The 143386-nt window shown below is 39.5% G+C and overlaps 10 protein-coding genes, 3 non-coding genes and 1 pseudogene across 21 annotated transcripts; 5 read left to right on the top strand and 9 right to left on the bottom strand.

The window, feature by feature from the left end:
- Nucleotides 1-4296: 4296 nt before the first annotated feature.
- On the top strand, nt 4297-8744 carry LOC131329933 (zinc finger BED domain-containing protein RICESLEEPER 1-like). 7 transcript variants are annotated; one of them, XM_058363363.1, is made up of 5 exons: nt 4418-4513; nt 5762-5807; nt 5990-6073; nt 6364-8337; nt 8426-8744. In XM_058363363.1, the coding sequence occupies exons 4-5, from the start codon at nt 6375-6377 to the stop codon at nt 8473-8475; spliced, it is 2013 nt and encodes a 670-aa protein (XP_058219346.1). In that variant the 5' UTR covers nt 4418-4513; nt 5762-5807; nt 5990-6073; nt 6364-6374; the 3' UTR covers nt 8476-8744. The 7 variants fall into 7 exon arrangements, with proteins under 7 accessions (XP_058219347.1, XP_058219350.1, XP_058219346.1 ...); XM_058363365.1 differs by having other exon boundaries at nt 4429-4513; nt 5762-5815; XM_058363366.1 differs by lacking the exon at nt 4418-4513 and adding an exon at nt 5068-5635 and having other exon boundaries at nt 5762-5815.
- LOC131329937 (rust resistance kinase Lr10-like) lies at nt 8675-13588 on the bottom strand. Its single transcript, XM_058363373.1, has 4 exons — nt 12609-13588; nt 11903-11926; nt 10325-10354; nt 8675-9950 (listed from the first exon to the last, which is right to left on the bottom strand). The coding sequence occupies exons 1-4, from the start codon at nt 13453-13455 to the stop codon at nt 8887-8889; spliced, it is 1965 nt and encodes a 654-aa protein (XP_058219356.1). The 5' UTR covers nt 13456-13588; the 3' UTR covers nt 8675-8886.
- A 19341-nt stretch (nt 13589-32929) lies between these two features.
- Nucleotides 32930-33014, bottom strand: LOC131331708 (small nucleolar RNA SNORD34). The gene has a single exon (XR_009201507.1). It is a non-coding gene; the product is annotated as a small nucleolar RNA SNORD34 (small nucleolar RNA).
- A 437-nt stretch (nt 33015-33451) lies between these two features.
- LOC131328546 (eukaryotic translation initiation factor 2 subunit beta-like) lies at nt 33452-40557 on the bottom strand (annotated as a pseudogene).
- LOC131331707 (small nucleolar RNA SNORD34) lies at nt 33453-33538 on the bottom strand. Its single transcript, XR_009201506.1, has one exon. It is a non-coding gene; the product is annotated as a small nucleolar RNA SNORD34 (small nucleolar RNA).
- Nucleotides 40558-51383: 10826 nt separating the features above from the next.
- Nucleotides 51384-54053, top strand: LOC131328545 (uncharacterized). Its single transcript, XM_058361481.1, has 2 exons — nt 51384-52335; nt 52444-54053. The coding sequence occupies exons 1-2, from the start codon at nt 51384-51386 to the stop codon at nt 54051-54053; spliced, it is 2562 nt and encodes an 853-aa protein (XP_058217464.1).
- A 4710-nt stretch (nt 54054-58763) lies between these two features.
- On the bottom strand, nt 58764-61508 carry LOC131329951 (rust resistance kinase Lr10-like). 2 transcript variants are annotated; one of them, XM_058363396.1, is made up of 3 exons: nt 61479-61508; nt 60974-61003; nt 58764-60244 (listed from the first exon to the last, which is right to left on the bottom strand). In XM_058363396.1, exon 3 carries the CDS (start codon nt 60210-60212, stop codon nt 59181-59183), a length of 1032 nt encoding a protein of 343 aa, XP_058219379.1. In that variant the 5' UTR covers nt 60213-60244; nt 60974-61003; nt 61479-61508; the 3' UTR covers nt 58764-59180. The 2 variants fall into 2 exon arrangements, with proteins under 2 accessions (XP_058219379.1, XP_058219378.1); XM_058363395.1 differs by lacking the exon at nt 61479-61508 and having other exon boundaries at nt 60974-61408.
- LOC131329953 (rust resistance kinase Lr10-like) lies at nt 58764-125293 on the bottom strand. Of its 2 annotated transcripts, XR_009200895.1 has the most exons (3): nt 125098-125293; nt 123260-124412; nt 58764-59085 (listed from the first exon to the last, which is right to left on the bottom strand). XR_009200895.1 is itself a non-coding variant. In XM_058363400.1 (2 exons), the coding sequence occupies exon 2, from the start codon at nt 124324-124326 to the stop codon at nt 123349-123351; it is 978 nt and encodes a 325-aa protein (XP_058219383.1). In that variant the 5' UTR covers nt 124327-124412; nt 125098-125293; the 3' UTR covers nt 123152-123348. The 2 variants fall into 2 exon arrangements, 1 of the variants encoding a protein (XP_058219383.1); XM_058363400.1 differs by lacking the exon at nt 58764-59085 and having other exon boundaries at nt 123152-124412.
- On the bottom strand, nt 61840-62721 carry LOC131328544 (uncharacterized). Its single transcript, XM_058361480.1, has one exon. It carries the CDS (start codon nt 62719-62721, stop codon nt 61840-61842), a length of 882 nt encoding a protein of 293 aa, XP_058217463.1.
- On the top strand, nt 63445-66247 carry LOC131329936 (rust resistance kinase Lr10-like). Its single transcript, XM_058363372.1, has 3 exons — nt 63445-64445; nt 64809-64835; nt 64911-66247. The coding sequence occupies exons 1-3, from the start codon at nt 63602-63604 to the stop codon at nt 66029-66031; spliced, it is 1992 nt and encodes a 663-aa protein (XP_058219355.1). The 5' UTR covers nt 63445-63601; the 3' UTR covers nt 66032-66247.
- Nucleotides 89172-91972, top strand: LOC131328543 (protein MAINTENANCE OF MERISTEMS-like). The gene is made up of 4 exons (XM_058361479.1): nt 89172-89561; nt 90597-91238; nt 91337-91504; nt 91598-91972. The coding sequence occupies exons 1-4, from the start codon at nt 89172-89174 to the stop codon at nt 91970-91972; spliced, it is 1575 nt and encodes a 524-aa protein (XP_058217462.1).
- Nucleotides 125294-126081: 788 nt separating the features above from the next.
- Nucleotides 126082-129845, bottom strand: LOC131329954 (uncharacterized). The gene is made up of 2 exons (XM_058363401.1): nt 128891-129845; nt 126082-126369 (listed from the first exon to the last, which is right to left on the bottom strand). Exons 1-2 carry the CDS (start codon nt 129783-129785, stop codon nt 126290-126292), a joined length of 975 nt encoding a protein of 324 aa, XP_058219384.1. The 5' UTR covers nt 129786-129845; the 3' UTR covers nt 126082-126289.
- Nucleotides 129846-130188: 343 nt separating this feature from the next.
- LOC131331634 (small nucleolar RNA snoR100) lies at nt 130189-130296 on the bottom strand. Its single transcript, XR_009201443.1, has one exon. It is a non-coding gene; the product is annotated as a small nucleolar RNA snoR100 (small nucleolar RNA).
- A 2108-nt stretch (nt 130297-132404) lies between these two features.
- LOC131329947 (rust resistance kinase Lr10-like) lies at nt 132405-135493 on the top strand. The gene is made up of 3 exons (XM_058363393.1): nt 132405-133161; nt 133763-133789; nt 134092-135493. Exons 1-3 carry the CDS (start codon nt 132405-132407, stop codon nt 135210-135212), a joined length of 1905 nt encoding a protein of 634 aa, XP_058219376.1. The 3' UTR covers nt 135213-135493.
- Nucleotides 135494-143386: the final 7893 nt, after the last annotated feature.

Below are 143386 nucleotides of genomic sequence, written 5' to 3'. Positions count from 1 at the left end.
AGCTCGGCTCGTTTTTGTCTTGAACCGAGCCGAGCCGAGCCGTTATCGAGCCGAGCTCGCGAGCGGCTCGGATCGTTTGCAGCCCTACCTCTATGGAGAGTTAGGCTTCGCAGATGTTGTTTGTTTTTGGGGTACTAATGGTGATGGCTATTGTTTTGATTAGCTCTGCCACTTGGTTGAGATAACATTAGATGTTTTTGATCTACCAGTAGTATAACTTTAGAAAAAGAGCCATATATAGTTGCATATGCATGCAGTATTATCCATGCATCCTCGTTTCCGCAATAAGGTTTGCGTGTACCTGTACATTTTGACGAACTTGTGGAGAAACTTTCCCAGGGGTGCGAATTAGTATTTTGGAAACCCAAATTAAACAGATTCTTCTCCAAAGTCTCCTTCTTCCTGCTCTGGCAGCAAGAAAAGGTGATCATCGATCCCCGAGCCTAGAAAAAGAGTGTTGAGTTGCCGTCGATCAGCTGTCTATAGAAACTCTTCCACCCACCTTAGTCTTGACTTGGCTGATCTATAGGAGCCCACCAGCCAGAAAGAGGTCGATCGGAGGTTGAAAAAGTCGATCGAGATCAGGGAAGTAATTCCCTTTTTGTGCCACTTCTTCTTTTTAATTATCAAGTGACAATATTGACAGCTTGCATGTAACTTGCCTTAACAATTTACAATAAAGATTTTTCTTGAACTTCATATTGAATGGAGTACTATACTTTGGTTACATCTCAAAAAAATTGAAAAAAATTCGGTCGAATTCTGTACGACAAAAACTAATAGTCAACTCTCGATCGAGTTGCCAACGGAAAATCCTTGAGCTACTGTAAAGTTTGTATTTTCATTAATTTCAAGGTTTCAAGATCGATCGAGGTGTGCGTAAATCGATCAAAATACCCACTTGTGAAACAACTGAAAATTAAGAAAATCAAAGTATGAGAGTTTTTCCCAGTTTAACATAAGAAAAGCAATACTATACCAATAAGAGAAAAAACTTATCCACCCCAATGTCTTCCACTGTCCATTTCATTCTCAAACGACAGACAATGCACGTGGCCCATATCCTTAAAACCGTACCCTCGCTTTTACTTGTTCTGCAAGGCAAAAATGTAGAGAGAACATGCATAAACCATGCCTATAATGCCCGCAATAAGCCAATTAGTATTTTTCTAAAGGTACAAAAACCCTCATTGTCAATTACAAACCATGCCTGCCTTTTTGTTGCAGGATTGCTTATGCCTCTTTGTTCTTATGTAGATTTGGTGACCATGGACCGTAGGCTATTCATTGCGATCATGTGCTTTTTGGCGATCCTTTTTACCACTTCGGTCATCTTGAGTTCACAAAACAAGAAAGTGAACCAGCTACTTGCTAATCATCCCGTCAATGGAGCATTTATTGTCATATCTGTTATCCTTATCCATGTGGGCGTTGTGTGAATTATAACCGAGCGGAAAAGCCCACAGGAGAGAATGGGTCGACCTCGCCGCTACCGATGGTTGAAGAAAACCATTGTGGACTGTGTTATGCTTCTGATTGGGTTCGGATTGAACCGAATCACGGACAAGACGGTCATTTTCTTTGTTTTCATGGTGATGTCAAGCTGTTACGTGATGCTTCTAATATGAGTCGCAATGCCATTTATGGAGTTGGGGCTTGCGGATGCTGTTTTCCGGGGTGTTAATGGAGCTGGCCGTGTACGATGATGATAACTTCAGGCGAATCGTGATTATTACGTTCTGTTATGTATTCGTGGTCCTTCGAGCCGAAGTTCATTACTGAGAAGATCAGGTGGATTGAATGTGTACATACACATATTCACATATAGCCACATAACACATGTACAAGTACTGTATGTTAAAGTGAACATAATATTTGGAGAACATATTTTCAGCTTAACATACGGTTGTATAACTTTTATTTGCACGTACTATGCACGGACAAAACACGGGTTTGGTGCTAGGATGTAAATGTGTGTATATCAAATATACGCATATATAATGTATGAAGTAGTACTCTAACTAGGCGACCCCACCTTGACCTTGACTTCGCGGATCACTTCACTTTCAATCATACTTTTCTTCTGGGTAATGAACTCTAGCTAGGAGCAACACATATACACAAAAGAAAATTAAATAATAATCATATAATTTGGGTCATTGGGTGAGTCAAGGTTGGACCTTAATTAATTAGTAGATGAGTACTTGGATTTGGTGTGGGTAATAATTATCAGCGCCAAACAACTCATTAATTAAGAAGTAGAACTGATCAACTCATAAATTTAAAGGTTATTATGCCAGGTTTTAAAGTATTCCAGTTGAACCTTTAAGCACTATGACACCTATCAATTTAATTTTCTCTTTCTTAAAATGTGAAGTATGACTAATGTATTTGAGACAACAAAATATCAACTTCTCTCTCTCTCTCTCTCTCTCTCTCTCTCTCTATTAGTGTTAGTACTTATAAAAATAATGAAATATTATATATTCGTTTGGTACTGATCACCATTACAAACTTTAAAAGATTTTAATTTGTCGATCTGTCTAATAATTTTCCTAAATCTTTTTGATTCATCGACTTGATTTACCATACCTATGGAAATAGAAGACAGATTTCGGGAAATCAAAGGTTCAAAATTTGAGGAGAAAGTTACTAAAAATAAAAGAAAGTTGCTCTTCAAAAAGATAAATAAAAGAAAGTTATTAAATACATTATAGCAGTTGAATAATAGCAGTTGAAGATGGTTTTTGAAGATGGTTTTTGGTTGCTGGTGTTGATGTTCTGACATTACTTAAGAGTACCAAAAATATGATGTTGCTGTTGGGCCATGGGTACTACTTGTCGTGGTATCACAAATTAGATAATAGTGCTGAACAGGTTTTGGTCCGTCTGCTGATGCTATGGTATTAAGGATAAGTGCTGTGAACTGGTGTTGGGATTTCATGCTATAATGGGTTCTGCTAATGCCGCATATGGCGGTACTGGAAATGCGGAGGAGATGAGCTTCACCTTTGTTGAGTTAATCTATCAGTTGGAAACATTCAATCTCCATTGAATGTGATGTTCTTTTATTTTGTTTTACCTTAGGCCTATGTAGTTCCTCTTTTTCAGTGGTCTGTATTTGGTCTTTTCTTGATGTACCCTTTGTTGAGTTTTAATAAAATCTTTTGCCTATCAAAAAAAAAAAAGAAAAAGCAGTTGAATAAATAAAAGAAAGTTATTAAAGTTGCTCTTCAAAATTTGTTGAATAATTTCATCTAGCTAGCAATGTAATCAAGGTAATGGATTAATGTATATAGTAGTTGATTGTCGGAGCGAGGGAGTGCCTTTTTTGGGTATGCTCTTGCTCTGATTTGATGCCTTTTGCTTTATATCTCTTTAATTTTTGTAATTTGTTTTCAAAAATTAATAATAAAAAAACATTGTCGTTAAAAAGAAAGAAAGAAGGGTAATGGATTAATATAGTAGTAGATGGTATAAAACAAACTTACGAATAACTTTCGGTATTTTAAAAAGTATATATAGAATGTTGATAATAAAGAATAATGAAATTTATTAACTTAGTTGGTGAGCATGTCACAAAGAGTGATTAGTTGTGCTATGCTTGAGGGGCCTTCTCCATCACTTATTGGTGTGGGTGAAGAGTGATTGTGCTCCACAAGTAATTAATATTTTTTCCAAAAAATCTCTTAAAGAACGATATTAAAGTATGATTTTGATGCTAATTTTGCAAGAGATGTTTTTTTTTTTGTCAGAAGTATTTATGATCTTTAAAAGTGAAAAACAATACGTGCAATAGGATTGATATGGTGCATGAAAACTATTCATGAAAAAAATGCAGGGTTCAGATCACAGAAAAGAAAATGAAGGGTTCAGTGCCGTGAATATGAACCCTTTATTTTCCTGTCATGGACACTCTCATGTAGGGGTGAGAATTTTTCGACATGACATGAGAACATGAAACGAACCTGATACGAAGTTAGTGGGTTAGAGTTGGTTATTTTTGATACGGAATACGAATATGACACAACAAGTACGATAACATGAAAAGCTAAACAGGTCAGGTTAGGATTGAAAAAACACGAGATGAAACGACATGACACGATGTCCACTCTATTCTCATGGATAGTTTTCCTGTGTCCTACCTTATTTGTAAGTACAATATTTACCGGATGAAAGTTTCAACACTAGGATTGGCATTAGGCGTGTAATACCCAATGTCTATTCAAACAAATACACCATAAATATCCATATGGATGGGCCGGGCTGGACCAGGCCTAAGAAATTTTGTAATACCTACTACTAAGTCCAGTCCAAGGCCGTTTAAGGACTCGGACTTGTCCAGGGAGCGGCCCACCCATCCTATCGGGTTCGCGCCTTCTCCATAATCTTCTCTCTCTCCATAAATCTTTATTTTTCTCCTCTACAACTCCCACCGGGCAAACCCTAGAACCCATAATCGCATCCATTCGATCGGGTCCCACCTTCTCTTACAGCTTCCTCACCATTCTCTGTACGCGCTCTCTCTCTCTCTCTCTCCCTCCCTCTCTCTCTCACACACACACACACACACACACACACTATAAATACAACTCGGGTCTCTGGATCGGTTATACTGCCGAATCCGAAGTCCGAGCGTTAGTTGGGTCATTACCTTTGCGTTACACGGCCGTGTTTAAAGGTCGGGGGTCAGGTTCTGATCCGAAGTCCATAGGTTATTACAACGGGTAGCATACTGTGACCCGAATAATTACCTCCGTTGGATCGGGTAGGTCTGGTGGGTAGAATGGGGTCTTGCCGGGCTTCTTTGATTTCTTTCTCAAACTTGACCTAACTTGGCGGGTTGACCCTTCTCAGTTTAGGTTCTGGGTCTGGTGGATGTTTTGGGGGTTTATAGCTAATTCGTGTCAAACCTTGTTTGCGCCAATTTTTTTGGTTTGATTTTCTGAAAGTCTAGAGTGTGCGGATATTGTGGTTCTTATTATTTGATTTAGTTATTTTGGGTTCAAGCATAATAGTTCTTTTGGCAATGCTGGAATAAGTAAGTTTATTAGTTTAGTTTAGAGTTTTCTTTGCTATATTTCTTAAAATTGCAATTGGGTTGTTTACCATTTTGTAGTTCTTGAATGGACCACACAGTGTAGATGTGTTTGATTTTAAAGGTTATGTTTCAGTAGATTAGCGCATTATATAGAAATAGTTCATTGGAAAACTTAGATGGCCCTTTTTGATATCAGGCAGTATATGTAATTGCTGTCGCGCCTTGAAGAAATAAGTTTAGTTAATAGTTTTGTTAAAGAAAAATTCCAATTGGGTTGTTTACACTTTTGTTGTTCTTGAATTTGGTGACTTATGGTGATCACATGGTATAGATATATTTCATTTCAAAGGGTTATGTCTTAGACTAGGGCTTTTTTTGAAATTTTTAATAGGAATTTAGCTTTTTTTTTTTTTGTTGGGGCTTATGGTCGAGTAACTTTGATTTTGGCGGCTATGTCTGGGAGATAATAGGTTTGTGCAGTATCTATTGCAAATTTTTTGGCTTTGGCTAGTGTTGCCATGATTTGCCTTGTTTGGAGTTCTCCTTGAATCCTGGTATTTCTTCATTGCGCGTGAGCACTCGATAATTCGTTGGGTGAGTGTGGTTGACTGCCTTGCCTCCAATCCTTTTGAATCTGAATGGGCTTTTCATTTCCGTTGCCTATTTTTGAGTTTATTTATCTTTTTAGTTTTGCCTTGGATTTGCTTTTGGTGGATGTAGTGACATGATGGATGACAAGACCAGGGCTACTTGGGTTTCATTCCTTGTACGATGGTACTTCTACATTTGTTTTTAGAGCTTAGTTGATTTTTTTGCCTTTTGTAATCTGTTAGATATAAGTAGGCTTGTATTAGTTTCAAGCAAATATATGTCCAAAAAGTGATATTGTGAGGAATTTCTCTTCGAAGACAATACTAAACTATTGGGTCCGTTTGTTTGAACGGGTAGGAGCATCGGACTATTTTTACCAAAGGAGCTACAATCTGGCGTTTGGTTTCATTTGTTATGGTCCTGATTTAGCATACATCGCAGGTAGTATCCCAAGAAGTGTGGGTTGTACAATACTATGGGTTGTGGTAATTAAGTGTCATTTTACATCTGCCAAAAGTGTTTCTCATTTTTGGTGTTCAATGGAAGTAATAGCCATTTTACCAAAAGTGGAACTGATGTTGCCTGGTGCTGGTTTTGTCTAATTGCTGCTGCAGTAAATTTAGATGTTTTTGGTTCTGGAAATAAAACAACTTTTAGTGTGACCTTATTTTAATGGAGATTTTTTCCCCTGAGAACTATTATCATTTGAAGTCCATTGCTATCACGTGCAGATTAGTGTACAATGGAGATATCAGAGGAGGCAGTTATTGTCGATTCTAGTCGATTGAAGTCCGTTGTATGGAATGATTTTGACAGGGTAAAAAAAGGAGAATCCTATATGGCTGTTTGTAGGCATTGCAAAAAGAAACTCAGTGGTTCAAGTACTAGTGGGACATCACATTTGAGGAACCATTTAATCAGATGTAGAAGAAGATCAAACCATGACGTTTCTCAACTGCTTTCAGTGAAGGGAAAGAAAAAAGAAGTAACCGTTGCCTTTACAAATTATAATTTTAATCAAGAGCAGAGGAAGGGCGAAAGGCCTAACTTTGTGCATACTAGATATGAACGAGAACAAACAAATGATGGCGCCATTACTTCTGGTAATAGCAGCTTTGACAATAAGAGGAGCCGATTTGATCTTGCCCGCATGATTATTTTGCATGGTTATCCTTTGTCCATTGTTGAACATGTCGGATTCCAGCTATTTGTTAGGAATCTTCAGCCTTTGTTTGAGTTGGTGACATTTACTGGGGTTGAGGCAGACTGTATTGAGATTTATCAAAAAGAGAAGCAGAAAGTATATGAAGTTCTCGATAAGTTAACTGGTAAAATCAGCCTTAGTGCTGATATGTGGTCTGCCAATGAAAATTCTGTTTACTTTTCTTTGACGGCACACTTCATTGATGGTGATTGGCAGTTAAAGAAGAAAACTTTGAGTTTTATTAAGGTTGATCCTTCTCACACAGAAGACATACTTTCAGAAGTTATCATGACGTATCTAATGGACTGGGATATCGATCGGAAATTGTTTTCAATGACGTGCGACAGTAGCTCTACAAATGACAACGTTGTTGTTAGAATTCGAGACCGACTCTCCCAGAATAGGTTTCTTCTCTGCAACGGTCAATTATTTGATGTGCGCTGTGCAGCAAATATCATCAAACTTATGGTTCAAGATGTATTGGAAGCACTATCAGAGGTAATCCATAAGATACGCGAAATCATTAGGTATTTTAGAAGTTCACGAGCAACACAAGAAAAGTTCAATGAGGTAGCCCAGCTGGCGGGAGTTGATTGCAATAATTGCTTATGTCATGATAATCCTCTTTGTTGGAACTCAACGTATTTTATGCTCGAAGTTGCTTTACAGTACAAAGATGCATTTTCTCTTCTACAAGAACAAGACCCCCTCTACAAAATGTGCCCGTCTGAGGTAGAATGGAGCAGAACAAGTGCCATTACCAGCTATCTTAAGCTCTTTTTTGAAGTTACTAATGTTTTCACAGGGACAAAGTATCCAACTGCAAATATATATTTTCCCGAGATTTGTGATGTTCATTTGCAGTTGATTGAGTGGTGCCAGAACGCAGATGCTTATGTTAGTTCACTGGCATTGAAGATGAAAACCAAATTCGATGAATACTGGAAGAACTGCAGCTTGGCTTTGGCGGTTGCAGCCATCTTGGATCCTCGGTTTAAGATGAAGTTGGTCGAATATTACTATCCGCAGATTTATGACGACAGCTCAACAGATTGCATTGACATTGTGTCCAACTGTATGAAGGCTCTTTACAATGGCCATGCAATATGCTCCCCTTTGGATTCTCAGGGTCAAGGTTTGGCTTGTCAGGTAGGGGGTGGGAATGAATCCAGGGATAGGCTAACAGGCTTTGACCGTTTCCTCCATGAAACTTCACAGAGCCAAAACACCAAGTCCGATTTGGATAAGTATTTGGAGGAGCCTTTGTTTCCTCGGAATATGGACTTCAACATTTTGAATTGGTGGAAAGTTCACACTCCGAGGTATCCCATCCTGTCAATGATGGCACGCAACATTTTGGGAATTCCCATGTCAAAAGTTTCAATCGAGTCAGCCTTCAGCACCGGAGATCGAATGCTTGATCAATGCCGGAGTTCACTTAGACCGGATACTGTGCAAGCCCTTATGTGTGCACAAGACTGGATGCGGAATGATTCTGATGGTCAGTCATTTGTCACTGCTACTCATTTGTTTATGTAATCTATATGTTTTTACTTTTTACTGAGTGTGTGATACTTTTTCTGTACCAGATTCCAAAGCAACCTCTAGCCACTCTGCCTTGCCTTTGCGGACACTGTGATGGGAATGAGCAGGATGGTTGGTATGGTTTTTGTGGTTCTACTCTTTACAGCTTAGAATTGTATGTACCTTTAGTTAGGGACCTTTGTTTTGTTTAATTTCTGCTCTTTTCTGTTCGACTTCTTCTGTCCCGTTTTTGCATTCCAAACCTTATCGGAGCTCTCTCGAGTGCTTCAGCTAGTTTTAACTAGAAAAAGGTGAAAGCCAAAATTAAAGACAATCAGTTCTTGTATATAATTTCAGTCTAATATTCTTGAAGAAGACTATCTATCTGCCTTGTTTATTAGAGGATGTCGTGACCTTTCCTCCATAAAAATATTACACCACTAGTTGATAATTAGTCTATTATAATGCACTTATTCTAAATTACAAAACCTTGTGACAACAGCTGGTAGAATGGCTATCAGTTGATTCATTGATCTTCAACTGGTATCTCTTGAGGAGTTAAGAAAGGCTTGGTGGGCATTTCAAGAGATTCAACATTTCCTTCAAGCATCTCTACAACTTCCTTCATCGAAGGACGATCGCTAGGTCTCATTTGGATGCACCACAATGCTGTTATAACCATCTTCCTCACCATCTCCCTTTCCTCCTCCGTGACTTCTCCCATTTCTATCTCTTTCCCTTCTTTGAATTGGTCATAAATCCATGAAGGGAAGTAAATTTGGCTTGCGTGATCAGCAAACGCATTCAAGTTCCTCCTCCTGCCTGCCATTTCCATCAATAACATTCCGTAACTGTAGACATCAGCTTTGTATGAAACACGTCCAATGTTTTCGTAGAACAACTCTGGAGCCATGTAGCCCAATGTTCCTCTTGCCGCAGTAAGAGACACTATGCTATTATCCGTTGGATACAATTTCGCAAGTCCGAAGTCCGAAAGTTTTGGATTGAAATTCTCATCTAAAAGAATGTTATGAGGCTTGATGTCAAAATGTAAGATTTGCATGTCACATCCACAATGCAAATATTCAATCCCACGTGCCACTCCAAGAGAAATGTCGTACATTTGCTTGCAACTCAAAGAGACAATCCCTTCTTGAGAAAATAAGTATTTCTCAAGAGAGCCATTAGGCATGAATTCGTAGACTAGAGCTCGTTTAGATCTCGTAGCACAAAATCCGATTAGTCGGACCACATTGGCATGATGAATCATTCCAATGGTTGCTACTTCATTGATGAATTCTTGGCCATTGGCTTTGGACTTTTCTAAAACCTTTATCGCCGCGATATACCCGCTTCGGAGCTTCGCTTTGTATACAGAACCATAGCCTCCTTCCCCCAACTTGTCCTTGAAACCTCTGGTCATCTTCCTTATTTGGGAATTTGAGTACCTGATCGGCATCAGGTTGTTCTGACTTTGGAGAAAACCTTCAATGGTATCGAACATTGACAAATGTCTTCTTCTGAACTTACAGATCAAAAAGGCAAAGAGCCCTAGAAAGCCACATAAAGTTCTTGCACCAAGAAACAATCCTGCTCAGGGAGTTCAAAACATGAAGCAAAAACTTATGAGAACTTGGCTTGTGCTACCTATATCGCCATCTATTTACTGGATTTGTCATTCAATGGGCTGATCATTTGTTCCAAAATTTCCAAGTCCCGGCCTCTCAACCTAACAATTTCTAGAAATATCAAAACAAACCAATCTTGAGGCACGATCATGTAGTTGGAAGCTTATTAATTTGGACAAAAATCGATTAAGTTTTCGGGACTAAGGATTGAGGCACAATAGTTCATTCCATGCTTTGTATCATTTGCAAAAATGCGGTGTTCTACCTGTCATACTGTATATATATTTGCTTGGGCTGAGCACTAATGAAACGCAAAAGAATAGTGGATAATCTTACCGGGGATTTTGATCCAAGGAAAGACGTAATCTGCGAGAAAAATCTTCCAACATTCAGTGAAAATGCAAATAGGTATGCGACCATGTTCAAGAACTTTCTCCATTTGATCAATTTCTTTTGAAAAAATTGATTTTCAAACTCCCTTTTTTTTTTACAAAAAATACACTCCATCAGTATCATAGATTGGAATATAGAATATTACTCTTTCACGTGTGAAGAAGCAAATTAGCAATGAATAAATGAAATTGGAAAACCGGTCATTTCGTATAGAGAGAGCAAAAAATACAAGTCTGTGTATCTTTCTCTCTAGATTCTGTACACAAGCAGAATTCCATTCTATATCCTGGTTGCCGTGTTGTGCTAGCCCATTTACTTTATCGTGTCGTGCCGTGCCGTGCCGACCCGTTTACTTAATTGTGTCGTACCATTCCATTTTTTGATGGTCTCATGCTCATGTTGGCACATCTCCAATCGAGTTTCGTCGGGAAAAAAAATTCTGAAAAGTGTAAAAATATTTATCAACACAAAAAGTGTTATGTTACCGTATAAAATAAGAAATTAATTTTTTTTTTACTCATTCCGTCCCTTTTTAAGAGTCTCATTTCGTAAATCTAAATTTTAAGGAGACAATATGATCATTGAACTCTAAAAGTTATACTCTCTCCGTCCTTTTTCAAGTGTCCAACTTTGTAACACTTTTACTTAATCCCTCCGTCCCTTATTTAGAGTCCAGTATTCCATTTTGGATTGTCCCTTAATAAGTGTCCATTTTGTAAAGTTAGTAGGTAAAAGTTGGTGCATTGTCTATTTTGTCCCTAAAAGAAGATTCAATTTTAGAAAGTTAGTGAGTAAAAATGTAATGATGATGGGTAAGTAGGGAAAGTGGAGGAAAAAATTGATGTGAAAGGTATAATGATGATGTCTTTTTAATAAGTTAGAGTTACGAAGTAAGATACTTAAAAAGGGACAGAGGGAGTACTAAATTTTCAAAATGGAATATACTTTTAGGGGCAGAATGAAAAATATACCTACTTTTATCTACTAACTTTACAAAATAGACACTTATTAAGGGACAACTCAAAATGGAATACTGGACTCTAAAAAAGGGATGGATGGAGTAATATAACTTTCTCATTTACCCTCTATGAAGATATTATCATTATACTTTTATTCACTAATTTTTCAAAATGGAATATATTTTTAAGGGCAAAATGAAAAATGTACCAACTTTTACCCACTAATTTTACAAAATGGACACTTATAAAAGGGGCGGAGAGAATATTACAATTAATATTTGGTGTGCCATCCCTGTGTCGTGTCCGTTGAGAACCATGTCATGTTGTGTCGTGTCAGGCCCACTTTCGTGTAGTGTCCATGCCCGTGCCGTGCTAGTCTAAAACTGTGTCGAGTCGTACTGTGTTCGTCTAAAATCATGCCCATGCCACATTTAAATGTGTGGTGCCTGTATCGTGCCGTGCCAACCTGGTCCGTTTGACACCTCTAGATACAAGTACGCCAATCATATTTGTTCTACGAATGTGAAATGGAATAAATATGGATGAGAAAGAAACTACTTACGAAAGGCTATTATCTTCAAGATATCTGCAATGTTTTAGGGAGTAAGCTATGTCAGCGAACGGCAAATAAAATAAGATGACATAATTAAACATCGATCTCAAAATGACACCTACATGCAAAAATCTTCTCCCTCAAGTGGGGAAAGAAAGAATTGTTTAGCGTTGTTTTGGTAATGCGGGGTTTCCCGGTCTTGTCTGCTCAAAGCTAAGACAAATTCTATTGGGCCTACTTCCACTACCATTTGACATGCTTACACGTGAAAGGAGAGCAATTTTGTTTACCCACGGCGAGGATGTACTCATTCCGCATATCACTTCAATGATCGAAACCGTTTATTTTGTTTGGAGTCATTTGTTAGAAGACTATGACAAATTACAGCTCAACCGAACCGAATATCGACAATTGTATCATCTAGAAGTTCATTTTTCTGTTGAAAATTCTTAACTAGAAATTTGAACTCTTAGATCAAGTTCTTACTGATATCGCTGATTAGTCTCAATTTTGTCATGGTCTCTAAATGAAAATCTGGACCAAATGAATTAGTTAAATTATCAAAGTGAGATATGGCATGAGCATACCCAAGTGAGGGTGAATGGTTAACAAAATTGCATGCTCTCCTGTGAAGGTGTGGGTGCCTAGCTCCAAGAATTGATTAGTGCCCACAAGAAAAAAAGTGTTAAAGGACTAGTAGAATATATTTACTCACATGTATAGGGCCGCATGTTGCACTTGACTTTGTAATAACCATAGTCGAAGGAGCAACGGCCTAGTCCTGTGCAATCCTCACACAGAATGCTGTCCCACGAGACAAGAAACCCATACTCCAACTTCTTGTGGACTTCCACCAAAGATAAGTTGTTTTTGGGTTCAGGATTTTTACCATTAATATCTCTATCTCTCGACCACGGCGTCGTAGGAAAGACCTTGTCTACCCTGCAATGATCCGCCAAATCCCCGGCTCTCATGTCGCCTGGCACTACGTAGTACGAGTACCTTTGCCGGTTGTGGTCGTGGGAAGAAGATGAGCCCACTAGAACGTCTCTGTTAATACTACAATCTCTAGAAGCATTATTAACGTCAACGTACTGTGGAGATATCACTGGTTTTTCGCAAGCCACGAACAGGGCTGCATCCGTATGTTCCCATAAGAACGACGAAAGCTTGTGATGTCCGGTCCCTTTGTTATAATCACTAGTAAAGTTGTCTACCGATAAAGAGTGAAGGGGAAGAGATGAGCAATTCCCTTCACGTACCCCGACATCGACTAATCGGATCGTGTGATCTGAGTAGTTGATCGCCTTGACATGGTACCATTTTCCGGGAAATAAGGAAAGCATGGGTCGGTTATTCTGGCAAACCAGTTCGTAGTTTGCGTTTCCGCAGTTGTCTGGGTCACCTTTAAATCGAAAGGGGTAGCTGACGTTAGGGAAATTCCCACAGGAGGAAGGGCGTTCACAGAGGTGAGTACTCCTACCTCTGGCATAGCTATTTAGGAAAAATAAGGCAACAAGAAGATGGAGAAGAGGATGAAGAACAGGGGTTGTGCCGGACATGGGAGGGAGGAGAAAGGATATCACTGGAGTAGAGAGCCGGCTTAGAAATTTTGATGTAATTTTACACTGACTAGCAGCTACCAGGAGGAGGCAGGATGTTTTGAGTCAGTTTATAATTACCTATAGCATTCATGAGGTACGTCTATTTTCTATTCTACTATATATACAGGGAGAGCACTTTTGGGTGTGGAAAAAAAAATGAAGCTGGCTCACATTTTTCATTTCTTTTATTGGAAAAGAGAGGACAAGAATACTGTAGCAACCGGCCCACCGTTGAAAGTAGGGACGAGGAGCAAAAGAAACTCCATCATGTAAATATACAGCTTGTAGGTTGGGTTTACGTTGAGACGTGTTTGCGTGTGAGCTGGAGAGGTGCGATTGGTTGATGATTAGTGAGGAGAAATGAGGAGTAATATTATGGGGTGAGAGAAGGAGCAAGAGGTACAAAAGACACAAAGACAGCGTGTCCCTTGTTTCTTCCGCGGGGGTAATGACTGGCCTTTCCTAGATTGACTGGATGAGATCACATTTTCTCTGGGGAAGAATGCTCTCCTTCCTCAAATTCAGTGCTCACCACTCTCTCTCTAGAAAAAATCAGCTCTGGCAAATCAGGGGGAATGTCAGAGGTATTTATAGGGCACCTGGGCCTAGTTAGGCCCATGACGGCGTTCCTATAAAATCCTGACAAGTGTCCCTCATGTACCTCTGGATCTTGGGGAAAACGCAGTCTCACGCGGACTTTTCCCGAGGGAGAACCTGATCCCCGCGACGCAACCTCCTTCCCAAGCCACCGTGCCACAAGAATCCCCCACATTCCCGCAGGAGCAAGGTTGCGACCCGCGGCGATTGTTCTCTTGCCCTTCCGAACCTTGCCTTATGGCCCGGATGGAACTCCGGAGATTTTTCTGCATTTTTATTGACATAAAAAGCTGGACATGACCATGAGGATTTACTTTTTCGAATAATGTTATTATTAAGTAATTCATTAATTTCTGTCTTACAGGTTTCCATTACTTCGGGGTTCATTTGAATAGGTCTAGATTTTGTAGGGATTTGAGTTTCATTAAAATCTTTTATGTATGGTAGAGTTACTATATGCTTTTTCCTATGCCAAAATGCACTGGGAAGACTAGAACAAACTTCTTTTACTAGTTTTTCTTTAAAATTTTCAATTTGTTGACTAAGAGATTTATTAGTAAGTTGTTCTTCAGTTATTTTATATCTAATTTCATTCTGCAGGAATTTTAGTTGATTTGCTTTCTGGTTTAACGGATATACAGGGTAGCTTTTAATTTGTTTTAATTCTTTAAACTCTGGTTTTGTTAAAAATTTAAATATTACTTGTTGACCAAAAGGTTTAGTGGTAATTCCTTCTTCGTTAGTTGTAAAAGGATAAAGTAAACAGATAAAAGGTGTTCCTAAAATTACTTTGTCAGTTAGGTCTTGGACCAACACAAAAGAAGTTCTGAAACAAACCTCATCCTGACAGATATGTACTTTGGGTAATTTATAATTAATTTGTATATTGGAACCGTTTGCAGAACTCAATTGTTCAGTTGCTTTATGAAAATACATAGTAGGAACCAAACCTTCTTGAATGCAATTAAGGTCTGCACCTGTGTCAATAAGAGCACTGACTTCAATTTTGAAATCATGCACTACTAATTTAACTCGAGCATACCATTTTTGATAGCAATCCTGATAGTTAGTATTTTCTTCATGCTGAGTAGTTAACTGATTGTCAGATTCTTTTAATTTGGTAATTTCTTTTTTAATAAGATTGACCTCTTGTCTGAGATTTTGTATAGTTGCTTGTTTAATGATTTGACTTGGGTCTGATTTAGTAGGAGATTGATAAGATATGTCATTGGGGCTAGAATTCTTTTTCTTTTTTATTTTTGTAACTGTTGTAACTGTATTAACCTTTTTATAATATTTTTCTAGGTAATTAAAAAAATAGATTTCAGTCCTTGTATCTTCCATGAAACTTTCCCATTGAGCAATTATTTTTGCTTGTCGGGATTGTGAATATTTATTAGCATAGTCTTTTCTCTTTTGTTTATTTTTCTTTGACTTAAATTCTATGTATAATTTATCAAAATTGATTTTAAAATCTTTATGTAAGACAGGTAAAGATGGGTCAATTTCTTCTTCAAAATCTGTTTGAGTTGGAGACCCTTAGGAGGTGTCTTCATCCTCAAATTTTGACTGGGTAGAATAATAGGGTTTACTAATTTGTGAACTTGACTCAACACCTTTTAACTTAATGCTAGCATCAAGCAAATTTTTGTCTTTCCTAGACATGTTGACTGATCTGTCAATAGCAACTGAACTATTCGACCTACTTAAGTCTCTGATTCTTAAAGGAGGATTTACTCTTTGTTGATCAAAGCTTATTCTAACCGTACCATCTGGATATTGTTGAATGTAATCTAGATCAATTATGTCATTCTGAAGTTTCTCAGGGAAACTCTCATTTTCACTAAGCCAACTAGCTGGTAACTGGATATCTTTCCAGGAGATGGTTTTGGGTACTTGAATATTAGCATTTGTGCTGCTTTGAATAAGGACAGTCTTGTCCTTTGGACTTTTAATTAATGCATGAATATTCAAATTAGTTTTCATACATTTATAATAGAGACGATAAATTAATGCAATTGACTGACTTCCTTCAAGCATTTGAGTGATTGCTCCAGCAGTTTGAATATTTAATGTTAATGCTTTTAGAATATTATTGTCATTTAAACTAAGGGGTAAATCGGGGTAACAGTTGAAGTAAACTGGACTTTTATGTAAACTTGACTCCATTAATCCTAACAAACTATCACTATAGACCGTGAACCTACTGTCTCTCAAAGACAGCAGTACTGAGGAATTTAGTCCTTTTCTTGTAAGTGGTTTAACAGCTACTTGTATTAATCCTACATGAATATATTTATATCCTCTTTCAAGGTGTCTTTTGATTGAATGCTGACTAAGAAGAGAACACCTTTCTTCTTGCTTAGTAATAGCATAAACATGCTCTGCAGTTTTTGCTACTTGATCAGTGCGAAAAGCATCATCTAAAAAACTTGACTTGTAAATTTCTTTTACTGGGATTTTCGGAATGTTCCAATTATTTAATCCTGTATCTAAATCTTGGTACTCATGTTCTTCTTGGTTGACTATATCCGGTAACTCAGATAAAGAAGCCGTTGACGAACTGGCTGAAGAACTACACTTAAATAATCTATTCATTGTTTTTAATCCTACAGATTCTTCTTTTAATATTTTAACCCTAAAGATTTTTTAATTAATATTTTAATCCTAAATTATCATAATAAACACATACCCTAAGTTCAACGTCCAACCCCATTCACTGCCCTACCCTGGGACTTACCTTCGGGGAAATAAAGACGACTTACAGGTGGCCAGAGGACAAGGTGGTCGACCGATGACAACCGAATTAAAATACTAACTAAAATTTCAACAGGAGTAAAATACTAAATGAAAACTAAGCAGGAGTAAAGACAACTTACAGATTACTTGAGGCTAATTCTTCAACAATTTCCTATTTGGCTCTGATACCATGAGGGTTCAATCTCAATCTCAGAATTTCCAATCAAATTTTTATGATCCGAACCGTTTAATGTGTGCAGAATTTGATTTTAAGGGTGCTCGCGAGAAATTAGCAAAAAATATGACACGAAAAGACTTGATTTGAGCAGTTTTTATTTAAACCGTTCAATAAAGAACTGTTCAAAACTGTTTGGATCAAGCCTTCCCGGTCATTTTTTTTGTTGATTTCTCGCGGGTACCCATAAAATCACATTCTAATCACATTGAGCGGCTCGGATCATCAAAATTTGATCGGGAGCTATGAGGTGTTTTTTTAGGTATTTTTTTGGGTGTCTCCGGAACCGCCCCGTATATATATATATATATATATATGAGCACAGACTTGAGCATATAACAATATATGTTACTCAACAACAGCTTAATAAAAGTACAAAAAGCATTCCAAAGCCAGCAAAAAATCAGTTTCAGTGCAATTGGATTACCATTACTGAAATAGGAAGTCATTAATAAAGCACCTAACTCCACTTCAAATGACTCCAGTCATTCTATAGATAGATAATCACATATGTTAAACAACCCAAATACTAAGCGTTATATGTTCTCTTTTTTTGGATTTGCAAAGTACAGAGACTCACATATAACCATATGTGTCACTTAAACAACCAAAACCATACTCTGTTGTCCATTACCTATATTAAATTGGTCCGCACAGCAGCCTCATTGACTGGCTTCTATAACAAGTAAAGAAGATATATGTACATATAACCATATATGTCAATTAAACACACAAATTAATCGAGTAAAAAAATAAATTACATAGATATGTACATATAACCATATATGATGGTTCCACTATTAGGGATGCAGACAACCTTCAGCAGTGGTTTAGCCCAGGGGCATGGGGGCGAAAACGATATTTTCAAAGACTTGAGGTATAATTTCGGCCATAGAATCTTACCTAATTATATTACAATCTGTACGTAATTAGGGTTATATGTTAAAGAATCTGATGTAAACATATAGCATCATATGTTTTTCCACTGCAATGAAAATGATTTCAGAAGCTCATATATAACATTATATGATTCCATAAGTTCATCCAAGACCATAACCAAATCAGATCTGCACAAATACTAACAAATAACTGTATATGTTCAATCCTAAACTAAACTCGACTTACCTGTTTGTGTTGAAAACAACGATGATGGTGGGAACAAAGCTGATGGTCGGAAAGTACGGCGATCTCATGGAGATTTGTGCAGATCTTGTTTCGTGACGCGCTGGCAACCTACGGCACTTAACGAACACGACGATGATGCGAAGATGAAATGCGATGGTGACGGCGAGGCGGGACAGGATGCGACGGTGACGGGAGGTGGGTGGCGATGGCGACGGGAAGCTGGGACAGGATGTGACGGTGGCAGGAGATGGGTGGCGATGGCGACGACAATAGGAGGCTGGGACGAGATGCTTGTCCCAGCGACCCCAATAAGAGGCTGGGACGAGATGCTTGTCCTAGCGACCCCTCTCTCTCTCTCTCTCTCTCTCTCTCTCTCTCTCTCCCCCCCCCCCCCCCCCCCCCAAGAAAATGGAAAAAAAACTACATATAGTGGGGTGTATATAGGGCTACATATAGTTGGTTATATTGGTATTTTTGTAGACTAGTGGATTTAGTGGGTTGTGAAGTTTAGAAGTGGACTAGATGAGTTTGAAAACTGCTATAGTGGACCTATGAAAAATTCTCCCTTACTTTGTTTGGTTTCCAAAATTGGTCCGGATTGGTAATCCCATGGGATGAACAATCTGGCCCATAGGGGGTATTAGCAATACCCCTTGGAACTTGGTATTTGTAGTTCAATCCCAATCCCTTCTCATTACCAATTTCTTCTAACAATCCAATCCCATCTCAAACAAACATAATATTAATAATCTCATCATCTAATCTCATCCCAAACAAACATACTCATTATCAATCCTTTTTCATTAACAATCCCTTCTCATTACCAATCCCAATCATAATCTCATCTCTTTACGAATCTCATCAATCTATCACTGTTATCAAAAAGGGCCATAATTGCTTCTTTTTTTTTTTGGCAAGTAATTTCTGTTATAGTAGGAACAACCCAAAAAAGAGGAAGGCATGGGGATGGCCCTAAACCCAACAGTACATCAAAAGACAAGTAAAGAGGCTATACATTTCCCCATTCTTGGATTGGAAAATCATGTAGTGCAAGGCCCTGCAAAGCACCCTGTAGGGCACACACTGACCATCAATCTTGATAATGAATGATTGAAATATGATTTTTAATTATAACTAGTAAGAATCATTCATTACCGGTCATAATTAATTTTTAATGTGGACCATTGATTGATGAGATTGACGGCTCTGTGCCGCCCTACACGTGCACTACACGGGGTTGCACTACAGCACCCCCGAATCCCCCATTCCTAATGCCCAACCAGTCAACGGAGTTCTTTGTCCAAATCCAGGAGCTGAGACAAGCTCGGATATCCCTCATGATGTTTTGCAACACCACCATTTGGTCTCCTCGCATGGATCTAAACATTTTAGCATTTCGCTAACCCCAAATATAGTAGATCGCAGCAGCAAAAGCTCGCTAGCTTAAGCAAGGTATTTGAAGCAGTTTTTGTTAAAACATATGCAAACATTAAGTCCCACATGAGACAAATAGAAAAATGATTGAGACAAATAGAAAAAATGTTGGACCTTAATATACAATTGGGTGGCTCAGCCAATTGGCTCTTATTTAATTGCTTTGTTTTCGTACAGCAAAGTTGTTGGAGTAATAATGTAGGATTCGACTAATTTGAAAAAGCTTGCAACCACTAATATGGATAATGGAAAGACCATGACTCAAGGCACTCCATATAAAGAAGACTTGGCAAAGTCTCGCACTATATATTACTAGTATTATCATATAGGAGTATATTGGTAGACAAGATCTAGTGCTTCCTCATCTCTCTATCTTGTACAGTACTGTAATTATCACAATATATATAAGGCTTTGCTGAGCTCACATAGAGTTTGAAACCACTAAGAAGGCCGTGTCATGACGCTGACAAAGAATTGGCAAATTTACACGCCAATATTCTTAGAATATTGATGAACAAGTGTATTTTCCAACACTTGGCTAAGAAGGGATTGTCTGGTTTCCATAAAGCCAACGAAGACTTGCCAAACTCGCACCAGTATTGTCCATCCTCAACTACGAGTCTTAGTTGTAACAAAAAACTACGAGTCTTTCCCTCTCTATTAATTAGTTTGTGTAGTGTGTGTTAGTTGGCATGGATATGTCTTCTGATGTGCTCACGAGGTTAAGGGTTCGACTTCCAACTCCTACACTTCCCATGTATCTTTTGGAAGACAAGAAAAGAACCCTGATCATTGCAAGAGTACATCAGAAAAAGTTCATGTATCACGTTCAAGCTCCAATGTTCTGAGATGTTTATCAATGTTCAATCTTTAAATCATCTCTAGTTAACCATTTTCCAAAAGCTCGCTTATAAGCATCATTATAATTAGTAGATAATAAACCAGATCGTTGGTAGCGAATTTTTTTTCAATGCAACAGTTATTTACAATGCCCTCTCACATAATTAATGTGAAGAATAGACATCTCACCCACACGACAAATTATGGAGTGCAGATGCCCAAATTTGCTACACTGCGCAACAGAGAAAAGAATGGCAAAAAATAATTGCCCCATATGGATATCCATAAATGTTTTCCCTGTGAGCCATAGCTCCTCAACCTCCTGGAGAACGTACATAGATACATGGATAAGTGACATGGACATGCATAGATACATGTAGCACTAGCAGAATACGATGGGAAAAAAGTGAGTAAATAAAGAAACACAGATTCAGATTGATCATGTCAACCTAATAATAATTTGCTAAATATGTCTTCCATGCTATAGCTTAACGGGCCACTAACCTGATGTGTTACTGATAGCACATGAAATTAAAACCTCACTTTCGCTGCTTTTCTTTAGAAACTAGATATCCCCAAGATATCTTTCTCATTTCTTTCCCTTCAAATGTCTTTAACTTAGACGAGAGAGAGAGAGAGAGAGAGAGAGAGAGAGAGAGAGGTGATTTTGCTTGTACATTTCTATCCCAAACAAGTTGGGCCCAATATCGAGCTATTAGAACAGCAGAGCAGATATAGAAGACGAAGTTTACACAGAGAGAACGACATTAAGGATATTGATACCTTCGGTATAACAGCAACAAAACATGACTACCAAAAGGAACTATGGCAAAAGATATCATTGATAAAATATGAGAACCAAATGCCATTAAAAGTCCAAATAATCATGGAAGTTAGATACATAATCCCCTGAAGAAAAAGTGACAAACACATACCTACTATACAATAACGGTGATTGTACCAGTCAGCAGATTACAGAAAGTCTTTCTAAGAAACTTTAAGTAAACTAGTAGCCAGATTAGAGCATAAATATGTTCTTCTTGTCTTTCTCTAGTTTTTTCCTCGTTCACTTCTATAGATATAAAATCGAGGATGAAAAGGTTCACTGCATAGCTTCTTTGCTCGAAAGTTACCCTTCTCAACTTTTCTTTGCTTCCTCACATTGATCCTGCTGTCCCACCACAACCCTAACAAACAGCAGTTCTTGATGTTAGAAAAATAAACATCACTTAAGTTTAGAACTTACCAACTAAACAAGTTGAACACGCAACACATCAAATTCTGGGGAAAAATGCATTGACATCAAAGGCTTCGAACATAGATAGTGTCACAAGATTCAATAACAGCCTTGTGCGAATACGAAGCATTAACATTGAGTAACGACAATAATAGAAGATGCACAAAATTCAGGTTAAGTGGGAAATGTATAATGCCTGGTTTTTGCATCTCCTTTTTTTCTTCACAAGCAACTTCATCCTCCATTGTTTGCTCCGGCCTTCCAAGTAAAACAAGGCTTTCCACATATGCCTCTGTATGAAGTGATTCCTTATACCAATCCCCTGTATTGTTGTGAATTCCAAGCCCCTTTACTTGTACATCTCTAGGTCTAAAAGAAATAAGATCTCCTCGAGCTTCGATTAGGAGTTCACCTTCCCTTTGAAAACCAATTAGCCTGTGGACAACTTCACCAATACCTACATCAAGAAGTTTAGTCCAAGAGCTTGCCACGCCATAGTCTTTCATCACCCATATGCACCAACTTTTTTCTTGACCATACCCCTTTTTCTCTACAAAAGAAAGTGATCCTTGAATAACAGCAGGCCTAAGGTACCAATGCCAATATGGTATACCAGCTGGAAGTGACATACTGTGAAACGACTCATCAGCCATATGGAACGACACAAACATCATGCATTGCCTTTCCCTATCGGCTCCAATCCAATGAGCAGCCCCATTCAAATAAGCCTGTGTTGCCCTTCCACTAATCAAATAAGGAAGACCCAAATGGCTAATGTTTCGCCAAGTGCCCGTGCTCAGTGAGTACAAATCAATCTCTGGCGGGACCTCTGATTCAAAATCAAGAAGATAAACAATCCTGACCACCTTATAGTCATTGGCCTTAGCATCAAAGCCGAAGCCAATTGCATGATCAAACGCTCCGTGCGAAGTGAAGGTAACCCTAGGCTCGGCAATCTCACCCACTTCTGAATCGAGGGGTTCCACAGAATTGTGTTGTGCACATATGACATCTGATCGTCCGTGAGGCATAGAACCCCGTTGCAGCTTCCAACTATCCGAAAGAACATATTAAAAGCCTTACTGAATGGAAAGTGTAGCTTGGCATACTCATCGAATGATCGTCATCACAGTTAGAGCTCTTTCCCGCCATCATCATCAGAGGAGCAGGTCCGCACAAGCAAAAGGTGGTGGGCATTGTTATAGGTTTGAGTAGGTGGTCGATTGAGGTGGGAATCAATGAAACTAGGGTTTACGATGATGGAGTGCCATGATTTGCAGACAGAGGTACATTGCAAGAGGGTTTTTATGGTTAGTCTGGTGAAGATGTTGACTAGCACATCTTGGGGAATGTGGTCGGTCATTTTCTTCTGATTTGGGATTTTTGGTAGTAGAGAGTTATCGACCCTACACTATTTTGGCTTCAGAAATATATGAAGACCCTGATATTAACTTTCAGCCTTGCCTTTGAAACCCTAGCTGTGGAGCTTGACAATCTTTACCCTTGTTGTGGAGTTCAATAATCTTCTTCACTATCCAAATAAAATTAGTATCAAACATTGCATTTTCATTTTAGTCTACTTGTAAAAGTGCACGTGCGGTACACATGGTTGTTTCTTATGGTACTTTTATAATGATATCTCTTAAGCATACAACTTTTAAAAGGACGTGAATTCGACCCCCAACAACTCCGCTTAGGTAATAGATTCTACATGATTTTTGCATAAGAAGTCATCGAATTAGGAGAAGCTCTCTCTCTCTCTCTCTCTCTCTCTCTCTCTCTCTCTCTCTCTCTCTCTATATATATATATATATATATATATATATATATATATGTAACAAACGACCACACACATAATTTGAAGAGGAAAGTCTCTTGAAAGCAAAATAGGCAGTGACGTTTTATCGCGGTATAATTTCCAAAGCATTACAACCAAATAATGAACTTTCATTAAACTTCGACAAAAAGTAATGAACTTTCATTGCTGCTATACATAAAAATTTATCCTAGGAAGATTCGAACATTGTCACCTACTTGGATCATGTATAAATTTAATCATTGCCAGCGCTTCTCATTATATGTATTGTTCATCACTATTACAGAATTGTTGCTTTCCAGAAATCTGAAAGGTTAGAAGTTGAAACTTCAACAGCATGATCCAAATATTCCCTTCATTGCAATTCATGACTACAAAAGAAATGTCGATTACCCAAACTCTACTGTATGGAATTAAAGGTTAAATGGTCGAAGTTAAATAGCTATCGAGACGTTGTGAGATACTTTACATAATTACATGTGAAAATACTAATGCAGGTTCACTGTTTAATGACTTATATCGAGCCATTTTATGCCAATGGATGTTTGTGTAACCAAAACAATTTAGCTAAGAATAGGGACGACAATTCCACAGCTACGTAGCTATTTGTAAAGGTTTATGTGGACCAATTAACTCTGTTCAAAATACTAATTAGCTAGCTGAATATCAAAACTTCACCTCAATGTGGAATGACATGGATGAGGTGAACTAAATCTGGAGTGATCTTTATTCTCTAATATGCTCCAACAAACCATGAATCGCCAGAAAAAAAAAAAGAAAAGAAAAGAAAAGAAAAATTGATAAGCTATTGATGCTTCTTTCTATAGTTGAAAAACACTTGAACCTCAAAATCCAACATGTTCCAAGGCTAAGCCTCAGTGCTTGGACATGATCTTCGCCCAGAAAACAAGCCAAGGCAATCCAAAAAGCTGGAGATTTAGTTGTACTTTACGTCATTCCAAGTACTTGGGAGGGAGCTCCGGCCAGAAGTCAACTTCTCTTTTTAATGTGATAGGATAGAATCTCAGGAAGATCATGTAGCACCACACTAGTTTTTGGTCATCAAGAGTTGCAACATGTTGGCCACTATTGTTGTCCCCCTCCCAAATTTAACACAATCCTCTAAGATTTAAAACATGCATTTGTACTTGGATTTGGATATGGCAAGATCTATAGTAGGAATTTTCTTTCTCCTTCCATGGTGAACGTATCAAGAATTTGCGACATAATATCTATAAAACAGAAAATGTACTTATGATAAAATGATGTTCTCCAAGTATTTTAATCAGAGTAGCAGAAAAATCAAGCGCGGGTTATATGCTTGCTGGTCTTGTAAAGCCTTTAAAATGTGATGCATGGAGCTACCAGAGGCAAAGGCATAAGCATAAGCATCTTGTGCCATGAAACCAATTGACTTGCTCATTCTACCAAGGGATCTTCTAGAGAAATCTTAGAGGTACCACAACACCCTAAAGATGGAAAAGAAAAGCATAAAGGATACGTCTATAAAGAAGAAAATTATAACTTGGAGTAACTAATCATCTATGGCAGCTAGAAAATCAAATCCAAGAATCAGATATTGGGATGCAAATATTTGGCTTAGTTGATGAAGGATCCAAGCTACAAGCCATCACGGCAAAAGGCACAAACAAAAGTGTAACTCATTTCATTAAATAGTCTAAAATCGAAGCTTAGTTCTAAAAGCATGTTAAGCGTAAAAAAATATCCAGTCCAGCTAACTTCATCTCTATACAACAAAAGGATCCAAGCTACAAGCCATCACGGCAAAAGGCACAAACAAAAGTGTAACTCATTTCATTAAATAGTCTAAAATCGAAGCTTAGTTCTAAAAGCATGTTAAGCATAAAAAAATATCCAGTCCAGCTAACTTCATCTCTATACAACAAAAGGACTACTTAGAATGGGTACGCGGAGAGTATATATTGTGTACCTCTGAGGTACAGCAAGAATTAGGAAAACATTCGATGTGATTCAGTAGTGAATATGCTCCAGAACAGCGCCTAAAACAATATGAAAGTGAGTTGTCTTTCTCACATAGTGAACCCAATTCAACGCACATAGCAAGAAGGTTAATGCCTACATTAGCAGGCAAATAAAATAGTTTGCTAGTAGCTATCTATAGAGGTGTTTTGGTACATAGTGCCGTTAGTGCCATTTTACCTAGACACTCTTGAAAAAAGTATCTACGCTTCAAGGTTTACGAAGAGAACATCCAACGGCAAAAATCATAATCGTGCCCAAGCATAATTTTGGCATTTCCCTTCGTTGTTTAAGTTCAAACGTTTGAATAGAGTGGAAAACCACTCTCCAGCACCGTTCTCTTACACGCAAATTCTTCGTACTCTTTTCTGTGCATTAGTGAACTCATGGACCATTGGGTTGTGAACAAAGGCTCTACCAAGCAATTCCAATTCATTTTGCAAAAACGAATGCAAGAATAGATGCCCTACAAAAAAATTGAACACAACGATAATTGATACCTCTGCTGACACGTTTAGAGTTCGGATTCAGAGAGGCGTTTCTACGAACTTCTTATGAGCGAAACCACTACTAAAAGGGAAAACAAGGAATCAGTACAGCTCGTAAAAAAATAGATAACTCTAGGAATGGAAAATGTAGTTTTGTTTAGTTGAACTTACAACGCAAATTTTTTTTGGAAGCAGGAACGGGATAGTGGTGGCGAATGTCGGCGCGTTAGGGTTTCAGTGCCAGTCGGACATCGATTTGAAGGTTGGGGAGGAAGACGGAAGCGAAACCCCGCCAGTTCTCTTCCTTCCTAACAGCCCTTCGATGGAGTGAGATTTTCATCAGAATGAAAAGAAAAAGTGATTTCTAGCCGAGGAAAACTTAGGGCAAAGTCTAATTGCACCACCCTGGTTTGGGTCATGTTGGGAGAGTTTTTGGCCGAAATGGCCATAATTTGTAATCAAATTGGAGAAATACCCATCTTTTGAAACGAATTGTAAAAATAGGCCATCGCGCTTTTTCAAAACGCGTTATAGCGGTTAGATGCCATGTGGCCACGGTTTGGTTGCCACGTAGGAATCACGCCGTTTGCCGTAATAGCGGCTTTTGAAAATGAGTGATAGTTCTAACTCAAATAGCGCCTTTTCAAAGGAGCTATATTTCTAAATCCAAATAGCGCCTTTTCAAAACGAGCTATATTTCTAAACCCTAATCCCTAATAGCGTCTTTTTCATATTTTAACTCTAATAGCTCTTTTTGAAAATGAGCTATAATTCTGACCCTAATCACCCTAATAGCTCCTTTTCAAAAGGAGCTATAATTCTGACCCTGATAACACAATCTCGAAAATGGGTTATGTAACATCCCAATTTCTTTTACATAAAATGTGAAAATTTGTTATCACCAAGATATTATTAAAAGATTGGAAACAAAGAGATATTAAAAATTCTCACGATTAGTGTTAAAAAAATTAGAATTACTATTAATTTGGAAAAAATTTGGATATAAAAGAGTTCACGAGTACATTGATTAACATAAAAGACTTGTTGAGTACAAACTTTTCATATAAAAACATCATTTCACATGACATGTAATTTGAATTTCATTTTCCGCATCTTCTCTTATTGTGACCTTGTTGACCACACTTTGAGCACGTCTGCGGCGGTTGGTGCTCAATCAAATCATCCATCTCATTTCGGATTCGATTTACTTTCGGGCGACCTCGGCCTCGGAGACGTTATTTTCCACGTTTAAGATTCAGTTGTGGAAAATACCCTGTTCGCACGTTATTGCGGTTTGCAACAAAATGCATATTGACCCTTTTGATTACTTTGGCAAATATTGGACGGTCGACACAACAATTGCCATGTATGGATCTCTCTCATTCAAGCCACTGCCTGACCAAACCTACTGGCCGCCATACGATGGGCCAAGAATTCTTCCAGATAAATAACGTCTCCGAGGCCGAGGCCGCCCGAAAGTGAATCGAATCCGAAATGAGATGGATGATTTGATTGAGTACCAACAGCCACAGACGTGCTCAAAGTGTGGTCAACAAGGTCACAACAAGAGAAGATGCGAAAAATGAAATTCAAATTACATGTCATGTGAAATGATGTTTTTATATGAAAAGTTTGTACTCAACAAGTCTTTTATGTTAATCTATGTACTCGTGAACTCTTTTATATCCAAATTTTTTCCAAATTAATAGTAATTCTAATTTTTTAAACACGAATCGTGAGAATTTTTAATATCTCTTTGTTTCCAATCTTTTAATAATATCTTTGGTGATAACAAATTCTCACATTTTGTGTAAAAAAAAATTCGGATGTTACATAACCCATTTTCGAGATTGTGTTATCAGGGTCAGAATTATAGCTCCTTTTGAAAAGGAGCTATTAAGGTGATTAGGGTCAGAATTATAGCTCCTTTTCAAAAAGAGCTATTAGAGTTAAAATATGAAAAAGACGCTATTAGGGATTAGGATTTATAAATATAGCTCGTTTTGAAAAGGCACTATTTGGATTTAGAAATATAGCTCCTTTTGAAAAGGCGCTATTTGGGTTAGAACTATCACTCCTTTTCAAAAGGCGCTATTACGGCAAACGGCGTGATTCCTACGTGGCAACCAAACCGTGGCCACATGGCACCTAACCGCTATAACGCGTTTTGAAAAGGCGCGATGGCCTATTTTTACAATACGTTTCAAAAGATGGGTATTTCTCCAATTTGATTACAAATTATGGCCATTTCGACCAAAAACTCCATGTTGGGATGTATGTCTATGGACTATGGTTCAAAAGTTTGCTCATAATTTTCTGTGTTTTTTAAAATATGTTGATAGACCATTTGCTGTTATGTTTTCTATACATATTAACGTACACAACACTGAAAGATCAATATGCCCTTATCATCTACCTTGATTCTTTATTTTTTTTAAATCTAATCAAACCATCTCTTATATCAAAAATTGAATCCAAGCCATTGATATTATAGAGTTTGACAAGTACTACATTTATACTAGAATTCAAGTCGATCAAAAAATGAAAATCTCATGCTCGAATCAATTTTATTATGAAATTAAAATTTTAAATTTGAATTTATCAAAAATTAAATCACTGGGGGTTATTGACGTTTGGTCGAGATTATTTTTTCACAGAGATATTCCATTATTTATTTAATACATTATGAACGACTCATATTACATTCTAGAGGTGTGTGAGATACATCTCCGTTAATATGCGCATACTTTTGAACCATAAGAGGTATATCCGCACATGACCCAAACCATAGGGGTTGAAAGTGAACTTTGCCCAAAAGTGAATCGCGCGTGTCCAAAAGTGTTTTGGACGGTCTAGATTTTAAAAAAACTTTTCCAAGAAGAGTTCCAGAAAAGTTCTTTTAAAATCCGGACCATTGATTGTCGAGACGGACGCGTGAGATTGTGTTGCTCCGTAAATAACCTATTTACAGCGGCTCCGTGAATAAGTATCTCTCTTTCTAGCCAAATCACTCATTCAGATTGACTATTTTGGCGAGAAATGGAGAGAAATGTACAACAATAAAATATTTTGATTGGCTCCCCCCCCCTGGTCAGGGCTGTAAACGAGCCAAGCCGAGCTTTGTCAAGCTCAAGCTTAGCTCGATTAGTAAACGAGCCCAAAATTCTAGCTCGAGCTCGGCTCGTGCCTTAACGAGCCGAGCCCTTATCGAGTCGAGCTAAATCATTTACTATACAAGCATTTTTAATTGAGCCGAGTCACCCTTAACGAGCCGAGCTTTTGTCAAGCGGCGAGCTCGTCTAATTTACTAAACGAGCCGAAAACTCAAGTTTGAGCTCGGCTCGTTTACTAAAGAGCCGAGCCGATCAAACTGAGCCTTAACGAACCGAGCCAAGCCAAGCTCGCGAGCTGCTCGGTTCATTTACAGCCTTATCACCCAATCTCACCAAAAATGATGAGATTTGATGAGAAAGGCCTCCCCTTTCTTATCTCACATTTTCTCACCATCCAAATAGGATATATAAGGGCATATCTCCAATGCAAGCTGTAGCGCCCCAATTTTCAACTGAATTTTGGAGGTATTATTAAATAATTTTCTTAGAAAATATTAATTTTAATTAACCATGATTAATCCAAAATAGTAATTTAAATTATTACATCCCGAAATTAAAGTACAAAATTAACGAAATAATTAAAGTCTGATATTATATTTTAAACAAAAACAATCGAGCAGACTCTAAGTCTGATACGGATCGCAAGCGAGCTCTTGCTCGGTCTCTATCCCTGAAAACCCTCCTGTCATAAATGGTTTATAACCATTAGCAAATTTGGATCATTGAAAATACGATCCAACAGATGACAACGATGACCACATTTTCTTTATTTGAGGGCATCTGTATAAGAAGGGGATTGTATATATATAAAACAAAGCCATTTTCTTTAAAAATGTCTAGGCATACAAACAAAGTAGTATCCATAGCCGTTCGATTGTACTTTCTATCAAGGTTATAGCCGTCATATTGAATGAATATTTATATCAAACTACACTAATGTAAAAAAGAAGTTATGTGTTTCCCTCATAAAGAAATATACACTCCTCCCTTTTTCAATTGATTTCTCTAAAGCTGATTTCCGTACATTCAATTCAATATTTGCTTTTAAGTTGATTCCTTTTAGTTTGATTTTCCAACAGTTAAAAAGGAAACAGTCATTTTTTGATTCATATGCGAAAAGAAAACAATCTTTTTTATAAGAATACACATAATTCTTCTACGTGTTTCTTCGGGGAAAAAAATTGAACTAATTTTGAGTTTTTTTGAATAAATTGATGAGTAAATGAGAATGCTATGTTGAGTTTTTTTGGCCTTTGCATTAAAGAGGTTAGAGGGATATTCAAAAATAAGTTTTTAACCATCGATTCAGAGTCGTGCCTTCAGGCACGGGCATGCACTAGTATATGAAGTAATATTTGAGCTCGCGATTCAACTTGAGCCGAGCTTTAGGCAACTCCAGCTCGGCTCATTAGCGAAACGAGCTAATATTTCGAGCTCGAGCTCGTTTGTTTATATGACGAACCGCGAGACATTATCGAGCCGAGTCTCGAGCTGCTCGTTAACGGTTCGGTTCGGTTCGTTTACAGCCCTAGTGGTGATGTTATAACTATGTACATACAAAGGTCTATGTGTAATTATGATGCGGTTCGGTTACAGTTACGGTTAAATTTGATTTACTGTGCGGTTACTTTTCATGAAACTAAAACCGGAATCAACCATTCCTACCTAAATCCACAACTGGGGACTTCGTCTTCGAATGGTACTTTGGTAGGATTCTTTATGTGGGAGAGTCAAGAACCATTTGGGTTCCTTGGAAAAATTCTCAGTTTATGGTGACATTGTAAACATTTGATGGGTTCGAAGGCCAAGAACAAATAGAAGAGCATCTTTTTGGGTTCATAAGTTCCGAGAGAGATAGATTAATATTAGTAATAATTGGAGAGAGAACTAATTAAGTACTTGGATGATAGAGGGGGTGGTTATGGGAAACCAAAGCAAACAAAGCCTTGACGTATATGCTACACATAATTCTCATAATTTTTGTTAGAGCGCCATTAGCATGGTATGTGCAAAAATGGATGAACTAGGCCAATTCAAGTTTACTCCAAAACTCATTAGAACATCGAAAGAATCTTAGTCAATATGCTGGTGCTCCAAGACGACTGAATAATTGTTGTTGGAAGCTTTTTTATTTTTGGCTGTTATTTGAAGCTTTAACAAGTCCCCACTCCTTGTTATGGCTCTCCTTTTCCTATACATAAAAGAAGTTGCTTTTAAGTAAATGAACCATAAGACAAGACATCTTGATATTAATGTCTTCCCATCACTTCATATGGTTGATAATACCAAAACTCCTCCATCTCCTTTATTAGCACACACTACCAGGAAGAAGAAGAACAACCCACTCCTGCCCATGCATGCACATCAATGTGAAAGCAAATTTCGACAATCGACATCACCTTCCAATCTCCATTCATGTATCTCTAATCAACGTCATTTCACTTTTTATCACCACTCACCAAAATATTTCATTGAATAATTTAGGCAAATGACAACAATGCCACGTCTTATCCGCAAAATATTTCACTATTCTATCATCTTTTATTATTTTCTCCCTCCAAAAATCAAACTCACCATTCTCTCATTGCCTCACCTGGCCCGCAATTGAAAAATAATCCCAATCAACTTCCCTCTTCTGATTTATCTCACCTATTCCATGCTTTCTCTTTTAAATCAACTTCTCTCTCCTCTTATACTTCTTTCGCCAAAAGTTCCATACCTGATGCATAAGGAGACCGACTTCTGTGAACAAAATTGGCAGAAGAGATGAGCTATGTGTTTATGATACGATTCAAAAATGACACAACCTTTCAATTCCACCATCCGGTCCTAGCTGGCTAGAAAAAGTGAAAGAAACCAATAACCCCCAAATCAAATTGAACTAAGATTGCCCAAACAATTAGTCCGATTTTGAAACAATAAGAATTGCAAACTCATTAAACACATCAGAGCATTACCACAACGCAGAAAACGAAAACAGATCCAATCAAAGAACTCACATACTGTTCATCAACCCCATCTATGGAATCAACATCTAGCCCTCCCTCTTGGGCAAGATGACAGTATCTCGTAACGAGAGGAAAATGGAGAGAAAAGTGTAGTGTAGTGTCAATAGGGAAGAGGAGGAAGGGGAGAAACAGGTCCTCTCCAAATAGAGAACAAAGCTCAGATGAGAGAGAAAGCAGGAAACCGGATAAGAGGGAAAACGGGTAAATCTATAATTGAACTGAAACGTTCGTGGCATTATTGTTAACCGATAATTTTCAAAAATCCTGTCATATGTACCTATTCACAATTAGCACGCATTTTGTTACCCAAGTAGAAGAAAAAAGCTCTTCATTTCACAAATCACCTCTTTTGCCTCAACCATATAGTAACCAACAAGTCGACGTACCATTGTGCTCAAGGTAATAAAACTACACGGAAATCCTCCCAACAAAAGAATATTATCTGTTCGCATTATGTTCTAGTCTTCCGACGGCCAACACGGGCTACAAAACCAGCCTTGATTGGAGCAACAGATCGCCAGAGCCTCACTACAACAACACAAAAATCATAATAAATGTCGGTTAATTTCCCAGCATAGGCAGCAAAGTTATAACTGAGCTATCATTTTCTTTTTCTTTTTCTTTTTACCAGCATATGGAACCGAAACCCAATGCTCGGTTGTTAAATTGTAACCGATGAAACAAATGAACCAAGTACACCAAAATCAGACGCACAAGGAAGCAACTTTTTCTTTCTATATTTATGAAAAGAACTTCTCTTTCATTCAATTACATTATAAAAATATGAGAGAAGTACTCAAGTGGCCTCAGAACAGACGTTTCAAAATCTCTGTCATGAACAATCGGACAATGTAGGCAAATGCTCAAATCAATCATAGGCCTCAAATTAAGGAACATATGAGTTAAAAAATAGAGGTAATTTTGTTTTTCTCCCCTACACTGTGCAAAGAGTTTTTACTTCGTCCATAAACTATGGACATTTTCCGTCTGATATGTGAGGTCCCATAACGATCAGACCTTGTAGGTTGAAATCCAATAGTTTAGGTACGAAATAGGTATGTTTCACAATTTAAGGACGAAGTAAATTAAACATTTTGCATAGTTTAGGGGAGAAAAACGACATTAACTCTAGATGACATCGTTATTTTAAAAGAGAACTAAACAAACTAGAGAAAATAACAAACTTCTTACACCACGATATGATGTTCAATGTCTGTATCTATAAGAGGCGAAACAAATCCCTCAAACGGGTGAAATATGGAACAAGTGGAAATTTTATCAAACTTCGGGTTTCAATTCTTCAGACGGGTGAGAAGCACTAATGCAGCCTCAGGACAGTTCAAAATGCTCCATCATGGATATCACTATCGGACAATGTAGGCAAAATTTCCAACCATCATAGGCCTCGAAAAAAGATAAGTAATAACTTACCCCAAAAAAAGTAAATAGGTACCATTACTTTCAAAGAAAATTGAACAGAAAATAACAAGCTTCTTGCACCTAAATATCATGCCCCAAAGTTTGTCATTTAAAGTTACATTTGTACAATTTCATAAAATAATCTCAACAAAAAGGGACTTCACCCCATGAAATGCAATTTGTCTTAGCTTTCTTGATTATAATGCAGGGGACTAACTATGAAATATCAACAGGCCTCAAAATAGCTTTGGATTCCTCTTCATTGATAATAGAATCAGACGATGTAGGCAAAAACTTAAACATCATAGGCTACAGACGAAGATATGTACAAAGGAAAAAGATCAGCACTTTCTCATTCAGAACATGAAAAAAGGGAAGATAACGAACTTTCTACAAAGCAATAATGTGTTCTATAAGCTCGTATCATTTCATGTTGAAGGGTTTTGCACAACGAGAAAAACCACCAGAGCATGTTCAAGAAGATGTTTATATATATAAAACCCGGCCTTCCACACAGAGTGATGTTTAAGACTAAATACCTTTTCACATCTGAGAAAGAAGAGTCGATTCTCCTTTGAGAGAATTGTGTCTGGACTCTTGCAACCATTGCAAATGACATATTTGTCTACACAAAACGTGGAAAATATAACCACCACAGGAATTCAAGGATCCAAAGAACTCAACAAGAATGTGCTTAATTGAAAATAATTAAATTTAGTCAATGTCAATCAGTTTTTAGCCCTTTTAGGCAGTCATCTTAGTAACAAGCAAGCAAGCAAGGAATCCACTTCTCGATACTATTGCGACCTTCTGGCAGTCATTTTAGTTAATCCTACTGTCAGGCAACATAGAGATGGAACTTACTGACATATCTCCGCAAGATTCCCGCAAGTCAAATATGTGGACTATGGACATCATAAAACATCATTTTGAAGTTCAAAACTAGAATAGAACAGGAATATGCAGAAGGAAATCCAAAAGATCTTGGCCATACGTCTTGTAGAGATCCATAAAGTTCACAAAAAATGTTTTCTTTGTGCCTTCAGGAAAGAACTTGTGGTGGCCTCATGACTGTTCTGTTAGAAGTTAATTTGTAGTTTTCCAAGAGTCATAAAGTTGGAATAATCTGGAAAGATTGGGTTCATGCATGGTCAGTCAAATAGATAAGTTCAATGTAATGGTTCATCTTCCTAATCACCTTGGTAATTGTAAAAGTCAAGTCGTCAAAGGATGGAATTGTTCTAGGTGCTTCCAATTGTAAGTATAAATAAAGGCTTAATGTGAGCAGCTAGATAGCAACCGACCAGCTATCTAAAAATTAAATCAAAGCCTTTGTGCCGTAGCAGAAGGTTACTTGTAATAGCCAAAGCAAATCTTGTACCACAGCCCTCTACTGAATGAAATATCCAACGCCTTAAATTACTTTCTCTTTTCTCTTTTTACTCTTCTTGCAATCACACATCCACTCACTCTTCCGCTGTTCCCAACATGTTCTACGTCTATCTCCGGCAACTACGGATTATTCTCACGTAGTATGTTGAATACACGGCCCAGAAGCTGCACATGTTTTGATGCAAGGCAATTAGATCCACTGCAACAGAATAAAAGATCTCAATAAAAGAGCAGTTCACCTTTTTTTTTCTTTTGCTATTTTTTAATGAAATGAGATAAAATTACTGAAATGAGAAAGACAGACAGGGAATTAATAGCAAGATGAAAAAACATTTGATAGAAAGTTTCTATTAGAAACTACCATTCAGCAACTGCAACTCTCTATGTCTGGTATAAAAAGCAAACAAAATCAATTTGTGGCACGATAACCTAAACTAAAGGCAAATTAGTATCAAATGGTTCACCAAAATTGCACTAATACACAAAAAGCAAGAAATAAACACATCCTTGAAGATAAGCCAAGAGTAATATGCAATAAACTAGCAAGTACGCCATTATAGATGAGGAAACCAAACGACATGTCAACAACTCCACATCCATACAAGCAAACATTAAGAACAAGGAGATTACCGAAGGTAACTCTATGGGTAGACAAAGCATTGTTTAAAGGGGAAGAGAATGTGGGGCTTTGTACCTCCTCGTATTCATAATCTCTGTCGCTCCCTTCCCATGGAAACTGTGGTTGCGGGATGATACCTTCTCCTTCTTCATCCTTTCTGATATGATCTACAAAGTGGAGGGAAGCTTCTCTCTTAAGTTCATCCAGCAAGACAACCATAAATGTTGATTCCAGCTACTTAATTGCAAGAGTACTTACCATCCAAATCATCAACTACATTTTCATTTTCATCGCTCAAGGTATTGATCTGCACCTAAAATAAATTTTACCAGGGTCAGAAAACTTTAAGCAACATCTTTAAAAGATCCTATCGCTCAAAACAAATAGCATGATGACTTGCCGAATTTTTCTTCTTCTTTTTCAAACCATTGAAGGTACTCTCAAGACCATCAGAAACTGCAAGCACAAATTTATGAATTGGGTCGGGTCAAGAAGATAAACCTCAACATAACAATGGTATATAGAACAACGTATGCAAGGAAGTTTTAAATCGTTATGTGGAGTCCATATACCTGACAAACTTTCAATTTTCTCGGCCAGCTTGTCCACATCATCATCTGGAGTATCTTGATTTACGACTTTCTTCTTTTTGGAAGGATCAAATGGGGCAATCTGCAATGTAATTACGTATATTGAGAAACATGAACCAAGGTATATCCCCTCAGCAATGCCATGCGGCTAAGGTGGTCAAGTGCCACAAGATTGTAAACCAATGGTGTATCAAAATACAATGATGAGAATTTAATTTTGTTCACCCTCCACTTAAGAGGTGAACATTACCCTCATTCTTATTAGTTGAAATGGTGTGGATTTTACCACAAAGTAATGTCATGCTTACTAAAAAATGTATTGAAGGGGTGGAACCTACATCATTTCAACCAACAATAGAGAGGATTATGTTCATTTTCTTTTAAGGAGGGTGAAAAAATTGCACTCCAATGATGGATTAAAAAAAAAACATTCAAAATGAACAAGAATCAGCACTCGTGAGTTATCCTATTTTACAGCAGTGAAAGCCGCACGCCAAGACACATTTGCACAATCTAATAAGTGGGCAATAGATTTTTTTCTTCTCTTAGGCCCCGTTCCGCTAAGAAAGATATCATATTTTATGATTTCAGTAAGCCTATTATTTTAAGCTTGAAAATTGTAAAAAAGTACTTATTTTTTAAGGATCATTTACCCATTTACAATCCAATTAGTTTGGTAACTATTACCCGCACCCAACCAACCCATTGTTTGAGCGAAATCCAACCCACTCATTAACCCAATAAAATGTCCATGTTTACTATTACATATCAAATATATGTTGTATACATGGGAAAAATATGGTGTGTCGTTAGTAAATTTTGGCGGCATTAGTGATTATGTTGTGGTAATAGTAAATTTATGGTGTGACGGTAGTAAATAAGGCGGGGCAATATTAGATGTGGTGTGGAGATAGTAGTTTGTAGTATAAATGGAAAAACTTATTGGGAACATAGTTTGACCCTTTAACCCACCCACTGAGGATTCATTTGAGATGAGTGTAGTTGGGTTAGGACCTATTAAGACCCATCTGTTGAGTTTGAGCGTATTTAGCGGGTGGGTTGGGAGGTTTGGGTCAAACATTGACACCCCTAATGCATAGCAAGCCAGAAAATAAAATCCCACCTTCTAACAAGCTTGTCAAACCAGACAGGAGGCGTCTGATTCTCGACCTCATAGGATATGCTTCCCGGTGAGATTTCAAAGTATATTCTCTAGGGGTGTTCAAGAAAACCGTCCGAACCGTAAAATCGGTCCGATTCGGACCAAACAGTCCTATTTGGTCCGGTTCTGCAGTTCTACGATCAGGTTATGGTTTCAAAAAAATAAAACCGTTAATTTTGGTTCGATTATTGGTTTTCAATTAATGAACCGTGGTTAAAACCGAACCGGACCGTTTAAAACTAAGATAAATATAGATATACATATGTGTAAGTAATTAAATATGTATTTGAATTTGGTAGGTTAATCTTTTTCTTGCTAAACTTAATTTATTTAGAGATAAAATTTTATTTACAATATTAGGAAAGTTTTTATTTTCTTCATTCATTTCCTATTTTAGCAGATTATCTTCCTATTTTTTTAATTTTATGAGCTCATATTTTATGAATAAGTGTTTGGATGTTTATTGGGTAGAATCGGAACCGAACCAAAACCGGACCGGTCTTGTGGTTTGGTTCTGGTTAGGTTCCATACATATATATATTGGTTAGGTTCTAGTTTTCAATTTTTTAGAACCATTTGAAATGGTCAAGTTATTGATTTTAAAGAACCGAACCAATCCGGACCATATACACCCCTAATATTATTCTCCATGCCGAGATGGAGACACGAGTGACAGATCAGTAGGGTTGTTGACGATGATTTCTTGAGTAGTGCTACTTAGGTTAGGACTGGCCACAGTCGGATTTTGGTTGGATTCGGGTCGGGTTGAACCCGCCCCAACTTTAGTTGGATTGGGTAAATGGCCACCCGAGCCGGACTGAAGTTCTTGTTGGGCTCTGACAGAAATGCACTTGGATTGAATTTATCGGGTTGGATCGGGTTTGGAACTGGTGCAAACTGTTGAACACAAACAGATCGAAGAAGAAGAGAGAGTGAGAGAGGGAGGCGCTGCAAACAGATCGAACACAAACAGAAATTCTTCACTGATTACATACGAAATTGGTTACAGGTGTGTAGGGTTTTTTTTTTTCGTTTTATACTAAACAGTTGGTCAGGTATGTTAGGAAAATAATCAGGTGTATTCGAAACCCGACCGGCATCATGAAAAATCTTAGATTTTGGACCCAAATCCGATTGATCCATCCGATCTGAACCGTCCATTGTGTCTGTTTTCGGGTCGGGTGGTTAGGTGAGTCGGTTTGGTGGACAGCCCTAGTGCTACTCCTTTACCTTGGCCATTTCCAAGCCTCATTTTGGTTTGATACTTGATAGTAGATACTTCAGCCCGGGGACAAAGGGAAAGGGGGGCACATGCCCTCGCTCGAAATTAAAATAATTTTGTTATATTCTCGTATATTTTGCATAATTATGAAATTAAGTGTGTTACTACACATAAACAAGTGCATATATCTTTAAAATATACATATAAAATTAGTTTTATGTTTCAATTTCAACATATGGTGCATTTATACTTGTTGATTTTCGAACTATTTGTCTACTTGGATCAATATTTCCTTAATTGTACTTATTTTTAACCGTTTAAGAGCAATATTTTAAAATAATATTATTAATAAAACTATATTGATCATTCTAAAATTTGTCGATGTTCATGTAAAACATACTCTCAAATTTTGTCTAAGATTTTGTGCTTATTTTTACATAATTTAAGTGAAAATATGTGTTATATATTTTTGTAGTTTGTATTGCATGCATTAATTATGTAACGATCTTATTGTGGTTAACTAGAAAAATAAATTTTCGTCACTATGTTTAACAAAGTGCTACCACTAAACGATATTTCTGAATTCGTCCATGCTTCAGCCACAACAGATTTACCAAGATCAAAATCTGTCCCATATCTCTTTGCAAGATACCCAAGGGGTGCCACTTATCCAACCACATAACCCTAGTAGCACCATTACCAATCTTGTATTAAAGGTTCGCCCAGTTCTCTAGGTTAAAGAACTTTTCTTACTGTCCAAGAAAAAATAAGGGTAGATTTTCGAACTCGTCATTCTAGTTTTACGGTTGTCTCAATTTCGTTCCTTTAGTTTCAATTATCTCAATTTTGTTCCCGTAGTTTGTTTTACGTTCCAAATTGGTAAAATCGTTAACACCGTTAATAAAACTAACGGAAAAAATATGATTAAAAAATTAAGTGCTCCAATTTTCAATCCGGTTGAACCGGTACGAAGATTTTATTTTTTTGATCACTTAATTTTTTAATCATATTTTTTCCGTTAGTTTCATTAACGTTGTTAACGATTTTACCAATTTGAAACATAAAACAAACTACAGGGACGAAATTGAGACAATTGAAACTAGAGGGTCGAAATTGAGACAACCGTAAAACTAGAAGGACGACTACGAAAATTTGCCCAAAAAATAATGGGGACAGAAATAAGCCTAAGGTTAACTTAGTTTGTAATGAATGTAATCCACGTTTAAATTTCTGATATGCATTATCTGCAAGAACGGAACCAGAATTTTATTCTAGCAGTGGCGAAATGTATAATAAAAAAATTTAGTGGTGGCGAAACTATATAAGTTGAGCATTAATTTTTTTTTTACATGTAATAATTGCATTTTCTAAAATTCTTGTCGTGGCGGTCGCCGTTGCTAGACCCCCCATGATCCCATCCTTGATTATCTGTCGACTTGTTTTGCAACCCACTGTCCATTTTTTGTCCTGTTAATTCCATTTAGTAGAAGTTTAATCTTCCTCGAGTGTCTGTGCATAATCTCGATCAGCTCCATGTTCCCCTGTGTTATCAATGGCAGGCAAAGACTCGTATGCCGTGAAGCATTCTCAGAGGAAGGTTGGAAGAAGATATTCTACTTGTCCAACTGAAATGGATCAGAGATGAAATGGTTACTCCCGTTTATGAGGTGATCATCCAAGGTGCAATGTACTTAGATTCAGGACAGCAGAGTTGATTTTTTTCTCTCATGGCCTTTGGCTTTTGAGACTCCGGTGGCATATAAATGTGATATCACTATTATTGGTTCTTGATGTCTCAAGGAGGTCGATGCAGTCAGCTATCCGAGAGTCAGATGACTTTGTCTCTTTTTTTGGTTGAGGAAAGTATTTTTTTTTTGTATCCCTTCGATTTTTTGACTGCAATTGCAACATATGTATACCGGGCCTTCACATTCCTACTAGGATCACAGCTAGGAAAAATAAACGGATCAATGCCGCCTCTGTTGATGTTTAACGTTGCAGTTGCATTGTTTTGTTCAACCATCATATATTGACTGTGATTGTCCCATGTGCTTGTCTCTCTCTCTCTCTCTCTCTCTCTCTCTATAGCTCTTTTCTTTGTCAGTCCGTCATTTTGAGTTTTTGATGGGGACACACACTTGTAAAACTTGCACAGAAACTTGCACACATTCGTATAATGTGGGGAGTCACACACGGACCGAAAACATGTCCTTGTTGGGTTCTTGCCCAGATTTTGAAGTTTTTAAATGTATTTTCTAACTTGTGATCGTAACTTTGGAAGGCTGATCCTTGTATTTTCCACTGGTTTTTCTAACTAGTATACATCGACTTTCTTGATTGTTTGCGAATATATTTTGACCTCCCACACTATTGAAACTATTGGCAATTTTCAGCCTTCACATCAACAATAAAGTGTTCCAATTCATAATTTAACACAAAATTAGATTATTTGTATTCGTAGAACCGAACCAAACCTTCCGTGAAACCCAAGGATCCGAGGTGAATAAGAACAAACCGTGTTTTTTTTCCTCAAACCTCAAATACACTAACCCGATAGAAGTCCAAAACAATAACCACGTACGCTTTTTAGATTGGATGTAAAGTTTCTTCACTATTGTGGCAGGTTTTGGAGAACGGATAAGTGCTATTATCTATCTTTTGGAACGGCCATCGGTCGTGGTACCAATCTCCAACTGCCTTCGCAATTGTCTGCCAAAAAAAAACACTTCAAAGTAAGCACTTCGTAATTGTTCCATTTTCTGTTTTAATTTGTCAAGAAACACGCACTTCAGCACTTATTTTACAATCTGTTTCCATGTATAAATTTTTAAAAAGCTCACTTATTTAGACTAGCCTAGCTGACCACAATAATCACTCCTCATTAAGAAATCACATATTCAAGTCTTGCCAGTGCAAAATTCCTCTTCTCGGTTACAGACACCCAATTTATCAAAAGAAAAGGTCACTATTAAGAAAACTCTAATAAAGGTTCTCAATACTTTCTCAAAAACTGTTTTCGCACAAAAATAAACACAAATGAGAAAAAGACAAGGTATTTTTTTTTTTTTTGGATCCGAAAGAGAAGTGTTTTCAAAATTTCTATTTCAGGAAGTTTCAAAAATAAAAATGCTACATGGAAGAACAAAAATAAAAGGTTGGATCCGAAAGAGAAGTGTTTTCAAAATTTCTATTTCAGGAAGTTTCAAAAATAAAAATGCTACATGGAAGAACAAAAATAAAAGGTAATGAAAACCAATCTCTTACCTTTCCACCCAGGAGAAAATAGTCATTAGTCATTACTAAGCCAGGTTTCTTGCGTTACAGATTGACAATGGACATAGCAAGAGTTTATAAACAATCCTGGAGATGAAGAGCAGCCTGGTCTTTTCAATGCATGCAAAAATTCCAACCTGAAACCTGAAAATAAATTCCAAACTCGTGTTATAGATAAAAATTCCAAAAGGCGTTTTTTCCCAGGAAATGTAGAGGTTGTACTCATTTTGTATGCCGTCTTTTTGGTATCAAAAGAGAGATTGTTGACAAGAACCTTCAATGATTTTTAATTGATATGGCGAACGTTGAGTAATATTGAGCTTGCAACTCGGAGGATGATTGCGCTATTATCAAGACAAGACTTCTAATTTGGGCGTGCTATTATGTGTATCTTGTAATTTGGAAGTTGTTTGGATTGATTTCTTGTCAATTCTTGGAGCTTGAATAGAATATGATTGTCGTGGTGTAGTAGGGTGCCAACCTAGTTAGGAATGCTACTCTCACGTAGTGATACTATCTTATCTTGCTCTCAAATTATTGTACTTCTTTCATTATTAATATATTATTTCTTTTTCGCCGTTCAAAACAAAAAACACGAAATAGAGTGAGAGGGAAAGAGAGTTAGGACGCAAAGATCACGGACAAAGCTGCCGCCAAAGCTGAATCCTACAAAGCACGTGCCAAACTCGTGCACTCCGACAAAGTGGAGCAGCAGAGTCGGGTACTAGTGGCGTGGGGACCGATTTTTATTAATAATCGAAGGATCCTCGCGAGCGACATCTTTCGGCACTGGTTTTCTTGGCCATCAAAAAATTGTTGATTTTCATTTTCTTTCCTTTGAAAATCCGCCCATCCATATTGATGGGCTTTCATGTATTCCCTGGTTCATATTTTGGGAAAATGACGGTTCAGATCGTATTTTGATAATTAATATTCGTCGAGAATATTTTTAGTACTAACAAATGTTCTCAGTATGTTTTGGATAGATATTAAATATCAAAACACGTATTTGACCGTCATTTTCCGTCATAGTAGTTTATGAATATTTGGACCCTAGCTCCGTGGCCCACGTGTTGTGTGGAAAAGCCATTTGTCATTATCAAAGAACAGACAAGAATAGTCTTTCAAATCATCTTTATATATGTGTCTCTCTTGTTTTTGGCCATTTTAGGCCTGACTTGTTCAAAAAATCTTACAATATATTACTGGTAGCTGTGTTAATTCCTAAGACCCCAAAAGGCAAAGACTCGACAAAGTCAATTAAGTACTATACTACTATCATTATTAAATAATAGAACCCTCCAGAAAATTCACGTACGTAATCCGATTCCATAAAGAAGCATTTATGGAATACCACTTATCTAAAAACAATAAACCTACAAAATAGGAGAAACACATAAATTCTCTCCAAGTAAAGAATTAAGATAACGGGGCAACTAAACCAAAATTGGGGCTACGGTTGCAGATCTATCCAAACATTTTGATTTGGATTTCCATGTGTCGTATTCTTAGAGTAGATTTTACTTCTGGAATTTGATAACGTATGGGGCCTGTTAGTTACCCAAAAAAAAAACCGTATGGAGCCTGCAATTTGTATACGATAATACGATTATCTCTCTAATATAAATTACATCTCTTTGACTCTGTATTCGCAAATAAATTGGATTCATACATGATTGTGGGGTGGCTAAGGACTTTGAACTAAAGCGCCACGTAACCATATCGCGAGCGCACCGAGTAAGTTTTATTTGCAAAAACAAACATACTAAAACTGACATTGATCAGTTTGGTACATCATACAGTAGAAAAAGCATCTGCACTTATTAAGTGCTCTCGGGGCACCACGTGGCAATGCCCCAAGCCTCTTATCACCTTGCATTATTGTTGGATCTTTCATCGTTATACTTAGTCTTGAGCCTCAAAAAATGTGTGATGAAGGAGAGGTCTGAAATACTGTCACGTGGCCGGGGCCCGGGACATTGAATACTAATGCCTGATGGAGTAGGAATGTGGACCCTAAGTCATAAAAGGAGGAAGACTTTCTAACAGTAAAGTTGAGAAGAGTGTTTACTAATCCAACAGTCTTTTTTAGAACTTTAGTTTGCTATGTCTATTGGCTTATTAAAATCCCTTCGCAATACTTATCGTTACAGTCCCGGAACTTAACGAACCCATTTCCTCGCAATTTCTTCATTATTTGCATTGACTGATCGACCCTAGCTCTAGGTATGTCAATTTTATCTGAAACTGACAGGTAACATGTGTATAACTTTATTTACATATGATAATGAATTAAGTTTTAGGACGTTATTCAGTTTGAATTTGGGTTCGGGTTCAGAGTGGAGACATTCTTATACCAAACCAAAATTGGTCAGGTATTACAATTTCAAAATTAACAGCACCCCACGGGTAGATTAAGTTAAGAAATATGGGCTATTCGATCGGTTTTGTATGCATACCTAACATAATATCTTTATTTTTTTTAATCGTCCCTAACGTTATAATTTATCATCTTTATTTTTGCAGTATAAACAAGAGGTTGTGTTGCTGTAAACTTAGGCATGGTGTTGCCTTGTTTGGTTTCTTTTTAAGTATTAGTATTATAGAGTTCGTTACTAGTACTGTGCTTGTGGAAGTTTAAGATTTTACATATTTTGAAATAAATGTGTTGAGTGGGAAATGATGGTAGCTTATTAAAGATTGATTTTCCTTTTATTTTAGAATCGAGTCTTTTATCTTTTGTTGATCAATAAAACAAGTACTGTCGTGGGTATAGTGGGGTTCGGGTAGAAATCAAAGGCTATTTAGTTCTGTTATGGTACATATAAATTGTATCCGTTGGGTGTGGGTTCGATTTCATGTGCAAGTAACATGGTTTCGATTTGGTAGTAGCAAAACGTCCAAAGTCCAAAACTAGTAGCAACCTCCATATTAATATCTGACTTTTGAGAGAAAATCAACATTAGTAGCTTCGAATACAGCTTCATCAATAGTATTCTGATCACAAAAAACTTCCCCAATACTACACCATCCAAACTGCTTGTTGTAGGGATGTTGTATAACTTTTGGAGTTTCAGTTATTTTCAACTTTGAGATTATAAGTTAGTTATAAGATCATTTTTAGCTTTTACTACAAAAGTTACTAGGTTTCAATTTTCATACAACTTAATTCATTCATTGTTCCCATTTAAAAAAGTTTGCAATTTTTAAGTACATAATTCCATGAAGTAAAACTTTTTTTTTTTAATCCATATCTCAGGGTGTCTGTACCTTGACTAATCTCTAGAGGACCGAATACGACGTGACAATAACTTAGCAAGGTAGCACGCAAGAGTTATCAATTTCAATAGAAATCTTCCTTTATCTGTCTATGTTTATTAGATGGGTCTTGAGTCTTGACTCAGCTATAAAAATCTTTCAATCACTAATGGTCATGTTACTAGAACTCCATAAAGCAGCAAAGGCTAATTGACAAAGTCACATGTCATTATCCTTGAACTGATGAGATGAGTCTTTCCACATATTTCCGTGTTGGTTCTGTCGATATAACAATATGAGCTTGGCTCGTTAAAATCTTTCGATCACTCATGGCATATTTCTTGGAGTCCATAAAGGCAGCAAAGACTAGGAGAAGCCTTAAGTAATTATCAGAGAAAAGACAAGGATAGCATCTCCTCATCTTTTCATCTCTGTTTTGTTTTATTATAATGTGGGCCTGATTCAAAAAATCTTGCAATCAATGATGGCGATGTTCTTAAGACTCTGTACAAAAGTTAGCGAAGACTTGGCAAAGCCAATTCAGTGTCATTATCGGAGACTAGAATTCGTTAGAAAAATCTTGCAATCAGACTCCGTAAAGCATCACAGACTTGGTAATATCACTTGTATTGAATTATTGGAGATATCATATCCATCTCCATCGGTTTTAGTGTATAATGTGGAACTTAGCTCATTGAAAAATCTTGCAATTAGTACTTATTCACTACTATTGACATGGCCCATCAACACCTTAATTATTTTATAATTATGTAAGACTCAGGGGGCCTCCATTTAAAAAAAAAAGGTTTATGCGGCCCAGAGGGGAGCTCTAGGGCTTCTCTTTATAGGTTTTGCGAATTTGGGGTGCGTGTTGTTCTTTCGGGACAACATGCGTGTTGGGCTAATTGGCCAAGATGCAATTTGAGCTGTCCATTAATATTGCTGAGCATGAATGACCTAGATGGGTCCTACATGCATGACAGCAGGCACCCCAATTCGGTTTTTGCCACTCCACGAGTGTTAATTCTCAAATAGTTAAATGATTAATCATGCGGAGGTTAAAGACTTTTGTGTGAATTTTGTATGAAAAGTGAATTCTCTGGAGGAGGAGCGTGGACAAGCCAAAAAAAAAGTAAAAGGAAAAGGAACTTATTTTCTTGCATATGTTCATGTCAGTCTAGAACTTTCCCAACAAAACTTAATATTTATTTGTACATCTATTTTGGAGGAAAGTTTTTACGCTCGAAAAGTTATAGTTAGGGTCCCTTTCCCATTTTTTCTAGAATCAAATCCTTTGTACCAAAATTCTCTGTGCCTCTATACTAAGTGCATTTCTGGCCATTCGATCACAAAAAAATTTCAATACATAAACAAAAACTCACACAATCTAACGGCCCAAAACATCTCGGTACAGGGGCGCACCATTTTTTCGGCACAGATGATCTCAGTGATTAATGTTTTCCATCTAACTAGACAAACCTAAAGTGCCATGTACAGAGTACTACATCCCCAACGCTCAAGTGATTATTCAGTGCCACAGTGGCATTGCCAATTGGTGCCTAACTCTCTCTCCTCCGCACATTTGTGTGAGCTCAACATAATTTGCAGTAAGGATCACACGAATGTGTGGTGAAGAGAAGAATTGGAACATCACATGACAATGGCACAATAATTTTTCTTTGCAACAACCAAACAAAAACTGACATTTCTAGGTACACCATATAGCAAAGTCTGCACGAACTCATATCAATGAATTTATGGAGGAACAATTAGAACGTTAGTTGGCTATGTCTAATGGCTTATTTCCACTTGTTTTCGTTAATCAAGACTTAAAATGAAACCTTTTCCTCGAAATTTATCCACTATTCCTCATTGACTGACCTTAGTTTTTTTTTTTTTTTTTCAATCGTCATACATCAGCGGGGGTTAGTAGGGGGTGTTAGGGTTAGCACGGGGTCCAAAAGCTATCCATAGCTTGGGACCCAAGGGTGTTGCCCCAGCAGGGGTCGAACCCAGGACCTCCCTCATAGGGGAGAAATGACATTACCAACTAGGCTTGTCAATGGGCCGGACCCCAGCAGGGGTCGAACCCAGGACCTCCCTCATAGGGGAGAAATGACATTACCAACTAGGCTTGTCAATGGGCCGGATCCGATCCGGATCCGATAAGACCCAAATCCGATTCGGATCCGATAAGACTCGAATCCGATAATGGTAATCCGGATCCGAAAATCCGAATCCGATCCGAAAACTTTTTTTTACTTCAAAAATTTTAGCAAAAAAGAAAATATTTTTTTTCAAAAAAAAAAAATTTTCCGAAAAAAAAATTTTAAAAAATTAAAATAAAAAGTAAAAATAAAAATACAACTTCTTAAACATTTTTTTTTCAAAATTAAAAATTTACTGTTTTTTAAAAAAAAATTAAAAAAATTAAAGTTCGGATTCGGATTGATAACGGATTTAATCCGACCCGATCCGAATCCGTATTTGAATTACCGCATTCGGATTATCGAATTTCGGATTGACATTATCGGATTCGAATCCGGATCGAATCCGGTCCATTGACAGGCCTATTACCAACTACACAGGGTAGTGGTTGTCTGACTGACCTTAGTTTAGAGATGCTAAATTATCCGTAACCGAGGGTAACGGAACCAATTAAATATTACTGGTTTCCCAAGTGGAATCGCACAAGCTACTTTACGCACAAGCTACTTTACTCTACGTTGCTGGTGATTGCCTCATCGCTCATACGGAACGACACAAGCATAATGCAACGCCTCTCCATGTCCGCTCCAATCTAGTGAGCAGTACCATTCAAATAAACTAGATTAATGCCCTTCCACTAATCAAATACGGAAGACCCAAATAGCTAATGTTCCGCCAAGCACCCGTGCTCAGTGAGTACAAACAATCTCTGGCGGTACCTCTGAGTCGAAATCAACAAGAGGAACAATCCTGACCTGTCGGTGATTCCACACAGGCTTCTTTATCCTACATCACCAATTCGAGCCTGTCTAGTGATAACCAATTGTCAAACTACACATGACATAACAATCAGGAAAAAAAAAAACTGGATGTCATAAAACCAGAGTCGACCATTCTTAGTTTTTACATCTCGGACCATGACTAATACCCACCCATTGCAGAGTCATGAAAGGTTTTTGCCATGTTAACCTGTCCCTTACGTCTTTTACCATATATATTTTTTAACCAAAGGTTTTTACCATGTTAACCTCCCCTCAATGACGGCAATGGTGGAGCCAGGATTTTCAATAAGTGGGGTCGAAAATTTGAATTATGTGTAATTCACGAACAAAACTCTTAATTTGTTTTGTGGAACTAACAAACTAGTGCTACGTTTGGAAATTTTGTGGATGGAAATTCTATTTTGACTCATTTTTTCCCCAAGTACAAAATTCTTATATGGGTTGCGGCAAAAATGAATTTTAAAGTAGGGTCAAATTAGTAAAAATAGAGTAAAAATTATACCTATCTGCATGAAAATTTGGCAGCCAGTGGAGTTGGTTGCCCACCCTTGACTCTATGTCCCTCTGCCATTGAATGACGAAGGGGAGTGTATGTTTTGTTTTATTTCGTTTTTGTTCGGATTTAGTCTGATGGGTTGTTGATTTCCATCCATTTTTTATGTTGTATGTCTTTGATATGGAGCTTTGCCATCCTGAGGTGTCTGGTGTCTGGGTACTAGCTTCAAGTAAGCCGATCCTTGTTGATAATGGTGTGAAATGAGCGATGGCTCTTCCTTAGGTGCTAGATATCAGCTTCATCTCTTTGCTTTTTCTATATATCGTTAGGGCTTAGCTGTGTCTTTATATTTTTGTATTTAGGTGGGAATCAAAGTCATATGGTCTGATCAGTATTTCAGTAATAATTTGTAGATATCGTATAAAATTTTTAAATGAATATGCTTCTTTTATTGAAAAAGAAATTCCTTCTAAAATTAATAGGGTAAGTCTCCATCACGGTCCATGAGGTTTAATTGCATCTAAGACAAATTACACATCGACCTACGAAAATAACATTGCAATTTGCATCCCCTGTTTAGTCATTGTCGTTTGACCCAAGTAAGCAGAAAAAGTGTAATGACGTATTTGCCCTCTTAGACTATCCTTATCAATCTCAACTGATTTTGGATCAAATTAATCCTCAAAACTCATTTTTCTACTTTAGCTAGTTACTTTTTCATAATTACACAGAATCAGACTTTTTACACTCACTATCTACTTAATTAGATATTTCCTGCCAAGGGCTGTAAGGACCCGTATTTTTGAAAAACTTAATAAAAGATTTATTAAGTATTTTAAATAAGGAAAATATGGGTTTTATTGAGTTTAAATGAATTGGGGTGAATGTGATAGAATTGTTTGTGGGATGGTGCTTGTGCAATTTAAAGTGTGAGTAGTATATATATGTGTGGGTGTATATGTAGGGGAGTAAAATACTCCTCACTTTCTCTCTCTCACTCCCGATCTCTCCCTTTCTCTCGGCACTCTCTCTCTCTCCTCCTCCAACACCCAAAACTTCACTCCTCACTCAAAACCCAAGACAAATAATCTTCAATCCTTCATCCATTCTTGTTATTGAGCCCGTATCTCGTTGGATATAGCTCGGAGAGGAGTATTCTTAGAGGATTTCGAATTTCAAGGCTAGGGCTCGATCAAATCCCGTTGGGTTTCGTTCTCCAAGGCGAGGTAGGGAATTCTTACTCTCTCTACATATTTATGGGTTGATTGTGTGCCAAATTTGTGTTTTAGTTGGTTGAAATCGAAGTTATACATATTCTTCGTTTTCTGCAAATCGTCCACTGTCAAGCAGTGGTACCAATACCTACTTTTTGAGGTACCAATACCTTGATCTCGGATTGCTATCTGGATTGGTTTGGTACCAATACCATTTTTTTTAGGTATCAATACTTTAGTATCAATACCTACTTTTTGAGGTATCAATACCTTGATCTCGGATTGCTCTCTGGATTGGTTTGGTACCAATACCTACTTTTTGAGGTATTGGTACCAATGACTAAGAAAATTGTTTTTGAACTCTATTGATCATTCGTCGATTGTATTGGCTCCCGATCACCTCTAACACTCCCCAATCATATTCTAGTCATCTCTAAACTTTGTTGCTCGTGTTCCAACGACTCGTTGTTCGTCCCTACTCTTTTGGACCTCGTTATAATAAGGATAAGCGTAAAACTAAATGAAGATGATACTTGTTTCCTTTGTTTATGCATTCGGATTATTATGTGAGCATTGTGGCATATTTTATGAAGGATTATGCTATACGGTATTGAGGCTTGTAGAATGAAAAATTGCGTTTTAGAACAATAGAACGATACGAAGAAAGCCACGGAACAACTATGAGATGGGATGCCGGAAATGGGACGCACGGGGTCCCAATTGCCCGGAAGTGCACAAGAAAGCCATGGATCCACCGCTCGGTGTGATGCCGGAACGAATATGGGATGCACGGGGTCCCATTTGCCCGGAAAAGGAATCAAGAATATTCGACATATTGAAAGCGGAGAACTTAGAGAGTGTTAAGCTTCAAGTGTGAAAACGGTGTCGGTTATCAAGTCATAGATCCTTGCTTCGGTTCATGTGAGAATCTTACTGTTGTCATTGTTCTTTCCAGTGCATAAATCATCTCATATGCATATAATTTGAGCAAAGATTTCTCTGCTGGACTAGTGTAGCTCAACCTATTATTATTTTCAGATACCTCTCAGGGGCATTGATATGGAGTGCGTGCTTTGCATTTGACCATATTTTTGAAAGCTAACAACGAGGAATTACCATGGCATCTTTTGTAAAATCCTTTTGAAGATGTAATCGTAATTTCAATTATATTCTTTTGCCTTACTCTCTTGGGATTATTGTTTAAGAATTTGGGGCCGGAGTGCCATTAATGTAAACTTTTAAAACTTGATTTTTTTCTCTTGGATGGATTATGGAAAGTATTTGGGGGTATTACGTTGAATTGTTGCGAAGTATTTTAATTGAAAATATTATTATTATTATGTTGAAAATCCAGGGCGTGACAACTTGCTATCAGAGCAATAGTTTTAGAATACCTCGAGACCGTGGGGAGACTTAGTCTCATGGGTTCAAAAAGCATTGAATCATTTTACATGACATGCATGTGCTTGTGTGATTGGCATTCATGGAATATGTGGCACTACATTTTCCTTATCGTAGAGTGGCGCAAAGTTGTTAACCCGTGTTGGGAAGTTGGGGGTTTGACCTCATAATTGATATATTACGGTTGATAGTTTTCTCTCTTAACCTTTGTAGCTAGATGCCTCCGAAATGCAACAATAAGCGGGGTGGAGCTGGAAATAGGGGTGCTCGTGGCCGTGGTCGTGGCCGTGGCCGTGAGGAACCGTTAGAAGACGAGGTTAGCCAGCATGGGGAAGCTTTGCATGGGGATGCAGAATTGGGGGCCAGGCTAAATCCGAGGGTGCGGAATGTTCAGAACCCTCTTGCTAGGGATATTGTTGCGGCACTTGCAGCCGCTAACCTTTTGCAACCTCCTCCTAGGGAGAATGCGGACAATCGGGCCTTAGTAGCTATGCGAGAATTCTGTCGTCTAAATCCACCTTTGTTTGACGGGGCTAGTAGCGACCCTCTCGTGGCCGACCACTGGTTGGCACAAATCTGTAAGAACTTCACTGCTTTTAAGATTATTGAAGATGACCTACGGGTGAGTATCGTGGCCGTTCAACTTGTCGGAGAGGCCAGTAAGTGGTGGGAGTCTATTTTGGAGAGTAGGAAGGATGCGAGGAGGGCGGCTAGGACCGCGGCTCAAGTAAATGAGCCGGATGTGGAGAATATGACATGGGCCAAGTTTGAAACACTTTTTGAGGATCAATACTTTCCGGAGTCCTCCCGTGATCAGCTGAGGGATCAATTCGAGAAGCTTGTGCAAGGTAATATGACCGTTTCTGAAAACGCGATGAAGTTCCAATCCTTGTCACGATTCGCTCTAGAGTTAGTGGCTACCGAGGAGAGAAAGTGCAGACGTTTTGAGAAGGGGTTACATAACATTGTGAGGAGGATGGTAACGGTGCAACGGAAGACAAAGTACGCTGAGGTTGTTGAGTGTGCAAGGAGTATTGAGATACCAAGGGAAGCACAGAGGAATAGAGGAGTTTGGGAATCAAGGCAACCAACCGTTAATGCTAGTTCTTTGGGGACTTTTGGGAGTCAGGGGAGGAAGCGATCACGGGAAACATCTTTTGCAACTCAGAGTCAATTGAGTGTTAGGGCGACGACCGTTTCTTCCGGGGTTTGAGGAGCTCATTCCAGGCCAGCAGTTACATGTCACCGTTGTTGTCAGCCGGGCCACTTTCGTGTAGATTTTCGGTCGAAGGAGTGTTATGTGTGTGGAGAGTTTAGCCATCTAGCCAAGGATTGTCCTCGTAGAGTGAGAAGTGCTCGTAGTGAGTCGGGTTCTGTGCAGCAGCCGGGGTCAGGGCATGGGTTTGACCAGCAGTCATTCAGGGGTACACAGAGACATCAACAACCACATATCCGTCAGACCACCATCGTTCAGGGCTCTCAGAATGAAAGGGGTGCTTGTTTTGAGTTCTTTGGGGAACGTCGGGAATCGTTGGAGCCGTATCTGTGTGGGTCTCGAGAGCGGGAGTCCATTTATTCTCTGTTGGCGAGTTTGACCCTAGATGAGGATGTGTCTGCGCGTGGGGAGTTGCCCCTCGTTGTTTGCGATTTCCCGGATGTGTTTCCGGAGGAGTTACTCGGTCTACCTCCTGAGAGAGAAGTTGAATTTACTATCGAGTTACTTCCTGGTACCGCACCAATCTCCGTACCACCTTATCGTTTTGCTCCCGCCGAACTTAGGGAATTAAAGGTCCAGTTGCAGGAATTAGAAGATTTAGGGTTTATTCGTCCGAGCACATCTCCGTGGGGGGCACCGGCACTTTTTGCGCAGAAGAAAGATGGTTCACTTCGTTTGTGTATTGATTACCGTAAGCTCAACCGTGTCACCGTTAAGAATAAGTATCCAATGCCTAGAATCGACGACTTATTTGATCAACTTTGGGGTGCGACTTGTTTCTCAAAAATCGATTTGAGGTCCGGTTATCATCAATTAAGAGTCCGAAGAGAGGATATTCCGAAAACCGCCTTTCGTACACGCTATGGTCATTACGAGTTTGTAGTTATGCCTTTTGGGTTGACGAATGCGCCGGCTACTTTCATGGACTTAATGAACCGTATCTTCCGTGCTTACCTTGATTGCTTCGTGGTCGTTTTTGTAGACGACATTCTCATATACTCACCTTCGGTGGAGGAACACCAATATCATCTCACTATTGTTCTTGAACTCTTGAGAGAGCATCGTTTGTATGCTAAGCTTAGTAAGTGTGAGTTTTGGTTATCCGAAGTCAAATTTTTGGGTCACGTGGTTTCAAATGGTGGAGTGTCCGTTGATCCGGGAAAGGTAGAGTCCGTTATGAATTGGCAGCAACCGAAAAATGTGTTCGAGATTCGTAGTTTCTTGGGTTTGGCAGGGTATTATCGCGGTTTTGTCCAAGACTTTTCGCGTCTAGCGGCACCTATGACTAGGTTGACACGGAAAGGGACACGTTTTGTTTGGAGTGACACGTGTGAGACGGCTTTTGAGGAGTTAAAGAAGCGATTAACGACTGCGCCAGTTTTTATTATGCCCGAACGTGGAGTTGGCTACTCCGTTTATTGTGACGCTTCGAAAGAAGAGCTTGGGTGCGTTTTGATGCAATCGGGGCGAGTAATGGCATATGGATCACGACAATTGAAAACTCACGAGCGGAATTATCCTTCGCACGACTTAGAACTTGCGGCCGTTGTATTTGCGTTGGAGAGTTGGTGTCATTACTTGTACGGTGAGAGATTCGAGGTCTTTTCTGATCATAAGAGTTTGAAATACCTATTCTCCCAAAAAAAGCTTAACTTACGACAACGACGTTAGATGGAAGACTTGGAGGACTACGACTTTGATTTGCAATATCACCCGGGGAAGGCAAATGTAGTGGCCGATGCATTAAGTAGAAAACCGACACACCTTGCGAGTCTTGCGATTTACGAGTGGAAAATGATGAATGATTTGGGATTCTGCGCGTTGAACTTTGAGGAAGTTCAGGATGGGGTTACCTTATGCAATTTGACCGTTCAATCTTCTTTGTCGAATCGAGTCATTGAAGCATAAGAACATGACGAGTAAGCGGAGGAACTTCGTACCAAATTCCTGAGTGGGAAGGCTCAAGAAGGGTGGATGATTCATACCGATGGAGGCTTACGTTATCAAGGAAAATTGTTCATACCCATTTCGTGTCGGGAAGAAATTTTGCGAGAGTTCCATCATTCTCCGTTAGCTGTTCATCCAGGAGGGACGAAAATGTATCACGACTTGCGTAGACAATTTTGGTGGTCCGGGATGAAGATGGATGTTGTTATTTTCGTATCTAAGTGCCTCACGTGCCAACAAGTGAAAGCCGAACATCAACGACCAGCGGGAGAGTTACAACCGTTGCCAGTGGCCGAGTGGAAATGGGAGAACGTGACCATGGATTTTGTTTCAGGTTTACCAAAGTCGCCAAGGGGACACGATGCTATATTGGTGATTGTGGACCGTTTGACCAAAACCGCTCACTTCTTACCCATCCAAGTTACCGATTCGATTGACACGCTTAGCCGATTGTACATTAGAGAGATTATTCGTCTCCATGGAATTCCTGTTTCTATCGTATCCGATCGAGATCCGAGGTTTACCGCGCGCTTTTGGCAAAGCTTACAGGCCGCTCTTGGCACCAATCTTTTGTTTAGTACTGCGTATCATCCTTAAACTGATGGTCAATCCGAGCGAACGATTCAGATTTTGGAGGATATGCTTCGGGCTTGCGTCATGGATTTTTGGGGTAGCTGGGAGGATCATTTGCCATTAGTCGAGTTCGCGTACAATAATAGTTATCAATCGAGTATCGAGATGACACCGTACGAGGCTTTGTATGGGAGGCATGTAGATCACCCGTGTGTTGGACTGAATTGGGCGAGGCTACGTTAGTAGGACTGGATATGATTAAGGAGACATCCGAGAGCATGAAAGCAATTCGCCAACGTCTTTTGAAAGCTCAAGAAAGGACAACCGAACAAGTTAAGGTGATTCGCTGACGATTGTTAACCGCGCAAAGTAGACAAAAGAATTATGCCGATGTCGTCGCCGACCGTTATCGTTTGAAGAGGGGGATCACGTATTTCTTAAGGTATCGCCACGTCGAGGTTTGTCACGTTTTGGGAAGAAATGGAAGCTTTCACCACGTTATATTGGGCCGTTTGACATCATTGAAAAGATTGGGGATGTAGCATATCGCCTGGCTTTGCCACCAAAACTTTCGGGAGTGCATGACGTGTTTCACGTGTCCATGTTGAGGAAATACGAACCGGATCCATCTCATGTCTTAGAATGGTCTAAACTTGAACTAGAAGCCGATGCATCATATGGAGAGGAACCAATTCGTATCCTAGATTCGCGCGATCAAGTGTTGAGGGGTAAGACAATACCGTTAGTGCGAGTCTTGTGGAGTAACCAAAGCAAGGAAGAGTCGACTTGGGAACGAGAAGATGAGGTTTGGGAGAAGTATCCACTCTTATTTTCAATTTGAATCAATGTGAGTTTCCGAACTGAGACTTATGATTATGACATTGTTGCTTGATATTTAGTAATACTATTGGTGCATATCTAAATGTTGCATACCTCATTGATTATGGTTATAAATTTTGAGGACGAAATTTCTTTAAGGATGATAGGGTGTAAGGACCCGTATTTTTGAAAAACTTAATAAAAGATTTATTAAGTATTTTAAATAAGGAAAATATGGGTTTTATTGAGTTTAAATGAATTGGGGTGAATGTGATAGAATTGTTTATGGTATGGTGCTTGTGCAATTTGAAGTGTGGGTAGTATATATATGTGTGGGTGTGTATGTAGAGGAGTAAAATACTCCTCACTTTCTCTCTCTCACTCCCGATCTCTCCCTTTCTCTCGGCACTCTCTCTTTCTCCTCCTCCAACACCCAAAACTTCACTCCTCACTCAAAACCCAAGACAAATAATCTTCAATCCTTCATCCATTCTTGTTATTGAGCCCGTATCTCGTTGGATATAGCTCGGAGAGGAGTATTCTCGGAGGATTTCGAATTTCAAGGCTAGGGCTCGATTAAATCCCGTTGGGTTTCGTTCTCCAAGGCGAGGTAGGGAATTCTTACTCTCTCTACATGTTTATGGGTTGATTGTGTGCCAAATTTGTGCTTTAGTTGGTTGAAATCGAAGTTATACATATTCCTCGTTTTCTGCAAATCGTCCACTGTCAAGCAGTGGTACCAATACCTACTTTTTGAGGTATCAATATCTTGATCTCAGATTGCTCTCTGGATTGGTTTGGTACTAATACCATTTTTTTAAGGTATCAATACTTTAGTATCAATACCTACTTTTTGAGGTATCAATACCTTGATCTCGGATTGCTCTCTGGATTGGTTTGGTACCAATACCTACTTTTTGAGGTATCGGTACCAATGACTAAGAAAACTGTTTTTGAACTCTATTGATCATTCGTCGATTGTATTGGCTTCCGATCACCTCTAACACTCCCCAATCATATTCTAGTCAACTCTAAACTTTGTTGCTCATGTTCCAACGACTTGTTGTTCGTCCCTACTCTTTTGGACCTCGTTATAATAAGGATAAGCGTAAAACTAAATGAATATGATGTGAGTATTGTGGCATATTTTATGAAGGATTATGCTATACGGTATTGAGGCTTGTAGAATGAAAAATTGCGTTTTAGAACAATAGAACGATAAAGAAAGCCATGGAACAACTATGAGATGGGATGCCGGAAATGGGACGCACGGGGTCCCAAATGCCCGAAAGTGCACAAGAAAGCCACGGATCCACCGCTCGGTGTGATGCCGGAACGAATATGGGATGCACGGGGTCCCATTTGCCCGGAAAAGGAATCGAGAACATTCGACATATTGAAAGCGGAGAACTTAGAGAGTGTTAAGATTCAAGTGTGAAAACGGTGTCGGTTATCAAGTCATAGATCCTTGCTTCGGTTCATGTGAGAATTTTACTGTTGTCATTGTTCTTTTCGATGTATAAATAATCTCTTATGCATATAATTTGAGCAAAGATTTCTCTGCTGGGCTAGTATAGCTCAACCTATTATTATTTCCAGGTACCTCTCAGGGGCATTGATATGGAGTGCGTGCTGTGCATTTGACCATACTTTTGAAAGCTAACAACGAGGAATTACCATGGCATCTTTTGTAAAATCCTTTTGAAGATGTAATCGTAATTTCAATTATATTCTTTTGCCTTACTCTCTTGTGATTATTGTTTAAGAATTTGGGGCCGGAGTGCCATTAATGTAAACTTTTAAAACTTGATTTTTTTCTCTTGGATGGATTATGGAAAGTATTTGGGGGTATTACATTGAATTGTTGCGAAGTATTTTAATTGAAAATATTATTATTATTATGTTGAAAATCTAGGGCGTGACAATGGCCCTCCTTGGGGCACAACAAATGGGCAAGAAATTAATGATTCGTGGGGCTTATTATGGGTTCTACAAATATGGTTAAAAATTAAGTGCTCCAATTTTTAATCCGTTTGAACCAATGCGAAAATCTTACGGAGTATTATATATTCTGATGATATTATTGTAAAGAGTCATAATTAAATTTTGTCTCTAAGTTCTGATAAATAAGTATCTACTTGATTAGTGAACTTCTTTTTGCTTTTGGTCATAATTTTTTAGTTTTTAGATTTCTCTTGTCGTGATGGATGATTAATTTAAAAAAATATCAAGCAAATGTAACAAAATTTGGAAAATACAAACAAAATGAAAAAGCAAAAAAAAATTTTCACAAGAATGCAACCTGAATAGCCTCTAATTACTTTAAAGCCCCTTTGAATAGAGGGATTTCAAGATAAATAATTGATTTCTAGCCAAATCATTCATTTGAATTGAGCATTTTTGTAAGAAACTGAGAGAAAAATACAAAATTATTATTTTTTATTAGCTCTTTCTCTTTCTCACCGAAGTGGTGAGATTAGGTGAGGATGGACTCCCCCTTCTCACCATCCAAAGAGGCTCTTGGAGATTAATTAGTAACTACTACTTCAACTTTTGTGGCTAGCAGAGTTCATTAAGGTATCGAATAGAAAATCTTACGCACATAAAAAGGACCTCTTTTTGAAGGCGCTATAGCAATATTTGGAGCTATAGCAGTATTTGTAGCAAGTGACAGTGCTTGAATTAACGGATTGAATGAAGCAATTGCCTCATCCTTTGCATTGTTCACAGAGAAAGGACAGCCTGCAGCCTGCAGGAAAGCTCAAACCCATACTCCAATTTTCTGCTATAGAAATATGTCTATCTCCTGTTTCTTTCATAGAAGCTACTTCTTGAAATTTTCAACAGCAGACTCCCTTAAGAAATTGGTTAGCGAATAAACATCTCCTATTTCTTTCATAGAAGCTACTTCTTGAAATTTTCAACAGCAGACTCCCTTAAGAAATTGTGGTTAGCAAATAAACGCAAGCAATCTTTAACTATGAAAGCCTGAAAGCCGAATAATACAAGAAATAACTTCTCATAAGAAGATTAAATCTAAAATTTGTCTTCTTGTACTTGGATCTCCAAGTTTTTGGAATGCTCCAAATTCAACTTGAGCATCCAAATCGGGGTCAATACCTGCAAAAACATCTCTGAACAGGGTTCTAGCACCATGCCAAATGTGCCCGAAGAAGAAGAGCAAAGCAAATGAAGCATGCCCAAAAGTAAACCAACCCCTTGGACTACTACGAAAAACAACATCGAATTTCAAAGTAGCACGATCTAATTCAAAATTTTCACCAATAATTGAAGAAGACTGTTCTTACTTATGAGATGACGTCAGGACCTTTCCTCGACAATACACTACAAAAGGATAAGAAGTCTACTAACATGTAATAGTCCAAAAGACAAGAACTCTTAATAATATGACTACAGCTAGTAGAAATAGCAACTCAATAGATAGAGATATAAGTTGTTTCATTGATCTTCAACTGGCATCTCTTGAGGAGTTAAGAAAGGCTTGGGAGGCATTTCAAGAGCTTCAATGTTTCCTTCAAGCATCTCAACAACTTTGTTCATCGAAGGACGAACGCTAGGGCTCATTTGGATGCACCATAGCGTTGTTATAACCATCTTCCTCACCATCTCCCTTTCCTCATCCGTGGCTTCTCCCATTTCGATTTCCTTTCCTTCTTTGAATTGGTCATAAATCCACGAAGGAAAGTAAATTTGGCTTGTGTGATCGGCAAATGCATTCAAGTTCCTCCTCCTACCTGCCATTTCCATCAACAACATCCCGTAACTATAAACATCAGCTTTGTGCGAAACACGTCCAATATTTTTGTAGAACAACTCTGGAGCCATGTAGCCAATTGTTCCTCTTGCTGCAGTAAGAGACACCATGCTATTATCTGTTGAATATAGTTTTGCAAGCCCGAAGTCCGAAACTTTTGGATTGAAATTCTCATCTAAAAGAATGTTGTGAGGCTTGATGTCAAAATGCAAGATTTGCATGTCACAACCCTGGTGCAAATATTCGATCCCACGTGCCACTCCAACAGAAATGTCATACATTTGCTTGCAACTTAAGGAGTTGTTTCCTTCTTGAGAAAATAAGTATTTCTCAAGAGAGCCATTAGGCATGAATTCGTAAACAAGAGCTCGTTTAGATCTCGTAGCACAAAATCCGATTAGTCGAACCACATTGACATGATGAATCCTTCCAATGGTAGCAACTTCATTGATGAATTCTTGGCCATTGGATTTGGGCTTTCCTAAAATCTTTATTGTGGCGACATAACCGCTTCGGAGCTTTTCTTTGTATACAGAACCATAGCCTCCTTCCCCCAACTTGTCCTTGAAACCTCTGCTCATCTTCTTTATTTCGTAGTGCGAGTATCTAATCGGCATCAGGTTGTTTTGACTCTGTAGAAAACCTTCAATGGTATCGAACATTGATAAATGTCTTCTTGTAAACTTATAGATTAAAAATGCCAATAGGCATAACATCCCACATGAAGTTCTTGCTAGTAGGATCCATCCTGCTCATGGAATACAAAATATGACCACTACGAAACAGGGAGAATGAAAAATTAAGAGAACTTTCAGGTCTGTGCCATTATCACCAATATCCTAGAGTTATATATGGTTCAGTTTATTTGTAGCTCTGTTGCATGATTTTGTTCATCGCCTATTCACTTTCACTATTTTCTTTCAAACAGTGCTGCAAATTACCACATTTGGTGTGCAATCGCAAGTAAAAGTACGATAGACCCTGTTGAAGGTATAAATAAGAAAGTTGCCCCTCTCTCTAACAGCTTAAGCTTTTAGATGAGTTGGTGGTTAACAACCTAATATGGTATCAGAACAGACAATAGATCATGTGTTCGAACCTCACCGCATACCTAATGTTAAAAATATTTACACGTGTTTAGCCCACTTATTAAGAGAGCCTGGCTACATGTGAGGGGACATGTTGAAGGTATAAATAAGAAAGTTGCTCCTCTTTCTAACAACTTAAGCTTTTAGATGACTTGATGGTTAACAACCTAATACACTCCTTATCCCTTCCCTTGTCAGCCCAAAGCAACGGAATCAAAAACAAAAACGCAGTCCCTCATTTTGAAATCCCAAAACTCTTATGTCCCACCAAAGCAATCCCACAAAGAAATATTGCCTAAACTTTTCCATATTTTCTTTCATCTTGCATAATTTGAAAGTAATATTCTCAAGTTTTTGGGCAGTAAAGAACGGATGGTGATAGATCTTACCTATGATTTCGAGCTCCGGAAGGATGTACCCTGCAATAAACATGCTCTATGGTTCAGTCAACAGACCCAGGCCATTCGATATAAGTAATGACATTAAAACTCAATCTAACATTTACCATAAATTCAGACGATTTAAGGAGTTAGAGGATAGAGTCATTGGATTTGCAATGAGAACAAAGTCTAAGTAGGGACATTTGAGCTTCATTAAGATTGAAGGAACTTGGAAAATCCAGTAGCAATTTGACATTAAGTGGAGATAGTTGGATGCCGAACTCTTAGACCAAGCAAAGTAATTTTGATGTTAAGCGCAAAAGAAGGAGATTACACTATTTTTACTTGTCATTTAAGCATATTAATGGTATGCACTTTTTCTTGAATCTGATTAGAATGACGGACACATTTCTCACATTCTTACATAAGTATTCAATCTACTGAAAAGGTGTGTACTACCGTTACACTACTAGGTAAAACAAGGTAGAAAATAGATGAGTTAGAGAACACTTACGATGGAAAAAGATCTCCAAAAAGATCTCCAAGCGACCTGCAGTTTTTGAGAGAATGAATTAGTTCACTAACAGAAAGTATCTCTGAATTCATTAGACAAGAAGTTTTGTCTTGCTAATTTGTCATATGTTTACTTATTAGCGAATCCTCGATCGGAACACAATACAATAGATGAAGGATTGTTCGACCTCAATATATTAATGTTTGTTTCATTGTACTTTTCAGTGACTAATCTGATGTACTATTAAGATACAGAATCTTATATGGCATGTGACTGAAAGTACGATGAAATGGTATAAAAATATTTGGACACTGGTATAAAAATATTTGGACACAGATGATTCAATATCAAATAGGAAATTTTACGCACGTCGAAAGGACAAGTTTCCTGAGAATAGAAATGAGAATGGATCGTAGTAGTGGCAAGTGGCAGTGTAATTAGACCCAATTTCGCAATAGGCTAGTCTTCCAGGGTATTGTTCACAGATAGAGGACAGCCAGGAAATCTCAAACCCATACTCCAATTTATCGTGGAAATCCGAGAAGGAAATGTTTGCTTCACTTTTATAAGCTGGCAAGCGCAACGTTGTCATGATTATGTCATCTACTTCGCACTGATTCGCCACATCTGAAACTCTTAAGTTAGTCCCAAACAAAAAGTAAGAATAGCGCCTCTTGTCCCCGGAGGAGAGTGAAGAAGAAGAAGAAGAAGTTGCATTTTCAATACAAGTAGTTTTACTGCCCAATCCCATGTACAATGGAGAATTTTTCACTGGCTTTTCGCAATCTAACCATAGTGCTACGGATATATTCCATTGCATTCGAAAAAAATGACCATAAAAATAGTCGAAGTGATGTAAGGAATACGGTTCATCGTAATAAGTAAAGTTTAGATCCGACAAAGAATAAAGAGGGAGGGAGGAGCAATTTCCCGGCTGTAAGCCAACATCCACTAGTCGGATTGTATAGTTGTTGTAGTTGATTGCGTGGACGTAGTAATTTCCAGAGGAAAACAAGTTCAGTACAAGACGATCTTGCTCGCATTCCAGTTCGTATTTCTTGTTTCCGCAGTTTTCTGGATCTCCTTTCACTCGAAATGGGTGACTGATGTTGTGGATATTTCGACAAGTGGAGACACAATTGGGACTTGTTTTAGCACAGCAGTTACTCAAAAACAGGGCAACAACAACGAGAAGAAGAGTACGGGTTTTGTAGACATCGGAGAGAAGCCTTCTGCTAGACATAAGGGGAGAGAGAGAGAGTCTATGATCAACATTACAGTTTAACATGGCTTCCTCAAAGTAAATAAGTAGAAGTCTATGGTAGAAACTTTAAAAAAAAAAAAAAAGGTGAATTTTTTTTTAAAGGAAAATACGTGATTAATTAGTCAAAAATGTTGCTGGTACAGCAGTTTTCAGCACAGACAGCGTGTACAGCGCTTGTTTGAGCCTATCTTGGGTCCAACAAAGATAATCGGAGCCGCTCATTTTGTTCAATATATTTTGCTTAAGGTCCCTATAAAAAATCAGCTTCATCCGACATCGATAAGGGCATTTACGAAGTGTCCAAAATCGCTTTAGAAAATTTCGTAAGCAATTTTGGATGCTTCGCAAATGCTCTTATCGATGTCGGATGGAGCTGATTTTGCAGGGACCTCAAGAAAAATATATTGAACAAAATGAGCGGCTCCGATTATCTTTGTTGGACCCGAGAGTGGCCCAAACGCGTGCTGTACACGCTATCTGTGCTGAAGCTGCTGTACCTGTAGCAGCATTCTTAATTAGTACTTAGAAAATGCATATATTTACTGTAAAAAAAAGACGTACTTTATCAAAATAAAGTATCTCTATTTTAGGGGTACCGTAGCTCCACCAATCAAACATTTAACTAATCCTGTGATACTATGAAAATGTGTAACCAATGAGCCAAAAAATTATCCTACCGTTGACCAAAAATTTGTGGACCATTTTACCCATCAATGTCTAACCAAACAGTGTGTAATATCTCTATGGTACACCTTAGCACCTACATAGCTTTGCATCAAATTCAAAGCAGTTCTATTTTAATTTTTGCAACACCTGGAGCAAAGAAAAGAGGGTCCTTTGAGTTAAAGAAGATACAGATATGACTAAGAACAAACTGATGGTCTTATTCTTCTTCTTCTTCTTCTTGTTGCTGTCAGGGGTTGGAGCCCAAGCAGACGATCGTGATCGTGGCGATGAGTGCCTGCCCACAAGCTGCGGAGACGAGGGCCCAGAAATCCGGTTCCCGTTCTGGCTAAAGGATCATCAACCGGACCGTTGTGGCTATGGGCCAGACTTCGCTCTTACCTGCTCTCCGGCCAACAACGAAACCCTGCTTGATAACCCATTTTCTGTCAAGGTGGTGGTCGAATCCATCGATTACCATTGTCAGTATGTATGGTACGAACTCTCCGGTGATTATGCTCTGCATCAGAAAAACCTAAGCCTAATATTCGACACATCTGCCTTCAGTCCATTCCAATTGTTGTCCAACATTGGCCCTGGATACGACGTATTCAGTTGTCGCATCGACTTGGAATATCCATATGACGCTCTCTGTGAATACTCCGTATTCAGTTGTCTCTCCTCCTTGGAAGATACATTTGACATGTATGAAGAATATACACCACTCCCATGCCTCAGCCGCCAAGGTCAAAATCTCTACTTGCTGAATTCGGATTATTTGATCAGGCGAAACCTGTTGAAGAATTGCAAAAATATTGATACCATTCCATCAATTCCATGTCTAGATCTGCTCGAAACAGGGTACAATTATGGTTGCTCCGGGGGCCGGTCAGCCTGGTCGGAACCTAGTTGTGGCAAATGTGAAGAACAAGGCCAGTACTGCAGATTGAGTAGTAGCAATAACAGCAAGAAGCATGAAACCGAATGCTTTGGCACTATTCCACAAACTGACATCACTAATTATCATATGCCACCAAGAGGTACTTCTCATCTTCTCATCCTTCAGAAGAAAAGGAAGAATATTTACCTCACTTTCCTCGCGCTTTCATTTTATTTGATTCTTCAATTAATTAAAAAATTCAACATAAACTTCTTCAAGTTGGGTTTTCGATCCTTGTTTAAAGCAATTATATTTTGTAAAATGACAAAAGTTAACTACCTTCTTCAACCCAAGAGAAACGGCGGGCTGTACGTGAGTATCAACCTCCCCATAAAATGAATATGACTTGCCATAGTACTCACCTCTGCAATTGTTGACCTCAGAGAGCTTGGGTCTTGATAATTATATGAATTCGCTTGTATGATAAATTAACTGGCGTTTTTTTATTATCTTATATGTACAGGTGAAAAAAAGAGCCCACTTGTTAAAGGTGAATTGTCTTTCCTTTTACTCCCATCATTTTTTCTCAACATTCGCGTAGTAATTTGATTGTTTAAACTTGCAGGTCTCATCCCTCCTGGCGTTTTTCTTCTTGTTGTATTTGTCATAGCTACATATTTTGCCCACAGATCTGACATTTTAAAGAAAGAGGATCAATTAAAGGTTGAAAGATTTTTAGAGAACTACAGAGCTCTCAAGCCTACAAGATACACATATGTGGAGATAAAGAAAATTACTCATAATTTGAAGGACAAACTAGGCCAAGGAGGTTATGGAACTGTTTTCAAGGGAGAGCTCTCCGATGAGGTTCCTATTGCAGCCAAGATCCTCGACAGCTTCACAGGAAATGGTGACAACTTCATCAACGAAGTGGGAACGATAGGTATGATCCACCATGTCAATGTGGTTCGCTTGGTTGGATATTGTGCTGACGGGTATAAAAAGGCTCTTGTTTACGAGTACATGCCCAATGATTGTCCAGAGAAGGTCATATCATCTGATCATAAAAAAGCTTCACTTGGTTGGGAGAAGCTCCAAGATATTGCTCTTGGCATAGCCAAAGGAATTGATTATCTTCACCAAGGGTGTGATCAAAGAATCCTTCATTTCGATATTAAGCCTCATAACATCTTGTTAGACAAAAATTTCATCCCAAAAATCTCTGATTTTGGGCTAGCCAAGTTGTGCTCGAAAGAACAAAGCATCGTATCCATGACAGCTGCTAGAGGAACCGTGGGTTATATTGCACCAGAGGTGTTCTCTAGAAACTTCAGCAATGTGTCACACAAGTCAGATGTCTATAGTTTTGGAATGTTGTTGCTTGAAATGGTTGGAGGGAGGAAGAAGAACATTGATGTTCGTGCAGAAGAAAATAGCGATGAAGTTTACTTTCCTGAATGGATTTATAATCGTTTAAATCGCGAAGAAGTAAATAATAATGAAGTTGAGGAAGGCGGAGATGCCAAGATTGTTAAGAAGCTAACAGTTGTAGGACTATGGTGCATTCAGTGGTATCCAGGAGACCGGCCCTCAATGAAAGCTGTGGTTCAAATGCTTGAGGGAGATGGAAAGACTTTGGCCATGCCCCCGAATCCCTTTTCTACCACCAGTCAGTCAATTACAAGGGGAAACATGGGTGGAAGGCATTTTAGCAGTGTGTTAGAGATCATTTCTGAATCCGATTGAGAGAAGTGTTGCTTAATAATTGGTTGGTGTTTTTAGGAGAGTCTAATGCACTGTCTTTTGTTTGTAAGTATCATGATAGAAGTTTGTACTCATCTACTGTTGTACCCTTATTCCAATACGAGTGATAGAATAAACTCGAAATTGCTTTTTCGAAGTTTCTGTGAGTGTGTCGAGCCATTCATGGTGTATGTATAATTTTGCTTGTTGATTAATTGTGAATTGCTTTGTTTCGGGTTTTGACCATTTAATTAAGGGCTAGCTATAAGTATGATGAAACTGTAATTTACAGCTCTAAGACTCGAACTCATATATTACTTGCCAATAAAGCGCCTCAACTGATTGTAAGATTGTTCTTAATTTGTTTAGCGATTAGGGTTTGTCCGTGTCTGAAGGCATGAAATAATTCGTTCTAAACACAATTCAAATGAAAGTACCATTGTTTACTGTTGACCACCCCACCAACTAAGCTAACTTCTTCTAGAGGTATTGTTTTTAAGTAAGTTTTCATCAGAGTTCTTCTAATCAATTATATTAACACATAAAAAATAAATATGTCACACATCAATTCCTTGCTACCTAAAAATGTCTAAAAAGAGAGAATTCAGCTGCAAGAGCGAGGGAGAGAGAGAATATTGGGATAACAGTGCACGCAAGAAAACATAAAGTGCAATCGGAACGTTCTTATCCGTGCCACAAAACTTGAATGTTCTAATTAATTAATCGCTAGGCAAATAAAAAAACTAAAAAAGGGGGAAGGGAAAGAGAGTTCGGACGCAAAGGTCATGGACAAAGCTGCCGCCAAAGCCGAATCCTACAAAGCACATGCCAAACTCGTGCACTCCGACAAAGATAAATAATGGGAGTAAAAATATGGAAAATGATATTGTCACTTTAAAAATTGATGGAGACACTCCAAAAAATAAAGAAAAGTGGCTTTGAAATTCACTGATTTTGGAGTGACTCCATCAATTTTTGGAGTACTAATATCATTTTCATAAATATATATTTTTCTTAGTTTAGGTCTGGGAAGAGTCAAAGTGGAGCAACAGAGTCGGGAAGAACTACTACTAGTGGGGACCGATTTTAATAATAGTAAATTTCCTGTGGGTCTAGAAAATCAAAACTTAATTTTCATTAATGATGAACACAATTTTTATTTACCTCTAAGGACAACTTCATATGAAGATTACCCTTTTATCATTAAGTAAATATAATTTCACACATTATTATCTTTTCAAAGTTTTCATCACCCCCTCCCACCTCCACTCCCACAACCACTTCCGACCGGCGACCACTACGGCCAGTGACTTTTTCCTCATTGACTGACCTTAGTTTAGAGATGCTAAATTTATCCGTAACCGAGGGTAACGGAACCAAATATTACTTGTTTCCCAAGTGGAATCGCACAAGCTTCTTTACTCTACGTTGCTGGTGATTGCCTCATCACTCATACGGAACGACACAAGCATAATGCAACGCCTCTCCATGTCCGCTCCAATCTAGCGAGCAGTACCATTCAAATAAACTAGATTAATGCCCTTCCACTAATCAAATACGGAAGACCCAAATAGCTAATGTTCCGCCAAGCACCCGTGCTCAGTGAGTAAAAACATCTCTGGCGGTACCTCTGAGTCGAAATCAACAAGAGGAACAATCCTGACCTGTTGGTGATTCCACACAAGCTTCTTTATCCTACATCACCAATTCAAGCCTGTCTAGTGATAACCAATTGTCAAACTACACATGACATAACAATCAGGAAAGAAAAAAACTGGATGTCATAAAACCAGAGTCGACCATTCTTAGTTTTTACATCTCGAACCATGACTAATACCCACCCATTGCAGAGTCACGAAACAAGAGATACCTCACACGACAGAATACGGAGTGCATATTCCCAAATACGATGCACATTTAGAAACAGAGAAATAAATACTAGAAACAACCTCAGCAATCGCATACATACAGCCATATGTTTTCCATGCTGCCAGACATACAAAAGTACAATCACCAACCAACTTAGAGTTGTTCCATAACAACTTCGGAGGACAGAACTCAGGAAACATTTGCCAAGAGTTCTCATCAAATCATGGAAGCCAATAAAGATCCTTGGGATATATGCTCAAGTGCATATATTGGTAACTGACGTGGACATCAACACGTGTCCTCCCATTAGAGTATATATGGGGTGGGAGGTAAAATTTTATCTTCCAATAGCCCATTAGATACTGATCTTCATATAATGAAAACTAGACTGATCTTCACATCAACCCAGTATAAATCAAATTGCCACAAATCTAAGCCTATAACATTAATGGACACGGAAACGGATACAAACACGGGACATGAAATTTCTAAATAAAAAAAAGAGGATAAGGAGGCAGCAGGGACGTGGGAATAATAAATGAACAAAAGATATTGAAATAATTATGTCTAGCAACATGAAGCATGAATAGAAAAACTTATTCATGAATAGCATGAATAGAATAATTAAGATATAGCTACTTATAATCTTAAAAATATCGGTTAGTTTACATTCTCATTCCTCAATTTCTTTCACAAATAAAAAATAAGCACGTGACAGTTGAAGTAGCCTAAAGTAAAAACAAATGATTGGTATACTTAAATTGAATTAGGCTAGAATCATTTCTATGTACAAATGTAATGTATTGGAAAATAAAAATCTTATAATATATAATAAGTATATGTTACGATAAAAAAATGTGTATAAAGCCGGCCCCGTCAGGTTCAAAATCCTGGCTCCGCCACTGATCCACAGTGTAGGACACAAGTATGGCGACCTGTAGGTGCTTCATACACTAAGCCTCATGGAGCTTTGTTCCTAAACTGTTATTTATTTGGACAAAAAAATCACTCTCTTTTCCTGGAGCCAATTAGCAACATCAAAAAGGTTTCTCCAGATTTTGCGAAAAAATAGCCATCAAAGTATCCTAGCCTCAGTTACTTACTAATACCCACAACTATGAATGATGTCCCATTAAAGTAGACAGATTCTTCAGAGGTGAGATAATAATTTGGTAAAAAATGTCTCCCATTCTAGTTTAACAGGCCAAAACGAAGGCACAGAATAAAATTAACTTGATGAGTCACCATTAGGATATGAAATGATGAGCTCTCTTTTGATGATTTTTGTAGAAACTAGAAATCCCCAAATCCAATCTATCCTTCTGCTTTCTTTCCCTTCAAATGTCTTTAACTTTGGAAAAAAGGTAATTTTGCTTATACAGTTCTACCATGAAACAAACTGCTCCCAGTAATGTTAGATTATTAGCAGGGCCAAGCACACACACAAGACAAAATGACATTAAGAACGACATTTACGCATGGAGAATGACACTAAGACTTGTACTGAATTACTGGTATCTTTAGTATAAAAGCAACAAAATGTGACTTAACATAATGATTAATGACCAACAGTGGAAGATATCATTGTCATATATGAGCATCAAATGCCATCACAATTCCAAATCATCATGAAGGTTAGATACATAACCCCTGAAGAAAGAGTTCCCACATACATGTCATATACAATCACCTTAATTATACTCAGCAGATTGCAGAAAGAGCTTCTCATAAACCTTGCAAGATTAGAGGATAAAGTTATTTCCTTCTACTTCTATAGATAAATAAACTACAGGAGGAAAAGGTTCACCGTGCTTCTTTGCTTGCAACCCTTCTCAACCTTTCTTTGTTTCCTCACTTTGATCGTGTCGTCCCACCAAAACCCTAGCAAACAACATTTCCTAACGTTAGAATCACAATAGTAGGTAAGACTGCAAATTAAACAAGTTAAAGTACTGGACTCATAAAATTGATCGATATCAAGCTTGGAACATAGATAGGGCTAAAACATTCATTTGTAGCCTCAAGTGAATACAAATTAAAAAGCAATGACAATGAGGAATGACAGGCTAAGTGGGATGTGTATAATGCCTGGTTTCTGCTGCTCCTGTACTTTCTTTTCTTCTTGTCCACACCTAACTTCAATCTCCTTTTCTTTTTCATAGGCAACTTCATCTCCTTTGTTTGCCCCGGACTTCCAAGTAAAACCAGGCTTTCCACATATGCCTCTGTATGAAGTGATTCCTAATACCAATTCCCTGTATTGTTTCGAATTCCAAGCCCCTTTACATGTACATCACTAGGTCTAAACGAAATAAGATCTCCTCGAGCTTCGATTAGGAGTTCACCTTCCCTTCGAAAACCAATTAGCCTGTGGACTCCTTCACCAATACCTACGTCAAGAAGTTTAGGAGCTTGCCACGCCATAGGCTTTCATCACCCATACGCACCAACTTCTTTCTTGACCATACCCCTTTTCCTCTACCACAGACAGTGATCCTAGAATAACAGCAGGACTAGGGCCCCGAGGCAAAAATGGTATCCTAGCTGGTAGTTGTTAGAATAGAGTTGGACTTAGTCCCACATTGGTTGTTTATGTTATGTAACTAGTCGCCACATAATATAAATAAAGCTCATCTGTGTTAGGGTTAGTTAACACCCTATACACTTTTTCTTCTTTCTCTCACAACATGAAGAGCTAGGCTTTCGGAGGCTTTTCCCCTTTGTTTGTACCATAGTTGCACTTTGTTTCATTGTGATCCGTGTGTTTCGGATCCTTTGTTGACCTCTCCACGTGTGAATCGGGGTCGCACGTGCGGGGGAGTGTTTCGGATCCTTTGTTGACCTCTCCACTCATTACCCTTACGAGTGTTCGGGTGCACCTGTTATATTCATACTCTGGATCCTGACCGGGACAAACTTGATTCACGATCAATTCGGTGTATTTTTCTGGGGTACTCACGCACTCAGAAAGGATATAAGTGTTACTCACCATCTCTTCGTCGTCATTTTGTTTGTGCTGATGTCACATTTAATGAGTCATTACCCTTTTACTCGGGTCACAATACTCCAGTTGATCTTCCTGAGTCTGAGTCTGTGTTTCCTATTTGTGTACCATCTGGTCCTCCCTTGCAGGTATATGTTCGTCGGCAACAAGTATTAACAGCCCCATAAGCACCAGCCACCACGCCTCCTCCGTCCCAAGATCCGGTTGCACCTTCACCTCCGCCATCACCTGGTCTTCCTATAGCTCTTCGCAAAGGTATTCGGTCTTGCACATCTCATCCTATTGCTCGATTTGTTTCCTATGATCATCTGTCTCCGTCCCTTCCTGCTTTTACTACTTCTGTTTCGTCCATTTTTATTCCTAACACTGTTCAGGAGGCCTTATCTATTTCTGAGTGACGGACAGCTATGGAGGTTGAGATGTCTGCTCTTCATGACAATGGCACTTGGGAGTTGGTTTCTCTTCCACCAGACAAGTCTACTGTTGGATGTCGGTGGGTATTTACAGTCAAGTATAATCCGGATGGTACAGTAGAACGGTACAAGGCCCGTCTTGTTGCCAAAGGCTATACCCAGACGTATGGCGTTGATTATGCCGAGACTTTCTCTCGGTGGCCAAGATTAACTCTGTTCGCATTCTTATTTCTATGACTGCCAATCTTGGTTGGCCCTTGTTTCAGTTGAATGTCAAGAATGCATTTCTACACGGTGACCTGCTCGAGAAGGTTTATATGGAGCAACCTCCTGGGTTTGTTGCTCAGGGGGAGCGTTCTCAGGTGTGTCGCCTTCGCCAAGCCCTCTATGGTCTTAAGCAGTCCCCTCGAGCTTGGTTTGGCAGGTTTAGTGATGTTGTGTTGCAGTTTGGTATGCGTCGCTCTCATTCTGATCATTCTATCTTCTCTATTCAATCAGATTGGGGAAGAGTAGTGTTGATTGTGTATGTGGATGATATCATTATTACTGGGGATGATCAGAAAGGTATTGATGAGCTGAAACAGTTCTTACAACGTCAGTTTCACACCAAAGATTTGGGTAAGCTACGATATTTCTTGGGTATTGAGGTAGCAAGATCCAAGGAAGGGATCAGTCTATCTCAAAGAAAGTATACGCTAGATATTCTAGAGGAGACTGGTTTATTGGGAGCAACGCCTGCAGAGACTCCTACGGATCCAAACGTCAAATTGTGTGTTGATCAGGGGGAGATATTTCCTCATCCAGATCGTTATCGTCGCTTGGTAGGCAAGCTGAATTATCTCACCAATACACGGCCTGATATCTCATTTGCTGTCAGTATGGTAAGTCAGTTCATGTCAGCTCCTCGTTTTCCACATTGGGAAGCTTGTCTTCGTATTGTGAAGTATCTCAAGGCTCATCCTGGACGTGGCTTGTTTTATCGTTCAAATGGTCATTTGCGTGTTGAAGCCTTTACCGACGCTGATTGGGCAGGATCACCATCTGATAGACGGTCCACAACTGGGTACTGTACTTTTGTTGGTGGAAATTTAGTTACCTGGAAGAGCAAGAAACAAACTGTGGTTGCTCGTTCCAGTGCTGAAGCAGAGTATCGTGCCATGACTCATACTACATGCGAGATTGTATGGTTGAGAGCTTTGCTCGAGGAGTTGGGGCTTAGTGTACAGTTACCTATTCCTATGTATTGTGATAATCAGGCAGCAATACATATTGCTTCGAATCCGGTATTTCATGAGAGAACAAAACACATCGAGGTAGATAGTCATATTGTTTGGGAGAAGATAGATAGTGGCCTGTTGGCTACCCCTTTCGTGTCTACAGGAGCTCAGTTGGCAGTTATCTTCACCAAACCTCTAGTTAAACCACGCTTAGAGTTGTTACGTAACAAGCTGGGATTTTGTGATATTTATTCTCCAGCTTGAGGGGGAGTGTTAGAATAGAGTTGGACTTAGTCCTACATTGGTTGCTATGTTATGTAACTAGTCGCCACATAATATAAATAAAGCTCACATGTGTTAGGGTTAGTTAACACCCTATATACTTTTCCTTCTTTCTCTCACAACAGTAGTGACATACTGTGAAATAACTCATCACCCATATGGAACGACACAAACATCAAGCAAAGCCTTTCCATAGCCGCTCCAATCCAATCAACAACACCATTCAAATAAGCTTGAGTTGCCCTTCCTCTAATCACATAAGGAAGACCCAAATGGCTAATGTTTCGCCAGACGCCCGTGCTTAGAGAGTACAAATCAATCTCAAGACTAACCTCTGAGTAGGAATCAACGAGACGAACAATCCTGACCACCTTATAATCACTAGACTTAGCATCAAAGCCAAAGCCAATCGCATGATCGAACCCTCCATGTGAGGCGTAGGTAACCCTAGGCCTAGGCAGAGTCACCCACTTCTAAATCGAGGGGTTCCACAGAATTGTGACATATGACATCTGATCGTTCGTGAGGCATAGAACCCCATTGCAGCTTCCGACTATCCGAAAGAACATATTAAAAGCCTTATTGGATGGAAAATGTAGTTTGGCATACTCATCGAATGCTTCGTCATCCCAGTGAAGGGAGTAGAGCTTTTTCCCACCCTCATCATCGGAGGAGCACGTGCGAATAAGCATAAGGTGGTTGGCATTGTTATAGGCTTGAGTAGGTGGTTTATTGAGGTGGGAATTGATGAAACTAGGGTTTACGATAAGGGAGTGCCACGATTTGCAGACGGGTGTGCATTGCAAGAGGGTTTTGAATTTTGATGGCTAGTCTGGTGAAGATGGAGACTAGCACATCTTGGGGAAGATAGTCTACCATCTTCTTACTGAAATCTTGTGATTTAGGGATTTAGGGAGGTTGGAGAGATATTGAGCGAATGAAAACAACACTATCAACCCAACAACGTTTTGAAACTTCAGAGATGAATGAAAACCCTGCCACTACTGCTGTTTTTAAGTCTTTGAAACCCTTTTGCAGAGCTTGACAATCTACTTCACAAATAAATGAATATCAAACAGTGAATAAAAAGCACGGTGACACATTCATATATATGTCCATACATATACACAGAGAGGTATTAAAGAAAAGGTGTTAGAAAAGTGAATTGACAGGAAGTTTGCTTTCGTTAATGTGTATAAAAATATAGGTCTAACTGCAAGGCTAAAAGATTTGTAAACAAATAAGGAAAACAAGCATAGTAAGGAAACCAAGACTAAAGATGAATAATAACCTATACGGAAACAAATAACAAAGGGGACGACATAATCCTTCAGAGAAGAAAATTGCCAGAAAGCATACCCCGGAGCTCATCTCCATAGCTGCCATTGCCCAACACTTCTCTCAAAGTCTGTCCAACCAATGCCTCAATGGGAAAGGCCAAAGGGGAAGGGTTTGATCAAAAAAGAAAGAAAACAGAACGGAATTGGGAAGATATTTTGGATGCTTGTTCTAGACTTTTTGAAAGAATTTTAAAAAGCCCCTGAACTCTTGCTAGGGCTGCACATGACTGTCTCGTTCATAATTATTCGAGACTCGACTCAGTAAAGACTTGTTCCTGTCACACCCTCGATTTTTTTTTACATAAATATAAATGATTTCCATATATAAAACCTCGCCATAATCCGTACGATAACCAAAATAATGTAGCATTCCCAAAATATTACATTTTTGGCTCCAAGGGCCAAATTAACACAAGTGCTGAATATTCAAGAGTTAAGGGTTACAATATTCCATAGTCAAAAGATCTACAAATAAAGTTACAAATACATCTTCAAAAGAGATTTACAAAGATGCCTAAGTAACTCCTCAATCATTAACTTTCAAAATAATTCCACCTCCAAGCATTTGAACCATGCACGCTATTGCCCTGTGTTAGTACCTGAAAATGATAATAGGCTTGAGCTACACTAGTCCAGTAGGAAATTCTACACTAACATTATATGCAAGAGAGAGATGCAAGGATGATCACAAGGTAAGAACTGAATGGAGACCCAACAATGGGCAATGACCAAGGTTCAACAATCCAACATACTCGATATGAAATCTGGTAAACACCTCAACCTTCAATCATCTCAACTTCCCATATGTTCAATATCACTTCGCGTTATGTGTCATGAGCCGAAGCTCCTGCCGGGCTAATTATGGGACCCCGATACCCCCAGCCAAGCGCCCACCTAGAAGACTGGGCCTTGAATGTTCATTATGAGCATTAGCTCCTACCAGGCTAATCATGGGACCCCGATATCCCCTGCCAGGCACCTACCCGTCGATAGGTCCCGAATGTATTCGTTGTGTCAACAAGTGTTCGAGCGTATCACATTCTCATTACGTGTGATTCTAATTCAATTCAAAGTTCATGAATTAATCGACGTCAAAATTTATCGAACAATGGCAAGGGGTGCAAAGGACACATAACGAACTCAACAAATATGATTAACAATGTTATAGAGTGATTTGGTGACGCTTAGAACAAGTTAGAAATGATCGGGGGTCAAAACGATGAAGTTTGGAACAAAGCAGTGAAAATTATCCATAAGCAACTGGTGTCGATACGGCCAAAATGACTGTATCGATACAGAATGCAAACAGAATGAGAAGCTACGGTTTTGAGCTGGTATCGATACGGCAAAAAGCCCGTATCGATACAGATGCATTTCGAGCAGATTAACAGCAGATTTTCTGGGTTTCAATGCCATCAACAACTATAACAACTACAAGCATGGATTCAAGGATAGAAGCACGTCTTTTACATATAATAAGAGGTAGAATCCCTACCTCGAAGTTGAAGCACGACTAACTTTTTGAAAACCTTGATTCGAACGAAATACAACTCCTCCGAGCTCAAACCAACAAAATACGGGCCACGATACGCGCGGAGATGAAAGATTGGAGGTTATTTTGGTAGGTTTTTGAGTGAAGTTGTGAGAGTGACCAAGAGAGAGAGAGACGTAGGAGAGAGAGAGAGTCGGTGAGTAGAGGGAAGGGAAAATGATCTCCTACTCCCTCACCCTCCTATATATACCCATATATATACAAAACACACCAACACCCCTTCCACAACCAATTCTATCATTTTAGCCCCAAATCACATAAACACTATTATTCCGTATTTCTTTCTCAATAAATATGCACTTATAATTTATTAACTTTAATAAATAAATACGGGTCTCTACATTCTACCTTCCTTAAAAAAATTTCATCCTCAAAATTTTCCATGCCAAGACTAGCTAATATACTCATCACATATGCATACGACAATCACAACCATTAATCTTATGCAACAAGTATATTATCATGACACGTAAATTTTAAACACTCACATTGGTTCGTTCTGGAAATAGATGCGAAAACTTCTCTCTAACCTCATCCTCTCTTTCCCAAGTTGACTCTTCGATCTCTACCTTGATTACTCCACAAGACGTGCACCAACGGTATCGTCTTACCCCTCAAAACTTGATCACGCGAATCTAGGATACGTATTGGTTCCTCCCCATAAGACACGTCGGCCTCCAACTCAAGTTCGGACCATTCCAGCACGTGCGACGGATCTGGTTCGTATTTTCTTAACATAGACACGTGGAACACGTCATGTACACCCGATAGCTTCGGTGGTAACGCCAAACGATACGTGACCTCCCCAATCTTCTCAATGATATCAAACGGCCCAATATAACGTGGCGAAAGCTTCCCTTTCTTCCCAAAATGCGACAAGCCCCTACGAGGCGATACTTTAAGGAATACGTGGTCTCCCTCTTTAAATGACAATGGGCGACGACGATGATCAGCATAGTTCTTTTGTCTACTTTGAGCGGTCAACAATCTTTGGCGAATCACCTTGACTTATTCGGTTGTTCTTTCTTGTGCTTTCTTAAGGCGTTGACGAATAGCTTTCATGCTCTTTAAGGTTTCCTTGATCATATCCGGCCCCACTAACGTAGCTTCTCCCAATTCGGTCCAGCACATAGGCGATCGACACGGTCTCCCATACAAAGCCTCATAAGGTGCCATTTCGATACTAGATTGATAACTATTATTGTACGCAAATTCGACTAGTGGCAAATGATCCTCCCAACTACCCCGAAAATCCAAGACACAAGCCCGAAGCATGTCTTCCAAAATCTAAATCGTTCTCTCGGATTGTCCATCGGTTTGAGGATGATACGCGGTACTAAACAAAAGGTTGGTGCCCAAAGCGGCTTGCAAACTCTGCCAGAAACGTGCGGTAAATCTAGGATCTCGATCGGACACAATAGATATGGGAATCCCATGAAGTTGGATAATCTCCCGAATATACAAACGGCTGAGCGCATCCACGAAATCAGTAACCTGAATAGGTAAGAAATGAACGGTTTTAGTTAAGCAATCCACAATTACCCAAATAGCGTCATGCCCCCTCGGCGACCTCGGTAAACAACGAAGTCCATTGTCACGTTCTCCCACTTCCACTCGGCCACTGGCAATGGTTGTAACTCCCCCGCGGGTCATTGATGTTCGGCTTTCACTTGTTGGCATGTAAGACACTTGGATACGAAAATCACAACGTCCCTTTTCATTCCGGACCACCAAAATTGCCTACGTAAGTCATGATACATTTTCGTTCCCCCCGGATGGACGGCTAATGGTGAATGGTGAAACTCTCGCAAGATTTCTTCCCGATACAAAACGGGTACAAATAACTTTCCTTGATAGCGCAAGCCTTGATCGGCGTGTATCATCCACCCCTCTTGAGCATTTCCACTAAAGAATTTAGCACGAAGTTCTTCCACTTCCTCATCATATTGTTGAGCCTCAATCACTCGAGTCGACAAAGTTGATTGCATGGTCAAGTTGCATAACGTAACCCCTTCCCGAACTTCCTCGAAATGTGAAGCACAAAAGCCTAAATCGTTCATCATTTTCCACTCGTGGATAGCTAGACTCGCTAAGTGTATCGATTTTCTACTCAACGCATCTGCCACGATGTTTGCTTTCCCCGGGTGGTATTGCAATTCGAAATCGTAATCCTCCAAGTGCTCCATCCAGCGGCGTTGTCAAAGGTTAAGTTCCTTTTGAGAATACAAATATTTTAGACTTTTGTGGTCGGAAAATACTTCAAATTTTTTCACCATACAAATAATGGCGCCAAATTTTCAAAGCAAAAACGACGACCGCAAGTTCTAGATCATGGGTAGGGTAGTTTCACTCATGAGTTTTCAACTGCCGCGACCCATACGCTACTACTTGCCCCGCTTGCATCAACACGCACCCTAACCCTTCTTTAGACGCATCACAATATACAGAGTAGTCAACTCCATGTTTGGGCACAATCAAAATCGGTGCGGTAGTCAATCGCTTCTTCAATTCTTCAAAGGCCATCTCACGCGTCACTCCAAACAAAACGAGTCCCCTTACGGGTTAATCTAGTCATTGGTGCCGCTAAACGAGAGAAGTTGAGAACGAAACGACGGTAGTACCCGGCCAAACCTAAGAAATTATGGATTTCAAACACGTTCTTCAGTCGTTGCCAATTCATAATAGACTCTATCTTCCCCAGATCAACGGACACGCCACCCTTCGAAACCACGTGACCCAAAAATTTGACTTCGGATAACCAAAACTCACACTTACTAAGCTTGGCGTACAATTGGTGTTCTTTAAGAGTTCAAGAACAATGGTGAGATGCGATTGGTGTTCCTCCTCTGTTGGCGAATAGATAAGAATATCATCGACAAATACAACCACAAAATGATCAAGGTATGCACGAAAGATACGATTCATTAAGTCCATGAATGTAGCTGGAGCGTTCGTCAATCCAACAGGCATAACAACGAATTCATAATGGCCATAATGAGTGCAGAATGCGGTCTTAGGAATATCCTCCCTCCGAACCCTCAACTGGTGATAACCGGACCTCAAGTCAATTTTGGAAAAGCAGGTTGCACCCTGAAGTTGATCAAACAAATAATCGATTCTAGGCATGTGATACTTATTCTTAATGGTAACTCAGTTTAGCTTACGATAATCGATACACAAGCGGAGTGAACCATCCTTCTTTTGCGAGAAAAGAGCCGGTGCTCCCCACGGTGACGTACTCGGACGAATGAATCCTAAGTTCTCCAATTCCTGCAACTGAGTCTTTAACTCTCTTAATTCGGCGGGCGTAAAACGATACGGAGGTACGAAAATAGGAGCGGTACCGGGAAGTAAATCGATAGTGAACACAATCTCTCTCTCCGGAGGTAAACCAGGTAACTCTTCTGGAAACACATCAGAAAAATCGCAAACCACCAAGGGTAATTCCCCACGCATGGAAACATCCTCATCTAATGTCAAACTCGCCAACAAGGAATAAATTGACTCGCGCTCTCGAGACCCACATAGATACGGTTCCAATGGCTCCCGACGTTCCCCAAAGAATTGGAAGCAAGGACCCTCAAGAGGACAAGTATGAACTCGACGCTTGAAACAATCGATGGTAGCCTGAAATGTAGATAACCAATCCATTCCCAAGATAAGATCAAACCCCGACATTCCCAAAATGATGCAGTCGAATACGAAACGACTGTCACAAATGACCAACTCACAATCTCGACAAATACGATCAAGAGGCATTCTACCCCCTAAAGGTGTCTCAACAAACAAAGGAGGACTAAGACTCTCCGTTTCTAATTCCAAGGCACACACAAATGATGCAGCAATGATTGAATGCGATGCTCCAGAATCAAAGAGTACTTTAGCAAAGGAGTTGAACAAAAGAAATGTACCCCTCACAACGGATGCCTCTGGCGCTTGAGAAACAGAAGGTGAAGCATTCGAGGTGATGTTGAAAACACGACCCTGGGTACCCTGACCCTGCACATGACCTCCCTTCTGACCAGAACCCTGAGTAGACGTGGAAGAACTCACTCCCTTATCACCCCCGGAACTCTGAACCGACATAGTCTGGCGGAAGTGAGGCTGCTGCTGCCTCTGAGTGCCCCTAAACTATTGGCCCACATTATATCTCGTTCCCGGCTGCTGCACGAAACCCGACTCCCTACGCATTCCCAACCCCTGAGGATAACTCCTAGCAAGATGATCCGCTTTACCACAAACGTAACAAGCCTTCTCGAGGTGTGGACACTGAGCGCGAATGTGTCCATGTTGATTACACTGGTAGCACACAGGCGGAGGTCTAGACAAAACACCTTGAGTCCCTGAAGAAGAAGGTACCCTAAAGTTGGATTGATTAGATGGTTGCTGAGATGGTTCCCTCTGTCTCTTCCGTCCTTGACTTCCAAAGCTTCCCAACGACGAACTCATACTCACAATTTGTTGCCTCGGTTCTCAAACTCCCTTATTCCTCTGCGCTTCCTATGGTATCTCAATACTTCTCGCACACTCAACAACCTTGGCGTATTTTGTCTTACGTTGCACCATTACCATTCTCCTCACGGTATTATGAAGCCCCTTCTCAAAACGTCTACATTTCCTCTCCTCCGTCGCCACCAACTCTGGCGCAAATCGAGATAAAGACTGAAACTTTTGAGCGTACTCCGACACGGTCATACTCCCCTGTTCCAACTTCTCAAACTAATCTCTCAACTGCTCACGACTAGTCTCTGGAAAGTATTGCTCCTCAAATAATGTCTCAAACTCGGCCCACGTCAAATTCTCAACATCCGGTTCATTTACTTGAGCCGCGGTCCTTGCCGCTCTCCTCACATCCTTTCTAGATTCTGGGACAGATTCCCACCACTCATTGGTTTCCCCGATAAGTTGGACAGCCACGATGTTCACTCGCAAGTCATCTTCGGTAATTTTGAGAGCGTTGAAAAGTTTACGGATTTGTGTTAACCAATGATCGGCCACAAGAGGGTCACTACTTGTCCCATCAAATGTCGGTGGATTTCTACGGCTAAATTCTCGCATTGCTGATAAGGCTCGGTTGTTTGCATTTTCTTTAGGAGCTTGGTTAAACAGATTTGCAGCTGTAAGTGCTGCGACGAGATCCTTAGCAAATTGAGTTTGATTGGGTGGTATTCCTGCACCCCTACCGACCCGAGCCCCAGCCCCTAGATTCCTACTTTGGTTCTCCCCATGCTGACTAACCTCATCCTCCGGTGGCACCCCACAGCCACGACCTCCCCGATTTCCTGTCGCACCCCGTCTAACACGCGATTTCGGAGGCATCTTACTACATGATATACAAAAGGAAAACTATTAATCACAATATTAAAACTATGAGGTCTAAGCCCCCAAATTCCCAACACGGGTTAATAACAACTCTACACACTTTACGATATCGAAAATGCAATGCCATGTAGTAATACGAATGTTAGTCACACAAGCATGCACAAGTCATGTTAAAAGATGCTATGTTTTGAACCCATGAGACTAAGCATCTCCCCATGGCCTCTAGGTGTTCTAAACCTATGTTCTGATACCAAGTTGTCACACCCTCGATTTTTTTTACATAAATATAAATGATTTCCATAAATAAAACCTCCCCATAATCCGTACGATAACCAAAATAATGTAGCATTCCCAAAATATTGCATCTTTGGCTCCCAGGGCCAAATTAACACAAGTGCTGAATATTCAAGAGTTAAGGGTTACAATATTCCATAGTCAAAAGATCTACAAATAAAGTTACAAATACATCTTCAAAAGAGATTTACAAAGATGCCTAAGTAACTCCTCAATCGTTAACTTTCAAAATAATTCCACCTCCAAGCATTTGAACCATGCACGCTATTGCCCTGTGTTAGTATCTGAAAATGATAATAGGCTTGAGCTACACTAGCCCAGTAGAAAATTCTACACTAACATTATATGCAAGAGTGAGATGCAAGAGAGAGATACAAGGATGATCACAAGGTAAGAACGGAATGGAGACCCAACAATGGGCAATGACCAAGGTTCAACAATCCAATGTACTCGATACGAAATCTGGTAAACACCTCAACCTTCAATCATCTCAACTTCCCATATGTTCAATATCACTTCGCGTTATGTGTCATGAGCCGAAGTTCCTGCCGGGCTAATTATGGGACTTTGATACCCCTAGCCAAGCGCCCACCTAGAAGGCTGGGCCTTGAATGTTCATTATGAGCATTAGCTCCTGCAGGGCTAATCATGGGACACCGATATCCCCTGCCAGGCACTTACCCGTCGATAGGTCCCGAATGTATTCGTTGTGTCAACAAGTGTTCGAGCGTATCACATTCTCATTACGTGTGATTCCAATTCAATTCAAAGTTCATGAATTAATCGACGTTAAAATTTATCGAACAATAGTAAGGGGTGCAAAGGACACATAACGAACTCAACAAATATGATTAACAATGTTATAGAGTGATTTGGTGATGCTTAGAACAAGTTAGAAATGATCGGGGGTCAAAACGATGAAGTTTGGAACAAAGCAGTGAAAATTGTCCATAAGCAACTGGTATCGATACGGCCAAAATGGCTGTAGCAACTGGTATCGATACGGCCAAAATGGCTGTATCAATACAGAATGCAAACAAAATGAGAAGCTACAATTTTGAACTAGTATTGATAGGGCAAAAATCCCGTATCGATACGGATGCGTTTCGAGCAGATTAACAGCAGATTTTTTGGGTTTCAATGCCGTCAACAACTATAACAACTATAAGCATGGATTCAAGGATAGAAGCACATCTTTTACATATAATGAGAGGTAGAATCCCCACCTCGAAGTTGAAGCACAATTTCTAAGGAATTACGAGCCCTAGCTTTTCGAAAACCTTGATTCGAACGAAATACAACTCCTCCGAGCTCAAACCAACAAGTTACGGGCGACGATACGAGCGGAGATGAAAGATTGGAGGTTATTTTGGTAGGTTTTTGAGTGAAGTTGTGAGAGTGAGCAAGAGAGAGAGAGACGTAGGAGAGAGAGAAAGCCAATGAGTAGAGGGAGGGGAAAATGATGTCCTACTCCCCCACCCTCCTGTATATACCCATATATATACAAAACACACCAACACCCCTTCCACAACCAATTCTATCATTTTAGCCTCAAATCACATATACACTATTATTCCGTATTTCTTTCTCAAAAAATATGCACTTATAATTTATTAACTTTAATAAATAAATACGGGTCTCTACAGTTCCAGTTTGATTTGGGAACTAAACGAACTGAACTTCAGCCTCAAGTTTAGGTACATTCAATGAATGAATCAAACTAAACCTAATAGTATTCGGCTCGATTAAGCCTGCCAACCTTATAAGAATTTTCGAATAATATTGTTTCTCCACAAAAAGTGCAAAACCAAATCGGCTAGAATAGCACGGGCATGTCAGGACTGGATTGCAGTCCAAGTTTGAATCAAGGCCTGGTAGCCTCAATCTGATTTCTAACAGAACGAAAGTGCACAGCCTAAGGGTAAGACTGTGAGGAGGTTCGTGGTTTGCCTAGTCGGGATAAGGACTTAGAATTTCCCAATCGTTGTTAGAAAATAGAAAGAAAAGTAGAACAAGGCCTAAAACATAATTAAAAGGACTTTATTAACGGTTTAACAAAGTCTGGTTACAAGGAAATGAAATAAAATCAAGGTGTGGCTAGATTGAACGGGAAAGTAAAGATAATTGAAAGATAAATTGGATAAGCCGTGGGCTTGATGGTCTTAAATTGGATAAGCCATGGGCTTGATGGTCGTGGATCTTTGCCAAGGCCTTCAATTCTGGTATTTATAGGCAGAAGTTTCAGGCCTTAAGCTGCTTGCACAGGTCTTCATGCATGGCTGCCAAGTGTCCTTCTGGTAAAGGCCAAGGCTTGAGCTGCTTCTACTTCTTCTAATGAGTGAATGCCACACGTCTTATGCCTTGCTCCTCACTCCAAGAAATCAGCTGAGGGCTGAAAAAACTCTTATTTCCTACATAAAAACTTGTGAAAGGGGAAAGGGAATTTTGGCTGTGCAGAATCTCCAGGCTTTTTGAGCTACTTCTAAGCTGCTTGAATGCCTGGATAGAAGATCTTGGGCCCACCAAGGTTAAAGGCCAAAATTTTACCAGGCCTTTAAACCATTTCATTGGCTTTTGAGCCCTTTTTGAGGGCCCACCTGCTATTTTGAGGTATTTCCATATATATATATATATATATATATATATATATATACATATACATTTATATATCGAATAGAAAGATTTCGTGGGACTTGTGCCCCACCACTTGCTTTCTTTAAGCTTTTATACAGCAGGCCTAGTTGAGCTGCTTGTGATCAGCTTGTGGATTGTTAGAGAGAACATTCTAGGCCTTTGAGCTGCTTATGAGCTGCTTGGAATGTCTCCATGCATGGCTGCCATATGTCCCAAGCCTTGCTTCATGCTGAAAGATGTAGAGACTCAAGCTTTGAGCAGTTTGTAAGCAGCTTCCTTAGACCTGCCAAGCAAGAGCATTCTAGGCCTTTGAGCTACTTGTGAGCATCTTAAGGCCTTTTCCTGGCAATTAAAGGACATATGTGACGTTTTTAAGGAAGTAGGCCCATTTATCAATTGGGCCTGAATTTGAGGTGAATGACAAGCCTCCATTTATTGTAAGCCTTGTGAGCCCAGGCCTGTATAGGAAACCCAGGGTTTAACTGATTTGGATCTACTTGAAGGCCTTATCATTTTTAAAAACTAGACTAGGCCTGGGCAAAAATACTCAGGCCTAGTGGGTCGACTCAAGACCTTGGCTAGTCCTGGGCTTGAATTTATGATAACGAAATTTTAGGCATTAATTTGGCCCAGGCCTTTGCAAACTCAACTCGATCAGTGGCGTTCAAATTGGCCTGATTTCATGGATGATCGATCATGAGGCTTTTCAAGGCCTGAGACCATCATTCAAGGCCTTCTTCTAACCAACAAATTGATTTTCTGAATTTTGGCCAAAAATGGGTGTAAACATTGCCCCCCCATGCCTTGATTCTTTACGTTTTGGATCAAGGCGTGTACAAAAAGTAAAACCATTTTTGGCATCAAAACAGGCCTCAATTCCTATTTTAGCATGTCTTCTTTTGTTTGCCTTGCCTATGGACTTAGTAGTCATTAAGCATTTTCCATGCTTCATTCAGGCTTTTGACAACATTCTTTGAATTCAGACCTAGGAAGGAGCCTAACAGCTACCTTTTTGTCGCATAGGCCTTTCAAGGGACTCTCTTAAAGATAAAGGCCTCAATATGCATCCTCTAGAGTTTGCAAATATTGCCTCTTATCAGGCATGTGCACACCAATAAAGGCCTGTGTAAAAAGAACTAAAAATACGTCGGAAGGCCTAAACACCTACTTAGGAGTGCTTATAATAGAGATTCAGGCCTACTCAAAAGGTCTTTTTTCTTGCAGAAAGGCCTGTTTACACCAATAGAGTCTAGCGTCTAGGCCTGGTTATTGAGAAACCATAGGACCATGAAAAGGCCTAGCAAGGCTTGAAAATATGCTTGAAGGCCTGAACTCTTACTTATATTGCTTATACTATTGGTTCAAGCCTAGATAATGAAATAAAAAGGGCCTCCACCTATGCGGAAAAGGCCTGGCAAAACTCTAATAAGGCCTACTCGAGGACTGATAGGCCTTGGCCGATCATTTTAGAGATGCTTGTTCGGCCTTTTGAAGGACTTTCTCCACTTAGCCCTTCCCACAACCACAATGTTTTTGTGTAAGCCAAGTGAATAACACTCGCTTTTGATGTGCCCCACAAATCCAACATGGGCGCGATTCTACAGCTTTAAGGCCTATAGTTGGCCTAAACTTGTAATGCCTTTTGGCAGTCTGGATAATGCCAAAAAGGCCTTCGTAAACAGGGGGAGGAGGGAGATCTTCAATCACAAATGAATCATGATCAAGCCCTGGAGTGTCATCGTTTTCCTCCTCTTCATGTCGTTCTTCCTCTTCTAGAATAGCTGCAACATGCAATTCAGACCTACCTATAGGGCTGATGGCAAACCTGGATCGTTCTAGGCCTGCATCAATAATCTCTTCATCGCCCAGGACTGAATTTGGATGTCGTTGCCCTTTAGAGACTTGAGAAAGCTTCTGAGAGGAGAGAATAGGCTGATCTTGCCTCATGATTAGACTTTCCATGTTCTGGCTTGTCTCAGGTTTGAGATCTCGTTCCCCTTACACCAAAACAGGCCTATCTTTTTGCTCTTTCAATCCTGGAAATAGCTTTCCATCTAGAAGTTTTCGGAAAACTCCTGAATGTTGGCTGCTACACTCAGGCTTGAGATTATTGTTATGATCCTGATGTTTATCCAGGCCTTGTCGTTGTTTGGGAATTGAAGGCACATGCCCTGAAAAATCTTGTTTTGCGTATAGAATCAGGTGCGCCCTTTTTTTTAAAGAGCGGCGAAACACTTCGATTCAGAGTTGCTACTCAGGTTTTAGCAGTGAAACACCCAAGGAACCAAACTTGAAACGTTTGCTACGTTGTTTGATTTTGAAAAGGCATAGACTGGACCGTCGTCACCTTCGATATCTGAGGTTCAGGAGCTAGGTTACGAGTGGGGAAGGGTTTTATAGCACCCCTCTCGCCCAATCCGGAGATCGGTCTCTACTTGGGCATTTTGTAAAACATTTGCATTTCTCTCTCATTAATCATTTTTAGCCAATTTGGGCGGGGGAACAGTTAAAGGGGATTAAAACTGTAACATGTTTGCAGCGTGATGGAATGGCATAACTGATTATGCATCAATGAATACAGATTGAGAACAAGCGCTTTTGAACATTTCAGATCAACTGAAACACACTGGTTTAGAATGACGTACGCACAAAACACACTGGTGTGCACTGGCTAGACCACTGCATACCAATATGACTTGCGTACGCCACCTTTTTACTGGCGTACTCCAGTGTGCTGAAACCCTTAGTTCTTGTCATCAACCCTCTGGGCTCTGGAAAGGACTAGTGCACACATAGGAAAAACCATGCAGTCTGTGAGGAGGGTATATACAGGTATAGGCAGGGGAAATAGATCTAAGGAAATATACAGATCAGAGCGCCCCATAAACAGCGTGGGGAAATAAATAGAGGCCAAGATTTAATTGCCATGCAAGGGCCAGCCACTGGACTTTGACATGACTACCATACTCCAGTGACAAGCAACCGTACGCTAGTCATCTCATTCATCCAATGCTTGGCTTTGCATCATCTGGGCTTTGGAACATGACCAGAAGGATCCCAGAGGCCTTCTGAAATAGAGATATCAAATAAATTACTTCATAGTTCTAGAACATGGAAAGCAATAAGCTGGTTTTTGTCATGCAATCAGGTGTCTAGATGAGAAAATAAACAAGAAATGGATGATCATGGCAGTGTGCACGTACTGCCATGACTGGCGTACGACTTTAGAAAACTGGCGTATGCCATTAATGATCTCACACGATCTTTGAAACTCTACTAGCTTTAGGGCCAGGACTAGTATAGATTACCAGCCTTGACCCTATCAGCCCCCCTCAGGGGTCAGAACAGAAAGCTTACAAAAAGGTGGTATACCTTTGGATTAAGATTGATGGAGTGTTGAGGCCTTGAACTTAGGGTATGAGAGATGGATGATGAGTGTAAGAGTGCTATAGTATATGGATAAGAGCTTCCTTGCTTACTCTTTCAATGGAAGAAGAGAAAACAAAGAAACTAGGAGAATGAGAGAGAAAAAGACTTGAGAGCTTTATAGTGGTTAACTCTTTCCATATAAATGCAATGGGGGTATTTATAGGCTGAAAGGTGAAGGAGAGGGGGGTGGTAACCAGGCTGGTTGGGTTAGAGAGGGAGCCTTCCATGCATTAAATGCATGGGACTTGTTGATGGAAGGTGTAAGAGAGCGAAGGGAACAACCTTGCACAATTATAATCATCAGGAGACTGTTCATCGTACTGGGGTAGCCACAAAAGTCTTGTGCACGTGGTTGAATAGTGACATTTGATTGGTTTTGACTGGCATACGCCATCTAGGTACATGCGTGTGCCAATAGCAACTGAGTCAATGGTCGATGACTGACACGTGGCAGTTTACTAGCGCACGCCAGAATGGTACTAGCGTAAGCCAGTAAGGTTTTGCTGAGGCCATTTGGTTCTGGCTTGAAGGGTTTGAAAGAGTTTCGACGATGGTTTGAATGAGGTTCGGAATGTTCAAAGCCCAAACATGCCAACAATCTCAGGGTGTTCTTGACCTTAATCATCATCGGGGAATCAAAGAACGTAAGTAAATTAATCTGGATGGTCCAGAATAAGGTGTCTACAGTAGCCCCCCTTTAACGGCACTTGGAGCACCATTGACCTGGTACAAGTAATGTCAAAGGTCTTCTAGACACCCTTCTTGGCAATCCAGAATAGAACATACGAGCCAATGTAAACACAAAACTTTAAGGAACCTAATTGATTTGAACTTGAATGGATGGATGGATTGCCGCTTGTTGAAGTTGGACAGAATAGGCTGCCACTTGCTTGGGATGATATGGACGACGTGAATCACCGCTTGATTGAATTGAAAGGACAGAACAGGCTGTCATGAAGGGTGGACTCTCCTGAGGGATATTTCATTCATAAGCAAATCGTCATTGCTCGTTTGATTTGAAAGGACAGTGCGGACCGTCGTTTGATTGAAAATTGAAGGGGCAAATCGTCGTTGATTTAAAATTGGACGGGTGGACCGTCGTTGATTTGAAATTGGACGGGCAGAACCATCGCTGATTTGAAAATTGGATGGGTAGATCGTCTTTGATTTAAAATTGGACGGGCAGACCATCGTATTGGACAGGCAGACCGTCGTTGATTTGAAATTGGACTGGCAGACTGTCGTTGATTGGAGATTGGACAGGAGATGCTTAGGAAATAACTCGCCATAGGTACCAACATGAATTAGGGCAATATGGGCCTCCATTTGAGAACGAATTTTGATGTAAATAGTGATTTGGGCCTAAGGCCCAAACGATATTGGCGTATAGCACTACGTGACTGGCATATGCCAGAATACTCAATAGACCCGAGCCCAGATCCGGCCCAAACCCGGCCTAGCTGCTTCCCATGCCTTATTCTTCTGCAAGAGTTCTGAAACCGCCATACGTCGGTTTCAAACTCCCAAAATCCTTGAAACTCTCTCAAATCCCTCAATCTCTTCCTCAATCTTCCATTCTCCTCCCAAAATACACTTACCCATATTCATCTATGGCTGAATCTGACGGCGGCAGTGGCGGTAAAAGCGGTGATGGAGGCCGTGGTGACGGGGTTCGGCCGAGAAGTGAGATTGAGAGTCCTCAAATCGATGATTAGTTAACGGGCGAAGCCCAGACGGGCGTTGGTGCAAGGGTTTCAAGCAGTGGTGGCGGCAATGGTGGCCATGCAATGGAGGTAGTTGGCGACGGCGAGCGGCGTACACCAAGAGTGGTGGGACGTACGCCAGCCGTCGTTGAGACTGGGGGCCCACGAGTTCGACGGTTGGACTCTCGGAGTGAAGTGGAAGGCTTGGTTATCGCCGGGGTAGGTTCGGTTGGGGTTAGAAGCAGCGGCAATGGTGGTGGCTGCGGTGGTGATCAATTGGAGACATCGTCGAGAGATCCGGCAAGGGGTAAGGACTCGGTGGTTATGGAGGAAACGTCCGGAGAGATGCCAGTAGGGGTGGCTAAGTTTAGGCTAGCAGTGGGGTCTTCGGCGCATGTTCTCATTACCCGCGGAGACTTTGCAGAGTTTGTTACGGAGGAGGAACTTGGCCGGTTGCTCCGAGAGAATCCGGAGGTAGTGGCAGGAGTGATAACGGCGTGTAAGGATAGACAAAGGCAAGTTGAGAGAGCTTAGGAGGATGAGCGTCTGAGAGCCGAGGCCGAGGGGGCCAGGGTCGAGGATGATGGCTTTTTGAGAGACTGAGTCAGCTGAGAGGGCTCAGGAGGAGGAGGTATGGGCATACGCGCGCGCGGTGACACTGGCTGAGTCCCTTTGGTAGGCACCCCGTGCCAAGTTCGTGGCAGAGACATACGTTCCACCAGAGCCGCACTTGTTTGTACCGTCTGGGTTTGAGAGCTATGTGCCTCGGCAGGACAGCTATGACGCAGAGCTCATACTGAGGGACCCTGAGAGACACTTGTTCGTGTCTTAGGCACAGGTATACCTCCAAACTTGCTTCGACTTCCAGCTTGAAATTGCATTGTTGTATCTGTATGATGTCTTGGAAATTGTATTGTATAGCTTGCACTGAATGTAACTTGAACTTGGACTCGACTTGTAGAATGCCATGATTACTTGATTCGACTGAACAATAAACGACTATTAGAATGTCTTGATAGCCTGATTTGATCAATAACGTGACTAAACTTAATAGGGATTGCCAATAGTGAGCTTGAATCGACCGTAGATTGCCTCGACTGATAATGTAACTTTAGAACTTGAAATCGACTGAATAGAATGCCATGATGCGATAGTGATCCAGATAGCATGCCCAATAGCTTGAATCGACTGGTTGATGAGTAGAATACCCTTGAAATTGACTGAAAAGCATACCTTGATGTAATTGACTGGAAATAATGCCTTGATTGAGATCGACCGGTAGAATGCATTGTAGCTTAGAACTCGACTGAGAAATGCCTTTGATTTGATTCGAATGATGGTAAAAATGGATACGATAATCATGTAAATGAAAATCCAACTGCTTGATCGACCTCTATAATGCTTGTTTCGACTGTAGCCTTACTTTGAAATTTTTGATTCGACTACCTGTTGGAATTGAATTGCATATATTGATGAATAATTTTTTGTTTTGGCTTTTGTGGTGTGCAGAGAGGAGCAACTAGTACTCGGGGACATGGTGGTCCAGCTCGCTCGCTCGAGCTGTACAAAGAGTTGCCTGAGCGAGTCAGGGCTTTGGTAGATGCTGCAGGGTTCAAACCGTTCATCCTCACTCTGACGGCGGTGAAAAGTGACCATGCTTTACTTACTGCGCTGGCTGAGAGGTGGTGGGACTCATCGAACACCTTCCACTTTCCGATCGGGGAGATGATAGTGACCTCGTTAGACTTCGCAGCTCTTACTGGCCTGAGGGTAGGAGGAGAGCCCATCCCGTTTGACTCAGGAATTCATAGAGATACTGAGGCATTGGGATGGTTCTTGGGACAGGTACCGAAGGGTGGTGCAGAGACGGTCCATTATGAGCAGTTCAAGAGGTACTTGCAGAGGAGGGTATCGGTCTCAGAGCAAGAAGTGGAGCAGATGGCGAGAGCCTATCTGTTGTACTTGTTTGGGGCCACGCTGTACCTAAATAAGCGGGCTACAATGCACCTGTCTTACTTGCCAGCTCTCCGCAACCTACACACGGCTTCTAGGTACAACTGGGGAGGAACAACTTTTGGGGTCTGCTATGGCTTCATGGGCGAGTTCTCGCGAGGGAAAAAGGCGACTACCGGCTATTGGAGAGTATGGGAGGTAAGAAACATAAACCTGTAGTTTAATTCCAATTTGAAGTTCGTACCCCTATTTGTATGCTGTATTCCTGATGCTTTGATTGCTTGACAACCCTGCAGTTGTGGGCTTATGAGGTGTTGAAGATGTACCCTCTAGAGAATAAGTGCCCAGACTTGAGAATGCTTCCACGTGCCATGATCTGGGGGCCTTTGCATAGAGGCAAGAAGAAATCCAGAGGGAGCCTCCTAGCCTTCCGGTCGTACCTTGACGAGTTATCCGGCATCCAGGTAAATAAAACCTTCATCAGTCATCCTTGCCTTTTAATTGCTTTAATGTTGTCGCTGATGTCTGTTTGATTTTGGCTTTTGATTACATTGCAGGTGGAGTGGAATCCATGGAGCAATGTAGAGCCCGAGCCTGAGTACCTGGCGAGGAGTAGGGTGGTGATTGTGAGCCGAGTGCTTCTAGAGTCGGCTTTTGGGTGGCAGTGGTACTTGGGCGACCGAGTGACACGACAGTCGCTTGGTTTCCTTGAGTACCAAGCTCCCAGGCCACTTCCATCTCGTGCTTCTCACACAAACAGGTATACGCTGGCCGAGCTGCGGCATTTTACCATCCCGGAGGGCTTTGCTGCTTTCCTGAGACCCGAGCGTGACTATGCTGTCTATCGGAGGCAATATTTGGCGAGGCCGCTTGGAGTGCTAGAGCACAAAGCCGTGGAGAGTGAGGCTCTAGAGGCTGGTGAGGAGAGATAGGGCCAGAGGGGCAGGACAGCTCGCTCAAGGGAGCGGAGTGACTATGCAGCGGCGACCGGGGTTCCTCGGCTTTCGTGTTCACTTGCAGTGCGGGATGCACAGGGTGAGGGTGCCATAGTTAGGTTCTAGCCTGTTAGGACAGAGCCAGCAGAGATCACAGGACAGGTATGATGTGTTTTGAGTTGTGTTCATTTCCTCATGCTACGTTTGAATTGTATCCAAAACATATCTTGATTCCGATCCCAAAATGAAATACAAGCACCTATTGGATGGGTGCGAGAGGCCGTTCTCTTGATGCTGGCCATGGAGAAAGAATTTCGTAAGATAGCGAGTGGCGCTTCCCTGTAGTTGAACTACCCACCGGCGGCTCCGGCTCCTGTTGTAAAGCCTCAGGTATAACCCCAAAAACTTGTTCTGTTCTGCTTTCGATACTTAGATAAATCTGACTTTGACACAATGCATATTGAATTGAACTGCTCTTGATATTTCCTGTTTCAACATTACAATATATACAATGTATGCTTTATGACTGAATGACTATGCAGGGACAAGCTAGGGTGGCTCTTAGGAAAAAAAGTGTGCGGCCTGATGAGCCCATTCCGTAGTCGTTGAAGTTTACCAAATGGTCGTCAAATTCAATTATTTATTAACCGGACTACAACTAAAGATTTGCATAGTATAGCGAGGAAGTCTGAGTCAATCCACAGGGAGCTTGAATATAGCTTGTTCGGATTGTAGATATAAGGGTTTGTGGCGTTTAGGCGACCAACTTTTGGTTTTCCTTTGAAAGGTGAGAAATACCCTTTATGAAAAAGACTAGAAAATGAGTTTGGACTAAGAATTAAAGGCGGCAAGGCAATGGAGTTACTAATGCCCGTAACTTAAGCCATCTAACAATTCTCAACGAAAACACGGTAGAATCGCATGGCATAGGCTATCAACCAGAAGATTTAGCTATGAAAATGGTTAGACTTGATATATAGTTTGAATAACAAGCTAAACACAAGGCGTGACATCGCTCCCGGAACCATGTGAGCGAGCACATGATCACCAGAGATTAATAACGCTTAGACTTGCATTCAAACTAAATGTCAAGGTCAAGAACTAGAAGCATAGTCTGGAAAGTGAGCAAGTTCTTTGGTTCTTCTGGCAAACATGAGGCGAGACATAGCTCACGGAACCATATGAGCGAGCATATGATCACCGGAGGTTAACATCGACAAGTTTTGTTACATCTGGCCGAAGGGTCATAGTATCGATACTAATTAAGCAAAGTGTCGATACCACGCTGCTAAGTGGAAAAGGACCATTTTTTCCGTAGTGCTCCTGTATCGATACGGATTAAAGCCGTATCGATACAACATTCTCTGACTCCCCACGAAGCTAATGCGTATCGATACTAATTAAGGTTGTATCGATACGCGTAGCTTATCTTCAGGTCTTCAGGCCAGCCTCCAAGATTGCCACCCGACGGCTCACTGCCTTGCCCAATGCCTCTCGCCTTCGATCTTGGGTCATCCTGGAAGAAGTTCCACTGGGCGTGGGTACTTGAACTTTCTTGGGAATTAGCCTCGCAATCAAAATATGCCTTTTTAAGGGTGTTTTACCTGAAACGCTCAACAAACTACCTTACGAGCAATATTGAATAAAAACGACAAATTAAAACTAATAACGCTACTAACGGACTTAATCACCACGATCAAGAAATCTTAGGTGCTTATCACGGCCCTCTCCTTAGAAGAAGACAACATCGAGCACCTCTACTACTCCTGCCACAGCACAGAGGCAAGCAAGCGCTTCATAACCAGCAGCGAGCGTGTAGAGAGGAGTAGAGATTATCTCCGCTAGTGACGAGCCACAATTCCGCCGAGAGCTGAGGAAGAGGCCAGCACAGAAGAGACCAGCTCATGGGTCAGCATAGAAGAAGAGGAAATGAGACACGACCTCTCGAATTGCAGAGAGCGAGGAGGACGAGGAGGAAGAATAAGAAGAAGCAGAAGAGGTGCGCTCGCCTTTCAGCAGCGGCTCCGCCGATTCTGCCGATGACCCTGGGTACAAGAGAGAGAGAGAGAGAGAGAGAGAGAGAGAGAGAGAGAGGATGACGACGAGGAGGACCACAAGGACGAGGACCTTTTTGATGACTGAGGGCTATCACTTAGCCTTAGTTACTTTACTGCCTTTTGACTTTGACACTTTGCTTATGGGACGAGGCCTGCGTGCCTCTTGACTTTAGGGGGATGTGCCTGGTACATATTGGTTTTGCTTGGGCTGTTGTGCCGCTTTCATATATTTCCACCTTTTTGCTTACGGATATCGACTTGCTGGCATATAATGACTGCATTTTCTGTTTATTGATCTCCTTTTGATGAGAATTAGCAAAGGAAAATAATAAACCTTCCACGAATGTCTAAAATGTATTGATGAATGATCTGAATCAATAAATAGACATTTGCATATGCATACAACTGACTTAGCTCGAAAGAAAAGGGTAGGAAAGCCCCAGGATAAGACACGTACCCTAAGACACATGGAGACTAATAAATTTTTGGGCACTAATGAGCCCAAATTCGAAATTCTCCTAAACAAGGGAAACTAACACTTCTATAAGACCATATAGATGTGCAATGACCTGTACGAATTGACAAAACCGGCGAAGATGCTCTGTGGTGAGAAATAAACTGAAAAATGCTAAAAATGTTGCAAAAATGGACATAAGACACAAAAGATGACTCGATATAGTCCTGCACCGAAACCGACACCCCCGCACAGTCATATTAGGCTCACATGACGCGCACGACATGACAAAACTTGACAAAAGTCCCTGGAACGGATTTCGACCTCCCAAAACCTTGATTTAAACTTGAAATGAGCCGTCGGAGGTTCAAAATCTTCGTTAAGCATGACATTTGGAATCCAATGCTTCGACATAGTCTCATATACCATTTATGACTTGCAGGAACCAACAAAGGGTCAAAACAAGTCCCGGAATTGAAAACGGCAATGCGACGGCAGCAACTGCTGTAAACTGTTTCTGGTTAGCCTTACTGGCGTGCACCAGTGGATTGATGGCGTACGCCAAAATTAAGGGACACATATACGCTTGTAGGTAACTAGTGCACGCCAGTTAGACCTGATGCAGATCCACTTGTCTGGCCAACTATCCTTTTTCAGGGAGCACTTTGTTTTCATTCTCACACAGTTTGAACACGGTTTCTGATTTGCAGAAGGTAGAGTCCTCTCTTACAATGGTTGTTTGGCTTTTAATACTTGGATTTTGAATTTGACACGGGAAACGAGGTGTATTCTTGGCCTATAAATAGAAGGTGGAAGATTTGCTGCATTTGCACTCCCATTTTAAGCCCCATATTCAGCATTTCCCATGGAAAATCCACTCCCAACATTGGTTAGGCCTTGGTTGGTGCAATTTCTGGCCATCGATTGGTTGAACTTCTAACCGCATGGCCTTGCCTCATTCTGATACCTTCGACATGTATCACTTTGCCTTGCTCTCTTAAGGGCCGCTCTCAGGTTTTGGGATCCTGACATGCATGTCTTCCGCTTTGGCGATGACGAGATGTGTCCAACCATTGAAGAGTTCCACGAGTATCTTCGGAGCTTTGCTTCCCCCACACTTGTTGTTCCGCCATATCAAGTGAGCATGCCCGGCTTGTTGGCAATCCTCACTCAACATTTCTTGAGGTTTGGCCAACACTCTGCTTGAAGGTGGCCAAGTCAATATTATGCGCTTGATTGAAATGTACAGTCCATATGGCGATTTGGATGATAATGCTATGCAGGCTCGGCGCTGCTTTGCCTTGGTGATCTGTTTGCTTGCTGCTTATCTGCTCATCCCTGCTGACAAAAGGGCCAGTCCCTTGCTAGTGAGCATTGCTGCTCAAATGGGGACGCGGAGAAATATGGTGCCTCTTATTCTGGCTGAGACTCTCTTAGGTTTGGACTTGTTGTATACCGGCCAAACAAACACCTTTAGTGGAAGTCCACTTCTGCTTTTGGTAAACTCACTCAGCTCACCTTTTCCTGGCTTTTTGCACTTTCTCATTTTACCTCAACGCTTGACTTAGGCTGCTTCCTAGTTCTTTTTCTTGTTTTTCCGCTCAGGCTTTATCTGGCTTCTTACCTGTCTTTTCACTCCCGCAGTTATGGCTATCGGATAAACTTGGGCTGCTGCACCCACCGGTGGCGGGTTGGAACCTTTGTCCAAAAAGGATTCACCAGAGAGATGAAGTACCCTGACATGGATCTGGAAAGTTGGTATGTGATAAGCACCCGAGAATGTAATGAAGGGTGCGCTAGTGTCTAGTTTTAGTTTAATTTAATGACTAATTAGTTATTGTTAACGTTGTTTGCGTGTAGAGTGTTCCATTTCTATTTTATAGGTGAATCGCCAAACATGGGAGTTTTCGAGGCATGAGGCATGTCATTGCCCGAGCAGAACCTGTCATTGCTCGAGCAGAAGATGATTTGCCCGAGCAGAAGATGATTTGCCCGAGCAGAAGATAATTTGCCCGAGCAGAAGCATTTTTGGCCCGAGCAGAACCTGTTTTGCCCGAGCAAGGGGAAGGATGGCCAAGGCAGAATTCTGAGCTATTGAGCTCGGCATCGATGGGATGCCATTTGTTACATCGATGCCGAGCCCCTTAGTGGTCCAGTCTCTTATTGAGCTCGGCATCGATGGGATGAAATGCTTTACATCGATGCCGAGCCCCATAGCAGAGCTTTCTAAGGCCGTTGCCATCGATGCCGAGGGGCTTAGCATGGGATTTTCAGAGCATCTAGGGAATATTCCAGGCGCGGAGCTTAGAAGTATAAAAGCATATTTCATTGTTTTAAAAAGGATGTAGAATTAGATTTGCTTACCTAATTTTAGATCTAGATCTAGATTCAAATTGTTCTTGAGTGTTCTTGTTGTTCTTCATTTTTCCAGCACTTATCTTTTAATTTTCTGTCCTTAGTTGTTACTTTTTGTTATTGTTGCCTTAATTAAAGTTGTTTATTTTCTCCTGATCTATCTTAATCATTAATTTTCTTCTAGTCTTGTTATTTCAATTATGTCAAGTAGATTTTTGCTTGCTTTTATCTCTCTAGATATGAGTGAGTAGTTTCAAGGGTTAGGTCATGGGGTGATTAGCATCTCATGGCTCGGGTGAAAATTGCATTTTGCACCCAATAAAGCTTTAAACTTTGATTTAAAAATTGATGTGGGGTTCGGGTTTGTTTGTCAAATCACCGAGGTGTTAACCTCTTTGATCATGTGTAGGTGGGAGCATCGCCTACCCACCACACATGATGCTTAGAGCTCTGTCGCTCGAGGTATTTGCCCAATGAATTATAGAGCTAGCTTGGTTTTCAAATCATTTTATCTTCCAATTTGAGAGCTTTAATCAAATATCTTAAATTGTGTAATTGGGTGAAGAGTGTGATTTAGCTTGAGTCTTGAGTGTTAATAATTTCTAGACCTAACCTATCTTTTATCTAGTTAATTCGTTTTCAATTTAGCCTTTTATTTCCACCGTTTAAAGTAAAACAAAGTTGGCTGTCTAAAAGCCGAAAGCCCTTACTTGCATATACAAATCCGATCAAGCCATATAATTATTCCCTTGGGTACGATCCCGGATTTCCGGTTTATTATGCTTCAATCGACGAGTTAAACCCTACGCTTGGGGTATTATTCCATATCATCGGAGCAAACGAAGCAGTATGAGTTCTTGCAACAGGTGCTGCCTGATGAGATCGTCTGGAAATGCCCCTGGCTGGATCTCCCGGATATGGTTACTTACTTTGATGGGTTCGACAGGGTGGTGATTGCAGGACTGACAAAGTTTACTTTCTATATACCCGGCCGCATTCTTCGCCAGCTAGGTATTTGTCAAGAGAACAATCGTGCTGGTATTGGGAATTTCCATCTTCCCAACTTCAATGCTCAAACACTCGGTGGATATCAAAGGCGCTGGGCTTGAGAGGTATCCAAGCAGAGGACGTAGAATTCATCCCAAAGCTAAAGAATCAATATAAATAGTGGCTACGAGCAGAAGTAAGCGCAAGAGAAAAATCGATTGAATCCGGACCGCTTTGCTATACTTAGAATAAGCTTTGAGCCGTTAGGCTTCTCAAGCATTTTGCTATGTTTTTCATGCTTTAACTATTTTAAGGCTTTTATGCTCAGTTTATGTATTAGAAGTAGTGATTTGCAATAAAATTAAAAGACGAAGGGTTTCCCCCTTCTGATTTTCTCCAATGTGGCTTCGACTTGTGCTCGACCTTCTCAACTTCTGATGTAGACCAAAACGTCAAACAATGGATCAAGTTGATAGAGTATGACCGGGTCTCCAGGAGAGACTGCCCACGTATCCCTTTTCAAGGAATCAGGTCAAAACATATTTCAGGCCAAGGTCCTCGATCTCATATATTTTACCTCTCCTTTTATGCTCTATCTTTTGCCTAGAACCGCCTTTTCAGGTTTTTGGCCTAGCGAGCTTTCAATTTTTTGCCTATTTATTTTTGCCTAGACTGCCTCCTTAGGTTTTTGATCTAGCAGGCTGCTCTAACTTTTGCTTGGAATCCCCCACCCTTGTGGTTTTCAATCCAACGAGCATCTCTTAGGGATAGTAACGCTTGAGTTGATCCAGGTTGACCAGGGTATTGAATTCATTGCCGTCGAGATCGATGAGCTTAGCAGCACCCCCAGATAGACCCAGAATTCTACTCTTAAAAATGAATCACCTGTTTACCACCCACTCCTCTGCTACGTCATCCTTAGTCCCTTCATGTTCCTCTACCAGTAGAAATTCCTCATCTTCTTCTTCTAATCTAGAATATTTGTATGAGTTTGAATACCTTCCTGATGATAGTAAGGTCCCTCTTACTGATCTCCCGTTCCTAAACCCTTATAATGCTTTTGTCAGACCACAAACTTCTGTAAAAAAGACCGTCACCCAACTTTTCTTGTCTTGATAATGTAAGGCCCAGATCGCTTCTGTGGGCATGCGTGCCCGTTTTCGGAATTTCCGGTTTTCCGAGACGCGAGGCAAGGGGGCCCGGGTCGAGGGAGCGCGAGCGGGGAAAGCAAGCGCTCGCAAAAATACAGAGTCGCCACTCGGGTTTTGAAGGTCCGACACCCAAGGAACCGTATTTCGAAGCACTTGCCGCGCTGTTTGATTTGAAAAAGTTAGGGAACCAGTCCGTCATAACCATATCTGGGTTCGGGAGCCAGGTTACGAGAGGGGAAGGGTTTTATGGCACCCCTCTCGCCCAATCCGGAGATCGGTCTCTACTTAGGCATTTGCGAAAGATGTTTGTTTGCGATTCTGTTTCATTAATCAATTTTTAGCCATTTAGGGCGGGGGCACAGTTTAAGGGGATTAAAACTGTAACATGTTTGCAGGATCTGATAAGATATGGCATGGGTTAGTGAGATGACAAGTAATAAATGGAATGAAGTTCAAAACGTTGATCATATATCAAAACAGCGCTGTGTATGATTTTGGCACAAATGAACAGCCAGCTTGCATGCGTGAGTTCATCCGCATGCAAGCAAACCATCGCGCGACATAACCGTATACTCGCGCGAGTATTGACGCTTCACCAATAGTTTGAATTTCACCCCCTTCTGGGCTCTGGAAGGACCAGTGCTCACCCAGGTGCAAACCAAGCAGTTTAAGGGTACTTGAAAGTAAACAATATTACAGCCAACGGATGAAAATATTATGAAAATGCAACCCCTAAACAGTGGGGGTGTCTAAACAGAGGCCAAAGCCAGGCTGCTCATGCAAGGGCAGCCCCTGGAAGACACAGAACCATCGCGCGACAGAGTGAGACAGCCGCGCGATTGTTCAGACTGGACTTCCAGGAATTGCTTTGCATACTTAGGGCCCTGAGACACATTCAGGAGCATCCCAAGAGCATTCCCAACCAAGAGTTGTTATAAACTAAGCCAAACAATGATTTTCAACATGCAAAACAACAAAGCAGTGAGCTAAAGCTCCTTTAAAGACTTTTAAAAGAACCATATGTACAATAATAAACTTAAAGACCAGGGTCCCTTCCCCACGTGGTCCATTCTCACGCAGACAGGATCGTCGCGCGAGCATACGGGACCGTCGCGCGAGGGTTTCCCTGCTATCAGCTCTTGAAACTCTGCCAGCTTTAGGGCCAGAACTGGTATCAATTACCAGCCTTGACCCTGCCAGCCCCCCTCAGGGGTTCGAACAGTGAGCAGAAAGATATTATACCTTTGCTTTGAGTGTCTTGGAGATGGCTTGAATGATGAGATGGTGAGATTTGGAGGGTGATTATGTGGGTTTGAGTGGTGTGAGGTGTTTGTGCTTGAGTTTGCCTTCTTCTTTTTTGGAGAGAGCTTTTTTTGTAACCCTTTGCAAGGAAGCATGGGGGGGTATTTATAGAGAGAAGGGGTTAGTGGATGGCTAACCAAGGCCTTGTAACCAGCCAACAATGCTGGTTACAAATGCTTGGTGGAGGAGTGGGTGGCAAAGGTGATGGGAGAATGGGGGGTGAGGTGGTGCAAGGGGAGCCCCCCCAGAACGCTGTTCAGCCGAGAAAATGGGGTCACATAGGCCTGTAGCCCCCTGACCATCACGCAATCTGGGTGAAAATGACAGGTGTTGACCATCGCGCGATGAAGTGAGACCATCGCGCGAGGGTTCAGCCAACCCCGCGATGGTCAATGGTCAAAGCTTTGACTTTGACCACCACCTGGCAGACGAACCATCGCGCGAGTGTCCAGTCTTGTCGCGCGACACTCAGACCAGGGTCTAGGTTCTGATTAAAGGTTTTAGGGCTAAGGAGGCATTCCTCACATGCCAAACTCAAGCCATTCCAAGTTCTCGGGACTGTTTCGACCTGACTCATCATCGGGGAATCAAGAAACCGAAGAACAAAGTAAAACGATCGGGAAGTCAGATCGGGGTGTCTACAGCTTCGGCCTGAACTTTTCGCGAGGATCAAATACTAGAGCGCGGATTTCCTTCGTAAACATGTCCCCTTCGACCAAGCCCCTGGGCTTCACCTTTTTTTCGAACGCACGAGCGAGGCGGCGCTGATATCCTTGAACATGATACAAAGCACGGAGCCTTCTCTCGTCAAACAGTATCAGCTCGACAAACCTCCCACTTAGACATTCAGACTCTTCGAGACCACTTTCAGCCATGATTCTTAAAGATGGAACCTCGAGCTCAATGGGGAATATTGCCTCCATTCCATAGACTAGGGAAAACGGAGTTGCACTAGTTGATGTACGAATCGGCGTTCGGTACCCCCAAAGGGCTAGAGGTAATTGTTCGTCCCAATCCCTTGCAGACTCAGCAGCCTTCTTGATGATTATTTCAACATTCTTGTTTGCGGCCTTGACTGCTCCATTTTTTTGTGGACGATAGGTTGTAGAATGATGAATCTCAATTTTGAATTCCTCGAAGAGCTCCAAAACCTTGCCCTTGAAATGACTTCCATTGTCTGACACAAATGCCTGAGGAACACTGTGCCAATAGATGATGTTCTTTCGAATGAATTGAGCAACTTGAACTGTTGTCAAGGTTTTGTAGGATTCAGCTTCGACCCATTTAGTGAAATAGTCAATTGCCACGAGTATGAACTTATGGCCGTTTGAAGCAGATGATCTAATCATGCCGATAACATCGATGCCCCATACAGAGAAAGGCCAAGGTGACGTCATGCCATATAGCTTAGACGAAGGAATATGCTGCAGATTGGCATGGATTTGACACTTGTAGCAGCGCCGCATGTAATCAATGCCCTGAGATTCCATTGTAGACCAGTAGTAGCCCTGCCTGAGGATCTTCCTAGCAAGCATAACATCGCTCATGTGAGGACCGCAGACTCCTTCGTGAATCTCCTCCATTATCCTAGTTACCTCAGCACCATTAAAGCACAGCTTGTGCATCCCACAGTGAGATCTTAGATACAGTTTCCCTCCACAAATGATGTACTGAGCAGCCAACCTTTGCAAAGTGATCCGATCCTTCTTGGTGGCTTCGGCAGGAAATTCCTCAAGCTCCACAAAATTCCATATGTCACGGTACCAAGGTAGGCCATCATCAACATCATCGATGGCGTTGATGTATTCGTAAGCGGGTAGGTCCCTATGTTCGATCATAATCAGTCGTAGCTTAATTCCTATTAGAAATTCGATCATTGAAGCCAAAGTCACCAAAGCATCGGCAAACTGATTCTTCAAGCGTGGAACATGGGTGAAGGTCACCTTATTAAAGCATGGAATCAGTTCTTCTAAATCTTGGTGATAAGACTTCAGCTTTTCCTCACGAACCTTCCAGTCTCCATTGGCTTGAGAAACTACCAGGTTTGAATCTCCAATTACTTCAAGTTTTTCGACTCCTAGAGCAATAGCAGCTTCCATTCCAATGATGCAGGCCTCATACTCAACTTGATTATTGGTAACATCAAAGTTTAACATGAAGGCAAGTGGATTATGAGCTCCAACAGGTGTGATCATCAACACCCCAATCCCAAATCCTTTCTGATTAGCAGCTCCATCAAAGTAGAGCGTCCAAACTTCTTTGACTACAGTCAGCACATCCTCATCAGGGAAAGTGAAATCCACGTCCTCCGGGCCATCAATTGGGTGATCAGCCAAGAATTCTGCCACGGCACAGCCCTTCACTGATTTTCTCATGACATATTGAAGATCAAACTCAGCCAACAACAGCAACCAATGCGCTAGCTTATGGGTGAACGTAGGCTTCTCAAACAAATACTTGATAGGATCCATCCGAGAAATCAGTACTCACCAAATAGGCCAACATGTAGTGTCTAAGCTTTTTAGTAGCCCAAACTAGCGCCCAACATGTCTTTTCCAAAGGAGTATAGCGCTCCTCACATCCTACCATCTTCTTGCTCAGATAGTAAATAGCTTTCTTGACCCCATTATCTCTTTCTTGTGCCAGTAGACATCCCATGGCTATTGGTGTGACTGACAAGTACAGAATCAACGCTCGACCCGGCGTAGGTGGCATTAGCATTGGTGGCTTCTGCAAGTACCTTTGAATAGACTCGAAAGCGGCTTGGCACTTGTCCGTCCATTTAAATGGGATGCCCTTTTTGAGCAAACGGAACAGCGGTTCGCAAGTCAGGGTTAGCTTGGCGATGAATCTACTGATAAACTGGACCTTCCCTAGAAAGCTTTGCACACCCTTCTCAGATCTCGGTGGCTCCATCTCGAGAATTGCCTTGATTTTGGGTGGATCTACCTCGATACCTCTTGCGGTGATTGGAAACCCCAACATTTTGCCCGCCGTGACCTCGAATGTGCATTTATGCGGGTTGAGATGCACTTTGTACTTGCGGAGCCTTTCAAGAAACTGCCTGAGTGAGGGAAGAAAATCATTTTCTTCTTTTGCCTTCACAATCATGTCATCGACGTAGATCTCAACCGTTTTGTGGATGAAATCATGAAACATGGTCGTTTGGGCCCTTTGAAAGGTGCAACCTGCGTTCTTTAGCCCAAACGACATCATCACATAGCTGTAAGTACCTCATTCGGCGACGAACGTTATTTTCTCTTAATCTTCAGGTGCCACAAAAATCTAATTGTAACCCGAGAACTTGTCGATAAAAGAGAGCAAGGCATGTCCCGCCATGTTGTCCATAAGCACGTCGATATGTGGCAAGGGAAAACTGTCTTTGGAGGTTGCTTTGTTCAAGTCCCTAAAGTCGACGCAGACTCGGATTCTCCCATCTTTCTTAGGGACAGGTATGATGTTGACAACCCACTTAGGGTACTCTATAGCCCTCAAGAATCCTACATCAATTTGCTTAGTGACCTCATCCTTGATCTTCTGAACCCAGTCCAGCCTCATTCTGCGGAGCTTCTGCTTGACAGGTACAGCCCCAGGCTCCAACGGAATTCGATGTTGTACTATTTCGGGATCAATGCCAGGCATATCTTTGTGAGACCATGCAAAGACTTCGGAGAAGTCCCAGAGCAATTCGATTGTTCCAGCGTGGTTCTCCGGGGACAAGTTTGAACCAATTTGCATCATACGGGGATCATCCTCGTCTTTCAAGTTTACAGAAATTACTTCTTCTTTTAGTGGCTGAGCACGCCTTTCGTCTTCCTTTTTGATAAGGGAACGCAACTCAGCCGGGATGTTCCCATCGAAGTCTGTTCCTTCATCGTCGGGGTCGACACAGCTTATACAGAAGCTAGCAAAGTAGTCGGAAGTAGGATCATGCATTTTATAAAGCCCCACAGGGTTGCCAAGCACAGACGACTAGAACTCAAAGTAAAAGCTATGACGTGGAGGGCTTAGAGGCACAAACTCCGACTCTGAGCTAGACCTAGACTTGATAGACTCTGTGTTAGATTCAGATGTATCATCGATGCATGTCAGGCGTGGAGTGAAGATGCAGTTATTAATACTTCCTTTTGCCTCTACGACGAGAGAGGTGGGATCCTCTAGAGTGTCTGGAGAGTCGGGCCCAAGCATCAGCACTTCAGCCTCTTTGCCTTTGCTAAACAAACCTACTTGGGAGAATAGCATCTCCAAGCCCCCCTGATCGAAAGTCTTTAGCCAATCAACCTTTTCCTTGACCTCAGCTAGCTGCCTTTTGAATTCCTCTTTAGGAAGCTCTTCTTTGACAATTTCTTCTTCCCTATTAGACCAGGTGTCAGCAACAAAGATTTCGAAACCCGGTAGCCAAGTGCAAGTCTTCGGATCCCAAAACGGCTCTACCTGTCCCGAGTAAGCGGAACCTCCAACTTCACGAACAAAGTAGCTATTTGGATTACTATACAGAGTTTGAGATTTTCTCTCATCTTTCCTCTTTTTGGCCCTTTTTGCGGGAGGAAGGTACCCCAAACCAAAGCGGCATTTGGTGAAAGGAAAAGTAAGGAACTGGGCAATTCCTTGCTGGTTGACTTCGAGTCTTAAACCGGGCATGAATGACATCTTCATTATTATCTCGAGGGTAGCTGAACTTGTAGTAAAATCATCATCCATGGCAATGGCGAGGACTGAGCCTGATGTGTCAAAAGAAAAGCCTCTGAAATCGGAATCTTCTTCTCCATACATGATTCCCAAGACTGGCGTCCCATCATCCTTGAGTGGGCGGATCCCAGAGTCCCCGCAAATTGTTAAAGTTTCGGTAGAGAGCCCCAACATAACTTTCTAATGTAGAGTGGAAGGTACAATCATGATGTCGGGCCTATAAAGCCATGGCCTGCCAAGTAACAGATTAAAGGTGGCAGGGATATCAACCACGTGGAGCTCTATGTCTATCTCAAAGCCCTCAGCGTCGAGCTTGAGTATCAGAGTCCCTTCTACCACACGACGAGTGCTATCATATGCTTTGACTGCCAGATTAGAAGGTGTAAAGTCCTTCTTTGTAAGCCCCAGGCAGTAGGCAACCCTCATTGGGCAAACATTAATGGCGAAACCATTATCAATAAGTACAGTTGGCACCCAATGTCCCCTACACTTGACAATGATGTGCAGCGGGCGATTGTGAGCGGTCATCTCGATAGGCTGATCCTTTTCGGTGAACGTAACGGAGTGTTTACAGAGAAGTGGCAGAATAAGAGCAATCATGGCTTCGGGAGTAATGTCGGTCGGTACCTTAAGCCGAGCCAGAACTGAGGATAACTTTTCACGATGCTTCTTTGACGATGATATCAAACCCCAAATAGAGACAGCAGTAGGGATCCGTTAGAGCTATTTCTGGATAACATCTTCTTCTGAGATTCCACTAGGAACAATTGAATCATTCCTCTGAGCGGTTGGAGTGGTGGGCTTTTGAGCAAGTGGATTAGACGAGCATCCGGCCTACAGATTGGATGGCTGAAAGACTCGTCCGCTCCTTGTAACGTTAGCAACATCCTACCAAGAAGATGAATCAACAAAATCCCATAAATCTGCTGGCACATCCCCCAATTTACGCTTTCCTTTGTCGATTGATGCAATTGTTGTGTACGAATCTGGCCCCAAAGCTGAATTTCCTTCTAAATCTTCCATCACCAAACCCTCCCATAAAGCAGGGTCTTGTGCAATAGCTTCTTCAAAAGGTGTCCCTGGGTTGGTAACAAACGGGACATCCCAAAATCCTCCATCTACGAGGGCAGTGTTGACAGTCCACACCTCGTTTCCCATATTCAAATTGACAATGTTGTCCACATCCCATAGATTGGTAGGTGGTGGAGTTTTGACGGTCTCATTTGCATCCCAAAGATCATCGGGAGGTGCTCCTTATAGGACCATGATGCTGCAATCATCTTCGGGGGTAGAAACGATAGGACGAGGTTGCTCCACAGAAATGATGTCGAGGGTAGGATCAAACTCATGGATACGACAATCGATTGTGTTTGCAATTAAGTTTACTATAGGAAGCATAGCACCAAGTGGACGATGGACATCGGGAATAACTTCCCCAGCTTGATAGTAGCTCCAGTACTCTTCATTGACATCACTCTGATCTAAGTCAGCTTTAAGATCCCACTCTATTTGCCCTGCGTCAGGATGTGGATCCCACGCGTACTCTTCGGCCTCCGCCTCAGGTTGGTCTAGTTCAGGTTGGTAGAAAAAGCATGAACAAGGATAGACCATCCAAAGGATCATCCTGTGTTGCATTCCACTCGCCTTCCCATTGGTTTAACCACACTTGATTGACATAAGGGTGTGCAGGGCAACCCATGTTGTACTGCTCAATCCAATCCGTGCAAGGCTCCTCCCATTCCTTGGCCTTGTCCTCTAGGTTCCAACTAACTACCAGCATATTAACACTAAAGTCAGTCGGGATGGCTACAATGGGCTTAGGGTGGTCTTCTAGAATGATATGGCTGGTGGGGTTGAATATGGTGGAGCTGAGGGTTATTTAGTTAATTTGAGGGTTGGAATTGTGATTAGGTAAGGAATTGGAGATGACATTGGGTTTGGTAGGTGGAGTTGGAAAGGTGCCACTGTCCACCAAATCTTGTATCGCTTGACGAAGATGATAGCAAGAGTCGGTGTGATGGCCAGGCATCTGATGGTAGGCACAAAAGACATTTGGGTTATGGCTGGGAGGTGGATTTTGAGGGAGCGATGTAGGTGCCAAGGGCCTGAGATGACCAGTATTGACTAACTTTTCCAACACTGAGGAAAGTGGTGCCTCGAAGTTGGTATAGTTTAAGGGTTGATTCCGGTTTCGGGGTTTTTGAGGGGTTTGAACTTGGTTGACTTCCAAAGTGTGGTTGGAGCTTTGAGTAATAGCATTGTTACTCGCAGAAGTTGCATTGGCATAGTTATTACCACCAAATAGGGCGGTGCTATTTCCGATGTAAGCACGGGGCTTTGATTTCGGAGTTGAAGTAGAAGAGGAAGTGTCACTCCTTGGCAAAACTCCTGTTTGGAGAGCTTCCTTGATGGCCAGGCCGGAATCGAAGAACGTCTCAAAGTTAGCCCCAGGACTAATACAAGGTTCTTGGCAAAATCAGGCTACAGATTATGGGAAATGATGCGGATTTGGTCCTTCTCACTCGGGCGATCAGTCATAAGAGCTGCCTTTACCCTCCATCTTTTGATAAAGTCCGCAAAAGACTCATTGGCATTCATCATGGTGGATTTCAACTCTCGAGTTGTCATTTTGAGTTGTGCATTATAACTGTACTGAGCATTAAAGGCCGCGTCGATGTCCTCTCACGTTCTTCTTTTGGAAATGTCGAGCGATAAGAACCATTGGAAAGCAGGACCGACGAGAGTTTGCAGAAATAACTGAGCCATCGCATCCTCCTCGACCCATGTAGTTTCATTGCACCGTGATAAGCCAGGAGATGAGTCTTTGGATCACTAGTTCCATCGAACTTTGTGAAGTCTAGCATTTTGAACCTTTCGGGCAGCCATGCGTTCAGAAATGGGCAAAGACGGTCCATATCTAGCCCTCCTGCACCAATCTTTTCAGATTTGGAAACTGTCTCTTCGAGCTTTGCCATTTTGGCGGTCAAAACAACCATCTCTGGATTTGGAGTAGGTTTTCGATTCGAGGAAGTTCTTCGGCCACGACCTCCAGCTCGCGCCTTTCTCTGCCTCCTCCTCCTGCCAGGAGTCATTCTTTAATCAAGGCACGCAGAGTTGCCATGGAAGCATCGGCCTGGTCGGCCCTTTGTTGCATGATAGCTAGGTTGTGCTAGAGATCTGCTAAGAGAGTAGCAAGGTTTAGAGGTGGGACGTCAGCCATGACTAGAACTTCTGTTTTAACAAACTTCGATGAGGTAGGCACAGATGGAGTGGATGGAGGAGATTCGTGCAAAGTAGTTGGCAGTGAATCCTCCATTGACAAAGTACAGGCCAGAGTTTTTGTTGTGACTGACTGAGAAGCAAACCCCCAATCACATCTTCCAACAGACCCGACGGACGTTCCCAAGTAGGTTTGGCCCTTGATTCCTAAACCCTTCCTGGTGGTGTGATGGCTAGACAGTAAAGTACAAGAGCTCAGTGACAGCCTGTAACAATTTCTTTGAAAGAATTTGAAGAAATGCACATGTCAACGTCGTCGGTGTCCTCCTAGACTCTATTACTAAAGAGAGTCTGTCTCACAACATTTGGATGTTTGCCAAGAGTCCTCGGATATTCTTTTCAATGATGTATCCTTATTTGAATCGACTCGGGCTAAAAGATGTCAAAATAGACTAAACCTTCGACTGCTCTATTCTTGAAGTTTCAGTGCTAGAAGTCGGAACAACTTGGTATAAATGACATGATACTTTTAACCGAGACGGCGTAAGCAGCACTGTGCCAGAGCCGGAGTGTTGTAAGTGATTAGCACTTTTATCCCAGATGGTGTAAGTATTATGGCATTCACTCCGTTGTTCCTAGCTTTCTGTTTGAAACCTCAATCGGGCTTTAGTCAAGGACTTAGAAGGTTTAGATTTCTCAAAGCCTTATTGATCCAATGACTTTAAAAATTGATACGCGCAACATCGAGATGCACGACTCGTCATCGGGCCAAGGCAACATCCTAATTGGCATAAGACAGACTCGACAAGAGATAACCTAAAAGCCACCCTAGCGTGCTCCTACGCAAACGGTATGAATGCTATGTACAGGCATGCAATATGGAAAGCAGTAACACATAGACAGTATATGGGGTTAGATGCAATAAATCCTACCCTGCGGGTTCCTGCCCTAGGTTGGAAGGTTCTATTGCTTTGTATACATGTAGAGGCCGGTTTTGGTTTAGGGGGTTCCTCTGACTAGAGTCGCGATATACCTCCCGTTGCAACGCGTAGAGCAAGGCAACGATCGAACGGTAGTACGACTCATCATCGTCCAAGGTTGTTGGGCGTTCGGGGACCCCGGGCTCCAATAAATTGTGTCGGTTACCCAAAACACCACAACGGGGCTGTCCAACACTGATGCATATGAAGAATGCCAAAGAATGATTGAATGAGAGAGATGCAAACGTTTTGAAAAATGCCTTTTGAAACTTGGCTCACTTTTATTAATCAACATTTGGAGAAAACTACACAGGTGAACAATAGTAAAAGACCCAATTTGGATTGGTCGGATATGAGATCCTGTTACGTTACCATTCCGTTCTTTAGCAGCGCGGAGCGTACTGTTTTGATAGACTTTTGAAAAATTGTTCATTTATGTATTAATTGCCAAATATTGATCAATGCAATGAGTTCCCCAGCAGAGTCACCACTGTGGGCACACGCCCGAGAAAATCTTGTTTTGTGTATAGAATCGGGTGCGCCCTTTTTTTTAAAGCATGACGAAATGCTTTGATTCAGAGTCGCCACTCAGGTTTTAGCGGTGAAACACCCAAGGAACCAAACTTGAAATGTTTGCGACGTTGTTTGATTTTGAAAAGGCGTAGACTGGACTGTCATCACCTTCAATATCTGAGGTTCGGGAGCCAGGTTTAGGAGAGGAGAAGGGTTTTATGGCACCCCTCTTGCCCAATCCGGAGATCGGTCTCTACTTAGGCATTTTGTAAAAGCGTTTGCATTTCTCTCTCATTAATCATTTTTAGCCAATTAGGGCGGGGGGGACAGTTAAAGGGGATTAAAACTATAACATGTTTGTAGCGTGATGGAATGGCATGACTGATTTATGCAGCAATGAATATAGATTGAGAACAAGCGCTTTTGAACATTTCAGATCAACTGAAATACACAGGTTTAGAATGACGTATGCATAAAACACATTGGCGTGCACTAGCCAGACCACTGCATACTTACATGACTTGTGTACGCCACCTCTTTACTGGTGTACTCCAGTGAGCTGAAACCCCCAGTTCTTGTCATCAACCCTATGGGCTCTGGAAAGGACCAGTGCATACCTAGGACAAACCACATAGTCTATGAGTATGGTATATACAGGTATAGGCAGAGGAAATAGATCTAAGGAAATATAAAGATCAGAACGCCCCATAAACAGTGTGGCAAAATAAATAGAGGCCAAGATTTAACTGCCATGCAAGGGCCAACCATTGGACCTTGACATGACCGCCGTACACTAGTCACAAGCGACCGTACGCCAGTCATCTCATTCATCCAGTGCTTGGCTTTGCATCATCTGGGCTTTGGAACATGACCAGAAGGATCCCAGAGGCCTTCTGAAACAGAGATATCAAATAAATTACTTCATTGTTCTAAAACATGGAAAGCAATAAGCTGGTTTTTATCATGCAATCAGGTGTCTAGATGAGAAAATAAACAAGAAATGGATGATCAATGATCCCCACACCAGTGTGCACGTACTGCCATGACTGGCGTACGGCTCTAGAAAACTGGCATGCGCCATTGATGATCTCACATGATCTTTGAAACTCTGCCAGCTTTAGGGCCAGGACTGGTATAGATTACCAGCCTTGACCCTACCAACCCCCCTTAGGGGTCAGAACAAAAAGCTTACAAAAAAGTGGTATACTGTTGGATTGAGATTGATGGAGTGTTGGAGCCTTGAACTTAGGGTATTGTAGACACCCCATTCTGGACTGTCCAGATAGCGTTATTTGTCGATCTTTTATTTCCCCAATGATGATCTTAGTAGAAAACAGTTTAAGGACAAAGGTGTGGTTGAGCTTTGAGTGTCCCGAACCTCTCTCAAAACCCCTTTCAAACCCTTCAAACCAGAGCCAAACAGCCCCAGCAAAACCCAATTGGCATACGCCAGTGTCCTGGAGGCGTACGCCAGTCACCTGCCACGTGTCAGTCATCGACCAGTCGCCCAGCTTTTACTGGCGCACGCCAGTCAAATCCAGTCAAATCAACTTTATTCAGCAACTTGGGCGGGACTTTTGTGCCACCCTGACGTCGGCTACAGCGTCCCTGATGATTACTTTCGACAGAGACGTTCCCTCTCTCTCCTACACCCCCCATCAAGGCAAGTCCCATGCATTTAATGCATGGGAGGCTCCAACCTTGCCTTAGCCAGCCAAACAGGCCTTAGCACCTAACTGATCTCAGTCTTCCCCCCCTATAAATACCCCCCTTGCATTCATTTGCAAGGGGTTGGCCTCATTAAGAAGTAGAAACTCTCTCCTTCCTCCTTTCTTGCTCTCTATCCCTTTTTCTTCCCTTGAAAGAGAAAAGAAAACAGCCCACTTCCACACATCCCACTGTCACCCAGCCACCATCAAACCTCCATCTCCAAGCTTTAAGGTTCAATACCACCTTCAATCCTCAAACAAAAAGGTATACCACCTTTGTGTCCCTTTCTGTTTCTGGCCCCTGAGGGGAACCAGCAAGGCCCAGGCTGGTAAACAATACCAGTCCTGGCCTTGAACTGGTAAAAATACAACAATCGTATGCGACGATACTTGGCGCACGCCCGTTCCTACATGCCGTACGCCAGTCATGGCAGTACGAGCACAACTGGCGTGGGGATCATGGATCGTCATTTCTTTCGATTTGTCTTGCTGTCAGTCACCCTTGCATGCTAAATAACCAGTTTACCGCTTTCTGTATATCTAGAACTGTTTAGATGTAGTAGTTAATACTCGCTTCTTATCTGCTTAAAAGGCCCCTGGGATCCTTCTGGTCATGTTCCAGAGCCCGGATGATGCAAAAGCCAAGCACTGGATTAGGGTCCAACGTGCGTACGACAGTCCATGACTGGCGTACGGCAGTCAAAGCTAGGATCCAGTGGCTGGCCCTTTGCATCTTATTTTAGTCTTGGCCTCCTTTCTGTCCCCACATTGTTTAAGGGGTTTCTTGTCTATTTTCATGGTTTCAAGCCATCTCATCTGTCTGTAAATGTATATATCCTGCTTATTTAACTGCATGGTTTGTCCTGGGTGTGCGCTGGTCCTTTTCCAGAGCCCAGAGGGTTGCAAACAAAGACTGTGAAATCAGATGAGTGGAGTACGCCAGTCTCCCTGTGGCGTGCGCAGGTCATATCAACATGCAGTGGCTCGGCCAGTGCATGCTGGTAGAACTTGCTCACACCCTTGCGGGGCAGCGTACTGCAATTTGCCTAGTTTGCTCAGTGCTTGTTCTCAATCTATATTTTAGCATTGCAATCAAGCCATTCATAAGCATTTTTGTCATAAATCACAACTTGTTAAGGTTTTAACCCCCATTAACTGTTCCCCCGCCCTAACTGGCTAAAAAATGATCAAATGAGAGAAAAATGCAAGCGCTTTTACAAAATGCCCGAGTAGAGACCGATCTCCGGATTGGGCGAGAGGGGTGCCATAAAACCCTTCCCCTCTCGTAACATGGCTCCCGAACCTCAAATATCGAAGGTGACGACGGACCGGTCTATGCCTTTTCAAAATCAAACAAACGTGGCAAACGTTTTCGAGTTCGGTTCCTTGGGTGTTCTCACCGCTAAAACCCGAGTGGCGACTCTGAATCGAGGCGTTTCGCCGCGCTTTTCCAGACAAAGAGGGCCGCACCCGATTTTACAAACGGAATTTGCGGGGCAGCGTGCCCACAGGTATGAGAGATGGATGATAAGTGTAAGAGTGCTATAGTATATGGAGAAGAGCTTCCTTGCTTACTCTTTCAATGGAAGAAGAGAAAACAAGAAACTAGGAGAATGAGAAAGAAAAAGACTTGAGAGCTTTTATAGTGGTTAACCCCTTGCATATAAATGCAATAGGGGTATTTATAGGCTAAAAGGTGAAGGAGAGAGGGGTGGTAACCAGGCTGGTTGGGTTAGAGAGGGAGCCTCCCATGCATTAAAAGCATGGGACTTGTTGATAGAAGGTGTAGGAGAGAGAAGGGAACAACCCTGCATGATTATAATCATCAAGAGACTATTCATCGTACTAGGGTAGCCGCAAAAGTCTTGTGCACGTGGTTGAATAGTGACATTTGACTTGTTTTGACTGGCGTATGCCATCTAGGTACCTGCGTGCGCCCGTAGCAACTGAGTCAGCAGTCGATGACTAACACGTGGCAGTTTACTAGCGCACGCCAGAATGGTACTAGCGTAAGCCATTAAGGTTTTGCTGAGGCCATTTGGTTCTGGCTTGAAGGGTTTGAAAGAGTTTCGACGATGGTTTGAATGAGGTTCGGAACATTCAAAGCCCAAACATGCCAACAATCTCAAGGTGTTCTTGACCTTAATCATCATCGGGGAATTAAAGACCGTAAGTAAATTAATCTGGATGGTCTAGAATAAAGTGTCTACAGGAATCCTCAATGGCTTGAATTGAGAATTTTGCCCCTCCGAGTTTGATTCCTTGGATTCCTTGCCCCCCGAGTGTAGTGTTTTCAGGAGCTAAGGCCTGAGAAAAGCCTGGAGGCTTGGTGACCTTGTTAGAAGCTTGTTTAGACACATTTAGGCATGAAGTTGAGCCTAAAGTGTCAAACTGTGATACCGGTGGTGGAGTAGGAGTTGACAACTTATCCTTGAGTTTAGCCATTATTTTATCAATGGCCTTGGTGGAGTTGATAATGACTTGGGTAGAGTTGATAATGGCCTGGTTATAGTTGATAATGGCCTTGTTGGATTCTTCTAGCCTACGCAAACATGCATCCAAGGGATCAATAAACTCCTGTGAGAGTTCTTCATTGGATGCAACTATACAGGATTGAATGTTGATGTTTTGTTCAACTTGGCCCCCAAAGTTCTGAGTATGAGGATCACCAAAGTCACCATTTTTTAATTCAGGCTGTTCGGACAGGCCTGAATGAAGGATACTTGAATAGCCATGTGACTTAGCATTAAGGAGATAGGTTGCCTCATCATGCAATTGGCGTTCCTCATCTTCAAGTCTACCAATTTCGTCTTCAAGCCTTCTAACTGCATCATTGTAATAGTGTTGTGCGTCGAGAAACCAACCCTCCGTAGGATTGAGTTGATACTTCTCCATGTTGAGACGGTTGATCTCATCTTCAAGTTCGTCAACCTTAACATTGCGCCAACAAATTTCTTCTTCAAGACGCCGAATCCCAACATCTAATTCAACGTATTGAATCGACATGAATCGGCGTGATCATACCCCTTGAAATGATTAGGGTCCCACCGGGCGTGCCAAAATATTTCTCCATAAAAAGTGCAAAACCAAATCGGCTAGAATAGCACGGGCGTGCCAGGACTGGATTGAAGTCCAAGTTTGAATCAAGGCCTGGAAGCCTCAATTTGACTTCTAACAAAACGAAAGTGCACAGCCTAAGGGTAAGACCGTGAGGAGGTTCGTGGTTTGCCTTGTCGGGATAAGGACCTAGAATTTCCCAACCGTTGTTAGAAAATGGAAAGAAAGGTAGAACATTGCCTAAAACAGAATTAAAGGGATTTTTTTAACGGTTTAAAAAAGTCTGGTTACAAGGAAATGAAATAAAATCTAGGCTTTGCTAGATTGAACGGGAAAGTAAAGATAATTGAAAGATAAATTGGATATGCCGTGGGCTTGATGGTCGTGGACCTTTGCCAAGGCCTTCAATTCTGGTATTTATAGGCAGAAGTTCTAGGCCTTAAACTGCTTGAGCTGCTTCCACAGGCCTTCATGCATGGCTGCTAAGTGTCCTTCTGGTAAAGGCCTAGGCTTGATCTGCTTCTACTTCTTTTAATGAGTGAATGCCACACGTTCTATGCCTTGCTCCTCACTCCAAGAAATCAGCTGAGGCCTGGAAGGCCTGAAAAAACTCTCAAGGTTTTTTGAGTTGCTTGTATGCCTGGATAGAAGATCTTGGGCCCACCAAAGTTAAAGGCCAAAATTTTACTAGGCCTTTCAGCCATTTCATTGGCTCTTGAGCCCCTTTTGAGGGCACACCTGCTATTTTTAGGTATTTCTATATATATATATATATATAGACATATACATTTATATATGAAATAGAGAGATTTCGTGGGACTTGTGCCCCACCATTTGCTTTCTTTAAGCTTCCATACAGCAGGCCTAGTGAGCTGCTTGTGAGCAGCTTGTAAGCTGCTTATGGATTGTTAGAGAGAACATTCTAGGCCTTTGAGCTGCTTGTGAGCTGTTTGGGCAGGCCTAAGCTGCTTGTGAGCTGTTTGGGCAGGCCTAAGCTGCTTGTGAGCTGCTTGGAATGTCTCCATGCATGGCTATCATGTGTCCCAAGCGTTGCTTCATGCTGAAAGATGTAGAGACTCAAGCCTTGAGCTATTTGTAAGCAACTTCCTTAGACCTGCCAAGCAAGAACATTCTAGACCTTTGAGGTGCTTGTGAGCAGCTTAAGGCCTTTTCCTGCCAATTAAAGGCCATATGTTACATTTTTAAGGAAGTAGGCCCATCTATCAATTGAGCCTGAATTTGAGGTGAATGACAGGCCTCCGTTCATTGTAAGCCTTGTGAGCCCAGGCCTGGATGGGATACCCAGGCTTTAACTGATTTGGATCTACTAGAAGGCCTTATCATTTCTAAAAATTGGACTAGGCATGGGCAAATATACTCAGGCCTAGTGGGTTGACTTAAGACCTTGGCCAATCCTGGGCCTGAATTTGTGATAATGAAATTTTAGGCATTAATTTGGCCCAGGCCTTTGCCAACTCAACTCGATCAGTGGCATTCAAATTGGTCTGATTTAATGGATTACCGATCATGAGGCTTTTCAGGGCCTGAGACCATCATTCAAGGCCTTCTTCTAACCAATAAATTGATTTTCTGAATTTTGGCCAAAAATGGGTGTAAACACATATGATCTTGAATATATATAATTTTTTACACGTACATAATAAAAAGGAAAATTTTCAAAATGGCACATGAACTTTGCACCAAATGTTATAGAGACACCTGAACTTAAGTTTATTTCAATTAAACAATTGTACTAACAAAATTCCCAAATTTAAACCCCCGCCGTTATGCTCTATCCAAAAAATTACTGACGAGGTATCTCTTACCCATTTAAGTGGCCCCATTGTGCATGTTTACAACACGAAACATTGCACCCAAGCTAAACCCCGCACTTTACCTCATGTTTTGGAGGGAAAATAACCTCAACCTAATTGATTTCCATATATTTCTCTTTCTAGAAGTCTGGCTATTGTTCCACCATCTCCCTCACATCAACCCTAGACCTAAAGCCCTTCCTCCTCCCTTGTTCAACAGATGATGAAGAGAACTGAGGGCCGATTTGGCTTTAAAAGCCAAATAGTGACTTATTTTTTGTCTATTCAAAAAAATTTGCATTTGTTAGTTTTGGGTCAAACTTTTATAACTTATTGATGCTTCTCGATGAAAGGAATCAGAGAAGTAAAATTTTTGATCGAAACTCATAATTCTTTTTAGAAAGAAAAAAATAAGTAAAATAAGTTGAGTTTCGATAAAAAAAAATTTACTTTTCCGATTCCTCTCTTCAAGACGAATATTCAATAAGTCATACAAATTTGGCGGAAAACAAACAAATACAAAAAAAATTTGAATAAAGACAAAAAAATAAGTTACTTAACTTTTCAATCTAAACCCATCCTGAGAGTTCTACCATGAAGATCCAGAGGAACCCTAACTTTTTCTTCTTTATGCTCGGGACCACAAGGAAAAGATGAAGAAATGGGTAAAGTGATGGGTTTCTCTTGGGTGCATCGTCCCCTATTGGAAACATGTGCAATGGGGCAGTTTAAACGGGTTGGAGATGCCATGTCAGCAAGTTTTGGGACTGAGTGGATGGAGTATAACGGCGGGGGTCTAAATTTGGAGATTTTATTAGTACAGGTGTTTAATTGAAATTAACTTAAGTTCAGGTGCATCTGTGACATTTGGTGCAAAGTTCAAGTGTCATTTTGAAATTTTTCCTAATAAAAATTGATAACTTGTGCATGTATAAATATTCAAAAGTATTATAAATTTAAAATGTTAATATGTTTTATAGTTTTTTTTTTATATGTATGAGCTTATTTATGAAAAAAATTAAACTGTTAGTGTAATGACCCGAATTTTCACGTCAATTTTTTTAAACATTTTATTATAATTCTTTTACTAAAAATTATTTTATCATTTATTAAAGTGATTGTATTATAATTTAACTCTAGGAGCTAGCTATTAAAAACCCTTTGATGTCATAGGATTTTTATTTTTATTCTTTACATATCTTAAACCTTGATATCCTTGTACCCAACTATTATAGAACCCTAGCCTTCGGTCCGTGATCCTAAAAATCTAGGATAAGATTTCATTGGATTTTATTATATATGATATGATTAGGATAAGATATGAATGGATATCCTAAGATATACTTAGATATATTAAGATTTGATTGGATTTTATTAGATATTATAAAGATTTTGTAGATTTTATTGGATATTATAAGATTTTATAAGATTTGATTAGATATTATTAGATATAATTGGATTTTCTTAAATTTGATTTATATATTATTAGATTTTATAAGGTATGGTTATGATTATATAAGATATGATTAGATTTGATTTGATCTAGATATAATCTAGAATCTTCTTTCTACTAGTATAAATAGGCTTCACTCTTCCCCTCCATTCCACACACCTCACTTCTCATTCAAATTGTTAGCTTAGAGAGAGAGAGAGAGAGAGAGAGAGAGAGAGAGAGAGAGAGAGATCTTCCCCTCCATTCCACACACCTCACTTCTCATTCAAATTGTTAGCTTAGAGAGAGAGAGAGAGAGAGAGAGAGAGAGATAAAAGAGAAAAAATTTGAGAGTTTAGTTTATAAATAGTTAGTGATGTTTTAAAGGGTGGATATTGGTATGAAAAAATATTTTTAAGGCATTGATTTGTGGACGAAACGGCCGGTTATATTTGAGGTAATCCGGGGAGTATACAATATGCTTCCTACTGCCGGAATCCTTTCTTCACTCTCACTTTTGTACTCCTTTTGATTATCTCGTGATATTTGTTCAATCTTGTGGATATCATTGAAAAGTGGAATAATTGGTATCGAATATGATGTTGTTGGCTGAGTACTATAGAATTGTTTAGTACAGGGATCAAGTGAACTCATGTACCAATAGCCTATCCAATAGCCAGAATGGGTCGAGGATGACTCGGTGAGGAAGGTATTGGGGGAGTGTCACTGGTCATGTACTGAGAAGGACATGGTATAAGGTCTCTTGTGATTGTTGCTTCGACTTGGTGGTCGATTATCGTTTATTGATTCTACTTATGAGCTTTGTTATTCTGTTGTATCGTATTCTTCCCAAATAATTTCTTTTTCAGGAGTGGAGTCGGGTTAGTGGAAATTGAATCGGAGCATATAAGGATTAATTTGGAGAGGTCTTGGAAGAGTTGATAATTATGGAGCATGTAGAAGATTATTTAGAAGACGGCTTAAGATTATTGTGGTGATGTAATTTATCTATGGAGAAAATAAGGCCTAGAAGTGTTTAAAATAAAATGTATTTTGGAGTTTATTTTTAGAAAATAACGAGGCGTTACAATTAGTAGTAGTTCTAGACGTGTACATGAGAGTATAAGTATTTTTAATATTTTTGACTCGTTAACGTTCGTGAATAAGTTCGAGTTAAACCTAGGCAAGTTTGGTTAGCTCGAGCTCGGCTTGTCAAATTTTCATTGAATTCGAGCTCGACTCGAGTTCGTTTGAAAACTTAATGAACTAATGAACATAAACATTCTAAAACTCGGCTCGATTCGACTTGTTTGCAGCGGTAACTACAATACACTATAAATACAAAAACTTGATGAAATGTCAATAATCTTGTCAAGAATTCTCCATTATTTTTTTTTTTTGTCAATCGATAGAAGAGTGATTTTTTACATCAGATATGAAATAAAAAGTACAAATCCGGGACACTACATTAATTGTGAGAGTCCACGAGACCACCAAGCCCAACAAGCAACTCAACCAATACAAGAAATAAACTCATTGTAGGGTAGAACAAAGAAAGAAATGAAAAGCCCTCTAAGGGATGAACATCCACACGCATGTGAAAAAACTCAAACTTCTGACCTCTTAATGAGATACAAGAGTCCTGACTAACTAAACTAGCACCAATTGGTTGAGTATTTGATGTAATTCACAATTTGATGTAACTCAACCAATACTCGACCCCAATTGAAGCTAGCAGGGAACTTCAAACCCTCGCCATTAAAATACATCAAATTGTGAATTACACTTGTTGAATTGGACCTGCTGATAAAATAAATAAAAAATTGTTGACTTGAGCCCGACCCTTAGGTTTTTTACCATATTTTTTTTTGAACCAAAGGCTTTTGCCATGTTAACCTCCCCTCAATGACGGAGGGAATGTATGCTTTCTTTATTTCGTTTCGGTCCGGATTTACTCGGGTGGATTGTTGATTTCCATATATTTTTTATATTGTCTTTCATATGGAGCTCTGCCATTCCGAGACATCTGTTGTCTAGGTACTAGCTCCACGTAAGCAAATTCTTGTTGATAACGGTGTGGAATGAGCGATAGCTTTTACTTAGGCGCTAGATATTAGATTCGTCTCTTTGTTTTTCCTGTATATCGTTAGGGCTTGGCTGTGTATATGTATTTTTGTATTTGGGTGTAGGAAACAATGGCGTATGGTCTGATATGTATTCCAGTGATAATCTGTAGATACTGTACGAAATTTTTAAATGAATATGCTGAAAAAAAAACCCTTCTAAAATTAATAGGGAACCAGGCCCCATTCCGCTTTATTTCTAAACCTTCTTTTTTTTAAAAATAAGGTAATTTCAAACTCAAATATAACGAAAATGAAAAATAATTTTTTGATTTTTTTCCCACCGTTTAAAAGATCTCAATGAGATCTTTCAAAGAAGATCCATATTGGTAGAAAAATTATTTGTGTAAATATATAATTTTTGAATTTGAAATTACCTTTATTTTCTAAAAAAGTGAAACACCCGTCTCAAATCACAGTCCATGAGGTTTAAATTGCATCTAAGACAAATTACACATTGACCTACGAAAAATAACATTTGCAATTTGCATCCCTTGTTTAGTCATTGTCACTTGACCCAAGTAAGCAGAAAAAGTGTAATGACGTTCTAAACTGATTTTAGACCAAATTAATCCCTGAAACTCACTTTTCTTACTTTAGCTAGTTACTTTTTCACAATTACACAAAACCAGGCAGTTTACACTCACTCTCTACTGAATTAGATATTTTCTGCCAAGGGCCCTCTTTGGGGCACAACAAATGGGCAAGAAATATTTTGTGGGGTTTATTATGGGTTTTACAAATATGGTTAAAAAATTAAGTGCTCCAATTTTTAATCCGTTTGAACTAGTGGGAAAATCTTATTATTCTAATCATCTTATTCTAAAGAGTCATAGTTAAATTTTGTCACTAGAACTCTCATAAATAAGTATCTACTTGATTAGTGAACTTCTTTTTGCTTTTGGTAATAATTTTTTACTTTTTAGATTTATGTTGTTGTGAAGGATGATTAATTTAAAAAAATATCAGGCAAATGTAACAAAATTTGAAAAATACGAACAAAACACACAAAACGAAAAAGCAAAAAAAAAAATTCACATGAATGCAACCTAAATAGCCTCTAATTACTTTAAAGCCTCTTTGAATAGAAGGATTTCATAAGAAACGAAGAGAAATTATTGATTTTTAGTCAAATCATTCATTTGATTAATTGAGCATTTTGGTAAGAAATTGAGAGAAAAATACAAAAATAAATATTTTTGATTGGTTCTCTCCCTTTCTCACCAAAAGTGGTGAGATTAGGTGAGGATGGACTCCCCTTTCTCACTATCCAACGAGGCTCTTGGAGATTAGTAACTGCTACTTCAACTTTTGTGATGTAGAAGAGTTCATTAAGGTATCGAATAGGAAATCTTACGCACATAGAAAGGACCTCTCTTTGAAGGCGCTATACCGGTATTTGGAGCTATAGCAGTATTTTGGAGGAAGTGACAGTAGCAATCGCCTCGTCCTTGGCATTGTTCACAGAGAAAGGACAACCAGGAAAGCTCAAACGTACCCATACTCCAATTTACTGCTATAGAAATATGTCTATCTACTATTTCTTTCATAAAAGCGGCTTGAAATTTTCAAAAAATAGAAGGACAAACTACAACTTTAGTTGTCTGTAAGGAAAATGTATTGAGGATTTCCGAACCACTTGATCAATTCTTATCAAAACAATCACAAAACCATCCACCATCCATAGTGAAGGCACTGGATCAACTCGGCAAATTTCTTCCTAGATTATTTTCATTAGCTTCTCCTGCAATTGAAGAGTATCATTATATATGTGTTCGCAACAATAGACTCCCTTAAGAAATTGGTTGGTGATCAAAACACAAAATATTTTTAACTATGAAAGCGTGTAAGCCAAATAATACGAGCAATAATTTCTCGGGGAACTTAATTAGCCATCCTTTTTACCCTACTTATTTAGGTGTTCATCCTAATGTATTTAAATACTTATCTTTCCATCCTCAAATTCAATTAAATCCTAAATTACCCTTTCTCTCTCCTGATTTTTCAAATCTTTCTCTCTCTTTTTTTTTTTAATCTTTTCTAATTATCTCAATTCTCTCTCCTCTTTCAAACATTTCTCTCACCTAATCTTTTGAATTTCTTCTTTCTCATATTTTCATTCCCCAAAAATCTAAAAAGAAAATATTACTCTTACAAAAACGAATGTGTAAGCCGAAAAACATAACAAAACATGACCAATTCATAAAACATGGTGAAACCTGATCGAGGTAGATGAACAAGACAAGATCAATTAAAAAATATGACAAAATCGAAAAACATGGCAAATTTCGAGAAGTGTAGGTTTCGATCAAGGTAGATGAACAAAACATCAAATAAAAAATATTACAAAAATCAGAAAACATGACAAGTTTTGAAAAGTGTAGGTTTCAATCGAGGTAGATGAACAAAACATAATCAAATAAAAAAACATGACAAAAATCAGAAAATTTGACAAGTTTTGAGAAGTGTAGATTTCAATCGAGGTAGATGAACAAAACATTATCAATTCACAAACATGACAAAAATTGAAAAATATAATACCTAAAACTGATATTCCAGCAACGCAATCCGGTAACGGCGGCGATTAAGAGGACGGAAACGATGTGACTCAACCTTAGAATCTCGATCATTCATGACTGTTTTGATGTCGTCCACTCTCGTTTCTAAATATCAATGAAACGAAAAATTGATGACAACGGTTCTGTTCCAAGTTCTTCTCCAAGATCAATGACTACAATGACGCTATTTTAGAACGTCGCCGTCGACTTTTTTTTTTAATAATCCGGATGCGCCGCCGTCGACTTGAAACCCAGATCTGGAGTGGTTCGAAGTGGTAGGTCACCGCAAGTGCGGAGTGGGACAAACGGGGTGGGTCGCGGTCGGACGGGAGTGGTTCGCCGAAACACAAATCCAATCCATGGCTTCGATTTGAAACGTGCGTGCACGTGTGGTGGTGGTGATGGGGTCAAGAGGAGTTGTTTTCTTCGGTGCATTATTGCTTTGATTCATGTTGGAATGTACGGGGATTGACAAAGAAAAGAGCAGAGAGGAAGAGGGAGTAATGGGGGTCCCCTAACTAGATTATGAGTATGTGTTTGAGAGAAATGAGACTTCTCCGGCTATGTATTCTCCGAGATTTGAGAGAGAGAATGTGTTTGGATAGACATTAAATTTGAAGGGAGAGAGAGAGTTAATTAATGAAGAAATTAAATAAGGGCAAAATTGGTCAATCAACCAATTTAAGGATGAAGACATAAGTATTTAAACTCATTAGGATGGACACCTAAATAAGATCTCCATATAGGATGCTTATTTAATTTTCTCTAATTTCTCATAAGACGATTAAATCTAAAATTTATTGAACCAGATCGACTGTTCTTACTTATGAGAGGACGTCAGGACATTTCCTCGACAATACACTACAAATTGATAAGAAGTCTACTAACATGTAATAGTCCTAACGACAGTACTCTAATAATATGACTACAAATAGTAGAATTAGCAACTCAATAGACAGAGATATAAGTTGATTCATTGATCTTCAACTGGCATCTCTTGAGGAGTTAAGAAAGGCTTGGGAGGCATTTCAAGAGCTTCAACGTTTCCTTCAAGCATCTCTACGACTTTGTTCATCGAAGGACGAATGGTGGGCCTCATTTGGATACACCATAGTGCTGTTATAACCATTTTCCTCAACATCTCCCTTTCCTCATTCGTGGCTTCTCCCATTTCGATTTCCTTTCCTTCTTTGAATTGGTCGTAAATCCACGAAGGAAAGTAAATTTGGCTTGTGTGATCGGCAAATGCATTCAAGTTCCTCCTCCTGCCTGCCATTTCCATCAACAACATCCCGTAACTATATACATCAGCTTTGTACGAAACGCGCCCAATATTTTTGTAGAACAACTCTGGAGCCATGTAACCCATTGTTCCTCTTTGCCCAGTAAGAGACACCATGCTATCATCAGTTGAATATAGTTTCGCAAGTCCAAAGTCCGAAACTTTTGGATTGAAATTCTCATCTAAAAGAATGTTGTGAGGCTTGATGTCAAAATGTAGAATTTGCATGTCACAACCCTGATGCAAATATTCAATCCCACGCGCCACTCCAACAGAAATGTCGTACATTTGCTTGCAACTCAAAGAGATGTTTCCTTCTTGAGAAAATAAGTATTTCTCAAGAGAGCCATTAGGCATGAATTCGTATACAAGAGCTCGTTTAGATCTCGTAGCACAGAATCCAATTAGTCGAACCACATTTACATGATGAATCCTTCCGATGGTAGAAACTTCATTGATGAATTCTTGGCCATTGGATTTGGGCTTTCCTAAAATCTTTATCGCCGCGACATAACTGCTCCGGAGCTTTCCTTTGTATACAGAACCATAGCCTCCTTCCCCCAACTTGTCCTTGAAACCTCTGCTCATCTTCTTTATTTGGGAGTACGAGTACCTAATCGGCATCAGGTTGTTCTGACTTTGTAGGAAATCTTCAACGGTATCGAACATTGATAAATGTCTTCTCCTAAACTTATAGATTAAAAATGCCAATAGGCACAAAATCCCACATGCAGTTCTTGCTCCAAGGATGCCTCCTGCTCAGGGTAAAGTAAATATGACCAAATACGAAACCAAAAAAAACTTAATTCAAAACAAAAAGAACTTTCAGGTCTTTGCCATTACCACCAATGCATGTCCTAGAATTATGGTATACAATGGCCACTTTTTTGTTAGAACATGTATGAACGTTGAGTCCCACATTGGATAAATAGAAAAAGAGTTTGACCTTAATATACAATTGAATGACTCATCATTTATAAGACTTAGCATTTTAAGCGGATATGGGTCATTCAATTAATTTATATTGGGCCCAAGTAATGTAGTGGACTTTTTGCCATTACTCACACACAAATTGGGCCTTGAGCACTCATTGGCAGGTTGATGCATCGGACGAACTCCCAACAATTTTTTTCTTGAATCGCACCAAAAGAGATTTTGCGTCTTTGAAACGGTGCTTCACATTCCCACATTTTGTGTAGAATCCCATATAAATCAAGAAAATTTAAGCCTAAATTTATCCCTGATTCCCACCCCTTATACGTACCTTCCCTTCCCTTTCCGGCCCAACCCAACGGGATCAGAAAATTTTAATCCCTAAATTTACAATCCCAAAACTTGGCCTAAATTTTTCCATATTTCCTTCTTCATCCTGTTTACACCCAATTTTGGTGTAACGGTATTTCTAAAGTTTTTGGGCAGTAAAAAAGGAATAGATCTCACCTGTAATTATGAACCCAGGAACTTTGTACCCAGGCAAGAAATAAGCTGCAATAAATATGGTTCAGTCAACCGATCAAGGTAGTTCCATAGATGTATGAAATTATAACTCTGTCTAAGATGCATTTACAAATCTTACCATAAATTCGGTCTATCTAATTATAAGGAGTTAGAAGATAGAGCCATTAGGAAAAATATGGACCGATGTTGAAAAAATTTAAATAAGACAGCTTTAAGCTTCTAAAGATCGACAGTTTGATATCTTTTTCATCTTTAGTAAACTTTTTTTTTTCTTTTGGTTATAATTTTATACTTTTTAAACTTCTCTCGTCGAGATGCATGATTAATAAAAAAAAAACACGCGAATCTAACAAAAATTTTAAAAAAACGAACAAAACACACAAAACGAAAAAATACATTAAGTTAAGTTTAAAAGCTGTTCAAAAAAAATAAGTTAAGTTTAGAAGAACTCAGTATTACCAAAGTCGAGCAAAGTGATTTATTCTAATGCTACTCCATACTTGTGGCTAGCGGGTTATAGTATCCGTAGTGGACTAATTAAAATTGGATAATCAAAAATTGTCACATCACCTTTTAATTATCCATTTAAGGAGTTGTTAAGGTTAGCAATGTACGTGGAGGTCCACAATGGTGTAATCAAAATTGGATAACCAAAATTTGTAACATCACTTTTTCAAACTACAAAAAACTAAAAACTATTAAACAAAGTATTTTTCATGTTAATTAAGTGCAAGGGAAGGAGATGACTAAATTTATTTAAACAAATTTTCTACTATCTTATAAAGTAAATTTCGTTTAATATTCTCTTTTCATGAATCTAATATATTAACATGTCTGACACACTTCTCACATTCCCATATTATGCCTATAAATGTAAGGTGAAAATTATGCATCAATTACATTAAGGTATTGAACAAATTAAATTCACTATCCCATGGGTTAGTTTGGTGGTGAAGGCATGAGACGTAGGTGTTGTCTTCCTCCTAATTAAGATCACATATTCAAAGTTTTTCAGGCTCTGTCAACTCTTACAAGGCCAGTCCATACAGAGCTTGCAAGGATACTCAAAAGGTCTCATACAATAACAACTACAACAACAATAATAGTAATAAAAGAGGACCAAAGTAATCTTCTATAGTTGCAGGGATACTTGTGGCTATCAGATTACAACATTTCAATAACATACTGTAAACCAAAAGAGTAAAATCAGATGAGACAGAGAGCACTTACCATAGAAAATAATCTCCAAGAGACCTGCAATTTTTTAGGGAATGAATTACATTAGATATACAAATAGTTGTGTTTTGCTAATCGTCGTAATTGAGAAAAAAGTATAAAAATAATTTTTTTTCTTGGCTCTTTTCCTTTGTTACCAATATGGACTCCCCTTTTTCACCTTCCAATTAAAGAGGCTCTGGAGATTAGTAACTACTACTTCAACTTTTTGTGGCATATAGCAGAGTTCATCATCGAATAGGAAATCTTACAAACATAGAAAGCAGAGGTGCTATACCAGCACACACAGAGTCGTTTTGGGTCCATTTCGAGGCGCAGAAAAATGATCGGAGCCGCTCATTTTGTTTGAAATACTTTGTTTATTGACTTAACAAAAAACAAGCTCAATCCGGTATCGGTTAAGGCATCTACTAAACGTCCAACTTTGTCCCATAATTCAAGCCTGAATTCTAAAGCAAATTGGATATTTCGTAAATGACTTAATTTACTGATGCAGGATTAAGCTTATTTTTTGCAAAGACTGTTAACAAAGTATTTTAAACAAAATAAGCAGCTCCGATCATTTTTTTGGAACTCAAAATGGGCCCAAAAAGGTTTAATTTGTGCACGCTAGTACAGATTACCATTATATCCTTTTTTGCATCGAAAGGACCTCTCTTTGAAGGTGCTATAGCAGTATTTGTAGCAACTGACAGAGCTTGAATGAAAGGGCATAAAAACATTTGGACACAGATGAGACACAGATGATTCCGTATAGCCTCTAATTATTGTTATATTACCGAAATGATATTCGTACATACAATCTGTGCACAGATTTTGTGGCAGGGTCCACCACGGGTCTCACACAAATGATCCGAGCCATTCATTAAATATAAAACATTTTTTCAAGGATTCTTGTAAAAAATCAGCTCAATCCAATATCTATAGGTGCTTGATCTAATCATTTAACTTTTCATTTCCTGAAAATCTGAATGAAAATTTAGATGATTGGATGGAGCATTTATAGGTATTAGATTGAGCTGATTTTTTACGGGGACTCTTGAAAAAATATTTTACATTTAATGAACGGCTCGGATCATTTGTGTGAGACCCGTGATGGGCCCCACCACAAAATCTGTGCACAACCGGTAGCATGGTTCGTTATATTATAGCCTTATTTTGTAAGTTAGTAACTACTATACACAGAGTTCACATTAAGGTATCGGGCATGAAATCTTACGCACTTCTAAAGGACCTGTCGAAATCTGAGTACCGAGCGCAGTATTTGAGGCAAGTGGGACGGCTTTGTTTGGTTCGCATATTAGTTTAGTTTAGTTTTATTAATAGGTGGAGAGAGAGATAGAGTAACGATTGAAGAGAAAGATAATGATTGGAGAAAGATAAAACTAGATGAGAAAGTAATTATTAGAGAAATATGATAATGATTAAAAAAAGAAATAAGATAATGATTAAAAAATTAAACTAAAATGTGAACCAAACACAAGGACTTGTGTAATTAGACCCAATATCACAATAGCCTCATCCTTGGCATTTTTCATCAAACAGGAAGTCTAGGTACACTACATCCAATCACTACATCATCCATTACATTTTTTGTAGAGCCCACCCTAGATTTCAAAAAAATAGAGAAAAATGTTCATAAATTTTAAAATAATATATTATGGGGCCCTGTAAAAAATTACTGCAACAAATATCGGTAAGTATTATTTCTTGATTCGTAAGAGCGAAACTATGCAGTTGAGTAATTTTGCCCCTACAAATCAAGAAATAATACTTACTGATATCAGTTGGAACTGATTTTTTACAGAGCCCCATAAAATATTATTCTAAAATTTATGGATATTTTTTCTGTATTTTTTTGAGACTCGAGGTGAGTCCTACAAATAATGTAGTAGATAATATAGTAAATGGATAACAGTATTTTGTAGTACTGTACGTAATAATTAAATTGCCAGTGCTGTTAATAAAAAGTGCCAGTGCTGTTAGTCCTAATGACGCAAATGTAATTTACTGTGGAAATCTGTGTGGCATGTGACTGAGTACAATAAGAGCAATGCTAGATTTTTTTAACCCCGAATAAGTATTTTTTACCGTTAATAATAAAAGTCTATTAACAATTATAAATATCTCTAAAGATATATTTAATTGTCACTTTTGAAAGTTTGTGTCACTTTTTAAATGATTGTATCTTGTAATTTATAATATTTTATATGATTTTAAAAACATTGTATTATAGAACAAATCGATATATATGATCCATATTAAATGTAAGATTAATTGCCAATTTAAAGATATAATAACTAGTTTTTTATCCGGTTAAAATAGAACGACGGACAAATAAATTAAGACACGGGGGATTTGGAATAACTTCGGGGCTCTTTTTTCGGGTACCCAGCAGTACTTTCAAGGTATAAAAACATTTGGACACAGATGAGTATTTTATAGCCTCATTTTGTATAAGTTCATCACTACTACTGCTACTTAAGTGGCGTAGTAGAGTTCACATTAATTAAGGTATCGAATAGAAAATCTTACTTACATCCAAAGGTTCTGTTTCGGGCGTCGGACCAATAATAGCAGAATTTGTAGCAATTGGCGCTGTAATTAGACCCAATTTCGCAATAGCGCCCTTGTTCTTGGCATTTTTCACAGAGAGAGGACAGCCAGGAAAGCTCAAACCCATACTCCAATTTACTGTGGAAATCCGAGTAGGAAATGTTTGCTTGGCTTTTATCAGCTGGCAACCACAACGTTGTTATACGTATCTCATCTATTTTGCACTGATCTGCCACGTCCGAAAGTTTTAAGCTTCCGAACAGAAAGTAAGAATAGCGTCTCCTTTCCCCGGAAGAGAGTGCAGATGAAGTTGCTTTATCAATACAACTAGAAGCACTAGTATTACTTTCCGTGTACAATCGAGATTTTACTGGCTTTTCACAATCTACCCAGAGTGCCACAGCCACATCCCATGGGATTGGATGATGACGGTAAAAAATATAAGCCGCAAGAGCAGCAGCATCGTCTCCCGGATTGTACGCTAAGTAATTTGGTCCGTCTGCGGCACCATAATAACCAGTAAAGTTGAGATCCGACGAAGAATAAAGAGGGAGGGAGGAGCAATTTCCCTGTTGTAAGCCAACATCGACTAGTCGGATTGTATAGTTGTTGTAGTTGATTGAGTGGACGTAGTATTTTGCGGAGGACTTCAAGCGCAGTACAAGACGATTGTGGTCGCATTCCAGTTCGTATTTCTTGTTTCCGCAGTGTTCTGGATATCCTTTCAGTCGAAATGGGTGACTGATGTTGTGGATATTTCCACAAGAGGAGACACAATTGGGAATTGTTTGAGCATAGCAGTTGACCAAAAACAGGGCAAGAAGAAGAAGAAGACAATGGGTTTTGTAGACATCGGAGAGAAGCCTTCTGCTCGACATAGGAAGGAGATAAGTTTATAGAGAGAGAGAGAGAGTATGATCCATATTGCTTCCTCTGACATGGTCAGCCTTTAATCTGTATCAAAGACGAAATCAGAATATATATTAAAAAATAAAAAAATGCACTATAATATTAATAGTCATCGATTTCAGAAAAAATTAAAAAAACATAATAAAAACTTTAGTAAATGATATTTTTTATTTGCACATAGAATACGAAAAAAGACTAATTTTAATTTTGGGCATCGATAATACTACTCCAACAACAATAACAGTAGAACTCATGTAGTCTCCAATCAATGGGGGTATGAGCGGGAGAGGATTGGAGACAGACCTAACTTTTGACAATATGTACAAAGTGGCTAGTCTCAGAATACTACTTAAACAGTAGCCTCCCTACACGTGTTTTACTGTGGAACCATGCCCCCAAATCAAAACCAAATGGCATCAGAAAGAGCAGGCCTAGAGACCGAATTCAATTTATGTGCATATTACCATGCTTCCTTCATTAATAGTCCAGAGTATCGGTATGCACAAAGATAATGTCACTCCCCAAATTTATAATGTTACTCCTTAGATCCCTCTATGGATTTCTCAAATTGATAACCGCACTCCCTTTTGGGAGTGACATTATAAATTTAAGGAGTGACATTATAATAAAATTCCTTTACCTTTTTAGGTTAAGTTATTTTAGGGTTAGAATTAATGTGGAGTTTTTTTTCTTAATTACACATCATCATTTATATTATTTCATTTTGGCCCATTGAATTTAGTTTTAGAATACTTTTTTGGGTTTACTTTCTTGAAAAAAAATATAAGGTTTATGACTAGTATATAATAAAAAATTAAAAAAAAAATCTAGTAGTGGCGAGACTATATAAGTTGGGAATAAATATATTTTTTTCACATATAATAATTGCGTTTTATAAAATTCTTGTCGTGGCGGTCGCCGCCACTAGACCCCCCTAGTCCCATTCTTGATCTGTATCCTTCCAAGGAATCTTTCCATGTACAAGTACTCCCTCCGTCCCTTTTTAAATGTCCTGCTTCGTAATTCCAACTTATTAAAAAGACATCATCATTATACCTTTCACATCAACTTTTTCCTTCACTTTCCCTACTTACCCATCATCATTACACTTTTACTCACTTACTTTTCAAAAAGAAATCTACTTTTAGGGGTAAAATAGACAATGCACCAACTTTTACCTACTAACTTTACAAAATGGACACTTATTAAGGGACAGCCCAAAATGAAATACTGGACTCTAAAAAAGGGACGAAGGGAATATCATTTTAGTGTACTTGTCAAGGTTTTGAATAAGTTATTCCTTCCGTCCCTTTTTAAGTGTCCTGTTTCGTAACTCCAACTTATTAAAAATTCATCATCGTTATACCTTTCACATCAAATTTTTCATCCACTTTCTCTACTTACCCATTATCATTGCACTTTTACTCACTAACTTTTTAAAATAGAATCTACTTTTAGGGACAAAATAGACAATGCACCAATTTTTACTCACTAACTTTACAAAATGGACACTTATTAAGGGATAACCCAAAATGAAATATTGGACTCTAATTAAGGGACAGAGAAAGTATTAAGCAACGTAATGGTAATGGTAAAAGTTTAGATATATCTTGTGGTATAATGGTATCGGGAGTACTAAATGAAATACATATATAAGAGGAGATAGTTGCAGTGGTCGTGAATTTTTTAACATATCACAATATTTAAAAAATAAACAAATCACCAGTTATGGTCGTGAATCTAGAATGAAAAATATGCATTCCACACATCAGAAATATGCATATCATTTGAAACTATAAGCGCTATATATTTCCAAGATACATCCTTGTGTAGATAAACAAAAATGCACATCTTTAAAACAAAAAATAAAATAAAATTTGTAACATAGACCTAGGTATACGCAAGCCACGGGGCGGCGTGGGAGAATGGGTTTCGTCGGGCAGACCGATTAGGTTTAGGGTTTTTTATTATTTTTTTCTTTTTGTTTTGGACAGTTTCTTTTTAGGTGTTGGACTTTGCCTTTTATTTGGGGGCTGGTTTTTTTTAAAGGTGTTTGTTGGTTCCTTACCAACTTTAAAGTTTGTTTCTATTTTTTTTTTTTTGAAAAAAATGAGAGGTGAGATGTAGTGATAAGTGAGATACTACTTTTGTTTATGATGCTTCCTGTCCTGGAGTGTCAATACAGGGTTTCTGTTTCGTATTATTATTTCGAATGATTTGAAAATCTTTTCTTTGCTGATAAAAAAATAATATCCACAGTGGTTCTATGTGTCATTTTCACTGGCTTATATATATTTTGACGTATGTTATTTTTTATATTTTTAAAATTATTGTCTTATAGAAATAATTGAGATTAATTTATCAAATAAGATCTATATTGTATAATATACATCGAGAAATATAGGCAATTAAAATGGCACGCAGAACTGCAATGGACATTTAAAAAAGGGACGGAGGGAGTACTACATAGAACAACACCTTGACACAAAGACAACTAATAACAAAATGTTATGAAAGAACTCTACAGCAGTGGATAAAGTTATGAAAGAACTCTACAGCAGTGGATCATCAACAACTAATAACAAAAAATGTTGATCTTCCTCGTGCTCTCATTCTTCTTGTTGTCGCCTACAGGGGGTGGAGCTGGAGCACATGATCGCGATCACGATGATGAGTGCAGGCCCAGGAGGTGTGGAGACAAGGGCCCCGAAATCCGGTTCCCGTTCTGGCTAAAGGATAATCAATCGGTTCGTTGTGGCTATGGGCCTGGCTTTGCTCTAACCTGCTCTCCTACCAACAACAGCGAAACCCTGGTTGATAGCCCATTCTTTTTCAAGGCAGTGGTCAAAGACATCGATTACCGCCACGAGGAGTTAACATACCAGTTCTCCAGTTGTTTTCCGCATCAAAACCTAAGCTTAATATTCAACACCTCTCCCTTCCTATATTTCTCGGGGAACAGTATTACTCTCTGTGAACACTACATATTCAGTTGTCCCTCACCACTCCCTGAGCCCTCCTACTTCTTAGATCCATATTATTATTATAACAAATATGCATCACTCCCATGCCCTAGCCGTCTAGGTCACCATCTGTACTTGATGAATTCAGATTCTATCAGGCAAAACCTTTTGAATTGCACAAAGATGCATACCATTCCATCAGTTCCATGTATATACATAGAATTCCTTCGGTATGCTGGCAACTTGGCCAGCTGGTCGTGGAACGGACCAGTAGATTGTTGGAAATGCGAAAAAAAAGGCAAGTATTGCAGACGGAGTAGTAGCAACAACAGCAAGAAGTATGAAACCGAATGCTTTAACCCTAAGCCACCAACAACAAGAGGTACATCTCATCATCTCATACTTCAAAAGAAAAGGAAGAATGTTTAATTTACTTCACTTATCCTCGTGCTATAATTTTATTTCTTTTTCAACTAATTAAAAAGTTACAGATAGCCTTGTTTGTTTTGGGTGAAAACATTTTCTGGTAAAAGATTTTCTGATTTTCCTTTATTTGGCTACCTAAAATACAGGTCAAACATGTTCTTCATTAAAACCTTTTACAGCAAATCAACAAAAATAACTTACGGTCAAATTTTATTCACCTTCAAATTCGAAATTCATATCCTTTCAATTCATCTTCCTACTTCACTCACCTTGAAAGTTCGATATGGTGCAGCCGAAGGAAAAAAAAAAAACTCATTATCGACGGTAGCAAAGCACACAAAAATAAAAGTCGCGAAATTATTTTATAAGTGATTTTTCGGGAATATTTTTTTCATGTAAAATAATTTATACGGAAACAAATGGAGCCTAACTTCTTCAAGTTGGGTTTTTGATGCTTGGGTCTTGGCAACTTCATGAAAAAAGTAAACAAGTTTTGATTTAATTTTATAAATTCCTCATACGATAAATTGACTGGCGCTTTGTATTGTCTTATACAGGTGAAGCGAAAGCCCCACTTGTTACAGGTGGATTATCTTTCTTTTTTCTCCCATCTTTTTTCTCTACATTCTATTAATGAATACACATACCAATCACACCTCCAACAAATGACGGGGAGTGGTTGGAATTATTTCCTTTTTCCCCTCTCACATATGTGTGGAATTCCATTTTGTGTGGATACACATACATAATTATGAGATCCACAAAGAGGTTCCTAATAATTTGGTCACTCCACACATATGTGAGAGGAGAATGGTAGGAGGTGTGGTTGATGGGTATGTACGTATCATTGCTCTTCTCTTAATAATTTGGTTGCTCAAACTTGCAGGACTGATCCCACTTGGCATTTTTCTTCTTGTTGTACTTGCCATAGCTACATATTTTACCCATAGATCCATCATTTTAAAGAAAGAGGATCAAGTAAAGGTTGAAAGATTTTTAGAGAATTACAGAGCTCTCAAGCCTACAAGGTACACATATGCTGAGATAAAGAAAATCACTCAAAATTTTAAGGAAATCCTCGGCCAAGGAGGTTTTGGAACAGTTTACAAGGGAGAGCTTTCCAATGATGTTCCTATCGCAGCCAAGATCCTCAACAACTTCACTGGTAATGGAGATGACTTCATCAACGAAGTGGGAACAATAGGTACGATCCACCACGTCAATGTGGTTCGCTTGGTCGGATATTGTGCTGATGGGTATAAAAAAGCTCTTGTTTACAAGTATTTGCCGAATGATTCTCTAGAGAAGTTCATATCAACGGATCATAAAAAAGCTTCACTTGGTTGGGAGAAGCTCCAAGATATTGGTATAGGCATAGCCAAAGGAATTGAATATCTTCATCAAGGGTGTGATCAAAGAATCCTTCATTTCGATATTAAGCCTCATAACATCTTGTTAGACAAAAATTTCATTCCAAAAATCTCTGATTTTGGGCTAGCCAAGTTGTGCTCGAAAGAACAAAGCGTTGTATCCATGACAGCTGCTAGGGGAACCGTGGGTTATATTGCACCGGAGGTGTTCTCTAGGAACTTCGGCAATGTGTCACACAAGTCAGATGTCTATAGTTTTGGAATGTTGTTGCTTGAAATGGTTGGAGGGAGGAAGAAGAACATTGATGTTTGTGCAGAAGAAAATAGCGATGAAGTTTACTTTCCTGAATGGATTTATAATCGTTTAAATCGCGAAGAAGTAAATAACAATGAAGTTGAGGAAGGAGGAGATGCCAAGATTGTTAAGAAGCTAACAGTTGTAGGACTTTGGTGCATCCAGTGGTACCCAGGAGACCGGCCCTCAATGAAAGCTGTGGTTCAAATGCTTGAGGGAGATGGAGATACTTTGGGCATGCCCCCGAATCCCTTTTCTACCACCAATGGGTCAATTACAAGGGGAAACATGGGCGGAAGGCATTTTAGCAGTATCTTAGAGATAATTTCTGAATCCGATTGAGAGAAGTACTGTTGCATAATTGGACAGAGTTTTTGGGGGAGTCAAATGCGCTATCTTTTGTTTGTGAGTATCGTGTAGAAGTTTAATTTGGACTCATCTATTGTTGTGCCCTTATTCCAATACTATTTACTACCGATAGATCGAGTAAACTCGAAATTCTGTGAGAGTCCAGTAATTCGATGGTGTATGCATAGTTTTGCTTTGTTGGTTATTTAGGAAACTGCAATTTAATACTCTAGGACTTTGAGAGTCAAGTAATTCAAATGGTGTATATATGTATAGTTTTGCTTTGTTGAGAAATTTTTGGGTGCAAACGGGGTACAGCTAACGTGATACCCAACACGCACATTCGGAACGTTCAAAAATACAATCGACGGTTCGGATTGAAACACACTTTTTCTTTTCTTTTTTTATTTTTAAATCCGTTAGGTACCTTTTAATTTGGACGGTAGGTCAAATTTTTGGATGGCCCGGATGTGGTCGTAGGGTACCACTTGGTACCCGATTTGCAACCAAAAAATTAAAGTGAGATGAAATTAGTACATTACTTTTAAAATATTTGCGGAAAAATCAAAGTACATCCGAAATCCAATTTTACTAATTTATCCATATCTTTGCATATACATATTAACTAAAATTGTGTGTGCCTAAAAATGATTAATTGCAACCCAACCGAAAAGATTTGGCCATGCATGTCATGGGGACCGTCATAGAATAATTGACATGGCCTCCTCCTCACCTCCTTGGCTTTTTGTGCGATTTGCTTGCCTTTCAATGTAACATACATGATAAAGAAGGAAGCAACCACATCACACACCCATCTTGTTTAATGGTTGGTCATTAAAATTTCCAAAGTAGTTTCATATATATTTTAGTTTCTTCTTACAGTATGGATTTTCTTTTTATCAAATATTCCTCTCACGAAATTTTAGATTCAAGGTGATTTGAACTTTTAGTTTTAGAGATTTTCTTTTTTCATCAACCAAAAGATAAAAAATTAATTTATCGTCAACAATGGAAGTATAAAGATGAAAGGGATTTATCAAAGGGCACGGAAGCATCATAACATGGAGGAAGCATCCCAACTAGCTAGAATTGGACGCTCACCGCCGACAATCAGATTCATATGCCACTCAAAATCCCCAAAAGAGAACACAGTCGAAAAGGAACCAACCAAAATATGTCTACAATATCCTAGGACCAAAAATAGTACGAAAACAAAACGTCCAAAATCCAAAACTAGTAGCAACCTCCATAATAATATATGGCTTTTGAGAGAAAAACAACATTAGTATAGCTTAGATTCAAGGTGATTTGAAGAACTTGAACACAGCCTCGAACTTTTAATTTTATATATTTTCTTTTTTCGTCCAACAAAAGAAAAGAAATTAATTCATCAACAACAATGGAAGTTATAAAGATGAAAGGGATTGATCAAAGGGCACGAAAGCATCATAACAGGGAGAAAGCATCCCAACAAGCTAGAATTGGACGCACGCCCCTAATAATTAATCTGATTCATATGTCACTCAAAGCCCTAAAAGAAAACACAATTAGAAATGAACCAACCAAAATATGTCTACAACATCCTAGGGCCAAAAATGATTCGAAACCAAAATGTCCAAAGTCCAAAACCAAAAGCAACCTCCATAAAAATATCTTACTTTTGAGATAAAATCAGCATTAGCAGCTCTGAATATAGAGCTTCATCAGTTTTATTCCAACCTCAAAATGCTTCACCAATACTACACCATGCAAAATGTTTGTAGAGATGTGTTGTACAACTTTTAGAGTTTCAGATATTTTCAGCTTTGGGATTATAAGTTAGCTATAAGATCATTTTTAGCTTTTACAACAAATGTTACGAGGTTTTCAATTTTCTTACAACTTAATTCAAATTCACAGTTTTGATTTGAAAAAAGTTTGCAATTTTTAAGAACATAATTCCACGAAGTAGCATTAATTTTTGTATCCGTATCCTAGGGTGTCTGCACCTTGACTAATATATCTTTGGGAGACCAAATACGACGTGACAATAACTTAGCAAGGTAGCACGCCAGAGTTATCAATTTCAATAGAAATCTTCCCTTCTCTGTCCATGTTTGTTAGATGGGTCTTGAGTCTTGATTCTGTTATAAAAAAATTTCAATCACTAACGGCCATGTTACTAGAACTCCATAAAGCAACAAAGACTTGGCAAAGTCGCATGTCATTATCATAGTACTGATGAGAAGAGTCATTCTATCTTTTCATGTTGGTTCCGTATGTTTATATAACAACGTGAGCTTGACTCGTTCAAAAAAAATTTCGTTCGCTCATGGCCATGGCATATTTCTTGGATTCCATAAATCAGCAAAGACTTGGAAAATACATATGTAATTATCAAAGAATAGACAAGAATAGCATCTCCTCATCTTTCCATCTCTGTTTTGTTTTAGAAAAATCTCACATTGATTGAGAATCCCATGTTTTACCGTTAGGGATTGATGGCCATGTCCTTACGACTCTGTAAAACAGCTAGCAAAGACTTGTCAAACCCAAGTCATTATCATAGAATAGAACTCGTTAGAAAAATCTTGCAGCACAGACTTGGTAATATTGTCTCTTGTATTTGATATTTATTGGCGATTTCGTATCCGTCACCATCGATGTTAGTGTATAATGTGGACCTTGACTCATTGAAAAATCTTGCAATGAGTATTTATTCACTACTATTGACACCCCTTATTTGGTAATTGGAAAGTGCTACAATACACACCTCTTATTTAAATGTGTATGATATGCATCCCTGTTGTTTGTCATTGCATGCTTAAGACATAATCTAGACCATTAAAAAAGTTACGATATGATTACAACAAAATACTGGTTACCTAAACAATAGGTAACCCAAATAATTGAAAAGAAATAATACAACCCTATTGTCTTTCTAATCCCCATTTCGAACAAACCATAGACCCATTGTCGTCCTTTATCGCAATCCGTCCGTCGGCACTCATCCCAGTCCGTCTGTCGCCACCTCTATCAGTTCGATCCATTATATCTGTTCCTCCTCCTTCTACATACGGTTTCTCGGCAATCAAGAACTAAGTTGAGACAATGATTAAAGGAGGAGAAGCAAATAAACCTGACAAAATTCGAATAGAAAATTCATGGGTGATAAAACCCTAGAATTATGTTTGGCCAAATTTTTTCTTTTGATTTTTAAAAAAATATTATTCTATTTAATATTTTTCACAATGCCCTTAATTGCATAGTGAACTTTCACATAATAGTTCAATTAAAAGGGATCGATAGTGAAGTCAATCATCCGAATTAAACAAGTAGGGAACACTACCAAAGTTAATAGGTGTGCAAGAGAGTAATGGTCACAAGATAAATTTACCCTTTTGGGACGAAAATATTTAGGACATGCTATTTGTCTTTTGTCAGCAGACGTACTATTAGTGCCTCGTAAATTAGTGCTTGCATCTGAATTACGAATAAGTAACTAGGTTTTAGCTTTTACAACAAATGTTACTAGGTTTTCAATTTTCTTACAACTTAATTCAAATTCACAGTTTTGATTTGAAAAAAGTTTGCAATTTTTAAGAACATAATTCCACGAAGTAGCATTAATTTTTGTATCCGTATCCTAGGGTGTCTGCACCTTGACTAATATATCTTTGGGAGACCAAATACGACGTGACAATAACTTAGCAAGGTAGCATGCCAGAGTTATCAATTTCAATAGAAATCTTCCCTTCTCTGTCCATGTTTGTTAGATGGGTCTTGAGTCTTGATTCTGTTATAAAAATCTTTCAATCACTAACGGCCATGTTACTAGAACTCCATAAAGCAACAAAGACTTGGCAAAGTCGCATGTCATTACCATAGTACTGATGAGAAGAGTCATTCTATCTTTTCATGTTGGTTCCGTATGTTTATATAACAACATGAGCTTGACTCGTTCAAAAAAAAATTCGATCGCTCATGGCCATGGCATATTTCTTGGATTCCATAAATAAGCAAAGACTTGAAAAATACGTATGTAATTATCAAAGAATAGACAAGAATAGCATCTCCTCATCTTTCCATCTCTGTTTTGTTTTAGAAAAATCTCACATTGATTGAGAACCCCATGTTTTACCGTTAGGGATTGATGCCCATGTCCTTACGACTCTGTCTAGCAAAGACTTGTCAAACCCAAGTCATTATCGTAGAATAGAACTCATTAGAAAAATCTTGCAGCACAGACTTGGTAATATCGTCTCTTGTATTTGATATTTATTGGCGATTTCGTATCCGTCACCATCGATTTTAGTGTATAATGTGGAACTTGGCTCATTGAAAAATCTTGTAATGAGTATCTATTCCCTACTATTGACACCCCTTATTTGGTAATTGGGAAGTGCTACAATACACACCTCTTATTTAAATGTGTATGATATGCATCCCCATTGTTTGTCATTGCATGCTTAAGACATAATCTAGACCATTAAAAAAGTTACGATACGATTACAACAAAATACTGGTTACCTAAACAATAGGTAACCCAAATAATTGAAAAGAAATAATACAACCCTATTGTCTTTCTAATCCCCCTTTCGAACAAACCCTAGACCCATTGTCATCCTTTATCGCAATCCGTCTGTCGGCACTCATCCCAGTCCGTCTGTCACCACCTCTATCAGTTCGATCCATTATATCTGTTCCTCCTCCTTCTACATACGGTTTCTCGGCAATCAAGAACTAAGTTGAGACAATGATTAAAGGAGGAGAAGCAAATAAACCTGACAAAATTCAAATAGAAAATTCCAGGGTGATAAAACCCTAGAATTATGTTTGGCCAATTTTTTTCTTTTGATTTTTAAAAAAATATTATTCTATTTAATATTTTTCACAATGCCTTTAATTGCATAGTGAACTTTCACATAATAGTCCAATTAAAAGGGATAGTGAATTCATGCATCCGAATTAAACAAGTAGGGAACACTACCAAAGTTAATAGGTGTGCAAGAGAGTAATGGTCACAAGATAAATTTACCCTTTTGGGACGAAAATATTTAGTACATGCTATTTGTCTTTTGTCAGCAGATGTACTATTAGTGCCTTGTAAATTAGTGCTTGCATCTGAATTACGAATAAGTAACACTGCAATTTGATAAGATAATCAATTATAAGTGTTATCAATACCAATCAATTAATTAGCAAATGAAACCACAAAGAAATATAATCTGTCATATAATTAATTATTTGTGTTATCCAGAACAATTGCTTTCAAAACCTATTGCAATGTTAATTCTAAGTTATTTTGCAATCGATTAAAGGACTTACCGAAACCCATCAATTAGCAAATTGATTGAGTAATCGATTTCACGTTATTTCCCGATCGCAGTCAATTCAATTGCAAAAGCGGTTATAATGTTTAATTGAATTACGGAATTGAACATCAACAGAATGGATTACATATTTGATTAACCAATCGATTGTACTTGATCATGATTGATTGCATAATTGATTATATGTTATTAAAAATTTATGAGTTTTTAGTTAAAAAGTTATGAAACAGACCAAGATGTTACGAAACGAATTGCTGAAAATGTTACATTTTTTTTAAAACTTACAAAACAGACCAAAATATTATGATTCGCGATGAAAACGTTACAAACCTTATTGTTGTATAAGAGTTACGAGATGCACCAAAATGTTATGAATCTATTGCTAAAAAGTTACGATTGATTAGCTTACGTAAAAGTTACGATATGCACTATAAGAATATGATTCACAAGGTTATTTTGAACTTTTGGACTATCAAATATGGGATGAAATATATATAAGATTGTTATTAGCTTACTACAGTTGTTACTATAGGTCATTATCAGAGATTCAGAGAAGACAAGAATAGATGGAAAGAGTCTTTCTGGCCCCATCTTTCCGTGTTGGTTCCGTTTACCCATGTGTGTTTGCCTTGCCTCGTTCAAAAAGTCTTACAATCACTCGTCTCATGGCCGTATTCCTTGGAGTTCATAAAGCAATTGACGAAGACTTGGAAAAGCCAATATAGGTCATTATCAGAAAAGACAAGAATAGTCTCTGTTTTGTTTTATATAATTAACAATGTGGGCCTGCCTAGCTCACTCAAAAAAATCTTGCAATTACTGGTGGCTATATATGTTCCTAAGACTACTCCATACAGCAAAGACTTTGGCAAGTCAAGTATCATTATCAGATAATATAACTCTCTATAGAACGTTAGTTGGCTATATCTAATGGCTTCTTTCCCTTTCTTTTCGATCGTTATCAATTAACGTTAATGAACCGTTTTCCTCGCAATTTAATTTCTTCACTATTTTGCATTGACCGACCTTAGCTCTAGGTGTCTAGGTATGGCAATTTTATCTGAAACCGACGAATAATCAATATGGGGCTAGTATTTCTTAACTTTTTCTACCCGCTGGGTAGTTGGGCGGTTTTTGTTGTGAAATTGTACTACCCGGTTTGTTTTGGTTTAGTGTAAGAAAGTATCCGCACCAAACCCAAATTGAAACCAAAAAAAAATTGTCGGACTTCTTCATTATCAAATACTATAAGATAGAGCTCTATACAAATATGCACACCCAACATTGTGATTATCACTTTACTTTTTAGGGCTAATTTCACTTACACCTCTTATACATTGACCAATTTTTACTTATACCCCCTAAACTTCATGGTAAAATGAAAACCGTTAACTTTTTAGTTAGAAAACGGAAATGTGACGCTGGTGGATTTTTCTTTAGTTTTCTACGAAATTGACCTTTTAATATCTATAACACCTCTGCATACAATGTTTAAGGCCTATTTAGAAAAATAAGATGATTATTATTTTTATTGCCCTAAATAAGAAAGAATTGGAGATGTGTAAAGAAAATAAGAATTAAAAAAAGAGAACAAATGATAACTTTGTAAAAATAGATTTTTTTTTAAAAAACATTAATTTTGAATAATTCATCAAATAGATTTACACCAATCAAAAGAAGTCATTGAGATCATTCAATTAGAGAAAAGCTTTTAGAAAAAAATAATGGAAACAATTTTTTTTTTTTTTTTTTTTTGCCAAATGTTGGCACCAACCAAATGGTCTAATAGATGGGACGAAAAGAGAACACATCAAGAAAATGAAGAAAATTATTTTAAGATTTCTTTGCTTCAGATGAAAAATTTTCTCCTTAAAGATGTGAAATAGATTATTTTCAGAGTTTAATGATAAACTAAAAAATGTGAATAGTTTAGAGATAGAAACAAAATTAACTCTTAATTAAAAATGTTCAACAAACATAGACACGACCGTATAAAACACAGACACACTCATACTACTCCCTTCATCCTTTATTTAGAGTCCAATATTTCAGTTTTGGGTTGTCTCTTAATAAATGTTCATTTTGTAAAGTTAGTGGATAAAAATTGATGTATTTTTCATTTTGGCCATAAAAGTAGATTCCATTTTGAAGAGTTAGTGAGTAAAATTGTAATGATGATGTCTCCATAAAAGGTATATAAAGCAAATAGAGGTAAAAGTTAATGTGAAATGTGTAATGATGATGTCTCCTTAATAAATTGGAGTTACAAAATTGGACACCTAAAAAATGACAACTTAAAAATGGACGAAGGGAGTATTACTTAAAACGAAACCAAACAAGGCAACACTGCCTAAGTTTTTTTTTTTACCAAAGATAAACTGCATTAATGTCAAATAAAAAAGTACATCCATACTGGACCATACATAAGTTTACAGCAACACAACCACTTGTTTTACACTATAAAAAGTATGATTAATTTCACTTACACCCCAAGTACTTTGATCAATTTTCACTTATACACCATAAACTTCAAATTTTGAACAATTGCACACCTAAACTTTATGGTAAAGTGAAACCGTTAACTTTTCCATTAAAATTGACCGAAAAGTGACGTTGACTTCTTTCTCCTTATTTTCCTTACCCAACTAACCCATTTGGTCCAATAGATAATGGCAGTCCAAATCTTGGACGAGAAAAAGGTCATGTGGCCACCAAACAAAAAGACTACGTGCACAAACAGCTTGTGGGGCCCACTTTAGAGTTTCACACAAATAATCTGCAACATTCATTAAATTTAAAATAATTGTTAGAGTAGCAATATGAAATTTGAATGAAAAGCTAACATATTGGATCAAG

This window comes from Rhododendron vialii, chromosome 6a (genome assembly GCF_030253575.1).
Source record: "Rhododendron vialii isolate Sample 1 chromosome 6a, ASM3025357v1".
NCBI classification, from domain to species: Eukaryota; Viridiplantae; Streptophyta; class Magnoliopsida; order Ericales; family Ericaceae; genus Rhododendron; species Rhododendron vialii.
Note: the sequence above shows the minus strand (reverse complement) of the source record. Positions and strands in the feature narration are given on the sequence as shown.

Excerpts from the sequence above, each read along its gene's own strand:
- LOC131329937 (XM_058363373.1), bottom strand. The coding sequence starts at position 13,455 with ATGTCCGGCACAACCCCTGTTCTTCATCCTCTTCTCCATCTTCTTGTT. Across the intron at positions 11,927-12,608 it reads CAACATGCGGCCCTATACAT|ATATCTTGAAGATAATAGCC; the intron begins GTGAGTAAATAT and ends AAAACATTGCAG. Across the intron at positions 10,355-11,902 it reads CTTGAAGATAATAGCCTTTC|ATTACGTCTTTCCTTGGATC; the intron begins GTAAGTAGTTTC and ends TTTTTCTCGCAG.
- LOC131329953 (XM_058363400.1), bottom strand. The coding sequence starts at position 124,326 with ATGTTCGATACCGTTGAAGATTTCCTACAAAGTCAGAACAACCTGATG.
- LOC131328544 (XM_058361480.1), bottom strand. The coding sequence starts at position 62,721 with ATGTCTAGCAGAAGGCTTCTCTCCGATGTCTACAAAACCCGTACTCTT.
- LOC131329954 (XM_058363401.1), bottom strand. The coding sequence starts at position 129,785 with ATGTCGAGCAGAAGGCTTCTCTCCGATGTCTACAAAACCCATTGTCTT. Across the intron at positions 126,370-128,890 it reads CCGAAACAGAACCTTTGGAT|GTCTCTTGGAGATTATTTTC; the intron begins GTAAGTAAGATT and ends AAAAAATTGCAG.
- LOC131329936 (XM_058363372.1), top strand. The coding sequence starts at position 63,602 with ATGACTAAGAACAAACTGATGGTCTTATTCTTCTTCTTCTTCTTCTTG. Across the intron at positions 64,446-64,808 it reads TTATCATATGCCACCAAGAG|GTGAAAAAAAGAGCCCACTT; the intron begins GTACTTCTCATC and ends TTATATGTACAG. Across the intron at positions 64,836-64,910 it reads AAAGAGCCCACTTGTTAAAG|GTCTCATCCCTCCTGGCGTT; the intron begins GTGAATTGTCTT and ends TTAAACTTGCAG.
- LOC131329947 (XM_058363393.1), top strand. The coding sequence starts at position 132,405 with ATGTTGATCTTCCTCGTGCTCTCATTCTTCTTGTTGTCGCCTACAGGG. Across the intron at positions 133,162-133,762 it reads TAAGCCACCAACAACAAGAG|GTGAAGCGAAAGCCCCACTT; the intron begins GTACATCTCATC and ends TGTCTTATACAG. Across the intron at positions 133,790-134,091 it reads GAAAGCCCCACTTGTTACAG|GACTGATCCCACTTGGCATT; the intron begins GTGGATTATCTT and ends TCAAACTTGCAG.
- LOC131328545 (XM_058361481.1), top strand. The coding sequence starts at position 51,384 with ATGCCTCCGAAATGCAACAATAAGCGGGGTGGAGCTGGAAATAGGGGT. Across the intron at positions 52,336-52,443 it reads AACATCTTTTGCAACTCAGA|ATTTTCGGTCGAAGGAGTGT; the intron begins GTCAATTGAGTG and ends ACTTTCGTGTAG.
- LOC131329933 (XM_058363364.1), top strand. The coding sequence starts at position 6,375 with ATGGAGATATCAGAGGAGGCAGTTATTGTCGATTCTAGTCGATTGAAG. Across the intron at positions 8,338-8,425 it reads GATGCGGAATGATTCTGATG|ATTCCAAAGCAACCTCTAGC; the intron begins GTCAGTCATTTG and ends TTTCTGTACCAG.
- LOC131328543 (XM_058361479.1), top strand. The coding sequence starts at position 89,172 with ATGGAGGTAGTTGGCGACGGCGAGCGGCGTACACCAAGAGTGGTGGGA. Across the intron at positions 91,239-91,336 it reads GCTATTGGAGAGTATGGGAG|TTGTGGGCTTATGAGGTGTT; the intron begins GTAAGAAACATA and ends ACAACCCTGCAG. Across the intron at positions 91,505-91,597 it reads ACGAGTTATCCGGCATCCAG|GTGGAGTGGAATCCATGGAG; the intron begins GTAAATAAAACC and ends ATTACATTGCAG.
- LOC131329951 (XM_058363395.1), bottom strand. The coding sequence starts at position 61,016 with ATGTTTATTGCAGGGTACATCCTTCCGGAGCTCGAAATCATAG. Across the intron at positions 60,245-60,973 it reads TCCGGAGCTCGAAATCATAG|GATGGATCCTACTAGCAAGA; the intron begins GTAAGATCTATC and ends TTCCATGAGCAG.